The following is a 107,557-nucleotide window of genomic DNA, read 5'->3' on the forward strand; positions in this document are numbered from 1 at the left end:
GTGCATGCATACATGTACGCATTTTATTTACGCAACTATGTACATATATTGCAACTTTAAATAACATTCTTACATATTGTACGTAAATACGTCCTATTTTATATACATACGTACAGTGTATATACGTGCTATTATCGTAAATTCATACAATGTATGTACTTAAGTACATAAAAGCATGCAAACGCATAAACATTATTTTCATATACGTTCATACATGCATTGTCTATGCATACAGAGATACAAAATATTGCCTTTTTGTACAAACTAACATAGCTGCGTACATGTATCATAAATGCATAATTATATGTACTAAGCATATGTGTATTGCATTAAGTATATTACAATATAATTATGAATATTGTACGTACAAACAACGTTTGTGCATACATTGTATAGGAATTGCAAATTGTACGTTCATTCGTGCGTACATTCTATGTACATAAAAATATGTAAACTCACGCATACTTACATAATGAATTTGCTCATAGTATACAATCGTAAAACTTGTAATCGTATAGTTTGATTACAAGTAATCAAAATTACATGTTATCGAATTACATGCAATCATGATTACATGTAATCATATATTTTGATTTCTTGTAATCATAATTACCCGTAATCGTTTTCGTTGTGATTACTTGTAATCGCAATTACTTGGAATCATGATTTCAAGTAATTGATTGCTGTAATTGAAAAATGTAATTGATTACATTTTTCACTATTGTAATTAGTGAAACTGTAATTAGTGTACTGTAATTCACACTTACATTTTTCACTACTGTAATTGATTACATTTTTGATTACATTATGCACTTGTAATCGTGATTACAAGTAATTGATTACATAGCTGTAATTATCTGTAATCAATTACAGTTGTAATCGATTACTGTAATCGACGGCCAACTCTGGTACAGAGTATGCAGTTTGTATGAATTGATCCAAATCGGGGTTATTTGTAGTGTTTGGATAGAACACCATCTGATAGTAGAAATGAAGTTATTGGATTGTAATCCTTCATATCTATGACTAATTCTTTATTGAGGATTTCTTTAAAGCCTGCTGGATCATTATCTTTCAATTTATTATAGAAAGTGGCACTTAATTTATTAACATATTCTCTAATTGTGTCTGTATTTAATTCATTTATATTAGTTTTGTTCGGTAGGTGCACCAGTAATCCATTTGAGCATTTTGTTTTGAGCTATTTCTAGTCTTCTCACTTGGGATAGATTTAAGCAGTCCCAAGTAAGGCAGGCGTAAGCTAGAATCGGCATTATACACATTAAGTATGGTGTTTTTTTAAAATTTAATTGTAACGATGAGCTTCAATTAATAATTGGTCTGAGTCAGCTACGTAGGGCGCACTTGACTATAATAAAGCTGATAATGTTGCCATAGATAAAGCGTTTTGCTATAACGCCATCTGTTGTCGGTTTCAATTATCAATAACTTCCCTCTTTTTTTCGGTTTGCAAAATTTTTGAACTAACTGTAGCCTATGAATTTAAGTTGTCAATAAAATTTTAAAATGGTTTCAGGGCTTCGGTTAATTTTTTTAATTATTTGCAAATTTTAATTCATTGCATAATTAAAATTAACTCGTGTCCAGAGAGTGTAGTGATTCCCGTTGTTTAAATTCTTCGCAAATAATTATTTGTTGTGATTACAGAATAAAAGGATGTATTAATGAAATTTTAATTAAACCTTTAATTTACTTCACATAATGAGTGTAATTTGCTTTTTTCAAATTCATAACAGAACGATTTGTGTAATTGAAAGTTTGTGCTTAACAGTGTTTAAATTATCGAAAAAAATAGAACCATCTTGAAGAATTGGTGTAAATTCATTAATGTTTAGTGCAATATTGCAAAAATTATGCTCATTTGTTATGATATATAATTGCAAAATTTATAATCAATGTTGCAAATATGTGCATTTTATTTTGCAAAAACCACGTTCTATAACTGATTATGAGTTCAGTTTTGTCACAATTTTAACAAATATTGATTAATATTGTATCTTGTGTTTAACATTTATTTACTAATAATTTGTTAATTTTATTTCTGTGTATTTTTTTTATTATTTTTTTTATTGTATGGTTGCATTAGATTTTAAATGTTTTAACTATAAAATGAAATTGAAATGTCCAGTAGCCTAAAACTTATAGTATACCATACAAAATTATAATTTTTATTTATCAATTCTTTTGTTGATACAAATTATATGTGTAATTTTACTATTCACCTCAAATCTTTATTACCAGATTTTAAAGTATAACTGTAAGATATTAAAAGATAATTGATGATGTAATTATTCAAACTATTATACTATGTTCTTAGGGTGGCTATACGACAGTCAGGAAATTTTATCATTCTAAAATTGTCAGTGATTTTTAGTTAAATATCCGGTTAATCAGGAAAAATAATAAATTTATGTTTTCATGTTTATTATGCCGGAAGTTCGATAATGTTTCCAAAATAAATTAGTCTTGTAATGATTCGTAATTTTTATGGCACGTCATTTATGAAATATATCTCAAAATAAATGCATAAATTTGTTTTGAATAAATTTATCTTAAACATAAATCAGGGAATACGTTATTTGTTAATAAATATTGCTTTTACTTTAAATTTTTTAAAGAATTTTTTTTTAAATGTTATTTGAGGGTGTAAAATTTTCTCTCGCCAAATTACCTGAGGCAACTGAATATTTAGTAATTTATTATGTAGAGATAGACTCTCTAACATAATAATTTGACATCAGATTGTTCTTGACATTTTAGTGCAGGGAAACAACATTATATGAACATGAAATGTTAAAAGTTTGAGAAAATTACTGATAATTTAATTTTTGATATATTTTTATTTCAATAACTTTTAATGATGTGGGTAATATTAAAGGTATTGTGATCATACAGCAATCTTACTTCAAAATAATATTAATTCGTTCAAATAAATATGTTCCCCATTTTTTCAGCTTATTCCATTTTTAAGGATTTGATCACCGAAAAGTTCTTTATATTACGTTTTTACACTTTAAAAATTGTTTATATTTTTCTTAAAATAATGGCGGGCACAAAGTTTAATCTGGCTAGTACCTTTAGTATTGAAATTTGATTCCCTGTGTTACATTATTCATTTTTCATGTTACAGACTAAAAGACTTATACATAAGTGTTCTGTAATACATATTATGTTAAGACATAACTGAATAATAAATTTTAACCTACTCGGCAGTAAAATCAAGAAATTTGGTCTGAAAATTCTGAGTGTTTTTCGTCACCCTTGTTTCAGATTTGGTCTAATTTATTGAGCAATGTATCTAGAAGAAATTCCTTTTAACTTGGAGTTTTAATATGACTTTAATATTTCAACAGTAATGTGTAAAAGGGTTATTTGCTCAAAATGTTAATTTTTTCCTAAAACAATTGAGAAAAATTCATCTCATAAATAACTTAAAGTTGGTAATTTTTATTGAATTGTTAATTGTTTTTTAGAAATTTGTCTTTCTTCAAATTTTTAATTGACACATATTTTCATTTTTCGTACATCTTTTCTTTGCAACCAATGGAACATTATATCATAAGTGAAAAAAATTCAGTTGACTTTTTATTTTTATGGAGGAAGTTTTATTATTCATATTTTTTTCACCTATATTTAAGCAATTTATCTAAGATTAGGAAGTGTCAATAAGTACTAGAGCTGAACTACTAATTTCTATAATACTTTAAGATTTTTTTTTTTTTCAATAGAGTATGTTTATGTGTGACTAAATTGATTTATTCTTAAATAATGTCTATGAATAGGAGGTATTTCAGTTTTTCTTATAATTATCTATTATATATTTTTGCGTATGAGATAGAGCAAAAGAATAAAACTTTGATAGGATATTATAGACTGATATTACAAACTCTAGGATTTTTTTTTTTTTTTTTGTGTTCAAACTATATTTATATGCATAGTTGAAAGAATTTAAACAAAACAAGGTTTATAACTAAATTAGTTCTTGCTTTAAAATTTAAATATTGTTAAAAAAGATTTTTGATAGAAATTGCTTAGCTTTAATTAACTTAATGAATTGTAATTGTTCGTAAGTAGTTCTAAGATGCATAAATTTTTTAAATTTTTTTTTTAATGTTTTTATAATTGTTTTCTTGGGTTGAACCTTTTTGACTAAATTTCTGGTGGCACTTGTGTTTCTATACTTATAATTAATTAAATGATTTGCTGAATTAATTTTATTATCAAATTTATAACATTATGTTTAGATGTGTAAAACTAAGTCGAAATTTAATTTAACCAATATGTTAAATTTCGATATATTATAATTTTATATATTATATGTATGATATATTGTACATTTTTCTAAACTAATTTCTAATAACTCTAACTTCAAATATTTCTAAAGTCTAAAACTAAGAACATTCCAAATTGTAGATATGTTAATTCTGGATGTTAAAGGAATACAATCTTTCAATGGTTTTTTTTTCCTTTAAAGAAAACTAATTACAGCATAAAAGAAAAAAAAGGAAGGAAAGAAAAAATACTAGAACGTAAATAAATTTTAAGCAGTTAAATACTTATTAGATTAAATTAATTTATAAAACTAAATTTTCCAGAAAAGTAAGAAACATGATGTAAATTTTTTCTCAAGTAAAACAAAATGTGCAAATACTGTTTCATATGCGTATAAGATAAAATATGAAAATACTGTTTCATATGTGTATTACTATGAATCTGAAACAACAAAACTTGTAATTTTAATTCACAAGAAGTAGATAATATCTAAAGTATTAATAACGGAGGAGAAAATATAAATAAAATAAGTAATCATCTACAATTGAAGGTAATGTGAGTCAGTTAATTACAATCAGTGAGCTTGCTGCTGCACATAATTTAGGTTTTCGAACCATGGAATAAAGCTTGATTCTCTGCTCCATGGAATTCTCTGCTTGAATTTCTTTTGCCATATTCATTTTAAAAAAAGATATTTACTCTTTCTTTAAAACGGTTGCTGATAATACCTGATTAAGAACATCTTTCTTCAAAGGGAATAGAAATAGCAGCTTTTATTTAAAATTAAGCAGTTTTAATCAAACCTTAACTGTATTCACATCAAATTTATAAAGAAAAGTTTTTACATTTAAGTTTATATTCAACTGAGTAAAGTATTAAATCAAGAGTGTATAGTAAAGTATTTGAATAATAGTTTCAAGTACCAAGTGTATATTATATATATAGAGAGAGAGGATTTAATAAAAAGGTATAATTAGTTGTTTGATGATAATATATTTTCAAATAAATTATTTCAATCATTATTAATTGTGATTATATTATACATTGTTTTTAATTTATGTATTTGTGAATTGTGTAATTTTTTTTAAGAATTCTAATTAATAAAATAATTTGTTTTTAAAAGTTTTATTAATTTTTATTCACATGTTTTACATAGAAAAACTAATTATTTTATTAAAATTCTTTATTACGTTATTTTATCTTTTTAAAGTTTGATTTAAAAAAATAAAAAATTAGTGAATCCTAGTATTTTTGTGAAAACAATCTAAAAATGTTTTTTACATTGTTGGTATATTATTGATTTTTATAGTATAATTCTGATTTTAGAATTTTGAAGTGCTGTAAATATGCTAAATGTTAGTAATGTTTAAAGATTTTAATTAATTTTAAACAAAATGTTGTAATTTAAAAGATAGAATTTCAAGTTGAGTACCACAAAATGGAATAGAATTAAAGGGATTTTTTGTGACAAATTATTTTAATTCTATTTCATTTGTTTCATTGTGAATTTCTATTTTGCTATTTTTATTTATATTGATTCATGATCGAAATACTTATGAGTTATTCCTATAGTATGAATTAAACTTAATTCTGAAAGTTCAGATAGGTCAATTAGATTCAGATAGGTGTTTAACACATATTTAAAAATAAAGACAAAATATGAGATATTTGAACTAGTAGAGTTCATTTATTTTTCCTGATTGCAACCTTTTCGGCAACTTGCTGCAATTGGTATAACATGTGAGTGGCCAGTGTGAAAAATCATTGCTATACTTAAATGTTATAATTTCCATAGCCTCTAGAAAAATGAATCTCTATAGAATAAAAATTTTTACCTATAACATTAAAATGTTTTTTTTTTTAAGTTCAAGATTTAAATGTGTATTTTACAGGGCTCGAAATTAACGGTGGTCCGTTGGTCCGTGACCACTAAAACCGGAGTCGGACCAGCATAAAATAATAAACAGTGGTCCGCCGGATCACCATCCGCCGCAGCCGATCTCCGTTAATCTATTCTCGTAGTCGATCTATTCTCGATCTTACGAAACTTAAACGATCTTACTTAAAACTATTTTAGAGCTTATTCACACTTTTTTTTAAAAATTTTTTATAAAAAATTAATATTAATCAAAAAAATGCGATTTAAATCAAAAATTTATGATTTTTAAAAAAAAAATCATGATTTTTTCAATCAAAAATTTTAATTAATTTTTTTTATTTGCAGCTAATAGGAATGCGTAGACGGACCAGTAAAGTTTTGTGCGGACTAGTAAAATGTTTCAGTTACTGGTCCTATGGACCAGTAATTTTTTTTTTAAATTTCTACCCCTGTTTTACATATAAGATATTAATGGTCCTTAAAATGTGAGAAGTTGTGCATTTTTAAAAGCCCTGTCTAAGTAATGATCTAAAATAGTTAAAAAAAGTAAAATTTTTTAACCATCTGATTTTAATTTTTACGATTTATTTCTTCTGTTGCGCTTCTAGACATGTGGAAACTATCTTTTCTATTTCATCCATATTTTAAAATAGGAAGCAATATTTTGAATTTTCAGTGCTAAAAATAAATTTTAAAATGATTAAAAATGAATTTTTATATATTTATTAACAAAACTCTCCAAACATCCCTGTGTGGCTTATTTATAGTTTTAGGAATACAACGCATTGGGTAAACACTCTGCTTGAGTGCTGCTAGGATGATCTTGATTTAGTTTAGAATTTGAATTGTCAATCTTTAAAATAATCAATTTCAGTTTGTAATAGCTATCAGAAAAAGTATTTCTGTACAATAAATTTGCAACTAAGAGTCATGTCATTGTAAAAACATTAAAAATTTCTTACTTACACTGATGCCTGCATTAAAGGCCTTTCGTTATTAAGTAAATTTAATGCTCTTATTCTGATCTATGTATTTTAATCTTTCATGTTGCTTTATTAAGTTCCTTAATTTTAGTCTCATTTTCAATTTGATAATTCTTTTTTTTTATATAAATATTAAAATACTTGTGTAAAGTTACAATAGATATTTTATCACAGCTCATGTAAAAATGTCTAATTTTGATAAACTTTTGTATAAAAAATAAATTCAATTATTTTTTTTTATTTGCTTAACACGCATTATTTTTAAAAAATTATATATTTCATAATTTTGACTTTTAAAATTTCAAATTTAGGAAATTTTTTGATAATATAATTGATTTTTAAAAGTGTATGTTAAGTCAGTTGTTGTAAAAAACCACATACGTTAAAATGTATGGCATAACAAAAGAATTATTATTTATTTATTTTTTTAAATTTTGATGTAGTGTTAACAATTTCAACATCTGTCGAAATAAAATATGCAATTCAGCTTTAGTGAATGTTGTTTTAAATGTTGTATATTTTCAATTTATTATTCTAAGAGTTTATTTCAATATTTTTATAATATTGATGAGTTTCAGTGTTGTTTGTATAGTTTTCCATATTATTTAGCTTAATATAGCAGTTAGACTTGTGTATTTATTATTAGATTCATTTTTAAGTCTATTCACTTTTGGAAAATATTGTGTTGATACTTTTTATACCATTAATAATCTACATTATTATTATTGTTGCCTTACATCAGCCAAGGAAATGAAAGAAAAGAATAAATTGAGTTCTTTTAAAATTTAGTAGAATTGTTGGGGAGGAAATTAGATAATTTATAATATGTTAGAAGTCCCCAACAATAGAAAATAAGTGCTGCAAGATTTTTAAAATTTTTTTTTTTAGCTTTTTAAAATTAGCACAAAAAAAGTAGCTGTCAGTCCTTGGAAAAAAAGTTTACTATTGATGATAAATTGAATAATATTTCCAGGGGTCTGTATAGGTTTTTCTTAGTGGTACCTATTTTGTGAAAATGTTGACATAATTTGTGAACAATTAAAAATTTATATTAAAAAATCAACACAAAAATATGGATTCATCGTTTCTTAAGGGATAAAAAAATAAAATTTATTTTGTGAAACTACTGTTTTTCCTAAAGTTGAATTTGTGAAACTACCGTTTTTCCTAAAATTGAATTTGTGAAGGTACCGCTAAACGATAGTAAATTCGGCCTGGACAGACCCCTGATTTCCTACAAATAGGTACTTTTTTGAGGAATCATTTGTTCGTGAAATAAATGTCCTCATAACTTTTTTTTTAATAGTTTTTTCAACATGCCTAAAAAACTAAAAGGCTTAGCAAAAAAAAAAAANAAAAAAAAAAAAAAAAAAAAAAAAAAAAAAAAAAAAAAAAAAAAAAAAAAAAAAAAAAAGGGAAAAGCTTAATGTACAAATTAAATAATAAAACTTCATATGCTTCCCTATGAAACATTTTTTTATGACATTAAATGTTTAGAAAATATGGGACGGAGAAATAAAATATACTAACAATTATCATATCATATACTTAATGAGAACAGGGCTGCTGCCGCTTGCGATTATTCAAATTTTTAACTGCTTTTTTTGGCAACTAAACAAACCACCATATTTGTCAATTTTTTAAAAATTTTTTGAAGAGACTGTTTATTATTTTATTTATTTTTTAAAGAAATGATTTACAGCAGCATCCAATACTATGCAACTTGCTGCAATTTTCCCTACATCCTGTAGACTGTGGTTCAGTGTTAGTGTTCTGATCTCAATGAAATCAAAACTTAAAAGTCAAATATTTATAAAAAATATTAACATAGCAGTTGGTGTGAACAAGCCCACTAGAGAATCGCATAATTTTAAGGAGGCTTTTGATTTGTGAAAATCTAAAAACTATTGAATGAAAAGAAGAAAAAAAATTTTTTGCTTAATTTAGTAATAAATGTTTATGAATTATTTTGATATGCAAATATTATTGATCCAGTTACTAGGCTTTATTTTGTTTTATAACTGGCAGTGAACCACTGACCAAATTCTAACTTTACAACTATCAATGTTCAACTCCGTAGCCTGTTAGTTTTGAACCCAACCCGGAAGACAAGGAAATTCCTGGATCACGCATTAAGACAAACCAGCCTTCATAGATAACTTTTTGATGGAACTAATTTCATTTGCATTACACGGAGAAGAAAACCACAAAAACCTCCTATGGTTAGCCTGACTAACCTGTGATCCACCTACCGCTGAGAATATATTTTTTTTGCAGGACTGTGCTCAGTGCAAGCTGGGAGCAGAATTTGTATAAATCAACCACCTCTGTGATTCGAACCTGGGTCACTTCATTACGAAGCGAATGTTCTACCCCTGAGCCATCACGGCTTTAGACATCACGTTTTTATAACCTTCTTTGAATAAAAAACAACTATTTTTGAGTTTGCGGCAGTCAATGTTCAACTCCGTAGACTTGTAATTTTGAACGTAATCTAGAAGACGTTGGAACTCCTCGATCAAGTATTGGGGCTAACTCGACTTCGTGGAAGTCTTTTTGATGGAACTAACCCGCATTTGTTTTACATAGTGAGGAAAATCACGAAAACCTCCCACGGTTTGCCTGACAGCAAGGGGACTCTAACCCATGCTCCGTCTTCCATTGAGGATATTTTGGGACAACTCTGTGGTAGGTGCGGGATTAGTATAAACCAGCCATCACTGGGATTTGAACCTGGGGCAATTTATTGCGAAGCGAGCCCCTATCCCCTGAACCACCACAGGCACTTGGTTTTCAATTATTTTACATCAAAGTAAAATTTGAATCATGTTATAAAATTAAAGCTTAAAATATGAACCTCATTATGACTTTGCAGCCATGTACTCTTATAAAAAGAAAAGTTCAACTCTTTCTTTTTACCTTTGAATTTTTAATAAATTTTTTATTAGCTTCTTGTAATTTTCTATATCAAGAATATTCAAAAAAAATTTTTAATCAACTTATATTATGCATGTAAGACATAGGTTTTATGAATATATATTGATGTAGTGCTTAGTGTCATACAAATCATGACATTCAATTATGTATTGAAACCAATCAGTTTACTGCAATTTGTATTTCTTTAACATTAACTATATAATTTTAACAAGTATTTATTTGCAGTTCCCTATTATGCTGAAAGTGTCAAAATGCTTAAAGAATTGAAGCGCAAGATTCACAGATGCCCGTACTGTGCCTACATTACTCCTTATTCAAGTAACATTTACAGGCATGTTCGATCACATACCAAAGATAAGCAATTCATTTGTCATTTTTGTCTAAAGACATTTGCATCTGAAGAGATTTGTAAAGCGCACACGGATCATTGTCCGAAAGAGTATGGTTGTGATGAGTGTGGTATCAAGTTCAGTAGACATTCTGATTTTACTAAACATTACTTAAAAATTCACCAACAAGTTGAACAATGTGATACTGTTGTTGTACCTAATGATTACCAAACTGCCTATAACTTCTGAAATTTTAAAATTTATTTATTTAAAAAAGAAAATACCAAAGATCAACGATTCAGTTCAGTTGACATTCTGATTTTACTAAACATTACTTAAAAATTCACCAACAAGTTGAACAATGCAATACTGTTGTTGTACCTAATGATTACCCAAGTGTTTCAATAACTTCTGAAATTTTAAAATTTATTTATTTTTAAAAAAAAGTACCAAAGATAAACGATTCATTTGTTGTGTTTGTCCTTAAGAGGACGTTTTTCTGCAGGGCTTCATGAAAAATTCTGTTTTAAAAGCACAAATAATTTAAAATTTAATGTAAAGAAAATATTGAGTTCATGTAAACCATAAAATTTTTATTCAAAACATAAAAATGTGAAAACGAAGAATTGGGGCTGAATTAACATAATAGAAAAATTATGCTGCCATACTTTATTTGCATTTTGAAATTTTGAAGAAAATTTCAAATGAAGTTTGAAAATTTTAGTATTGTTTATACATTTAGTTTACTAAACTCACTTTTTTTTTTAAACTTTAAATTGCTAATAGAAAAGAATTCACCATAAAAAGTATCCTCAAAGTTGCCAAGATTGTGCATGAAAATTGATAGTTGTGAGAAAAAGTTTGACTGAGTTGAAAATGAAAAGTTATTAATTTGATAATTTTATTTAGCTAAGCAGTGCTTAAAAATGCACTCAGTTTTATTATGATACTGTTGTGCTTTCTGATAATAGAAAAAAGTATAAAGTTTCTGAATTTTTTAAACATATATGAGGATAAATCAGATTAGGGCTTCATTTTTTTATGGGTAGATAAAACTCTCTTGATCCTTTGGCTCCGATTGATTTTTCCTCATATTTTGCCTCAACTTTATTTATTTTTTAAATCCATTTATTTAATTTCTATCAAATAAACTAAAATGTAAAATTTTTTTTTATTTTGTTTAAAAAATTGTTAAATTATATAAAATTTTGGAACACACTGCAAATTTTTGGGAATCATTCAAAATCTGAAATTGATTCCAATGGGGATAAAATGATATTTTGAAGAAAAAATAAAGGCTGGATTTAATATGTATCACATGACATGTAAATACTCTTTCATTTAATCAATGAATACACAAATAGTAAAAAAAAAGAAAAAAAAATTAGATGTGTAAGAATAATCTATATTATTACTTATTGCTACACCTTTAAAAATTTTTCTCTATTTAATATTAAAATTAAAAATTTTATTTGTCAATGTATTTTTAAGCGACATGAAAAAACAGGAGTTTTTATTTTTTTTAGATATAAAATTTCTGATAGTATGATTGTTTTAATATGTTTATATATTTTTATTAAGTTTTGAAGTGTAAGCAAATTTAAACTCTCTTATTCTAGTTTTTTTTTAAGTATTACCATAACAACATAAGCTTACTTTTAAATTGGCAATGTGTTCTAGAACATATTTGTCAGCCACTTTTCATTAACTAATAAATAAATGAACACTAGATAAATGTAATTGTTTTACTGTCATGTTTCTAAAATTGTGTTATAGAAATATTTATTTTGAAAAAAATTCATTTACTTTATGAATATGTTTTGGATCTGTTTTCAAAAATATTTGCTTTACAAAAATTTCCTTTCTAGATTTTAATTTAAGCAATTTAATTTTAAATGCACTTTAAATCACTCAGTGATTAAAGTAAGTCTATATTTGGAAGTAATTTCTGATGTAATTATGTTGGCATACGAAATTTAGGGCATAAAAAATCGATTTCAACAGTTTGACTCAAATAAAAATTTAGTTAAGGAACTTGAATCCACAAAGGGATTTTTTTGTGGATTAAAATCTTAATCATCCTTGATTTTATTTTTATCAATTTTATTTTTCGATAATTTTTTAAATGATCAAAAAAGTTTTTATTGTATTAAAGCTTATTCTATATAAAATAAACTAAAAATATGATTCAAGTTTATTTCAAATTGTTTGATAAGTAATACAATGAATATAATGAGTAATACAATGAATGTTATGACAAAAATATAATTGTAAATAATGATACCAACTATTATGTTTTTAAAACTATTGTGCAGCAGTTTATAAATCAGTTGTGAATGCTGTTAGCTGCTTGAAAAGTCCTATTCTTTTCAAATTGTCTGTGTTACTTTGCAGAACAACATAACTGTGATAAGCCTAACAAATGACGTCAGCAGTTTGCTAAGAACTAAATTTTTCATTTAGTCTACAATTTTCACATCTTGTGTTTTTATATGCATTATTATAATTGATCATTGTTAATTTTTTTTGTTATTATTATATATTTTATCAAAATTATAACATTAATTTATTTTTCTAGTTTTTGTAATGAGTTTTTGATATCAGTTCATACTATCTTTTCATTTTAAAGGTAAACATGTCATGTTTTAATCTTAAAATAAATGTCTTTTTTTTATTAAAAAAACTCTTGATAACTAAACTAGAACCAGGATTATTCAGTAGTGAAAAGAAATATTGTAATGATGAAATTTATTAATAAAACTGATAGAATAGTTGAAATTAGTAAAAACAATTTTTATCGCAATAAAGTGAAAATATTAATATAATACATTAAAGGTTGAAAATACATTAAATTTTTTTCAAATGAAATCTTTTAATAGTATGCATAATTTTTAGAAAGTCATCCAGTGCTTTCTCTAGAATTTGAAATTTTCTTTCTTAAAAACGATGGCTTTTAATTGGAACACCTTGTTCTCCGGTCTTTTGAATTACATCACAATTTTTTATTATAGGCAAAAGGCTTTCCAGGATTTTGAATATTTTAAGCAATTTGTGATTTCAATGTAATTCTTTTATCCACTTTCTTCAAACTTTTTTTATTTCTATACTAAGCATATAGCCTTAATCTGTTTACTTGCAGTAATTTTCGCTAAAAATCAACATTTGTCTAAATAAAAAATATATATCTTAGAGAGAACTGTTAAGTATAAGCTAAAATAAAATCAAGAAGAACGTGAGTAAATCCTCTCTTACAACACTTCTCAGAGAGATAAAATACAATTTTAAAAAAAAAGTTGTAGTTTATTAACGTCGCACTAGAGCTGCACAATGGGCTATTTGTGACGGTCTGGGAAACATCCCTCAGGATGATCTGTAGTCATACCATCCTAATTTCGATCCCCTGCAGAGGGGATGGCAACTCCGCTTCAGTAGCACATGAATTTAAAAAGAAAAAAAAAACTGTAACTGAAACCTTTTGAAACTAAATTTACAAAGGTTATGAACTCAAACAGGTCCACCATGCACAGGCAATATACACTGAAAATTCTCAATGTTGGAAAGTAATAGATATTTCGAATCTTTATGACCATTGAATATATCGAGGATCTTCTAAGTTAAGAATAAGTGGTTATGTCTCTTCTTTTTCATTCACAGGGTGGTAACAAAAAAAAAAAAATGGTGGTTTGAATAATTTCCTCTAGACTTTTGTTATCCTGTTACCCATTGACTCACTGTCAACGGAAAAATGTTAGTTTTCAAAGTGGGAAATAATGTGTTGTGTAGTCTTTGTTTTTGGAATGATTTCTAGGAATAAAAAAAGTGAAACAAAATTTTGGTCACTTTATTGGAATGAATGGTTCAGTTCCTCGTGGCAAAATTGCAGCGACACGGCGACATTGTCACTGAGCATTATAGAGTTCTTGCAGAAAGATTTTTCTTTTTGAAAAGTAAAAAATTTTAGTTTTCTTTTCTACAGAAATTTACACATGTAATATTCGAACCATGCATTTAGATGATCACTTTTTGATTTATGCCGATAGTATCGTAAATCAATGTAATGTTTCGATTGTATTTTCAGCATTTATTGATATTGATTTACACATGGATTTTAAATACCCTGATATATTTCAAACAACATGGAAAATTTGAATCGTGCATTTGAGTATTTACATTTTAAGGAAATAATTCTATCGAATTTTTTGGTAGTTATTGCTATTGATTTCTTCATGGTTTTTTACATGATATTGTTAATTACAACCTGATCTCTAATGATTTTTAATTATTTTTTATTGTGATGATTATTTACAAAATGAGAAAAAGGAAATACTTGGTGCGTATTGTGTATATATATATATATATATATATAGTTTTTTTGTAAGCACAACTGTTGTTTTAAATCAGTTACATATATGTTTGTTATTATTAAAAGTATCTTGCAGACAGATATTAGAGCTATCGAGTTTTGTCGCAGGCGACTGAATAAATTCAGCCATAAGGATTCAGTTTGGACGCTCTAATGACTGTTAAAATAATACAGGGTGCATAGCGTTTGTAAAAAGTACTTAAAGGTGCTTTTTTGGGGATTTCGTTTGTAAAAGCTTTTAAAGGTGCTTTTTTCAGCTGGCGTTTTTAAAAAGTGCTTTTTTTCACGAAAATANTTTATTATAATGATTATTTGCAAAATGCAAAGGGTTAATGTTAATGAAATATATACATACTCCTATATTTATACACACACACTTGTAAACACAGCGTTTTTATTATTTTAAATTAGTAACATGTATGCTTGTTATTATTAAAAGTATCTTGCAGAAAGATATTAGAGCTATCGAGTTTTGTCGCAGGCGACTGAATAAATTCTGCCATAAGGATTCAGTTTAGACGTTCTAATGACTGTTAAAATAATATGGTGTCTATGGAACAGATCAAATGAGATTTCATGAATTGGTCATTATTATAATGGAAGGAATTAAAAATTATAATCACTCTATATGAGAAGTGTTATGGTTTATTTTAGAGTTAAAACATGAGGCATCATCATTCTTGATTTTATTTTCCTTAAACTTTGTGATTATTTAAACATTATGTCGTTCAACTAAAACGGCTGTACGGAAGTAGTTTACAAACATCATGCTTATAACTGAATTAAATAATTTTGAAAAAATAAATATAGAATATTGTTTTTGTAAAAAAGAAAAAAAGAGAGAAATCCAGTATTTATGAGTTATGTTTAAATATTTTGCTATTGCTCGGAGTTTACTCACAAAATAATGGCTTTGATTTATAGTATGTATATTATCACAACAGGGAGTTACTATATCAAGCTATAACTGTATTAAAAAATTATGAAAATAATTTTAATTATTTTTTTGTTATTATTTCAGAACAATAAAATGCCAATATTGTTATAATTCTGTTTTATACACTGATGTTAATTTGTTTACTGTTAAAACTTTGTGATTTAATCACTAAATTTCTTACAATATCTTTGATCTAACAAGTTTATCTGTTCTTGCAATTACTTGAAAACGTGTCTGATTTATATCCTAGACTTTTTAAAAATGCAAATTTCCTATAGATGTCTGCAACATTTCTTGAATAAATTCACTTTCATATGAATGTTTCTTTTTTTTATATTTATAAGGTATATGTTCTTAAATGTTTTTTTTTTGCTATGGTTTTGTTATCTTTAATAGTATATTTTTCATAACTGTGATATTCAATTTTCTTTTTTAAGGCTTTTGTGTTAATTTCAAGAATCTTCTCTTTAATATTTTTTGGGCAAAAAATTCCTTTAGAATTTAGAGTCATGCTACCATATCGATCTTAAAGGTTTGTATTCTTTAGGTTACTTATCCTCAAGATACTCAAGTGCTGGTATGAGATTTTCTAGACGCAGCTATTTCAACCTTTTTTTAAAAAACATTTTCTTCTTTTTCTGTTTTTTAAAATCATTTTTAGATTATTATTATTATTATTTTTTTTGAGGTTGTTGAAAAATAATCACATCGTTGAAAATATTTAATTTAACTTCTTTCTAAATGTATAATAACTAATGAAAATAAATTTACACATGAAATTGTCTTAATTGTTTTTCAATTATATTCTTTTAACTTTATTTTGTGTTTTTCATTTAATCTCATGCTTTCCTAGTCATGTCATGAATCAATAATTAGATTGAAAATTTATTGATTGTTAAATTTTATTATGATCACGGTTGTAAGAATCAAGCAATTATTTATTTTTTAAGACTTATAGTTTGGAAATTTATTTCTAAGATAAATTAACATATATTTTTGTAATTTTTCTACACAGTCTAAAACGTTTATTTCCTCATTTACCAAAATTTCATTTCACTCATTATGTTTTTCACTTTTAATAGAGATAATGTAGTTGGTGTTTAAAAAGATGAAACTAATTACTAGTTTATCTTTAATCTGACATTCTGAATCAAGATAAACCTTTTATGTCAGTGGTGATGAACCAGTGACCTGTGGATCCACCATGCACTGCCCATAAAGGCTTTTTTAATGATCCTTACATTGATTATTTTCTAACACTAAAAAGCAAAGCTAACTTGAAAATACTGGATGTCCAGAATAGGTAGACCAGGAAAAAAACTGGTAAATTTAAAAAAATTTGATAAATGTCTAGGAATTGAACAAAACTATGCAAAAGGTCTGAGGAAATAAATTTAAGGTATTTAAAAGTATATTTTTTCCACAAAAAAAAAAATTAAATAAAATGGTCTTGTATTTTTTTAAAAAAAAATTGCTTATTAGCTGTAATGTAATGTCATATATATGTGTTTTTTATAGTATATTGTGTATAAAAGTGTTTTAAAGTGTTAAAAGTGTTTAAAAAATTAATGATAAAATCCATGCCACCAGTTTTAAAAAATCAGGGAAATTAGATATTTTTTTAGAAAAGTCAGGTTTTTTTTTTTTCCTGGGAGTTTGTGGACTTCTTGAAATATTGGAGTGAAATATGAAAAGCATAAATATCTAATGTTGACTTAATGAAAAAAATATTTACAAATGTTTATATGTTTGCCAACTGCTTTTGTGTTTCATTGCACTTGTTTGTGACACATTAATTTAGGACCTTTTTTTGGTCATCCCTATCGCTGAAGTGAAGACATGATTAAGTTGCGTCGTCTGGTGTGGTTTTTCATTGTATCTCTCCAATGGCATCCATTTTTTGATGCCGACTTTTTTGATCTTCACTCGATTAAGAAAAAGTGGTAGAAAAAATAGGGTGAAAAGTGATCACTTTTAAAGGATTTTAAAATGCGACAGTATCAAACTAGGGTCAACTGCTAATTCTCTTAACAGATTTTCATTTTTCTAAATAATAAAATACCTTTTTATTCTTCCATGTGATGCCACTGTCTTAGTACCCCATGAGCTAGTATTTAACCCCTTAACGATTGGTTAAAATTCAAGAATGTCTTAAAATAGTCATAAAAGTGCCTATTTTGCCAAATACACGTATTTGATTAGTGCTGTCATCTAGTTTAACATAAACTAACTATCTACAATTACCTTAAGAATATCCTAGTACTGCCATCTGGTGTGTAAAAGGGGAAATTAAACGTTTTCCTGGCAAAAGAAATGAATTAGTTTTATTCTTAATTAGTTTTACTAATTACTTATTAGTTTTACTAAACACTCCAGCCCAGAAATTTCACAGGAGCGAGAAATTGATGGCGAAACCTCAGCCCGTCATTTTCATAGGAGAGAGATGAAATGGGTTAAAAATTAAACTAGATTTGATCTGCTCAAAAATGTTTGCTGTCGCCAATCTATATAATATGAATTATTGACATAGATGTAATTTTCATTCAAGTGGTTATAATTAAAAAAAGAAATTGACCAGAGTCTCCTTTGTTTATTTTTGATAATCTTTATAGCTATTTAAATTTATTAATTTTATTTCAGTTGTGAAATTGGAAGGTGACAGCAGGAAACAGGACATTTCCAAGAAATCTGTTTCTAAGTTGACACAGTCGAAGAAATTATTCATTTGTTTCGTCTGCGGTTACAGTTGTAACCATAAAGGACACTTTGAAAGGCACCAGGGCATTCATACTGATGTTCGTCCCTTTGCATGTTCTGTTTGTGGCAACCGTTATCGTGTCAAGGAGCATGTGATGTCTCACATGAGAATTCATGCTAAGCAGAAAGATATCTTCAAGTGTCCTATATGTTCTAGGCACTTAGCCTCAAAAAAGTGCTTAATTACCCATTTGCAAAAACATAAAGCTAAGGAATCTTAGTGAAAAGTCCTTGAGTTCTGTGAAAGATATCCTCAAGTGTCCGATTGAGATTACTTTTTTTTTGCAGAATCATAATATTTGAGAATCCTTGTGAAAAGTTTCTAAGTTCTTATATATCTTCAAGTGTTCTATATGTTCTAAACATTTAGCTTCTGAAAGTATATTACTTATTTGAAATATATTAAAAAACGTAATACTAATGATAAATTCTTGTTAAAAGTGTCTCCCTGAGTTTTCGGAATGATATTTTCAAGTGTCTTAGGTTGAACATATTTAGCTTGATTACTCATTTGAGAAATCATAACAGTAATGAATCCTCGTAAAGAGTTTCTCCCTGAGTTCTTATATATCTTCAAGTGTTCTAAACATATGCTCTAAACATTTAGCTTCTGAAAAGATATTACATATTTGAAGAAACATAATAATAATGATAAATTCTTGTTATAAGTGCTGAGTTTTCGGAATGATGTTTTCAAGTATCTTGTGTCGAACATATTTAGCTTGATTACTCATTTGAGAAATCATAACAGTAATGAATCCTCTTAAAGAGTTTCACCCTGAGTTCTTATATATCTTCAAGTGTTCTAAACATTTGTTCTAAACATATGTTCTAAACATTTAGCTTCCGAAAATATATTACTTATTTGAAAAAACGTAATACTAATGATAAATTCTTGTTAAAAGTGTCTCCCTGAGTTTTAAGAATGATATTTTCAAGTGTCTTAGGTTGCACATATTTAACCTGATTACTCATTTGAGGAATCATAACAGTAATGAATCCTCGTAAAGAGTTTCTCCATAAGTTCTTATATATCTTCAAGTGTTCTATATATTCTAAACATTTAGCTTCTGAAAATATATTACTTATTTGAAAAAACGTAATACCAATGATAAATTCTTGTTAAAAGTGTCTCCCTGAGTTTTCAGAATATTTTCAAGTGTCTTATGTTGAACATATTTAGCTTTATTACTCATTTGAGGAATCATAACAGTAATGAATCCCCGTAAAACGTTTCTCCCTGAGTTCTCAGAAAAATATCTTCAAGAGTGCTGTGTGACCTAGGTATTTAGCTTTTAAAAAGTCTAATTACTAGTTCTAACTAATTAATTAGTCTAACTAAATTGATGATATTAATAGTATGAAAAATACTAATGAGTCCTTATTTGTTTTTAAATTAAAATGTTAAGGACTCATTTTTTTATTGTTTGATGTATTGAAAGAAAAAAAAAATATTAATGTTTTAAATATTTATTATGTGTGCATTTTGCTAAATGTTTTTAATATGCACTTCTTTCAGCAGAAATATTTATCGTTATTTTCTTTTAAAGATATTTTGCATGTTCTTTTAAGGTAATTCTGAAACAAAATGAATAAAACTAAAAGCATTTGAGTTGCAGTAATTATTTTATTGTATTGTCTGTTTTGTTTCAATTCTATCTCTGTATTTTTTTGTAAAATAGTTTGAAAATGCTCTTGTATATAAATTTGTAAGACTTCTACCAGTATTCTTGCTGCAATACCAAATTTGCTACAATATTTAAAAAAAAAAGAAACATAATTTCAATATAAATTGAATTTATATTGAAATTTTATTTTTTTATTATATTTTATTTTTTAAAGTGACAAAATCAGATAGGTTATTTCTTTTTGATGACATTACTTGCTAGCTTATTCACTTCTGTAAATCAAACTCTAATTTTAGTTAAAATTTTATATAACTATCCAAAATCCCCCGTTCCCCCCAACAAAATTGAAAATTAATGGACTGCAAGAAAAAAGACTATTTTACGAAAATGAAAATTGTGGAGGTAGGAAAATCTTATGCCCAGAGAAAAAATTACATCTGTTGTGCTTACATGTCCCCTGATGGTAAATGAACAAGAGGAAAACCCAGACTTACCATCCAACACATGTTTTGGGGCAAATTAAAAGAATGTGGAATATCTGGCTGGGAGGAAGTAAGATCTATTGCTAGAGACAGGAGGCGTTGGAGGGATATGCTAGAGGCCTTAAGTGCCCAAAGGCACGTAGAGGATAAGTAAGGAAAATCTTACTTTATCCACTTATTCTATTACTGCAGATGTACAATTTTTATTGTATAATTTGTTTTGTTAAATATTATTAATGCAACTGTTATATAATATATTAGTTAATAGAAAAAAACTGCAATTTTGATAATTTTATGCCATGAGAAATCTTTGACTTTATTACCAAAAAAATGTTAAGGTAAAAGAAAGAAACATGTTAAAGACTCAATATTTTTTAAGAAATTCATTTTAAAATTATTTATTAATTTTAAAGCAAATTAAATTTTTTTAACTTAGTATAGGGTACTAAATCTTACTAAATTTTAAAATACTAACTAAATGCTATGCTAATACTTACTAAATTCTATTAATTTTTATCAGCGGATTGGCAGTTATGGTAATTAAATTGTTCTATTTTAGATTCCAATTCACATTTTAGAAGTATTTAAAAAAATAATAATGGAAGAAAAAAATAGTATTATTTCTGAAGAGTATTTAAAATTACAATAAAATACCTACTAATATAAAGTCAAAGATATAGACTATATATTTTATTATTTATAAGTGTAAGCAGAAAAATAATTTTCAGCTGTATGTGCCATACTTTTCACATTGTGTGATTGTTTATATGCATAAAATTACTAACAAGTTTATTAACATTAGACTTTGTGATTTCAGAGCAAGTAGCAGTTGACAGCAGATTGTACATGTGTACTGTTTGCAGTAAACAGTTTCCTTCAAGATATAGTCTTAAGACACATTTGTATGTGCATTCTGGCATACAACCATACAATTGTAAGGAGTGTGGCAAACGATTCAGCCAAAAAGGGAATCTCAATGTTCATATCAGAGCCACACATTTTAAGGAACGACCCTTCCCATGTGATGTATGCGGGAAGAGATTTTCATCAAAACAATATGTGCTCTCTCACAGAATTGTTAAGCACAAATCGTTGTCCATGAATTAGATTTAATTGGGTTTTGTTATGTGATAAGTGTGAAAAGGAATTTTGATCAAAATACTACGTTTTGGCTAGCAGAATTGCTAGAAATCAATCTCTAGTCATTGATCTGAGTTTTTGACACAGTGCAATATATGTTAAAAAATTTAAAAGTAATATGTATTCATTGAGTTTAATATATATTTCTGATCATTTTTTGTGCTATTTATTTCTTTTGTTTTAAATGGAATTTTTATCATAACATTTTACACTGATCATTAAATTCTTTTCTTCCCCCTGCTCTTGATCTTTTTTTATTTGTTTCATTTTAAGAAAGGAAAAGTTGAGAGAGATATATATATGCATGCATATGCATATATATTTGCATACATTTTAAGTTGATATATATATATATATGCATGTATATATATGTGTGTATGTATATATATATATGTATGTATATTTGTAATAACATAAAGACAGAAAAGATAAAATAAAAGAAAGATTATTTACTGCGCATAAGCTGCAAGTACATAGAGCTCATAAAATAACTTAAAAATATAAAGAAGACTTGTAAAAAAACATAAAAGATCTTTAATAGAGTGGAAAAATTATTAATTTACAATTTTTAAAAAAAAATATCCTCTATTTACCTCTAATCTCATATGATTGATTGAATTGATTAGAGGATAATATCCTTATATTATCCTCTATTTACGCTTCTATTCTCAAATTTTGTAATCTGCCAAATTTGTTGCGAAAACATTTAAAATCATTTTTGAAAAATGCCTGTAAGTGTAAATACATTTGAATTCGCTTCTCGCTGTATATATTACATTTTGAGTTTTATTCTGTATTTTTTGTTTCTATTTTTTGCTTGATTGTTTTATTTTACGTTTCTTGTTTTATTTTACATGGTTTAATTTTTTTTGTACTTCTCACACTATTGTGTATTGCTATATTTAAGTTTAGGCTATATTAGTACAATATTAGAAAGCACTATTTTTTCAGATATAATCGTGTGAGTTGATGGTGATGACAAGATTATCATTTCTTTCTTTTTTTTAAAACTTGTAAATATTTTTTAAAAACATTTTTTAATAATTTTTTTCTTCTCCTTTAAAAAATCTTTATACGTTTTTCCATGTCTTCTCTACATTTTTAACTTATTTGATGAATTCTATGTACTTACAGCTTATGTGCTGTAAATAAAACTTGTTTCCTTGATTTTCTTCATTAATTTCTCTTTTCTTCTATCCTTTTTCACCTTTATTGTATCTATATATATTTATATAAAAATTTGCAGTTGAGCCTAGTTTGGGTGCAAATATACAACTTTAACTTATTTGAACCTCTATCTTGCCTGTAGTGGTATTATATGTAAATGTCAATCTAAACAAAATTTTTTGTTGGTAATTTAGTAAATAAATACCAGAATTTCCACCATTTTTATAAATGAGATTTTATTTATACGTAACCATAAAATAAACTGTATACTTCTTGAAATATATTTCAATTTTAAATACATCATTATTTAACCAAATGTTTTAGAGGTTTGTGATCCAATTCGTTACTTTGGACTGAAGTAAATTAACCATTCATTTCACTTCTTAAAATATTTTATAATTTTTACATGAGTTGCTATTTTTAAATTAGCATTTAATATTTGTAGCAGAATTTTTTTGCCTTGGTCTGAAATAAATAACAGTACACTTCTTTAAATATATAACATTTAATAAAAAAAAAAAAAACAACAGCTTAAGTTGTTTGTAACAATTTTAGGCAATTTTTTAAGGCATGTGAATAAAGGAACTGTCCAACATATCAATACATTTCTTGAAATATCTTTTTAAATTATAAATTCTAAAATACTTGATTTTTCTGAAACAATCGATTACCTTGGCACATAAATGAATTATCCTTTCAACATAGAATCAGAACTCTCTTATCAGTGCAATTAAAAATGCTAAAGTACAAGTAGTGAAAAAAAATATTTCATTTAGGTACATAGGAGCGAAAACTTTCTGATTTGTAATTTTGAACCAAATTATAAGTTTGACAGCTTTAAAAGCATTGTAGGGTTATTGATGTGTAAATCACTATTTTTGTTTAGTAGTTGCTCTCATTAAATGCAATTATGTTATATTTTTTGTTTTGACTGATTACTTATTCAAATTTGCATTTGATTATGTAAGTTGAATCATAAATAAATTTCATAAAGATATAAATTAGGTTTTTAAATTAGTGTCATTTAGCGCAATTCTTCTGAAACATTTCCTTAATATACTTTTAATCCTTACAAAACTTTCTTTTTAATAAAATTTTGTTTTGAAGCAGAAGAAATTTTCTGTTTAATGTGTATAAAACAGTATATTTCGCTACAGTCAGAATTTTCTACTTACTAATATATATTAAACAACATATATTTCCATTCACAAGAAACTCCTGATTTTAGAAAACATAACAGCTTTTTAGCAGTATTAATTTCGTTTTTTACATTATTGTTAAAATAAAAATCGAAATGGAATAGAAATTCTTCAGGCTTTTCCTTTTTTATCAAAAGCTTTTCAATTGTTAACTGCGCGCAATCTCCAGGGTGTCTGTGAAACAGTCAAATCAGGGAGAACAGGATTAGGAATTTTATCAATCTGGGAAAAAATAGGGAAAATCAATTTGGAGTTTCGAGGTACTTAAAAAGTTCAATGTTTTTTTTAAAAAAGTTGGACTTCTTTAAAAAAAAAAATGTGTTTATTTTCAACTCTAATCATGAGTACAGATTCTTTGCAATATATTTTATGTATATGGAAAAAATATTAACTGAAAAATTAATAATAAAATTGATGCCACTGCTTTCAAAATCAGGAACATTAAATAAAATCTATCTAGGAAAGTAAGGAGATTTACCATTTTTTTTTCAGTGTTTGTGGTCACCCTGAATTCTGAGTTTAACAGCATTTGACTTAATAACTTACTTGCAATGAAATATTTTATATTGTACAGTAAAATGTTGAGAAATGTAAATAAGCAATAACTTTTCTTTTTCAGTACATGCAGCATATGAAACAGCTCCCCAACATAATCTTGTTCCAAATGTTAACCAATTACCTACATGCAAAGTCTGCAATAGGCAGTTTCATTCAAAAGCTCATCTTAAAGTACACATGTATGTTCACCTTGGTGTGCGACCTTTTGTTTGTGAACTCTGTGGCAAAGGATTCAGTCAAAAAGGAAACCTCACTGTTCACATAAAGAGTAAACATTATGAGAAACGACCTTTTGAATGTGATGTATGCAAAAAAGGATTTTCTTCAAAGCAGAATATGGTAGCTCACAAAATTACCAAACACTAGTTATAAATTCAAAATTCCTCTCTTCTTTTTTAAAAAAGTTGTGAAAATTGTTTTCTTTTTTTTTTCATTACAGTTATTTATATATATAAAAAAAATTATATTTTTTATCTCACTAGCATCATTTTATTACATTTATCTTTTTTTAAAGTTTTTTTTTATAAAATTAGTAAATTTTTATTCATTTTGAATTTTCTTTCAAAAGTAGTTATTTATTTTCTTTGATTTATCAGAAGATTAAATATTAAATGTTTGTTGATAAACAAACTTTTCATATTTGCTCATTATTTCTTTATTCTATTCTTTTATATTTCTTCTCTCTATTTCTTTAATGTTTGTTGAAATGAATGAATGTTTTTTTTTTGAACTATTGATAAATGAAGTTCTGCAGTTGATCTGCAAAATAGTTGCTAATTGTTATCCTGTGTGTGCTTTATCAAATTAAAACACTCCTTATTTCTTTGTAGTCGGCATTCATTAAAAATCTTTGCAAAAAAAAATTTATACTTTTAAAAGTATTATGGAGAAAAAAAAGGCAAGTCAAAATAATATGAAGTCAAAATATGTTTCCTGTAATAATACAGAATCTTGCTGGGACTAAAATATTGTAGGACTGTAACTCTTATTTATTTATTTTTAACTATAAAAATAGTTAGTCGTACTTTTCCTAAAAAGAAAAACACCAGTATCTCATTCAGAAAGTATCTTACTCAAACAAAATATTGTTTGACAAAATCTGCTGTAGACAAAATGGTTAATGATAGGTATTAAAAATTTAATTTATGGTAATATCGACACTCAAGCCTTTGCCCTAAATGTGGATTAATTGCATACATTTTTACAGCAGCTATAAAGGAATGCCATTTTGAAGCACAAAAACTGAAATGATGTTGAAAAAATATCTTTACTATATATCTAAATTACTATGTACCTATGCTATCAATGTTATTTATTTATGTATACAATGTCTGAAATACACTGGTGTCCAAAATTAAGGTCACAAACATAATATCTGTGAGAATTAATGAACTGTTCACTGTGTTGCCATAAAATTTGAGGGAGGGATAAATGGATATATTTCATTGGGAGAAAGAATATAAAAGCAACAATAAAGAAAAGATTTTGATTGTGAATTGAGGAACAGGATATATCAAAAAGTGTTTAATCATGAATCAGAGACAAAGTCTTCATCTTGGGGAAAAGTTTGTTCAATATGGAGTGTAACCAATGTACCTTGCTATACCAGCCTCACAATAAGCTTGTACAGTTTAGAAGGGTGCTAAGAATCTTAGGGCAACAAATCCCATTTTTCTAAAAACGTGGCTTTTAACTCTTAGAGTGTCCTGGAAATGGTTAGGCTGTGAAACGTCTCTTCCTTGACCATCCCAAACATGTTCAATAGGATTGACTGCGGAGACCTCCTGGGCTTATTTTGAGGGAGAATATTCTTGGTGCATCAGCTTACTATCAGCCATTAAAAAGATGTCTGAGCCAACACCACCCTTGAACTACCTCGTATGGGCTACACAAACCCCCATCCCTATCGCAATGTGGTGTGACACTCCCTGTATCTAAAACATGCAGTGGTTCACAACTGCCCAACATTATGCTGCCCCAAACGAAAATTCCTTTTCCACCGAGTCTGTCGATTTTTTAAAAAAAAGATAGTGAGCTTCATGTTCTCTCCAGATACACATTTGACCAGAAGCACCATGGTGAATATAGATTCATCACTAAAAAGAACATTCCCCCATTTTGTTCTGTCCAAGGTCAATGTGTTCCGCTCTACAACAACCAAGTTTTCTGTTAGTAGTCAAAGGGACAAACATGATTGGACACTAAATGTAAAGGCCCTGTATTGTCACACATGGCTTTTGCATTTAGAAGGAAAAAAAAGAGAATTGAATTGTTCTGTAGTGTTATTAGCCTAGACTTTTTGTATCGATGATAATGCATGGCCTCCCAAAGCTCTAATTGTTGAGGATTTTCTTAGAGAGGTGGATACTCGCTATATGAACTGGCCCTTGAGTTCTGCGTATCTCAATTGTATTAAAAATGCTTCGGATATGCCAGGAAGAGCTGATAGGCAGAGTAACCCTCTTCCAGGACCCTTCAGGAGTTAAAAGCCATATTGGAAGAAAGCGGCTTTGTTGCCACAAGAATTTCTTGACACCCTCATAAACAGTATGAGAACTCGTTATGAGGATGTTGCAAAGATTGCATAGTAGCACACTGTGGTATATTAGACATACTTTTCCCAAGATAAAGGCTTTATCTTTAATTCATAATTTAATTCTTTTTCATATATTCTGTTTCTCTTCACATTTAAAATATTTCTTTAATGCTGTGGGATTAATACATAGCAACAGTGAATAGTTTATTAATTTTCATATTTTATGTTTATGTCTTTAATTTTGGACGCCAGCATGTCATACTTAAGCTTGCATAAATAAATTTTTATGTATTTCATAAAATGTAGCTTTGCTGTCATAAATCTTTGCTACTATTTTTTTTTTCTTTCAGCTGTAATTATACTTCTAAAAAAAACTCAACTTATGAAAGTACATCAATATAAATTCATCTTCTATTTTTTTAAGATTGTTACTTTTAATCCCGTTTTTACCTCTTTTTGATATTGATTAAATTTAAATGTCTTTATAATATATTTTAATGTTTGTTAACAAGTTTAATTTTGCTATTGGTTTATAAAACTTTTTCTTAAATATTGATTTATATGTTTCATGAATATAAACAGTAAAAAGGTTTAATAAAATCTTGTGTTTTTAATAAAAAGCATTGCTTGTGTGATTGCTTAACCCTTTCAGCGGTAAGCATCTGTACTAATTTGCATGAAATTTTCCTTTTATAATTTGCTTTTCTGTTGGATCAAAACCAATTCGTTGTACTGGAAAAAACTTCCAAGTTCTAATGCTTGAAAGATTGAAAGTAAGTTAGGAGTTTTACATTATTTTGTATTCTGTATAAGTTTAAATAATAGTTTTAACTAATTTTATCCATTTTTATGAAATGTTAAACTTTATATTCTTGTTCTATTTCCATGGATTATTGTAAAAAATTTTCTTAATGTTTTTGAGCATTTTATTAGCAGTCATATTTTCAAAGTTTTACATTTCTTTGGACAAGTGGAATAACTTTTAAAAGCATATAATGTTTTTTTAGGTACTGACTTGAAACGTTTTTCTAAGTTCAAAACCGAGAGTCTTCCAGCTATCGGGGATTTTAGCACAGCAGCTATTTGTCATATCTGCAACAAGCTCTTCCCCTCCAGAACCCATCTTAAAGTCCACTTGAATGTGCATACTGGTGCACAGCCGCATGTGTGTGAACTATGTGGTAAAGGATTTAGCCAGAAGGGAAATCTCACTGTTCACCTCAAAAGAACCCACGCCGGGGAACGCCGTTTTTCTTGTAATGTATGCCATAAAAGTTTTGCTTCTAAGCAGAGTATGACGATGCATATAACTCTGAAGCATCCGTAAAATTATTGCATTCAGGAAAACTTATATTTGACCTTGACATTAAATATATTGTATTTTGTAAGTGTCTGACAAGAATTTCTTTGAAATTATTTTTTACTTTTTTTTAAAAAAAAATGCATTCAATGTGTCAATTTAATTAAATGTTTTGCTCTAAAATTTGGAACTTGAAAAAGAAAAATTTTTATTTCCTGATATATTAAGTTGTTTAAAGGAAGAAAAAAAAAATTTTTTTTTTTTAAAAAAAGAAAAAATAGAATATTGTGTCTAAGCAATTTTTGAAGCTTAGATGCAGTTTTATTTTAGTTGATGTTTCCATCAAAAGGGTTTTTTTTTATTATATCAGCAATCCTCTTCTATAGTTCTTTATAAGTCCATTTGCACAATGTTGCATTTGCAAAATAGGTTGTAAATGGCTGTAACAAAAAGGATGTAATCTAATGTAGGGGTAATCATTATTTTTCACCCACTTTTTTAGTAGTAGAAGAATTTTGTTACTACATTCAATTCCACAATGATTGTTTATGAATTAGGGAGGTAACTTTAATTTGTAATATAAGAAAGTAAAGTTAAACAAAGTTAAAGCTTGCAGGGTGTTTTAAAAATAAGGGAAACTTCTAAGGGAGTGAGATACCTGCAAGTGACACTGTGTAGATAACGCAATACTGATTGGTTATTGCAATGTGGCATTTGTTTACGTTAGCAACTGTTCTTACCATTCTATTTCAAGTAAGCTGAGCCTGTCAAGTATCACTTATCTTAAGTGATACATTCTATATTCTTTCACTATATATTTCTTACCTAATAAAAGACAATCATAAAGCCATGTAGAACATAAACAAATTAATTATGCATCAAAGTTGCCAGGTACACAAAACAAAACTGTATCACTGTTACCATAAAATATATAATCAAATAATAAATCTAAGATAAGTAAAAGAAATAGACAAGGAAGAATTAAATTTCAGCAAATTTAATGTGTGATACGGCTCTCTATTTAACTAACTTCAAGTTAATTAACATTCTAACTTATGTGTAGAAACTTAACTTAGGTTTTTTTGTTTGTAAGCGATCAGCTGGAGCTGACATCATAGATCACATGTGGGTATCCGTGATCTTTGAGTGCAAGTACCCAATTGCATAGTGCATAATGAACATAAATGTGGTACGCCACTAAGGGTGCCACCCATTGTAAACTGGCTGTTTGGGTGCAATTGAAGGGGTACTTATTTACTAATGATTATTGTCAAATGCATTCAAATAGGCCCAGAAAGGTTCTTTCGTTGTGATTTATTGACAAAATTATGAAGATGAGTTTTGCTTCAAACACAGATAAAATTGTGTTATTTAACAGAATAGGATGATGCTTATAACTTATACATCATTCAAATCATGATATTTTTTTTTATTTAGGAAATATGTTTAGACATTTTTCAAAATTCAACAGCCTTCCTGCTATCGGTGATTCTAGCATCGGTGCATCTATCTGTCATATCTGCAACAAGCTCTTCCCTTCCAGAGCCCATCTTAAAATTCACTTGAATGTCCACACCGGTGATAAGCCTTATGGTTGTGAACTATGTGGTAAACGATTCAGCCAGAAGGGAAACCTGCAAGTTCACATTAAAAGAACGCATACTGGAGAACGACGTTTTAATTGTGATGTATGCCATAAAAGTTTTGCTTCAAAACAGAATATGGTGGTTCATGTAACTACAAAACATCCATAATGTTACATGTAAAATATTTGTTTTGATAATGTGACGTTTTGTAATAATCGGTCAGTAATCAAAACATTAAAAATCTGTGTCATGCCTATATATTTTATGTTTGTACAGTTAATATTTCTTTCATTATAGGAAGTTATTTCATTTATTTCAAAGTTTAAAAAATATTTATACTAGTATAATTGTATTTAGTCAAAACACATAAAAAAATATGTACACTGTTTAACTAGCTAGTTTATGTTTGTGCATTTAAGCTAACATTTCTTATATTCTTTTAAAATATTTACACTATTTGTATTTTGATGTTTTTTTTTCATTCTAATATAATTATATCATGATTTCTTAACACAAATATTATTGCAATGGAATATCTTATAAGATAAAGTTTGTAACCTCTTCCTTCCATTTATAATTAGAACAGTTTTAATTTTTTATAGATGAAGAAAAGACTTAGATTAGTGAAGTTGTGATGAATACATGTTAATAATTACAAGTTTTGAAATGACGCAAATTACTCAGAGCGAGCCATAAATTCACTTTAAATGTGAAATTTTATAATTTAGAAAAAAAATTGAATAGTTGAGTTGCTGAACTTTTTGATGTTATTTAGTCAGGAATTTCTTTTTTAAACATTTCTCCGTTTTTAAACATAATATTAACTTGCTTAGAACTTTTTTATTTTGGATCTATATTTATTCCAGTTTCTTGTGATGCATTTATGTTTAGGTGTTTTCTGTATTGTAATTGTTGCATCAGGAATTTTGTGTAACAAACATTCTTGCATATTTTTATAATTTTGTAAGATTTACTTTTAATATAATATGTAAGAAAATTTAAAATTATACGAAGTGTTTTGTGCAGTATTACTCAATATTTCATGAATTAAATAAAACTTAATTTGATGAAGAGAAGTATATTTTTTTAATGGATTTAATTCTGTGTAATTTATTTATTTAAATAGGAGTTTCTTAATTAGTAAACTCAATTAAATGTCAATAACTACCATTTATTTAGACTTGCAATAACCTGCAAGTAAGTCTTTGTAGTTTAGTTACTTGTCTATCTATTTTTTACTTTAAATAATTAAACATTTACTCCTATTTTATTTTTCAGAGAACATATTTTATTTTGCTTTCTGATTTTTTTTAAAAAATTTTTCTTTAATGTTTTACCTAATAATTTTTTCTCCTCAAGGTGTTAAATAAATGCCTTCGATATTTGATGTTATTTTATAGAATTTTTCTAGTAATTTGCAGTAATTCATCCAATGTTTTTTTATATCATCTTTCTATGTTAGTGGTGCAGTTAAGATTATCCATTAAGTTTTAACCACTCCCTATGCAATGTATATCAATATTGTTTACCGATACAGTAAAATTTTAACTGATTGTTTCTCAGGGTATCATTCATTGCTATTGATAGATAGGGGAAAGCAACGAATACTGGTCAATATAAAATATTGCATAGAAAAAGAATGAAAATTAATGAAGAGGTAATGCACTTGACAAATAGTAAATTTGCAATAAGAATTGAATTATTTTAATTTAAAAAAAAATGCTGCAAAAATATTTACTATTCAAAATATACACAAATTAACATATTTATTTATTTAAAATTGATAGAAATTTTGGTTTGATCACTTTTTCTTCACAATCCAAACTTTCGACAATTGTAACTTGCTGATCTTTTTCTGTAAATTAGTGTCTCAAAATTTCCCCATTGTTTCAAAGGTTTTAAATACTTTGTAATGGTTGTGATTCCATTTCACTTTCCTCATCAGTATCATTTCGCCCTTAAGTTAGTGTAATAATTTTATCTTCCGACATTGCATCTGAAGTTTCAACATTTTCATGGAATGATTTATTGATATTAAATATGTTGTTCAAGGCGTTTTTCCCAAACTTTAACAATTTCTAATTATTTTCATTATTGACTAAAGCAATGACTGTTTTTTTTAAAAAAAAAAATGCTGATAAAATTTTGAATGATTGATGTAAGAATCTGTGAGTTTAAACTAGTATGAATAACATTATAAGACATGCTTGTGATGGGACCAATGCTCACAAGGAGATGCATACGAGAAAGCAAAAGATGCAGGAACGATGAATCCTTCGACGGTATCAATTTGTGAGGAATTCAAATTTATCATATGCTTTAGTTACACAATTGCAACAATAGTTAATATTTTTTTCAAAATATTTAAACGTATAAAGAGTTTAGTTGGAGTGACATTTTTAATAAGTTACAAACATTGACATTGTTTATTTTTTGTCACTAAAGGCAATCAAATTTGAAGATTCGGCATTATAAATTGTTTTATTCTTATCCTTAATTATTATTAATGTGGTTAATTAATGCTATTAATATCACTTAGCATGTTCTTACAATTAATTCTTTTTATCTGGAATAAAATTATTTTTGCTATTACTTTACATGCATACTTATTTTTTATTTTTATGAATGCAATTGTATAATGAATCATTTAATAGCTAAATGTATTATACCTATAATAGCTGAATGTATTATACCTATAACCTGTACCATTGTGGCAACATTTTACGAAGTTAAAGATGTATTACTATTTTCAAGTTGTGTAACTATCTAAGAATTTGTTTTAACCCATAAAAGTGAAATTAATAAAATTACAATCTTAAAATAACTATAATATTTTGAATTAAGTTATCATTAAGTTATCATAATTATTTCTTTGCAAATTTTAATGATGAGAAAGTGCTTACTCTTTTTAAGTAAAAATTTCTCTGAAAAAATTGCATTCAAATAATTATAATTAGTTCTTTTGTGTTAGAGTGTATTTCAATTTAATCTATGTAGATATATTATTAAAAATAAGTGACAACTATGAATTTCAATCCATGTTTCTGAGGAGATATTAGCTTTAGTACATTGTCAGAATTTCCATATAAACATCTCATCAATTTGTTATAAGGTACTACACAAATTTTGGTAATAGGAGCTGTAGTAGTAGGTATCTAATGTAGGTACTGTGATGTTAGGTCTTCTGTTCTTTTTTATAGGTTTTATAGATTTTTTTTAGGTTTTATATTCTTTTTCTTTCCGATAAATATCTTTAACTATATTAGACCAAGATGATAATCTTTATATTGCATCTAGTTATATAACAGATGTATTTGTAGAGATATGTCTTTTTAGTGTTTAAAAAAAAAGGAAAAAAATGAGATTCATTAACATTTTCTTTTTCTCATAACTTTTAAAAACCCGGCAAAACACCAACAGAATTTATTTTTGTATGTGCAATAACATAAGTAATCTAATTATATTTATAAAAATAATTTTTATATACTTGTTCCGAATTAACTTAGTTATTTTTCACATTCATATACATATTTATATACTCATTGAACTGGTGTGATACAGTGGAAGATTTTATATTTTTAAAAAATGCTGTATATTAAATAAATTAAAAGAATTTTATCTCATTATAAAACTTTTCTTAATATATTTATTTACTTGACTAAATTTTTTTAATGCTGTTGATTATTAAAAATTGTTTTTTTTTACTAAGGAGTTCTATTAATTACAAATACATTTGCTGTGAAATATATTTTTGTGTTTGTTTTCAGATTTTGTTTTTATGTTTTATGTTGTGTTTATTTTTTTGTTATTATGTCAGTTGTTGAAGGCTAATTAATAGATATTTTTAAAGAATTTTAAAATTTAATACTTTTGAACTGTCTTTCCAAAAATGTTTTTTATTTGATCTATTTTCTTAATTATACTAATAACTTAAATTTTTAAATGTTTTTAAAGCATTTATTAAAATGCAGTTAAATGATTACATCTGGCAAAATTAACAGTTGACACAGACTAAATATAATAAGTGGCAATTAAACATTTAATTGTCTTTATATTAATTATAACATTTAATATTATAACATTTAACTCTATAACATTTAATTGCTACTATATATATTGTTAGTTGCCATTTTTTAAAATTGAAAATGCATTTCATGTGCTCCGAAACATGTACTTCCAACGTCTCGTATTATAACTATAATTTTATCATTGTAATTACAATTATTTTAGATTTGTTTTGAAATGAATAAATTTTATATTTGTTTATAAACATAAATTTTATATTTGTTTATAAACATAAATTTTATATTGCATTATTGGTCCAAAAGCTCAAACCTTAAATTTTATTAGTTATATACGCTGTATACAATACTTAAAAGTTTTCACATACTTGAAATAGTCAGAAATTTTTTTCTTCATTTTAGAAATGAGACCTGTGGTATTGCCATTTTTTGAGAAATGCTTTATCAATGCTTTTTAGATATGCTTTTAAATTAATATCAATAACTTTTTTTTAATAGATTAGAATTTTCAATTTTAAAAAAGTGGTTTTATGTTTTTAAAAGTGACTACTTGACCTCTATTAGAAATGCTGCTGCTAACCAAAGGACTTTAATGAAATTTCTTAATTTTGGCCTATAGTTGATAAATGTTTAGTATTTTCTGATGTGTTTCTAGTTTTTGATAAATCAAAACATACATATTTTGCATAATCTGTATTTAGAAATTTATCTGAATGATTGAGTTAAGCTACTTTTAGCTCATATTAAAATTTATGCATTTTATTTTATATTTGAGTTACCATAAACTTTAGTAATATGCTTATATTACCCTTATTTATAAACTATAACACTTAATGGATTGACCATTACAGCATTAGTTTCCATTTTTCTTTTCTAAATTCCTAGATTCTCTTTTTGATTCTGAAATAGTTAGGGTATAGATTTATTTATAGATTATGTTTAGATTTGCATTTTTATGTACTTTTTATTATGCTCTCTTAATTAATTTTATTAATTTTTTTGTGTATTACTGTTATTCACCCCTCAGTTATATTATCTGTGTGTTAAATTTACTGCAGCAATTAAACTTTTTTATTTATTTATTTTTAAACCAATTATAAATTTTTACAAAAAAAATATTAATAATTGAAACAAAACTGCACTGCCTTAAAGCCATGCTTGCTTGTACAATGTATTTTTTTTTACAAGATGCTCACAAAACTAAGAAAATTGAAAACACGACTTATCCATTAAGTGTTAAAGCATTACTTGAAATTTCTTAATTTAAATTTTTTGCTATTTTAAAATACAAGGTTTGGATTTAAATAGAGCGATTATAGCAATAAGTAATAATAGATATTAATTTGATGCAATTCTATGACTGATTAAAAAAAAATTATAATTTTTTTATGCACTGATAAAAAAGACGACCGCTTTTCTTTAAGCCTTTGTCAAATTCGGTTCAGCCAAATGTTATTTTAACCAAATCCAGCTTTATACAATTTAATCCTTTTTTAAACATGACATTGCATAATTGTATGATTTATTATTAACATATTTAGTGATATTTTAAAAATTCTGACAGCTTAAAGGTTTTAAAACCTGTGTTTATTCATTATTAATATCGGAAAATAATTTGTTTTTACTAGTCTTCTACTAAGAAGCTGTCTACTAAGGTGTACTAATAACCACTTTTCTTTCTTTAAACTCTTCAATTTTATTGTCATAACTAAAATTTCAAAAGTTTTGGAAATAAATTATTGCCACTATTTAAATTTCAAATCTGGTATAAATTAGGGATACATCGGATAGCAATTTTGATAGATGCTGAAAATGAATAACTAACTAAATATTCTAATTCTGCAGTATTTGCTAACAGAACAGTTTTTTTAAATTTTTTTTAAAAACATAGTATTTAACTTTCAGTAAATTTTTTTATAGCTATTTTTCAAGGAAAATATTGTCAACGTATTAAATTATTCTCGAACCGTTTGATGAAATGCTTTATAGCCAAAACCATGAATTATTTATTTTCTATAAATAAATTGCAAACATTGTAATATGGCATTTACTTGTGTGTCAAATAAAATGAAACCTAATGTGTGTGAGAAATAAATTTTATAACAATATTTTCATTATAGATAAAAATATTTGTTTATAAATGGGAACACTATTCAAATCTGGTACGAATTTTGTCAAATACTTTTAAAATCTTAATTGTATATGTTTTTTTTTTTCTCCCAATATGTGATTTAAGTACTGCCAGATATTTTAAGAAAAACGTCTTTTTACAGTAAAAGTTTGGAAAAGAGTAGACTTTTTAAATTTACGAAAGAAATATTAGGAAAAGAAATTTTTTTAAAATTTCAATAATTAAAAATTCAAAAACAGTAAAAATAAAATCTTTATTTAAAGTAAATTACGTAGGTGAAAAGTGTTTTTCACATTAATAATAGAGTAATTGTTTTGTTTTCAATTAAAGATTACTTTGAATATTTATAATAAAATATTATACTAATCAACATTTCTAAATTTATCATTTGAATCCATTATTAATAGAAAAAAGAAAATTATTTGCTTTAGCAAAATATTCTGTGTGTCTATCAATAGTTGTCTAATATTCAATGGATCCCTAGCATAAGTACCTATGATATTTTTGAAAATGTTGCATTGATATCTAAGCAAAATAAGCTGTTTTTCCTTTTAGTAATCAATGATACAGAAGATTATTCAATGCTGGACTCCAACCATTCCATAGATATCTTTTATTCACAAGAAGGACCGTACAAATGTCACTTTTGCTGTAAAACATATCCTTCACGTAAGGGTTTAAGAGCACACTTGAACACCCATTCAAAAGATCGACCATTCGCCTGTGAAACGTGTGGGAAATGTTTTGCCCATCGAGGAAATCTCAATGTTCATGTCAGATCACATGCGGGAGAACGCCCGTTCTCGTGTAATTTGTGCAACAGAGGTTTCTCTTCAAAGCAACGCATGCTGACACACATTGCGTCTCGTCATGGTGGTAACTTTCAGGAATATTCTTCCCATCTATGAATTCTACTTGATCCTGTTTTCGTATGTATGCAGTGTTGACAGTTTTTTGTTTGTTTGTAATAATCTAATTGACTTGTACGAGGAAGTTGATTTTTAAAATTTATTTTATAGTCATTTACTGCTGTTTGATTTATTTTAATTTATTAGATGTCTTTTTTTTTAAAACTTAATTAACGGGATTACTTAGTTCCTTTATTATTTTGTAAATTTTTACTACATGACGTAAAAAGGAAATTGTGACATTAATGTTGTAAAATCTGAACTTGTTTGAACACTGTTTTTGTTATTTAGAGAAGTAACAAGAAATTTATTCACATGTTTTTTTATTATTTTGGCCATTACGAAAAGATTGCCTTGGATTTATTTAGGCCTTGCTAGTAAAGTTAAAGTAAACTTAAAAGAAGAAAAAAATTATTTTCCTCAATTATATTAAAGAAGGGAAAATTTATTAATAGATTAATAAATTATGTCACGACATTTGCTAAAGTTATGCATGGCAGACATGTATTTTAACCAGCAATGCATAGACAATTTAACTAGTTGTAATTCAAAGCCTTTGTTTTTCAAATTCAACTTTTATGTACACCCTCTTTTCTTTTCTACAAAAAAAAAGAAGAAAAAGGAGTTAAATAATTTTGGGTTCCATTCCATTGACTAGAACTTTCCAAATTCGAGCTGCATCGTAAGAAACTTGTTTTGATGAAATTATTTCGCCATTCAAATAAAAAATATAACTTAGGATTGTTAGCAGAATTTTAAGAATTAAAATTTATATATTTTTTCTGTGATTTATATATAACTGTATTATAGAAATTACATATTTATGTAAGAACATATATTGTAAGGTTATATTTGGATTGCATGGCTGGTCTACCCAGACTGTTGAATAACTAACTAGAGAAAATGCTAAAAAGCTTCTTAGCAAGCTTCATAAACCAATTATTCTTGTACTTGTACACATATGTGTGACTCTATGTATTGTATATTGTAATAGTTAAGTAGATTTCAATTATGGACTTGAATTATTCAAAATGTTATCAGAAGATTAGAATAATGTTAAGTATTCCTTAGCTATCTTATTTGATTGAAATTTAGTTTATTAGAAATTTGTTTAAATATATCAAGTTTGGCATGTTTCTTATATTTTGTTTGATAAAGAATTTATTAATTTGACAAAAAAATACACTCCTTTTAAAAAAGTTTAACAACTCCAGCCATTATATTTATAGTTTATTCCTATAACATGTTCATTATTTTAGTGAAATAACATAAGAACTATGATAAAATTTTAAGAGTTCTGTATGAAATGTTTTCAGTTAATGGTGATAATATTAATAAAATATCACTAAGCAATTTTAGCATAATTGTATCTCTTATCTCTTACAAAAACTAATATCTCTGTTACTTATGTATTAAATAATATCAGTTGATGGTTATAGTAGCTAAATAATTAAAAGCAATCATTAGATTTAAGTTTGAAAGCGCTTAAAAACATTCAGTTATTTTACTGTCAGAAACTAAATAAAATCAATTTATCTCCGTTAAAAATGTATCTTGACCCATAATAATACTTATTAAAAATATCTGCATTGTTTGACTTAGTCTAATAAAAGCTGTATTTTTCTTGCTGTCTTGGTATTTCATAAGCTTTGTTGTATTGATAGACAATATTGTATTATAAGAAAGATTAATGCTATATAACCATGAACTATATGAGTTATGGTATTGAATTATGAGGCTTTCTTGACTGTAAATGTATTTGGCATTGCTTTTTTTTCTTCCTTTTTTAAAAATAATAAAATTTTTGTACAAGAAATATTAAATCTATAGGGTTTCTAAGCCACAGAAAAATTAAAATTGGCTTTAAAATCACAGGGAAAATAAAAATATTCATTAAATTGTATGAGTTATGGTATTGAATTATAGGATTTTCTAGACTGTAAATTTATTTAGCATTGCTTTTTATTTCTTAATTTTTTTAAAAAAAAAAGCAACATTACTGTACAGTGCGCAAAAAAATCCGAACCACCCTGAATAACTTTTGATCTAATGATCGGATATTCACGTTCTAAGACTCAATCTTAATTGCTTGATGGGATGACCTCAAATATGCTAATTAATAACTGAGGACCTTAATTTAAGTAAAACACAAAAACCTATTATCTCTGAATAGACATATCTTTTTTTCCCGACGGATTCAAACTTCTAAACCCCAAAATATAGGAGGCAGCCGCTATTTGAGAAATATGGTCCTAATAGTTTGATCCGGAAAGCAATCAAGTTTGGACTCCTTAATGTCTATATCTCTTGAATTTTTTAAGGGATTTGAAAAATTTTTGCACTGATTTATAAAATTTGTTAACCCAAATATAATTCCATGCAAAAAATAACTTAAAAATAGTAAATATTTATTATAATTTTTTTGTGAAGGTCGAAAAAATTTTGAATTGCAAAGCATAAAATTTTTTTGCATCATTTTAAAGAATATAATTTTACATAGCAAATTACAAAATTTGACCAAAATTGGTGAGATAATTCCTGAAAAATAGAATTTTAAATATCTGATTTTTTTTTTTGAAAAAATTCAATTTCAACCAATTTTGCTCAAGTTTTGTATTTTGCCATGCATAATTATATTCCCTTAAATGATGTAAAAAATTGTATACTTTACTATTAAAAAATTTTTCGACCCTCATTAAAAAAAATAATAAATATTTACTAAAAATTATTTTTTGCATAGAATTATCATTGGATAAATGTATTTTATAATTCTATGAGACAGTGTTTCAATTCTCTTAAAAAGTTCTCTAGATATAGAAAAATATGCAAAAAGGTCAAATTAACATTAAGAGATCCAAACTTAGGAGTGCTTTCTTGACCAAACTCTTGGGACCATATTTCCCAAATGCCGGCCAGAGCGGTTAGCGTGCCTGACTGTGAAACCAATGGCTGCGGGTTTGAATCCCTCTGAGGGCATGGATGTTTCTCCCTGTGTGTTGTTCTCTATTGTGTGAATGTGGCCCACCCTATAAAGCGGGTATCTGTGGCGTTAGTAATGTTGCTTGCCTCCGTGACTTAGGTTCATAGGTGCCCACTGGGTAACGTTAAATGAGTAATACTTCCGACATCTTCCTAGGCGAAGAACGTAAAAAGTTCATTGCCGCCGTTAAAGAAAAAAAATTATATTTCTCAGATTGCTGCTATTTTTCCGTGTTCAGAAATCTAAATCCGGCCAGGAGAAGGTATGTTTATTCACAACGTATGTTTTTGTGTCTGATTTCATAACTTAAAATATCATATACACTATTTAATTAGCATACTTTAGATTAACCCCTTGAGCCAATTGAGATTGTGTCCTAGAACGTGAAGATTCGATCATTAGATCAAAAGTTATTCAGGGTGGGCCGTTTTATTTATAATTATAATTTTTTTTTGGTGCACTATACAAGAAATATATCTGTAGCATTTCTAAGCTACTGGAAAATGGAAATTGGCTTTGAAATTGCAAGGAGAAATAAAAATATATTTATTGAAGCATAAAAAAATTATTTTAGGTTACCTGAAATAATTAAATTTTAACAGAAAATTTACCACTACTTTGGTTCTTATTTTGGCTACTCTACTCTACTACTACTAGAGCTACTCTGGGCATTTCGTGTTAATCTGATGTTCATTATCAGTGATCCTGCTGGCACATGCGACCACAACATTTCTACAGTTTTGATCAGAGGGCTTGTTGTGTTACTGCCATATTTCGTAATCGTGCTTTGACTATTAAATTGCATTGTAGTAGTGGACTCCAAATATTAGGGCACATTAGAGATTGTGCATTCTGATTGGACACCAAGTCATCCTCAAGGGATCTCAATCTATGGTTGGCAAAGACTACAATTGCATTGATTTTGCTTTAATTGATTTTCTAAATAATCTGTTATTTGTTTTCAATATCCATTAAAATTGATTATAAATTTTGGTTTAATTCTTGAATCAATTATGTGTTCAAATAAACTTTGTTATTTTCCAGAAAAGATTGTTTATCAGGATAAATCTATGGTCACGGAGAAATCTAGTCACAGAGGTTCAATATTGGAGCTATCGGCAATTCCACAGTTTTCTGAAAATCCACTCCACGTATGCAATGTGTGTGGTAGATGTTTCAATCGCAAATCAAATCTGAAAGTCCACATGAGAATTCATAGTGGTGAAAGGCCATTTCAGTGTCCAAAGTGTAATAAAAATTATTACACTAAACAACAGATGCAAATTCATTATTCCAATTATCATATGAATATTTCAAATGTGAATAAGTAATTTTTGTGAATATTTTATATCTTTTTTATGTTGTAAATAGTTACATGCTGTGGGTTTCCGACTATCGGGTCTTGTAATAGTGAGGAATAATAAAACTGGTGGTTTGTAAAGATTGTTTTGAAAGGTGAATGATCAAAGGATTCTATGATTCTTAGGAGGATTTTAAAGTGATCACATTTTTACTCTTCCTAGTCATAGCTTTCCTTATTTGTGTTGTTTATTAATAAACATTAACTTTTTATGTATGAATAATTTATTTTAAAATGTGTAACATGTGTTTGAACTATATGGGAGAAGAGATTGGAAGTAAAATTTCGTCTTTAACATCTAATTCATTATCCTCCCTATGCTTCCCCCATATTAGACCTGATAGTTGAGAGCCTTACTTTGAGGAAATGTTACAAAGTTCTTCTAAATTTCATTGTGCAAAGGGTTCACAATTTATAAAACTCTTGAACATTTGATTATTAATCAGGCTTTTAAGTAATTTATTTTTAAATTTTGTTTTTTATATTTTGAAAAAATGATGAACTTGTGAATATAATATATCCAAAATCTTAGAAAGAAAAAAAATTGTTTGAAACTGCCTTGCAAATATTTATTAGAAATAAGTACGATTTTTAAAAGAGCTTAAATTTTATTGTATAAATGATTCCAAAAATTCTTAAAATTAAATAAAACTTCTTAAACTTGTAAAATTATTGGACTGATAAATCTTTAATAATTCAGTTATAAAGTTTTTATAATTGGTTTTATTTAATGATAATCTAGCCAAACATTGTAAAATATTATTGAATCAAAATAAATTCTTATCAAATACCTGTATTATTGATAATGAATTATGTAATATTGTATCTTTCAATATATCATACTTTCTTTATTTTGTTCCAGCCAGTAATTGACGTAACCAAAGATTATTGTATTTGTGTAAAGGTAATTTTCTCACAGCGTAAAATTTGATCCAATGAACAGAAAGAAAATTCTGCATTTTTTAAAAGCATATTTAATTTTAAATTAGGGGTTAATGTGTATTTTACAAGTCTCTAGTAGAAGGAAAAGGAAATTTTTGTGTTCCGCTATAACTAGTTCAAAGAAAAAGCCATAACTGAACAAGAAGTTTGACAAACACAATGTGTGACAAATCAACATTTGGAAGATACCTTTTTAATCAATTAACGTGATATTGATATTTCAGTAAAACTAAAACAGTTTTAAAATTTTCATTAAGTCTTGTTCATTCTTTTTGTAATGTGAATAATATATTTTGTATTGTAATATTGTATTGGGTTGGCAACTAAGTGTCCACTGTTTTCTTTCCCTTTAAAATTTCACATTGAGTATTTTGGCCTAATGTTTTAAATTATTTGAGAGAGATTGTTTTGTTACATTGGAATTTATGTTTGGTCTTTTTGTTCTATTTAAATCTATGTTAATTTTAAAGATCATTAAAAGAAATGAGTGACACCTTTTTTGTTTTTTAATCAATGTTCTGAGGATAACAACTGACATTTGTGCTGTGTCTGGAAGTTGATGCCATATCTAAAAAAACTGCTTATGTATGGTATGCTAAGTTTAAAAAGAAATTTTAAACTCAATGACCGCTCAGTTGATTTCGATGATCTATGTATTGAAAATTTTGTTGAAGGTTACAGACATCGATCAAGAATAAATTATCGGTTAATTAGTTGTTAATTCTTATGGAGAAATTAACTATAAGGTATTTTAGAAAATGACAGGAACTTATTTCCCCACCCTACAGTTATGTTAAGTATCTCAATATATTTCGTTTGATTTGTTTGAGACAAAAACAAAAAAAACTAAAATTGATTCTATTCTCATTTTATTTCCATTTTAAACAAAATATTGTAATAAAAATTAGTAAAACTATGGAAAATTAACTTATCATATTTCTGATTTTTTTTTCTCCTTAAATTACCTAGTATATGTAAGGTTCATGTTTTTTTCTGAATTTGTGATCCTCTGATGCAAAAAAAAGTTGGAGCCCTACTTTATATCATATGGTATATGGGAATGAAAGTTAATTGTGGTATGATGAACAAGTTTTATATAGCTGGGGATTTGATTCATATTCTCTAATGAAATTTTATTATTCTAATTTATTTTGAACTTTTTGTTAAATTTATTTACTATAGATTTTAATATTTATCATATACCTACCACTAAGGTTCCGATTTTGATGACATTTGGATTTTTCATATTATTAGACCTATGGGGTATTTTTAAGATTTTTTAGGGCAATTTTTTGAGTTTTTGGGGTATTTTCTTCATTTTATGGTTTGTTTTTTAAGATTTTTTTGGTAATTTTTTTTTAATTTTAGGACATTTTTTAAAATTTTTTAAAAATACTAGCTTATTTTTAGAATTTTTCCATATTTTAACTGAGTTATATTATTATGTATTACAACTTGCATATATTCTTTTAAAAATGATTAAATATTTGATGCCTGATAAATCCACACTACATTAATAATTATTATATTATAACTCTAAACAAAATATTTCATTTTCAAGTTAGTTTTTTTTTTTTTTTTTTTTTTTTTTTAATTTCAAGGGTATTTTTTTGCTATTTTTGAAGGGCATTTTTTGCTGTTTTTACAGGCATTTTACAGGATTTTTTTTTAGGTCATCAAAATCTGGGCTTTTCATTCAGTTGGTGTGTAAGTTTGATGTGAAAGTATTAGGAAAATGAGAAATTGTTTGTTTTAGATAGTTAATGTAATTAAATATTCTTCAGCTCTATAAAAATTTCTGTGCATTGTAGTCAAAATGTTAATAAAATTATGTGTGCTTGTAAAATGTGAAATGTGATGAAAACCAAAACCTATTTACATTGGTCAATAAACTTGTACCTTTATTATATCTTATTCATTTTTAATGCTATTTTGTCATAATTTTTAGCTGCATTTAGAAATATTTTTATTATAAATTGTTTCAACACCTCAGTTTATTAGTTAATTTTTTTTTCTTTAAAAAAAATGGTCTTAAAATAATGTTGCATTCTTTTTTATTAATTTAACATCTTTTGTTTATTTATTTTTTTAAGAAAAACAAAATGGTCAAACAGTCTTAAAATAATGTTTTGTTCTTTTTATTTATTTATTTAAAAAATAGTGTCACATTTTAGAGACTGTGTCAGTATGTTTAATTATAGTTTCTTGTTAATTAATTTTTAATTGATTATGATTTTTCTAAAGTCTTGAACATTTTTTTTTTATCTCCAATAAGTTTAATTGTTTTTTGTTTTTAAAAGTAATTGTTTGTTTTTTCATAACTTGAGTTTAAAAAATCTTTAAAAATTATTTAGGTGCTGCAGAACAGATTCAAATTTTGAAAAATATTGTAAGTCTCTGAAAATTAAAAAATAAATCGGAGCTATTGTAAATGACACCAAAATTTATTTGAACTGCTTCAATCTATTCATTTGTATGCAAAAGTCATAATGAAATATTTTGTCTGTCTTTGCAATGATCAATGATTGAATTCAGTTATAAGTTTATATGGATAACTTGGGCAAAATTTCAATCTCAAAATAAAATAAAGCAGTGTAAATAAATTTTAAAAGATATTATTCTCAGTGTTTTAACATTGTTGATATATTGAATACAACACTAAAAAGGAAGAATTGATGAGGCATATGGTTCATGAATATTTGGTTAGGAACAAACATAATTAAAATTCAATAAAAAAAATCAAAAGCCACTGTTAGTAAAATGTATTCAATGGTTTGCTAACAGCAGTGGTGGCGCAGGGGACAGAGCATTCGCCTTTCAATGAGATGAACCAGGTTCGAATCGCAGTGATGACTGCTCGATTTGATTTCCGCACCCGGCTTGCACCGACCACAGTGCTGATGTGAAATATCCTCAGTGGTAGAAGGATCGTAGAACCATGGGAGATTTTCATGGTTCTCCTCCATGTCACGCAAATGCAAGTTAGTTCCATCGAAAAGTCCTTCACAAAGGCAAATTTCTCCCAATCCAAGAGTTCCCTTGTCATCTGGATTGGGTTCAAAATTACTAGGCTACAGAGTTGAACATTAGTAGTTATAAACCAAAAAAAATTGGGTCGGCTGCCCAACGACGGTTATAAAATAAAATAAAATGGTTTGCAAAAGTCAACATATTTTGTAGGTCATTGCAATGATCATGCATGAATTCAGTAATTGGATTATTTATAACTTAAGCAAAAAACATAACTTTTAACAAAAAATGAACAAAAATTAAATCTCAATTTAAAATTTTTTCTTTTATAGGTAACCCCGTTACCAATGATGTTTCAAATTTCTTTGGCTTTAGCCCTTCTCTCCATGAATGCAGAACTTGCAAGAAACTATTTTCCAGCAAATCGAGTCTGATCTTGCATTCTCGTATACATACAGGAGAGCGACCTTACATTTGTGAACAGTGCGGCAAAAGGTTTGCTCAAAAAGGAAATCTGAAAACTCATATGCAGAGTCACGCAGGATTGAAACCATTTCCATGTCAGTTGTGTGGCAAAAAATTTGCATCAAAGCAGCGTCTGTCCATTCACATGACAACTATACACGAGCAGTGAACTCAGATTTGAAGAAAGTAGTTATATTTGTGTTAGAGTGTAATAATGTAGAAAACAATGTCTAGAGCACAAATGAATGAGTAAAAAATTAACTATTTTGGTACTATAACGAGGCACTATGTGTCAAGGTGTGGTGAAAAATTCATAGAATTTACCTTCAGTTTTTTTACCTGGTTTTTATTATTTTTTTTTTTCAATCTTTTCCTTATTGGTCTATTTTTTCTTCCTTTTTACGCCTTGTCTTGTTGTCAAATGGCTGATTCTTTAATATTTCTGTATACTCCTTGTTATGAATCGATTGTGTAAGATTTATGTAAATCCAATTCGATCCTCCCTTTTTTGGTATAATTTATTCATGTTTACTTTTTGTTGCAAATTGTTTGACTGAGTAATATTTCTGTGTATCTTTTCTGTCTATACAATTCAATCCTTTCTCCATTAATTTATTTTTGCATTGTTTACTCTGTTGCAAATCAATTGTGTAATATTTCTGTATATCCGATTCGATCATCTCTTCATTGTTCTATTTACTTAATGTTTAATTTTCTTTGCAAATCCATTGATTGTGTAATATTTCAGCAAATCTTATTAGTATGTGACTCAGCACTGATGTTTATGCTTGTTTCAAGTATCGAAGTGACTGCATAGATTTTTATTTGTGCTCTACACATTGTTTTACTAATTATAAACTCACATGATATTACTTATTCCATTCATTCTGTTTTAGTATTCAACAATACTAGTATGCACTATCAACTAATTTTTATTTTCTGTGTAATTTAATCTATGTCTTGTTTTCATTTCTTCAGTTTTTTCTTTTTGCAATAACTTTTTTTCAAAATATTTTTTCTCCTAAATTTTACCATCATTTAATATAATTTAATTTAATAAAAATAATTTTTAATCTTTTCTGAATTATATCCAAATATTGTTTAAGTTTTGCACTCTTGTATCTTTGTCAAATATTGCTGCCAAACCCTCTTTATCTGTGTATTTTTAATAATCAATTAAAACAGAAATTCCTTTTTTCTTTAGAATATTCTTAAACTAGTTTCACACTTGATTTAAAAAATTGAATGAACAATGGTGTCAATAGAAATTGCAGTTTCTTTTTATTAGTCTTCATTTTGAAAATGAATTTAAAATTAAGAGATTTTTCATTTAAATATTTTTATTTGAAATGCTTCATATTTTTGCTGCCACTTTTTAAAGAATGTACATGCCCTGTTCACCACAAAAAGATACACAGTATTACTCACTATGTTATGTTTCTTATTAGTTCGTACCGTTTTTGATAGTTTATATGGTAGAACTTAAACGATTGAGTTACTTTCTGAATATTGTGTGCGAAATAGTGCTGTTAAATCTCTTTTCATTTAGTTTTCGTCTCATCACCCATCATGAAATTCTTATAAATCCTACTTTTTGAACTATCAATTAAAACTGCTTATTCTCAATAGCTTATCATTGACTTTGCTTAGCATTTTTAATAAGTGCTTAAAGGTGCTTATTCTTGATTTACGTTTTTTGAAAGTCCTTCAAATGTGTATTTTTTTATTTGGGGTTTGTAAAAAATTTCTTAATTTTCTCTTTTAAATAGAGACTTTTTCTTTGTCATTAGTTGATAGTCATTAGTTACAAAAAAGCATTATTTTCACAATTTTCTCTGCAATATTTATCAAAAACTAGTTATTTTATCATGATTATCTAAAGTTTTTGAAAATGTTTTTGCATTTTGTTGATTTTATGTTTATAAATTTAAAACTTCAAACACTAGAAAAAATTTTTTTTTTATTACTTCACATATTATGATTTTTTTTTTTTTTTTTTTTTTTTTTTTTTTTTTTTTTTTTTTNTTTTTTTTTTTTTGGAAAGTGATTAAAAATATTTATGGAGTGCTTAAAAGATGCTTATTTTTTGTTGAAAAATCTGGCTACGTACCCTATCTTAGAATAAAATCTTTTATAATCCTTGAAACTTTGTCAAATATTTGATAATTTTTAAAAAATTTAGTTTGCTTGATTTACGAAAATGAAATTATTATTTTATCTTGAAACTAGCACATAATTGTATTATATGTTTAGGGGAAGACCTTTTTGACAAACACTGAATTTCTTTAAAAAGGAAAAGCTATCTTTGGATGTAAACCTAAAATATTTATCTTCCCAAATCTTCTAACTAGCAAGTTTTCAATCAATAAAGGAGTTTTGTGAATATCTTTCAGATACATCTATTTATTCTATTACATATTTTATCATAATGAAAAGACATTTATCAAGTTTTCCAAATGCTTATCTCTTTATATCTGACAAGTATTAATTAATTAAAAATCCATTTTATTCAAGTATAGTTTTAGTCTGCATTTTTCATTGATCTTTTAAACTAAACAAGAATTTTTATCCTCTCCCTTTCTTTTTAAATTGATATAATTTATATCAACTTTAAGGAAAATATAAATCTTTTTTTCAAATGTAATTTTATTTCATTTTATTTTTAAATTGTTAATTCGTATGAAGTTATTATAAAAAATGTTAAATTGCATGAAGTTATTAAATAGAGCTAAAACAATTTGAAAAAAGCACAATTGTCTCATTAATTGTGTATTATGTGATTTTATAAATTGTGCTTTTAAAAAGAGTACCAATAAAATGAAAAATCTCCAACTGATGTGCTGTTTTCATGTTTTAGCTTTATTCATACGCAGCACAAAATTCTTTCTTTACTGAAGTAATAATTGTAAATTCATTTATGTTGTTGAATGTTTGCTGTAAAATGGATTTTAAAAAAATTAATTTTTTGAGTATTGAAATTTTAAATATGACTCCAAATTGTGTATTGCATATTGGAATAAAAAAAAGAAATTAATTTGATCTTAAGTTTGTGCAAGGTACAAAAATGGGGAGGAAGGGCGAAACTAAGATTGTTAAATTTAACAGCGTAATTACGCAGGCAATAGTTTTTGGTTTTTAATAGTGGTACTGAACCAATTTGTAAATTGGGTGGTTGGAACTCGAATTGCAGCCACCTCCTCGTGGTGAGTTCTGGGTCATTTCATAGAAAAAAATGTGAAATGGGCGAAGAGCTGCATGGTGATTTAGTAATTTTTCAGCATATAAAGCTTATAAAAACTTAATTAAGGCATCTTCTGTTTCTCTAGTTGAAGATGAATAAAGAGATGATGTGATGACCTGCACCTAACTTCTGTTTTCAGGGTTCATGAGGGTTCTGGAAATCTGCACTGAAGTTTTAATTCATGGAAATATTTACTGGGCCCTTGGGAAAGTTTCAGTGTTCATGCAGGTTTTTAAAATTCATAAAAAAATTTTAGTTCATAAAATTGTTTTTGGGTCTTAAAATTTCCAAATTCATATAGGTTTTTAAAGTCATTATAGAAATTTTTATTTATGAAAACTTTTTAATGTCCTTAAAAATTTTCAGGTTTCTTATAAATTTTTAAAATCCATAATAAAATTTTTAATTCATTGAAGTGATTTCAAAGGATTTAAAAAGGTAGTCTTATTTTTGATTCCCAATTTTTCTAGTTCTTAATAATTTATCTTAGGTAAAGATGTTTGTACTCATCGATAAATGAATGTGGGTCAATTCAAAATGGCAACCTCAGACTTCTTTTTTTTTCTTTAAAAAAAAAAAAAGAATGTTTTAATATACTCATTTTAATAAATGATTTAAAACTTTTTTTAATAAAATGCCACTATATTCCTTTTCAAATGTATTAATTTTAATAATTTTTTTATGGTTTTTTAGTGGGTGGAAAATGCAGTGTAAGATTTTTTTAAATTGTTCAGGTTGATTTGCACAGAAATACACAATTTTGAGTCTTATCAGAATTTTATGCTCAAAAAATCACTTTAACTTTTATCCTTTTTGGTAAGGTAAAATTAAGTTTATTCTAAATTAAATACTGATTTTTCGAATAATCAAAAATTTCACTAGCAAAATTAAAACAGATCAGTTTTGGCATATAATGTGTAATTGTTGATATGTACAGTTCATCTTGGCACAAATATGGGGGGAACGAGAAAATTTTATTAGCTACCAGTACTAGAATGAAATGATGAATGTTAAAGCAATCATTTGCTACCAATCCCCCTTCTAGTCTGCTATGTGCAAAACTTTTGAAAATTATATGTTTCAACTCTTTCTTGTCATAATTTTTCATATTTGTATAGTTTATTAATAAATGGTAAGTACTTTTGCATTAATCTTTTATCTTCAGACATGTGTACATTACATGGGAGACATGGTTTTAAGTGGAATTCCTTATTATCCAGGTTTTTGTTACCAGGCCTACCCTTCCCCCAGTTTACACAGAATAGTTAGGAGCAAACTGTATTTAAAGTTTAGGTTTGCTTTTGCGTACTTCGTAAATGATTTAATTCAAACATTTTTTTTCCAGACGATGCTTTCTCAGATGTGCCAATTCCTTACTTTAGTTCCAATTCCGATTTTCCAGTGTGTGATATCTGTGGTAAAATGTTTTCAGGCCACTCCATGCTCCGACGTCACTACCTCACACATACCGGTGAACGCCCTCATGCTTGTGGAAGTTGTGGCAGAAGTTTCTCACAAAAATCGAGTCTTAAGAGACACATGGTGACTCATACAGGAGTGAAGCCATACCCATGCATTCTGTGTTCCAAAAGATTTTCTCTAAAACAACATTTGTTGTATCACATAGCTTCTCAGCATAACAATAGTTTTAAGTAAATTCTGTGGGCACTTTTGTGAAATCCCCTCAGCCATCTTCACCAAATCAGAGCTGATTGTGCTCCGGAAAAAATCCGGATTCCCGGAATTTTCGCTAACAGTGATCCGGAAGTTTCCGGAGATCAAATTTTCAAAGGTGGAACTTAAAAACACAGTTTATTTTATTTGTTTGTAAGAGAGAGCCAGAGAGATACTTTATAAGCTCATATTCATGATTAATATTCATTTTTTATCAGTAAATCGTTGTTATAATCATAAAACTCAAGAAAGAAAGACGTATTTGTAAATTATAATTACTTATCCAGTTCATCATAGGTATGTGTAAATGGTATAGGTATGTGTAAAGTTTTAAACATATTTTAAGTAAACTAAGAAAAAGGAAAAAAACCTTGTTTGCATTTTTTTTCTATTTTTTCAATTTAAACTGTTTGATTTTTTTTTTTTCTCTCAAGAAATTTTCCGGAATTTTGACTTGGGCTCACAATCACCCCTGCCAAATTCAAATATATGTTCACTTTTATTTCGGCATAATCTTGCATCGCAAAGTTTTGTAATCATATTGTTTAAAACACTAATTTCAACATCTTTTAAAATTCCCATTGAATATGCACTGGTTACAATTGCCTTTGTGGTCGACGGGATTTTACACAAGTACCATTCTGTGCCTCATAAATATATAAATGAATTTTAAAAAAAATGAAAGTTAATTGGAAATTCATTTGAAGATAAAATTTTTTTTTTAATTTGTTAGTAAAGTTGGAAGTAACAAAATTATATAGAAATTTGCATAAAGGCTTACATAAACTTGTAACAACGCCACTCAATAGTGTCATCATAAAAATCTTTTAAAAGTACCAGTGTGAGGTGCTAATTGTAGTGTTGTATTTATAAGACTGATTTACATATTTCTGATTATTTGAGTTCAGCATCCTCTAGAAACGCAAAAATTAAGTTTTTTTTTTTTTTTAATAAATAAAAGAAATCCTTTTGGAGAAAAAACTGCTTCCAGATTTACAAACCATTTTCATTGTTTTGAATTTCAAAATTATTTGACCTATTAATTATTAAATTTATTTATTAATTGTTATATTTGATATATTAACTTTGTGTTCTTTATTTTATGCTATACCCAGTTGACAGAGTTTGATTTATAAATTTGGAATTATATTAGGTATCCTATCTATTCTACAATTAAAATATGTTGTTAATGTGTGTAAATAGCAGCCCCTGTAATTAATTGTTTAAGCTTTATTTATATTAGAATTTTTTAAATCTTTTTTTAAAGAACTTTTATCTGTTTAGAGGATTTGTAATGCACTAACATATTGATTATTTTTGGCATTTATTTCAAGTAGATCATTTTCAGAAAGCACTCTTTTCAATTATTTTTTCTCTTCTGTACAAAAATTTTCATTCTAAATAAAGTATATATTTTTATTTTGCTGTCTATATAGCTAAATTATTAATGCTTATAATCATTCTCCTAATACATCATATTTTTCCAGTAATAATATAACTATTGATAAACAGCTTTGCCCAGTTTTGTATTTGACTGTAATGCTGACCTGTAAATCTGAATATATATCTCAAAGCACTATATTTTATTCAGTTGACTATTTAGCAGAGTCTTAAAGTCTTCAAATACCTCAGATATTTTCTGACAATAATATAATTCTTGACAAACTGCCTATCCTAGTTGTGAATTTCAGAATTATGCTTTCTTTCATGTCCATGTAAGTTTGAGTACATTTGCTAGAGTTCTTCATTTCACTTTAACTATCTAATTTAGCCCAACTATTTACCTGTTCAGTATTCTGATCACATATCAAGGAATTCTCCCAGTTCGCAGAGAGCCGTTTTGTTTCTTACAGTCCACGAGCACACTGATGTGATCTCAATTTGGTACTCTTGTATTATGTCTTGTATTAGTATGTCTTGTATTAGTATGTCTACGTGCTCATGAGTTTGTACACTCTTGAAGTTTGCGAATCTGGAGAAGTGCTTCGTTCTCCTTAAAATCTTGTAATGCTGTAAAATCTTCTAATACAGTAATACTTAATACTGTATAGTTATTTTCCAGCATGAATCCCTATCCCAATGGCAGATTTGACAATATTATCTTCCATATCCGTGTACAAGTTGAGCAACAAGAAAGTCCTGAAGTCAAGTATTGAGACTAATTTATCTCTGTGAAGTGATTAACTGATAATCGAGTCATTTTTGATTAAAATTGTTTTCAATTAGTTATTATAAATATTTTTTTAAAATGAGTTTTACTTTAATTATAAAACTAAAGTTTATTAAAAAACTTTTTTAAATTTTTTTGAAAAGAATTATTTTATTCATTAAAATTTTTTCATTTATCTTATAAGGTTCTAGACTGAAATACAACAGGTAAATAAATAAACAAAATCTAAATAAAGTAAATAAATAAACAAAATAAGTAAAATATTTAAAGAAATGTGCTGTTTGGAAAAAGGAGTCTTTAGAGAAATATCTTCAATAAAACATACTAATTTTTTTTGTTAAGAAATAACGAGTAAATAAAGTTAAAGAAATTATGGCATTTGCCAATGGAATGGCTATATTTGATTACATTGTTGAATTTCTTTTAGTAAATTTTTTAGTTAGAGCAATTGATATTTTCATATCCTTCAAATGAATAAAATTTTATTTAAGACACGTGAATGAGATCTCATTATTTTATTATTTAAATTATCATTTAAGTTTGGTTTAAAGGTATACATATGAAAAAATTGAAATAAATAATATTTTATCTTATTAAAGTATGTCAAAGTATCATTTGTTTAAAAAAAATCTTAATTTTTTAAAAAAATTTTTTGCAATTGTGAATTACAATCGAATAAAAATGTTTGAGATTTTTCGTTTCGAATGACATTATATATATATTTTCTCTTATATTTTAGGACACTCTTATTTCAGTGAGGTTTCAAACTCTAGTCTAAACTGCTTCAATGCTGGCTGTCTACATGTGTGCAATGCCTGCGGCAAACAATTCCAATCCAATGCCAGTCTTAAAATGCATTCTTTCATACATACAGGAGAAAAACCTTTTTGTTGTAAACAATGTGGTAAAGGTTTCAACCAGAAAGGCAACCTTAAAACTCATATGAAGACTCATACTAAGTTTAACACATTCTGCACCTAATCTTTACATAATAATTTTATTAAAGTAGTGTATCTTGTGTCATGAAGCTTAAAAAACATAATCAATAGTACTTGGAAATTTTTTGAATTCCATAATTTATTTCAGAATGTTAGTTTCATTGGTGCTCTGTGTTCTTAACCCATGTTTTGTCTAATGTTTCATTGTAGATTGCTTTAACCCTCTGTTTGTGGCTGTTAGAACTGATAAACAAGAATAGATATTATAATGCTAAGCATCATAAACAATAGCTTAACTTTACCCCAAAATACAGCATCTCTTAGATTTTATGATAGAAACTCTTATTTCAAAGGTTTATATCTTAATATTATTAATCTATGCTATAGATTTATGTATATTATCGCAAATATTTCATGTTAAGAACCAATGCTATAACATGCACTTTTGTTTGTAAAGAATGTGGTGAAGATTTTATACAGAAAAACAACCTTAAAACTCATATGAATATTAGATTCAAATTTAACTCTTCTGTGTGTATTTTTTGGTTCACGAAGCTTGTTTTTTAAGTTGTACACATTGTGCCATGCAGCTGAAAAAACGTTATCAGTAGTTGAGATATTGGCTAGGATTATATAATTTATTTTAATATTTTATTGTAACCTTATTCAACTGTAGTTAAGTGTTTCTAACCTATATTTTGCCAGATTTTTCAATGTGGATCACTTTTACCCTTAGCATACAGCTGGTTTTACAACAGATGGGCCAGAATGACAGGTTATCCTGTTAAACCCCATACGCAAAAGGTTAACTTTACCTGAAAATATAGAGTCTATTAGATTTTACATGAATCCTTATTTCAAAGTTCTTTTGCAATAAGAGTTCTTCATGTCCTCTTTCCCTAGTGTAGTCTCCATTCACGTTGTAAATAATTCTTATGGAAAACTGATGCAGGAAAAATGTCCTTTTAGTTGTGATGAATGTTTATCACATTCATACAGTCTTTAGTCTGGAATACAGTCTTTATCTGGGTTTAATGCAAACTTAAACCCAGATAAAGACTTGTATGAAGTTGAACAAGTTCAACTTATAAAATTTTTGCATTTGAATTTAACTAGATTGATATAACTTTACTCCAAAATATAATATTCATTACATTTTGTTTTGAGAATTTAAGAGTTTTTGTACTTCGTCTTCATGTATACAATGTCTTTGTTTATGCTGTTATGAAAGCCAAGGCCAAAAAGCTTACTAATCTATTGAGAAAAATGTCTACTTGATTATAGAGAAAGATTTCCGGTACTCAGAAACCCCATTTAAAAATTTATGTTAAGTTAAATATTTGTTTGTATTTGAAGTTCTTGTTTAAGTGTTTTGTATTATGTGCTAGAGTTAAAAATAAATTTCACTAATTAAGATTTTATTATAGTATCTCAATATATCTATATTACCAATAGCTGATTTTATTTTTTTACTCATTTCAGAAGTGTTTGTAATATAGATTGTCATAACTTTCACATTAAAAGTAATATCTGTTATTTTTATGTAGGGATCACTCGTTTTGGGGACATTTCGAACTCTGGTCATGGCTCTTACTTAAACAGTAGTCCTTATATATGTAATGTGTGTGGTAGACATTTCGCATGGAAAGCCAATCTCAAGATACATTTGCTCATACATACAGGAGAACGTCCATTTTGTTGCACAAAATGTGGCAAAGGTTTCACACAGAAAGGAAATCTTAAAACACACATGAAAGTTCACAAATGAATTTGTTTTTGGTGTTTGTAGTAAAGCTTCTGTGTGCATATTATATTCTGTACTTTGCATCCTATAGCCTAAAAGATATCATTAAATGTTCAAGTATTGTTTAGCATCTTGTAACGCATCTTTCACGTGTAACCATTTTAGTTAATACTTTCAACTTGTGTGTTCTGATCGATTCAGAATCATTAAATTCTCATCCTGCAATAAATATTAAATGAAGCTAAGAGTTCTTAACCCATATTTAACTGCATTTTTCTAAATAGTTACTTCACACAGAAAAAACTTTAATTTTTACTATTTTTTTGTCTAGGGAATTTTCTCCAGTGATGTTTCAAATTCCAGTTTTAGTTCCTTTTCTTTCAATGATTTTCATTTAATTACAAAGTTTGTCCAAAAGTTTATATTAGTGAGTTAATAAAAAAAATTAGTTATAGATCCAATCAATGCATATAATACAGTACAACACATGAAACACTTAAAAATAGTCTTTTGTGTTCTTGCATTGCTTTCAACAAAATTTTCAGACACTGATGGCATTACTCATGGCACGGTCCTTGTTCCCATCTTCAGGAATTTATTTTTTAAAAGCCATGAAACTTTCACGCAGCAACCAAGAATAACTTGAACCACAACAGATTTAACATACATCTTGCTATGTATACATACTAATTGTTAAATCGACTGCCAGGATTGAAGTAACTTTTCATGTGAGTTTATCCATGGGAATAAGAAATTTGGGCCAAATTACACCTGAGCAGTAGGATAGCTAGTAAATTTTTTATTGGCATAGTTCAACTTGGCAGGAATCTGTTCAAAAAAAGATGAAGTATTCTGATCAAATGTTAAATCCCACCCCCCACAGTAATGAAACCCATACCTGTCGACTTGTTGTACCAGTAGAATTGTCATTTCAATAAACTATCACCAAAGGTTGTCTATATTATAAGAAAAGTTACCACTGCCAATTTGTCAAGTTTGATAAAAAACATGATAGCAATCATTTTCTGTAATGCAGTGCAATAAGATTGCACTCCATTGTAGCTTGTGTGGGAGATAAAATTGAGTTTGACAAAAATGACTGTCCTTATTGTTTGGATGGTCAGATATGAGTTAGCAATCAAGCATGCATATTTGCTTCAAAATAAATTTTCCGATAATTCTTTTTGGACAAATCCTGTCACAATTATTTCCTTTTTTATACCTTTGTAAACATTCATAAATTTGATGCAGTATTTTTTTAAATCAATTGGAATATAGAGTAAATTATAATCATAATTGTTATTCAGGCTTACACTTTGAAATTTTATTATGCATTTGTATACCTTTGTTGATTTTTTGAAAAAGTGCCAAATATTTAATAAAAAATTCAGAATGTGTAATACATTTTTCTTTAGAAGTATAGTGTTCTTATTCTTTACCTGAGCTTTCAATGTAAATAGCCTTAACTAAAGAATGACATCTATGCCATATTTTGTTAAGGTAATTTATTCAGGTCTTTTTTTTCTTCTGTAAATGGTCTTTTATAACATGTCGTATCTATAGATAACAATCCCTATTCAAATCCAGTTTTGAGGCGCATTTACAAATTTCGCTCAGCGTTTTTTAAAAAAAATAATGGAATATCATGCTCTATAACTTATTTATAACTTGCTTTGAAATTCTTTTATACACATGTGTAGCTTTGTTAATCTTTAAAAAATGAAAAATGTTCTCGAAAGCTAATTAAATTTTAGATTACGTCTGCAATAAATTTGATTTCTATTTCTAGTTTTCGGTTTTAAAACTTATGTTTTGCAGGATTTAATTAATGTAGATTACCCTAACTTTCCTAAAAATGATAAAATTACTATATTTTGTTTAGGGAACTCTTACTCCAGTGATGTTTCAAACTCTAGTTCTGGCTTTTTTCCTGTCAGTGGTCTTCCAACGTGTCACGTCTGTGGTGAACAATTCCCAAACAAATCCAGTCTCGAGGTGCATTCACAAATGCACACAGGACTCCCTTATCCCATTGGTGGCCTCCATACTTGCAATGTTTGCAGCAAACAATTCCAATCCCAAGCCAGCCTCAGGATGCATTGTCTCATACATACAGGAGAACGCCCTTTCAAATGTGAAGAATGTGGCAAAAGTTTCACACAGAAAGGGAACCTTAAATCCCACATGAAGATTCATGTAAAATTAAAAGCAATTTGCATGTAGTGTTTGTATGAGAAATTCCCATCTAAAACATTGTATATTGTAGTATAGTTTAACTGTCTAACGCAATTCTCTGTAAACTTTAATTTTTCATAAACCGCCTATATCTAAAGCAACATAAAATTGATAAATTTATTGATTTTAATCACTAGCACTCTTGAAATTTTAAATTTTTTGGGGGGTAATAGTTAATACTTGATTGCATCTTTTGTGTTTTGAAGTATTATTATTTAATAATCAAAGCATTATAATATTGATCTGTCAGATATTTTCATTGCTATTTGAAGTTGGTTAGTTATATGATCTGTGAACATCTAACACAAAATTCTACATAGTGCACATCCTTATGTTTCAAGGTTTGCATGATAAAAATCTTCTATTTAGATAGCTTACTGTAATCCTCGATTCAGAAATTCTGCTATTAAACTGTGTAATATTGTTTATCCCTATTGCTCATATATTTTTCATGATAATATAGTACATTTATCTTACCTTAAATTATTAAAATCAGTTCATATTTATAGGTTACAAAAAAATTAGTGTAGCATTTTAAATTTTTTGAAATCTTATTTTAATAAAAGTAAAAAGTGAAAATAGTTTTGTGAAATGTTAAAAGAGAAAAAAAAATTGTCTAAACATGCTTTCAACCAAAAATGGCAGCAATGTAAATAACTCACTTGCTCAATTTTTAGCTTTTACGAGCATAATATTTTGTCACTGACAAATATATCTTTTTTACAAATACACTTTCATTGAGGGATTATACAATTTACAAATACAGGATTAAATATTTAACACAATAAAAACTTAGTTCATTTTCAAAGAAGAATATCACTGAGCAGTTTTTATTCCTTATTTTTTTTAATAATGTTTACTATTCAAAATTTTTCATCCTGCTTGCTGATATCCAAGCTTGGCTTTACTTACAAATGTCTAGTATGTATTCATATGTGTGTAATATTGACCTAGAGACATGAATTCTGCTATCATTCTTTATTTTACTATCTTTTATAATTCTTCTCTTTCCATTTATGTTTATTAAGTCTTGAAAGTTTTTTCTAATTTCACTATTTAGATGCTCTTGTGACCCTTTTCTATTTTGATATGCTTAGCTGATTAATACTTTAATTTCAGAGTGTTGTATTTACGTCTGTATAGGTGTCTAGTGTGAAATCAAAATGTATCATTTCTATATAAAATGCATTTTTTACAGATGTCTGATCTATAATTTACCGAGGCAGACAAGCAACGTATTCTTGTCTCGTTTTTTTATTTTTTATCTTTTCACACTTTAAAATATGTGTTCATAAAATTTTATTGACAAAAAATGTACATGTTATATAATTTGCAATAAATGTTTTTTTTTAGAAGTAAGTGAGCAATGATTGTATGTTTAACAATCACAATTTTTTTTTATTTTTAACAGTATAGCAAAAAACTTATTTGTAAAAAGTTTTTATATGTACGAGAATTTTGTTGGCTCAGTGGTTAAAGCACTAAGAACTAAGATCTTTTTGAAGAATTAAACTTTCATCTGTTATCCATCGATTTGAAGCTGGGTGACTTAAAGCCCACCCAGTTTCAAATCGATGGATAACAGCTTTCCGTGAAAGAAAAAGTGGTGGCTGTATAATGCTGATAAAAATTGCCTTTCTCATTTCATTGGTCTTGAAAATGCTTGAATAGTCATGACTTAACTTCCGTGGCCCCCTTGGCTACATCACGATACTGTTTATATTTGAGCAATGGAATTTTAAAGCTGATTTTATTAAGTTATGAGTTGAGCGTTTGTTTGTTGTTGTTGTTGTAATTTCGTGAAATTTATATTGATATTGTTTGTTTTCCTAACCTTCAACTGCTTATTGCTTTGGCTGATTACTTGGGCATGCGCTGTTTAACATTATTTTGATTTTTAATTAAGTTCATTGCAATCCCAAGCTGTGTTTTTCCCTCATTCTTTTTTATGTTTTTGTAGCTTCTAGTGTTTTTTGTTTTCTTAAGTTTGTATTGTAATTTTTTCCTAACCTTAAGTGTGGCATAGCATTGCTTAATCTGGTTTATGTTTCTTGTTATTCTTTAAATAATGTGGCTAGAAAACATTTAAAATTTAAATAACATTCTATATTTTGTAAGATATTTTCTGTTTAATATGTTTAACCCATCAATACCCATTATAAGTTTTTTCTAGAAAAATCTCAGAAATGTCTTTTGTTTTTAAGTTATTTTAGATTTTTCTATTTTTAAGTTCATATCCATTTTGAAAGGTTTTTTTTTTTTTTTGCAATGTCTGATGAAATCTATTAGTTAAAAATTAAATATGTGTAATTGCAAGTCTTGGTGCAATTTAGTTATAAGTCACACTTTTTCTAAAAGACACAATATTTAAATCAAACTGTTCCTTTGTATTATTTCCTGTTAGATAATTTAAAGTATCCCCCTATTCGCACAAGATGGAAGCACAAAATATGGAAACATCTTACTGCGTACTTGAAAGTTGTGGCATATTCACCTTTTTATTTATTTCTTATAGCATGAAATTGTGAGAACCTGTTATCTGAACTTTTCAAAAATTATAATTTTTTCATATTTTTTCCTCTCAATTGCATTGACATGTTAGTAAAGGTTAATTTATTTTCTAATTTCTTCAATGTAGATGTTTTTTTAAAAAAAATTCTGATTGCATGAGTAAGTGATTGTGAATTTATTTTCTAAATGTAGATCTTTTCTTTCTGCTGTTTATTTCTAACTGCATGAACATATAATTGTTAGAAATAATGCTTTATCCTCCTTTTTAGTGTTTGTTTATTCCAATGAGGATTTGAAATCTGACGATCTTCTCGTATGTGATATATGTAGCAGAATACTTACTACCGAAGAAAGCCTCGAAGCTCATTATCGTTCTCATGCTGGGAAGCGCACATTCAAGTGTGGACAATGTGGGAAATGTTTCTCCATAAAATCAAACCTAAAAAGACACTTGAATACTCATACAGGTCTTAAACCATTTAAATGTAGCATCTGCAATCAGCATTTTACTACGAAGCAACGTGTGCTGTCTCACACAGCTCGTAAGCACACTAAACGAAAGCACTTGTACAGTGAGGAAGATGTTAAAAGACTCCGTCATGTGTGTGCTGAGTGTGGCAAAAGATTTGCTACTAAAAGGTGCATTGCCAGACACATGAATAGCCACAAGGGCCTTAAACCATTCTCTTGCAATATTTGTAATCAGAAGTTTTCTTCAAAGCAACGTGTTCAGTCTCATTCACTTATTAAACATAACGTAATATTAAGAACGTAATATGTGTATTTTAATTTTGAGGGTGTAAAATTTATTCCTTTTAGTGGAACATATCAAGAATTCTAATTTTACTACCATGATGTACCAACTATGTATCAATTAATAATAAGTTTTTCTTATATCACTGAATGCTTGACTTAGTCAGTGAAATATAATAAATTTTGTAATTTAAAATGTTGCTATTGCGTTTTAATAGTGTAAAATATTGTCGAAAGCTGTATTGTAAGAAACATCCCTGTTTTTTTTTCCGAACTAATGTTTAAACACTCTGATAGTAATATGGTTGTTGTTGTTTTTTTCTGCCAAATATGACTTTCTTACCTTTTAGTTAAAATCAATTTTCTTATTAACATTTCATTTAAAATATATTTTGTAAGAAAAATTTCTACATATTTTTTTAACATATTGTGTAATAAAAAAAAATCTAATTATAAATGGCAAAATGTAATGTAGAAGCAATTGTTATTGAATATATTTCCTAGTATATATTTTATGGTTTGCAGAAAAAAAATGTTCTGGGTGTTTATAAATAAACTGGGCCTATTCAGAGGCATGTGAAGTACCATCCAATAGTCAGAATAGTACAATATCTGGCAATAAGGCTTAGTTCAGTATTGGGAAAAAATAATATCCTATAGAAGTAAATGTTTCACTTGTGAATTCATTCACCAATTTCACCCAGATGGAGCTTGAAATATAAGAGGAATTGTAAAAACACATACTATTGTGTGTGTTTTTAGATCTTGTTATTCCATTCCATTATTATTACCCAACACAGCTCTTGTAACGGACTTGGCAATATTTTAAATTAGTTAATTTATGTTTCAATAGGAAGATTATGCATTTATTTATAATGTAATTAAATTGTGAGAGACACACCATATAACGGCAATGAAATGAATTAGCACAATTTTGATGTATCTTGAAATTTCCCTGCTAAATGAAATAAGTTCTAATTCAATATTAAGTTCAATGATGGTTTCTTTTTCATTTTTCTAACGTTTATGTATATTTTTAATGAATTTTAAAATCTTTAACTGATGATGACGTCAATTTCTTTGAGCATTTTGAAGTCTGAATATTGCGTATTTACGTATAATTCCTATTGCTTGTGTTATATGCATTACTAGCATATATTATTTAGTATTATTAATATTTTTTATTTTATGGATTGAATAGTTTCTCATATTTATGGCAATTTTAACTTTTGAGCTATATTATTTATTAATCTGTGTCTGAATATTTGAATTTGGTTAAAATTATTTTAACTGTTTTTTTTATAACTTATTTTATATAATCTGAGTAATATTGAAAAATACTTTCAAAGAAAATATTTTAATTTTTACATTATGTATATTTGGTTTATTTTTATTTAAATATTTCCTATCAGTTCTCTTTCAGTTTATCTACTGGTTAAATATTTAAATAGTAATCTTTTTTTATTTATTTTTCTGTTCAAGTGATTTATAATTTTTGTTAATAATCTGATTAAATAACATAGGCAAATAATTTAGTTATTTGAAATACTTAAACCTCTATTCTAATTACTTTCTAAAACCATTCTTATCTTAACCATAATAGAATCACTCTCTGCAGAAAGATAATATTTTAAAGTTTGTTTGCATTACGATTCGTTTTCACACGATTTAAAAATCCAATATCGAGATTCATGTTCACTTGATTTTAAAATAAAATGATATGGGTCTTGTAGGAACTAAATTTTTTCTTAAATCAGTTACTTTTAATGTTTCTTAAAATTATTTTTGAAATAAAATTTTAAAGTTTTTTTTCTAATTTTGTGTAAAGAGAAGGAAAGAGGAAATAGCAGTACTTAACTCTAAATATTAAGCAGAATTTAATTAAATATGACAATCAAAAATTATTTAAACAGTTCTACAGCTTATGGAGGTTTGGTTTTCACAATTTTTCTGCTTTAATGTGTTAAAAAAAATCAGAAAATCAGGTTGCTTGTAATAGCATTGATGATTTTTAGCAAATTAATGCAAATCAAAAAAATTTTTATTTCTGAATTAAGAAGTAACTAAGCATGTGTATCATTTCCATAATTTATGTTTATAATATTTCAATTATGTTTACATATTATAGTTATGTTTATAGTTTAAGTTTGAATAAAATTTGCAGTTTAACTAATTATGCATTGTTTTTATTATTTGAGATTTGGCTCAGTTGAGTTTTTGACTCACATTTAAATTTCGTAACCTGTCGTTTTGTGAAACAAACCAGTTTCTTGTTTTATTGTCTAATTATAAGGTATTGTAAGCTGTGCAAATGTTAGTAATTTTAAAATATAAAATATTATATATGATTTTAATGAGTATGCATTTGAACTTTTCAGTACATTGGAAAATGTATTACTTTAGCAATTATATTTAGTGATTTATTTACTGTTTTCCTGTATCTTTGTACATTTATTAGAAATTGAAATTTATTTTTCTTTGCTTTTTTTAATCCTTTCTTTTTAAAAATGCAGAGTTTTTATAAGTAAATTTTTGAAATTAAAAAAATAAATAAATAATTTGTTACTTTATCTCAAAACATGTGTTAAAATTTGTTGGAAAAAGAAATGTACCAGTTTTCCACGAAATTTATGAACTAAAAATGACATAATTTTCTGTTTGAATCATAAGATCTCTATTATGTATATTTTTTTTAAAAAAAAGAGAGTAAAAGTTTGATAAAAATACAAGTAAAGATCTTTTGTTATTTGAATCATTTAATAAATTTTACTAATTTAGCTGTTTTTTAGGTATGTTTCATAGCTAGATTATCTTTAAAGCTAGTATTTTGATATTTATATGAATAAATACTTTTTAAAGGAGGTAATAAAATTTTTTATTTCATTTTAACTTGAAATTTATGTTATCTTAGGTTTATAAAATTTAATCATGCAGTTATTAGGAAAGCATTTTTTGATAAAAGCTTTGTGCATTCAAAACATTTTAGCAAGTGTAGAATTTTATTTATTTATTTAATTTTCGTTTAAGAAATTATGCTTGAAGGGAGAACAAAAATTTTAAAAATTGCAGAAGTCAGTTTTAAAGCTTTTAAATTCCAGAGCTTTTATTTTCAATTTTATTTTTTGCCTCAAATTAGAATTTTTTTAAAATTTTATTTATTTATTTATTTTTTTGCTTGGCTAATTGACTTAATGTCATTTTCTATATTTTTTAAAAATTGTATGTGAGAATACAATCAAGATTATTTGAGTTATTTTTAAGATAATTTTTGTGTGTAGAAATATAATTATTATTCAAGTTTTGACATAATTTTGCAGCTGGCTTAAAAAACATTCTTGTAAGATTTAGAATCATGTGTTATATTATTTTTTAAAGGTTTAACTTATCCGGAAAATAAATAAACAAATTTAAACTTGTGCTTCGTGTATTTAGTCAATGATGTTGATACTTTTTGATGTTTAATGAGGATAATATTCTGCTTAAAAAATCAAATTATATTGAAAATCGTGCTGTTATTAAATACTGTTCTGTTTTTATTTCTTCTTTTGTCTGGTATATTACAAATAAAAAGTAAGTAAAAATATGTATTCCTCAATTCATAATATTTTTTTTCTTACTTTTTTATTCCGTAACTTTTATAGTCTTGTTTTGTTACAACCTGTTAAATTGCAACATTAAGGAAACTTTGAATAAAAGTAGAATGTGATAAAAGTCTCCTAATTATTTATCCTATTGAGAACCCTCTACCCCTTTTTCTCACTTTTTTTGGGGGGAAACTTTTATCACATTACTTTATTCGTAGCCACTTTTTTTGGAAACTTTTTTGTTTGAATGATTATATTTTTTTTTTAATAATCTTCCTTGGTTGCGTGTGGAATATCAATAGATCTTGTGTATTATGCTTTTATCTAAAAATTTCTAATATTTCCACGTTTCCTCAAATGGACTATTAGTCACAAATTATAAATAAATTTCTTTTCATAATGTAATTGTTTTAATTAAGTTTTTCATGTCTTAAATTTTAATTTTGTTTAAATAAATAAGCATCGACAATAAATATTTGAAATAGGGGACAATGAATTTTAAATAAGCTGTTTGTTAAATACTAATTGTGTTTTTATTTTGGAAGAAAGAAAAAGGTTTATTTTTTCTTCCTTCTTATTTATTGGAAAGAGAAGCCATTTTGAATACTTAATTAATGTTTGCCCCTTTTTTTAGGAATCCTTTATTTCAGCGATGTTTCAAATTCTAGTTTGGGCTCCTTCCAGAATACCAGTGGGCCTCATACATGCGATACCTGTGGTAAACAATTTCCTAATAGCTCCAGTCTCAAAATGCATACTTACACACACACTGGAGAACGTCCTTTCTTTTGTGAAGAGTGTGGCAGACGTTTCACGCAAAAGGGAAATTTGAAGACTCACATGAAAACGCATGAAGGAATAAAGCCATTTGTTTGCGATTGTTGTTTGAAACGCTTCACTACAAAACGATGCATGCTGGATCATGTATCATCAAAGCATAGTAAACTACTTTAGGAGGAGGAATTCTGTAGATGTACGAAAACGCTTAGCTCTTTGTTTTCGCTTTCTGTGTTTCTGGAAATAGGATTAAATAGGAATTTTCTTAATTCATCAAGAAGTTACTTTTCTATGATGACAATAAAAATTATGATTTCCAACTTGTATGTTTCAAAAGTTACTGATAAAAAGTTGAATTGATTGTTTTTAGCATTATAAAGATATTTAAATTTATTTAAATGTGTCTGCTACTGGTAGCAAAGTATATATGTTCTAGATGTGATTATTTGAGCAATGAACATAATTTAATTTTAAAGAACGGTTTTTGTTAAGTATTTATCAAAGCATAGTTAATCATTTTTAATGAAGAATTATATTGGTATACAAAGAAGCACTTTCCTTCCCATTTTCTGGTATGTCTAAATTTTCTTTATTTAATCAAATGTAATATTGAAATTGTTTTTCTAAATATCGAGTATTTTGGTCTCTTGTATTTTTTCAATTTTTATTATCCATATACATGCTGGGTTGTTTGAAAAACAATTGCATTTTTTTATTTTTGTATGAAAATAGGAGGCAATTTTCTTCTAGTGAATGAATATTATTGAATCATTTATTGTCTGTTATTGAATGAATAGACAATAAATGATTAACAATAATATTATTGAATCATTTATTGACTATTCGGGACCAAAACCTTTTGTTGCTATCTTTCTTGCAGTAGCATAATTTCTCATTTTTTTTCTTCTTTGCTGGTAAAAAACATCCCCAGTGATGATGAGACGTTTGAGAAACGAATCGCAGTCATCAACTCTGTGGCATAAATTTCTTTCCATGAAGACATGAGAAACTGATATGTTGAGGTTTTAGATTAAGCCTTAGACTTTTCAAGTGATCATGAGCAGTGAATGCTAATTAATCATGAGCAAATTAAGAATAAGAAAATGTTGTTTAGATCTATGTTGCTTGAAAAAGTATTCAGTTCCCAGCAACTCTCAACTTTTAGCAGTTAGCAGTCGAAGGGTTAATAGCCACATAATTTTTTTTTAATCCTATCTTTTTTTAATCCTATCTTTTACATTACTGTATTTCTGAACTTTCTTATCTAATATCTTTTTGTTGCTTTACATATATTTTATTTAAATGTATATTTGTATACATTTGTTTGTTTACATGTTTTACGAAGTAATGCAGGATTGTTATTTCGTTTTTGATGCATATTAACACCTAAAGCAATGAGTAAAAGTTATTTGTGAGGTTAAGGAAAAAAAAATTTTACTATAGAAATGACAAAATAATTTTATTCGCCCACTATTACTTGTAAATGCTAAAATTTTTCTGTGATTTCTTTGCCTAGACTTAGTTTATCTGTTCAGTTTTATTGGAGATAAAATTAGCAGTTGAACTTGCTTGCAGTCTCCGCGATATGTTTAAGCAGTCCTGGGTAGAACTGGATCGAAGCTTTATTATTTTATATGTGAATAACATAAATTTTTTTTTCTCAAGGATGTTTTTTCTTCATGTCAAAGTTGGAAAAATTTTGAATCACTATTTATTTATTTAATTTTCATAGTTTTCAAAAAATATTTAAATTTATTATAATTAAAGAAATTTTTTATTGTGTTTACTTTTTACAAACTGGTTTTAATCTTTTACTATTCTAAGATATTGATAGTTTAATAAACTGTGAATCCTTTCTAGTCTGCTTGTTCCAATAATTTGTTGTTTTATGAGCAAAAAATAAGAAGTCAAAAGAATCTTGTTTAAAAAAAACTCCTGTAGTATTGGCAATTTTTTATGTGTTACTTTTTCAATTATTTTAGGCATTTTGTTTTTAAGTGATATTTTATATATAATATGATTTGTATGTGCCATTTTGTGATATTCAGTGTTCTATCATTAATATTTGATCATCGGAAAAGTATTTTTTTGGTAAAGATTGCAAGGTATTTTACAAAGTTTACGGATCTGATTGTAAGCAGACTCCTTCACTTCCAAAAACTTTTTGCCTCTATTCAAAAATATATTGTTAAATTCCTTGTGTTTTGTCTAGTTAAACGTTTTCCCAATCAAATTATTTTTTTATAATGAAGTCTGTTAATCATTTAAACAAAATAATAATTGTATGGCAGGATCATATGAGATGATTGTAAAAGTATTTAAAGTTTTATTTTAAAATTCTGTATTCATTTACTTTTTTGCCTAGTAACTAATATTCATGCATATATTTTAGCTATCAGTCAAAATTATATGAAGCTTTTTAATTTTCCAAATTTTATTTTTAACTCAAATATAGATATAAGATATCATTATTAATGTTTTTTTTTAATCAAATGTTTCACTAATCAAAATATATGTTAAAAATTTTTTTTCTCTGCATTTGTAGTTTGCATTTTATTTAAAAGAATTATTGTTTTAATATGAAAAAATGAATTCATTTATTTTTTATTACTGGAATTATATATTGCATTATTTATTAATTTTCTCACTTGACTAATCTGCAAAAATTATTTAAGAATCTGAATGCAAATACATTATCTGCTTTCTTTTCTTTTTTAAATTTATTAACTTTAAATTTTTCTGAGAAAAATGTTCATTTATTTTTTATTGCAGAAAAGTTATTCTAGTCGAAAATTTCTGATGAAAGAAATAGTTTAAAATTATCATCAAAGTATTTTTTAAATTTTTTTTTGTTGTTTTATGATAAAAACTTTTATAAATTGTTTGGTATATTAACCTACTGACGGTTCTGCACATAAAAGTCTTATCTTAACATGTAGTCTTCTCTGCATAGCAAAACTGTTTTTTCCTTGTAGTTAGATGGGGAAGTAGTGAATAAAGAACAAATATTCTCCCGATTTTGCCCATTTGCTAAACTGCCAGTGGGTTAAACATATTCAACTATGGGATTTAACCTGTGTGTGTGTACCAGTTCAAAGTTTCTTTTGTTTAAATGACAGTATTTAGAAATGATTCAAATTGTTATTAATATGTCTTTGATTAGTGCATTTATTGATTAATCAATATTATCTAAATAAATAATGAAACAAAATTCAAACTTAAGCTGAATTTAATTTTTTTTAGAATTTGTGACTTACCTCATTTGTTTAAAATTCAAATACATGTATTTAAAAATAATATCAGAGAATATTAATTATCAATGCAAATGGAAATTTTTTAACCCCATCAGCTTTCAACGATTCTAATTTAAACATTGTTTAAATTTTAATTTTATAAAATTATTAGCTTACTTAATTTTAAAAAATATGACGAATGCATTTAATATGTTAGTTTGCTGTTGATGTTTTTCATTTCAAGGATTTTTTTAAAGAATGGAGTCGAAATGTGTAATTCGCTAAACTGTTTTTAACTATAGGGTAGTGCTTATTTTTAATACACCTGCTTAAATAAAGTGTATGGTGAGCATTTCATGTTCATTTCTTGTTTGTGTTATTTAAAATTACAACCTTTGTTAAATGCTATTTGTATATTGTTGTTACTAAGAACATTGTCATTAGTATTACATTAAATTGTTTTAAATTATTGGTACTCTTCAATTGTTTATTTCTTTTATACTAGATAAAAGAAATTTTTTAAGTGACTCGTTAAAATGCTAAGAATTTAACTTCAAAATAATATGTATGTTGCTAAAATGCCAGATCAGTCAGCAATAATAATATTTTAAAGGTTAATCTTTTGTGTTTCTTTGAATAACTACCTGCGTTGAATGCTGTTTGTGATTTCTAATTCACAGTTTTGTTTTTGTTTGCTTTTTTTAGTTTGAAAAGTATTAAATAAACAATAGTTATATTTATTATATTTTTTTATTCACTTTTAAATGAAAAAACTGTATAATTCACTATTGTTCTAAGCACTTTAGCCTCTAGTGACTATTAGTTTTATTTATGTTTTTTATATAATCAATTCTGATTGAATTTCTCCACTTCTTATCTTTATTTTTTTTATTAACTTATGAAACAAGAAGCAGCCTAAACATAAATGTTAATACTATTTTAATAATCATTATGTATTATTTATTTTTTTATTTTATTTATTTATTAATTTTTTTAGCAATTTACGCATTCAAATTATTTATAAATCATAAAAATTGGATTAACTATTGAAAAAAATATCTGTTTTGATAGAAAATTAAATATTTTTAATTCAACGGATTCTATTTTAAATTGCATCTAGTTTTTTCATCAAAGTTTTATTAATTAGAACTATCTAATATATTTTTATTTGCTTCATGGAAACAAAAACTTGTTCTCATTTCTCTAAGTTCAAAATAAACTGTTGAATCAAATGATTATTGGAATGCAAATTTTTCTAGAAATGATTAGTATTACAAAATTAACTATTTTTTCTCCGCTATTAGTTAGAAAAAAATTATTAGCATACAGAAAATTCTCTGTTTACAAATTCAAATGCTATGAAAAAGAATAATTATAAGACTAAACAGACAAAATATTTTATATATTGCGACACAGAACAATATTGTATGAAGTTTACACTACATTGCACTTTCTTGTAATGCACCATCATTAGTGTTGTGACGTCTTGCGCAATAATGTTGATAGTACTTGTTTGCATTAAAATGGTTTCTAATCATATACTATTTTGTATGTTTGATAATGTTAATTGTAAACAAAAATTTCAAAAATGCCACTAAAAATCAAATTTCGTCAAAAAGAGAATAAAAATAGTTGCTTTTTCTATATATGAAAAAAGAAATGGGAGAAGAAGCCTTGCAAAAAGTGCTTGAAACCTTTAGAACTGCATCTGTATTTAGACTTCCCTGTGATGTGTTCACTATTATTTCCCTCAAAATATAAATTATTAAATTCTTTCTTTTTCCTGGCCTGGTGGGGTCTTTGCTCTGCTTTTTGCTGTTAAAGTTGTAAAAGGAGAGGAAGATACTTTAGAAAAACAAATTAACACGAAGTTTTTTTTCCTGCACTAGCATGTAGTAGATGTAGATATCTCTAATACTGTATTCGAGGTATGTCTTTCTTCCTACTATCCTACTTGGAAAGGTTTTGCATAACAATTTTTATTAAACATTTTGTTTTCATTCAGAATTTCTAATTACCTTCCTAATCCCCCCCCCCAAAAAAAATAGTTAAAAATTGTTTTCTAACTTCTGATACTTTTTTGCTTCTAATACTTGTTTCGGGGAAAAATAGGGAGAGGGGAATAAAGAAGTGGAAAGAAAGTTGGTTTAAAAAAATGTTTTTAAATTATATGTATGTCTAAACAAGAGTTTTTAATCTTGATAAATGCAGATTTGAAGTGCTTGTTTTGAGGATTACCCTTCTCTTGCTGCTACATAATGAAAGTTATATAACAATTTCTATTGCCAATTTTTTGTTATATTTTGAACTCCTGAATATGTTTTTTTTAAAGTGTATATTTAAAAATTTCAATTTTCGGTGATTGGCGAGGAAAGTTTTGGAAATCAATATTCAATAACTTAAAAAATCTCGCATAAGCAAAACAAATTGAACTATATCCTTTTTTTCTAAGTAAGATCCATGTATAGTCTCCATTTCTTAACCTATAAAAGCTTGCAAAATTTAATTTAAAAGAATCTTGTGTAGAATTTGATCCTTTAGATTGAATATTTTTGCATTAAAAAAGGAAATATTTATGTAAATATAACAAAATTTTAAGTAAATAAAAGAAAATTATCTGAAGTTCTTTTAACATTATTGCCCTTTTATTTTAGGAGGAACTAATTGTTTAAGCAATGCTTCCGATTCCAGTTTTGGCTCCTTTAACAATGCTTGTACTCTTCACGTCTGTGAAATTTGTGGCAAACAGTTCTCTAGTGATTCCAGACTCAAGATGCATTCTCTCACGCATACTGGGGAACGCCCTTTCAGTTGTGACCAGTGCGGTGGATGTTTCTCTCAAAAGGGGAACCTTAAAACACACATGAAAATCCATGAGGGATTAAAACCATTTTCTTGTAACTATTGTATGAAGCACTTCTCTACAAAGCGTTGCATGCTGAATCACATTGCTTCAAGGCACTATAAATAATCTTAGTGTTTGTTTTGTTTATTTTAAGTTTTTCACCAAGGAAATTTACAAAGTTATTTGAGTGCCTTAAGTTCCTTGCAAAACTTAAATTTTTTAAATTGTTTTAACTATCTTGCTGAAAAAAATTGCTTGGTCTTTAAAGCTCAAATAGCTTAAATATTTAAAGTTACTTAAACTTTTTAAGGCAAGGTACGTACTGGGGGACTCCCTTTCAGTTGTGAACATTATACAGTACTGAACCCGTTATCCGGAAATCAGAAAACCGGAAAACCAAAAAAACCGGAACGAAATTCGATAAATTTTCCCGCAATTTAAAAAAAAAATTTCTTTTCTTTTTTGAAAGATGTTTACCTTACCATCATTTCAGAAATAATCATTAGTGTATTACCTCATCGTTTTCTCTTATTTTTAAGATTATTTCCAAATATTTATTTTTTTTAGTTGGGTTTAACACTAAAAAAACGGCTTTTTGTAGCGATTCAGAAAACCGGAAAAATCAGTTATCCGGAATAGCGATAGTCCCGATCATTCCGGATAATCGGTTCTCTACTGTAGTAGACGTTTTACTCAAAAAAGAAACCTAAAAACACACATGGAAACCTACAAGGGATGAAAACCATTTGCTTTTAACTATTGTCTTAAGCACTTCACTATAAAATGCTGTGTGTTGATTCATGTTGCTTAAAAGCACAATAAATAATCCTAAAGGGTATTTTTTTAAAGCTTTTTTGAAAAAAGAATGTAAAAATGCCACAGTTTCAGTTAAACTTGAAGCAAATCTTGAATTTTAAACTATTTTAACTATCTTGCTGAAGAAAGTTATCTGTTCTATAAAATGGTCAAATACTTAAATGGTTCAAAAATCTGATGGTTTTTAAATAGATTTAGCTTTTTGAGATTTTTCCCCTTAGATTAAAATTATTAAAATAAGTAAGTAAACCTCTATGTTTGCATTTTTTTGGCTTGGTTTTTGTCTTAAGGAGCAACTTTTAAAATATCAAGGAATTGGATCCCAAAAAGTTTTTCATTTTCATTCAGTTGTGGATTTTCTTGATATTGACATTTTATGCCATTGCAAATGAATGAAACTGTTTTATTTTGTTACAATCTGTCAGACATACTATATTCAATGCAATATTTAAATTTATTGGTTTGCTTCAGCAATAAGCGTGGATTTCTTTACTATATCACTTTTCATTTACTATATCATCTTTTTGTAGTTATGATATTCCTATTGCAAACAAAATATAGAGTGTTTAAAAAAATTCATATTGCTAAATTTGCTTGGTTTATCTTTTTAGACTTCTAATAAATATCTCGAATTTTATTTCAGTAGTAGTGTATCCAAGTTTTGCTTTAGTAATATGCATAGTCATTTTTGATCAATATAGTTAAGTCTGAATCACCTTTTACTTGCCATGATGTTATAGAAAATGGTGTACAACAGTTTTTCTTATATTACAAGATGTTTAAAAATGATTGAGTATTTCTTAGCAAGTTTTAGTTTTTACTTCATTACTTCTCTTAAACAATGAAAAAAGTTTTCTAAAAGATGAATATCTGTTTCAGGACTTTTCCATATTACAAACTTTTTTTCAAGATTTAGCGACTTAATTAAATAGCCTTATTATTATTTTTTTTACTCATAGCAAAAGAAAACACAGTAATTTTCGAATTTGTCACTTTTAACTAAGTTATAATTCTTTTCATTGTATGTTTTACTTTAAATTTATATACTCAAGTATTGGTAATCTTATTTATACATCCATGTCCATTTTATTTAAATATTTTTGACTACAAAATACTAATTTCTGTCATCAGCATTGTAAATTCTTTAATGATTTCACACTTATAAAATTCTTGTTATAATTTCTTTTTATTTTCCTTTTCCCATTATTACTATTTTACTAATCTAAAAATGTTGTGAATACTTTGTTATTTTACTCTCGATTTTCATAAATAAGTTCATGTGATCCAATAGGACCATATTTTTTTTTAATGATTTAATTATTTCTGAAATTAAAAATCCCTCATGATTGTTGTTTTTCTCCTTTTGTTCACAGACTTGCTTAGTTCTTATTACCATGTCTGCAAACTGCTGTGTGAAATCAGAAGTGTAAAATTATATTTGAATACCTTTTATTTCAAACAGAGTCAGCAAATAAGCATTTTCTTCTACAAATTCATTAATCATGATTGGCAAATCATCACATGGAGTTATTTTTGCATTAAGTTTCTAAAATTGTTACATGTTGAGTGCTATAATTTTAGACTGTGTTTTTGGGAAAAAAATCGTTTAAACCATTATGAGAACAGAGGAATCTATCATTAACAAATTGACTGCATATAATGGCTGTTATAGTCTATAATTTGAATTAAAATTTAGCTGCTTGTATGGTGTTGCTGTTGCTTACACTTTTTTTTGTCCAAACTTATTTTGACATTTTTTTTTTGTTGTTGTTGCTGAACTAATAGTGTAAAAAGAAAAAAATGGAAATTTGTGATGTGTGCTGAACATGTTAATTTTATCATTTTGTAAAATTGTTTTGTTTTTCATGTTGCTTTTTAATTCATTATAGTGGAAATTTGAATAAATTCTTGAATGGTGCCATATTATAAATTTCTTGTTTTATCAAGTTATTGTTTTGTCACGAATTTATTATTTTTAGTTCTTGGTTTTATATTATTTTATATTAAAACCCTGGATTCATTCGCCATTGTACCAAAACTGCTATTCTCACATTGCCAGAATACTACTTCTCTTACAATACTTATACTGAAACTGGCTGAAAAATTGCAAAAAAATTTGCAATTTTTCAGAAAGGGTATGAAAGAGTATTGTTCATTATCAAAAGCCATTTTCTGAGTACAATCATTGTTTTTACTTCTTTTTATGAAAAAGTGTAAATTAAATAATTAAAATAAAAAAAATTTTAAGCCGTGAATTTATCAATAACTTAAATTTTAGATATTTTACTGTAATTGTAACATTTTCATTGCAATGGTTTTCCCCTTATTTTTAGGAAGCCTTTATTTGAGTGACGCTTCAAATTCTAGTTTTAACTCCTTCCAAAGTGCCACCAATGGTCCTCATTTGTGTGAACTCTGCGGCAAACAGTTTCCCAACAATTCCAGTCTGGTGACACATTCCCGTATTCATACTGGTGAACGTCCATTCACCTGCAAAGAATGCGGACGATGCTTCTCCCAAAAAGGAAACATGAAAGCTCACATGATAACTCATGAGAAAATAAAGCCGTTCGCTTGTAACTATTGTCCCAAACGTTATACTACGAAGAAATTACTATTGGGTCATGAATTGGTAAAGCATAAAAAATAATCTAAAAACTGAAAGTTCAATTGATTATGTGCAAAACTGCTTAGCTTTTTTTTTGTTGTGTTTTCATAGTGTTTGTAAGCTTTGCTTTATTAATAAGTTTAAATTTGTTGTATCTGTAGATCTTTTTTATTTTTAATGTTGTTACTATGAAGAAACTATTATTAGGCTAGAAAGTGGTAAAGCAAAAAAAAAAAAATTCTATGGTATGTGCAAAAAATTATTTTTATTTTTTTTATCTGTGTTTGTAAGTTTTCCTTTTCTAATAAGTATACGCTTAATTATGATAATGTAATTATGTAAAAATCTTTATTATTTTTTAAATATAATCTTTATTATATTTATTCTTTGAAAAAATTATTCTTAAATCATGAATTGGTAAAGCATAAAAAATAATCTCAAAAAGTAAAATTAAATTGATAATGTGCAAAATTGCTTAGATTTTTTATTTTTTTCAAAAATGTTTGTAGGCTTTGCTTTAATAATGAAGTATGTATGTGTTTATCCCAGTGTAGTTGTATACATAGATCTTTTATTTTTGAATGATTATTTTTTTCAGGGAAGAAATTAGTATTAGGTTATGAATTGGTAAAGCTTAAAAATAATCTTTAAAAGAAAAATTCAATTGATATGCAAAAATGCTTTGATTTCTATTTTTCAGCAGTGCTTGTGAGCTTTGCTTTATTAATAAGTGTAAGCCAGTTTATGCCAAAGTAACTATATATATATATATAGAGAGAGAGAGAGATTTCCTGTATTTTTTAATGAAGTTATTATGAAAAAATTATTAATGGGTTATGACTAGGTGAAACATAAAAAATAATCTCAGAAAAAAAAGGATTCAATTGATGATGTGCAAAATTATTTAGCTTTTTATGTACTTATTTTTTTAAAATAGTTTTTGTAAACATTGCTTTATTAATAAGTATAAACCTGTTTATGCCAATGTAGTTATATATAAATATGCTCTTTATTTTTTTTAAACATAGTTTCTCATATATTTTTGCATTTATATTAATATGATTATGCCTAGATATGTGTTATACTTTTTAGATCTCTGTGTTGCCAACTGTATAGGGAAAGATGTAACTGCATTTTGTTTAAGTAGTACAGAGCTTTGGTTCATGATATCATAACGTAAATTCTTTGTACTTTAGTTTAAATAGTACATGGATTTAGTTTATGAAACTATAATTTTAATATCAAGCATTTTATTTTAAATTTATTATTACATTTCTTAGTTATTGTGAGCTATAATTAAGTTATAGCTCACAATAACTTAGTTATAGCTCGCAATAACTAAGCTAGCTTAGTTATTGCGAGCTATACTTTTTCTTTCACACATCATTTATTTTTGGCTGTGTTAAAATTTTAATGGTATATTTTCTTTCTTCTCTGTGAATTAAATTTTCTGCTAGTGGAAAATATTTTTGAATTTAATAATTCAAGTTAAAAGCTAAATAATTACTTTCATCCTTAAAAAAGAACTATATATCCTTTATTTTTTAATACAAATATAACAACTACTAATCATTAACAACTGGTATTGTCAATGGTTTTAACCCACTGGTGGTTAAGGAAATGGGCAAAATTGGGCGAATGTTTCTGCCCTACACACAGTTCCCCTATCAGTTAACATGGGAAAACCGGTTTTGCTATGCAGGACTGCAGGTTAAAATGCGACTTTTTACGTGCAGAACCGTCAGTGGGTTAATATCTTTAAAGTGAAAAAGAATTAAGTGATCAGATTTAAATTGTATGCACTGTTACTCACATTTTATAATATGGAAATTAATTACTCACAAATGTTTGTAATATGGGAAATTTTAATCTTGATGGAATTAAAAACTTTAGTTAATTTAATATAGAAATAATTAAGTAGATTTCATATTTCTTTATGTTGCTTAATTGTTCTTTGTGGTCATATGTTGTATTCTGCTTCTTTGTATTGCTTTTTACAGCATATGGATCTTTAATTATCAGATTGTAACAAAAGTTCTCTGGCAAAAAAAAGCTCTTAATAAAGCTAGAAAAAAACATGAAAGCAGTAGGTTTAGTGTGGATAGTATTCACTACCTATACGTATAATTTTTTTGCCACCATTTTGGTAGTTTTTCAAAGCCTTTGCCCCGGAAGTTTGTTGACCACAAGTCCACAAACAGGTGAACTTCGTTTTGGATGTCCTGTGCTAAATTGAAGATAGCACCAGCAATATGTAGCAGAATGTTCAAAAACAAAGAAAAAAAAGGTAGAAGTTCAAAGAAGTAATGTCGAGGAGGGTTTTGTGTTATCTTGATTGAACATTATAGCTTCTCGTGCCGGAACTTAGCATAACATTTTGCCTTGATAGCAGCTTCATCAGAACTAGCATCCGGTCTTACTATTGATGGTTTTACCTTTTTCCTGCTACTCTTCATGGCTACTCTTCCAGTAAAGTATGATCTTTTTGTTAGTCAAATTGCGCTTTGCGACACTACCAACAGGTTCACCGGATGCAAACCACACTTGCATCACATGTGATGATCCGGTCGAGAATATTGTCATTTTGTTGATATTTGAGCATGCCTGAACATGTCTATCCTTTTCTGCTTGAGTCAACTCATGAGGCACTTAGCGATGGAACTTGTGAATAAAGTTTATGTGATTCATAGAGTGACTAAAAGACATGGCACAAACCTCTAATTGCTTTGCTAGCTTTCTAGTAGTTGAATATTGGTTTTCATCTGCAAGTTCTTTCGGATGCACTTCTTCAACATCAGTAGAGCTGACCAGAGCAGACTAGTTCTTGAATCGGATAGTCTTTGTTTTTGAACTTTTGTCACCTAACCTTCACAGTGTCGTATGATCCAACGGTAGTAACTAAAGCTGTACGCATGTTTCGGTGACATTCTGTAATTAAATTTTTGTAACAGAACTTGAAGAAAATTGTGGTTTTAATTTGGTAGTGTGACAGTTCAGACACCTTGTAATTTAATGATAATGAAAAAAATTTTTCCAGATTTTGTAACACAGTGTTCTGAAGCAAAGCTCTTTCTTTCAAATTCTAAAAATTGTCTGACAAAATATGAGCATGATGCAACATGAGCTGTTTGCTCAGACAATATTAGTGGTGACTGGAAACTTTCGTTACAACCTGATACATTTCATTTCCATCGCAGAAACTATCATCATCATAGGAAAAAGTATCAGTTTTATAATACAAAATATTCAATCTAATACACAAAATAATAGATCAATATACTAGTTTTATTATGCTGAATTTTTTGTTTGTTTAATAATTGAAATTATTTTTTTGGTGCTAAATGAATTAAATTATGGTAAATAATACTTTTGGTGCTAAATATTTATTATGAGTGCGTATAATTTTTCTTCAAGTAAAAATTATCCAATCTAAAGTGTTAATGTGACTATGAATTTGACAAAGCTCTTGTGTTTTATTTACTTGCAACTTTTTTAAATACTGTTTTAAAATAATTTTTGCATTAGTCTTTTTTTTTCTCTTTTAAATTGACCAGTTATGTTGAAATTTTTCCTTCACGTTATGTGCATTTTTCGAAAATTTTACCTCTATGTTTTAAATTTTTAACGTTTGCTGCTAATTTTGCTTTTATTATAGAAATAAAATTTTTGCATTATTTAATAAGTAATAATTTTTTCATTTACTATCCACACAAATTTTATTACATGTAAAGAAATATTTGCTTGATTTTTCATTGTTAAATTTTGATAAGGACTACAAATTTTCTGTTATCTCAAACTGTATTAGTACCGTATTTGTAGTCTAAAATATAATTGGTTTAACCTAAATACGTTGAAGAGGGTAGTACCTTTCATGCCAAAGAGCAAAGGAATGTAGGCTTTATTTTCTCTGAAAATAAATTTATTGTAATAAGCAAACAGATCATATTTTGTATACATCTGGCTACTTCAAGAACATTTATAAGTGCAGTTTGGATGATTGAAATCAAATAAATTAAATCTGAAATTTAAATCATGATTTAACCACTTGATTTAAAAAAGAAAAATGTTTAAGATATTTGGACGCTTATATAGATTTTAATTATTGGGGGGGGGGAATAGAAGTAGAATATNAGATTTTAATTATTGGGGGGGGGGGAATAGAAGTAGAATATAATTTAGGCTTTTTTTTTTAAAAAATAAGCTGGTATAAAATTTTTACTTTTTTTGTGAGAAACATTAAAAAAAATTTTGAAAATCTATTTATAAATAAATTATAAAAATTTTCAAATTATATATTTGGCTTATGGACTATATTTATACTTATGGATGTATTTATAGCATCATATTTTAAAACATAAATGTGGCTAAAATATCATTACCAGTTTAAAAAATGCTTTTTCATATTATATTTCTTAATTTTTTCCCCCTGGAAAGCTTAGCTTAAACAGACCCTAGGTGACAGATTATTAACTTTGTTTTAATGTGTTTGAAAAAATTACTGAATTGAATTCTCTGAATTTATTTTCATTATTTTAAAATTAATTTTCTGAACAGATAATTATTTGTTTAATTGATTTTAAACTAGCAATATTGTTTTCGAAGACTAAAAGAAAATTTTAACAATATTTTTGCCACAAAGAATGTAAGTTTTAGTCAGAAATCTATCCATAACCAATGTGAAAAAGGTTAAGGTATTTTTCTTTAAGTTATTGTTTTATATAAAAGAAAAATAAATCTTTTTGGTTTGCAAAATCTAATCTAGTACTGTATAGATGGGTGGCTAAGTTTAAAAAAAAAAAAAAACATTATTCTAAATCAAGAAAATTTGAATCTAAAGCTAGAACAAAATCTTGAAAATTTCCGATGTGTTATGAATGCAAGACGATGCATAAACAAGCTCAATGTTCTACGAAGTTTTACTATTTAAATTTGCTAATAATTTTACCATTCATATGTTTTTGCTATATGTTATAAATACTAAAATATTTTAAGTCTTAAATCAGTTTAAAGCATAAAGGAAGAGCAAGGATTGCGATATTCTGAGTGTTATCTCCAGTTTTTGTGTTTTCAAATCGAATGGTAAATAGCACAAATTGTATGCAAATAGCACATTGCATACAACTTGTGCTATAATGTAAATAGCACATACAACTTATACTATATATGTAAATAGCACAAGTTACAATGGTAAATAGTACAAGTTATAAATGGTACAAGCCCAATAACAATATATGATCGTGTATTTTTGAAGCTTAGATCTAAAAATTAATTGGAAGTAGTTGCAAGGAAGTTTTAGTACGAATTTTAACCGATAGCGCAACTTATGTTTAGCTTTACAGTAAAACAAAAAGAAATCTAACAAGGGTTAAGAAACTTTAAATAATGAGTTGACTTTTCCAAAAAAGAATATATTAACATTGAATTTCATTGTTAATTATTTTATTTTTAGTGCATTCCGAAAACCGGAGCTAGTGAATGTTTCAATTCGCTCCAACTTTTCAGTTGAATACATTTATGAAACTGATGCCATTTTGAACTATTTATTTTACAGTTTTGTTATTCTGGCCTAATTCTATAAAAATTTTGTAGTTTCACTTCATGTTTCTAATTTTCTTGGTAAAAATATTTTGTCTTAATTTGTTCTATTATTCCTGATTTTTGTATCTGTTTAAAACATCCCATTGCCTCTGAAGATAATTGCAGATTTTAAATTCAAAGAATCGAAAGATTTAACTTTTTGATCTGACATCATTTTATTTTATTTAATAATGCTTTTAAAAATGGCATAAATTTAATAGTTTAAACTTTGGGACCATATACTAATGATATACATAATCCAGCATATGGCCTGATTCACTCCTCTGCTTTCTGAAACTTATAGGATTTATAGTTTCAAACTTCTTTTAGAATTGAATCATTTTGTGAACAAATGTACTCCAATTTACATTATCAAATTTTTATGTGATGAATTCAGTTATTGTATACTTATTTTTTTCTTTTTTTTCTTCTTCTTTTTTCTGTAAATGCTGAAACAAATCTTGTTTGTGAGTTTCACAATTATTAATTTGCCGCTATTATCTAATTTTAATTAGGATTGATTCCAATCGACAATACAGTAATCATATCAAATAATGATTAATTGTGGGATCATCCACTAAACTCCTTTTTTAGCTTCTAAACTAATTGAATATATATATGAAGAAGAAAAAAGAAACAGGGTGTCCACATGTCAAGAAAATCAGGGTAAACAAGAAAAAGTCGGGAAATTTTGTCAATTTGAAAAAATTGAGGAAATTTTATTTACCCCCAAAGTCAGGAAAAATGAATTAATATGAGTTTTGGGGTACCCAAAGGTCTAAATATTTTTTCCTAAAAATTGCTCTTTCATTAATTATATATTTTAAAAAATTTGTATTTATATCTCTAATAAGCGAGTTTAAATGTCTTGTAATACATTTTTTATATAAGAATCGGGCATGACTGAAAAATTAATAATAAAATTTATACCATCGGTTACAAAAATCAGGAAAATTTGATGATATCAATTTGGAAAAGTCAGAATTATTTTTTTTTCTGAGTGTCTGTGACCATACTGAAAAAGTATATTATAATGTATGTAAAGAAGGAAAGTATGTTTTCTCCATTTTAATAATAATTTATTCTAGTATTGTTTAAAATATTTGAATAAAAATAGTTTTATTGATTCTTATACTTATATTTTTTCCTTTTTTTAGTGATCATTTATTCCGGTGATGTTACAAATTCTAGTTTCAGTTCTCACTATGACCTCAACTCTGTAAATGTGTGTAACATTTGTGGCAAAAGGTTTCCTTCCAAATCAGGCCTTAACATGCATTCTCTCACTCATACTGGAGAACGTCCATACATGTGTGAACAGTGTGGCAGAACATTTGCACAGAAAGGGAACCTTAAAGCACATGAAAAAACTCATACCGGATTGAAGCCATTTGCATGCAACTTCTGTGAGAAGAGCTTCACCAGTAAACGCCGCATGTTGGAACACGTAGCTTCCAAACATGGGTTCTAATGATGGATTGAAAGCGTGAAAAATAATGTAACTAAGCAATTTAACTCTTTATTGGGCTATTTTTTTAAGTAATTCTATATAAAATATTTTTTAGGTTTATTTATAAAAATTAATTTATTTGGTTTTTTACCTAAAATTAACTTGACTTTTAAGCCATTGTTTTTCTTCATAAATGTAACCTATTGTAAAAAATTTGGTCTTAAACTCGATCTTCTGTCTTTATAACTTCGAAGAGAAATGGTCATACAAATAAATGTGCTATAAAGAAAAAGAAAATGATGGAAATAAAAATGAAATATGACCACGGAAGCTGACGTCTTCAGGGGGTACCGGCCCCGGTAGCCATAAAAAGGTAAGAACTCTCCTACCCATTCGCCTATAGAGGTAACTATGGTAACGAGGTATAACTATTTCAAGTAGGGATGTGGGATCATTGTATAGGACAGGTGTTGGCTCGGGTCGGCAAGAGAAAGGGAATCTTTTTCTTTGGTCTACTGTGTTAGCCCTAGAGTGAAGAGAAGCTACCCTCCCTGAAATCTGCAATTTTTGTTTCCATAACAGCAGACGGCCTCAGACTGTGGCAGGGGGAGTTCTTACCATAGACAAACTATATATTACCCGCAATTATGTGAACAAAGCCTTTCATCACTATTTTTTCTTATTTTTTAAAAGTTATTATTAGAAACGGGCTACACAATTTGCAGGTGGGGAAGTAGCTTCCCTTCAAAGTTTAAAAGTTAGTGAAATCGATGGGAAATATACTTACCACGGCATTATAATGGGTTGAATAACTTCAGTTACATTATTTTTCACGTTTCCTTAATGCCAAATTTAATTTTTTTTATAAAGTTTGAAGGCCTTATTGTATTTTAAAAGACATACTTAATTTTTTTTAATCTAAATCTTATTAATATTAAGATTTATTGAACATTGTTGTGGTTAGTATGAATTCCGGTGATTACATGTAACACAATAAAAAGAAATTTGTTCTGATCGATCAAAATCTACTTTGTGAGTTGTACATTTGTATTAAAATAAAACTAGTTGGACTAGGAGAGTAAGCATTTTTTGTCTCAATTTAAATAGATTAGAAGAATATATACCTTTTTAAAGTGTTAATTTTTTATGGTGATTATTCTATGAAAGGTGAGAAAATTTGTTTATTTTGGCAGTTTCTCCTAAAAATTAGTGTAAAATGTTTACCAGAAAGTTATTATTTGAAAATGTAATATATTTAACTGTTGTGTGTAAAATATTTAATATATTAAACTGTTAAATATCATTACTTCTTTAGATTGAGAATTGCAGTTTGAAAAATGATCAACTATTTTATGAAATTTATTTGAATATGTTAATAAAATAAGTTTATTTATTTAAAAGAAAATTAGTTGCCATTTTTTTGTATGATTTAAGTTACGTGGAATGAAAGTTTCCTGTCAAGTAAGTGGATTTTCGATTTAAATGTTATCGATTGAGAGCAATTTTATTATTTTGTTGGTCTAAGGCAGTGTTTACCAAAGTGTGGTACGCATACCCCCTGGGATACGGGAACAGTTTAGAGAGGGTACACGTTCTTATGCAAACTATCTTGCAACAAACGAAAATCTCAGTAATTTTTATTTAAAAACAAACCTAGCCATGAAAATTTACAATCTTATTTTTCTATTGGCCATTTTTTGCAGAGTTAACAGTTAATAATTAGTGGTGTCAACAGCCAGTTGTGATTTTTAACTTTTGTGCAATTTTTTTATAATAGAAAATGCATTCATTTTTTAATTAATGGTGCACAGCGTTACGAAAAATTTAGAAAGGGTACACAAAAGTCATAAGTTTGGGAAACACTGATATTCAGGTAAGGTATTACAGGGTGTTCTGCAATCATAACTCTTAGTATATAGGTATATATGTTTTTGAAATTTTTTTTTAAAAACAATTTATTAAGTGTCGCTAGTTAATATTTAATTAAGGAAAAATAATTATCAAGATAAATTACTGTAAAATTCTAATAAAAGTCCTGGAAATTATTTACACTGTCTTATGACGCTGATGAAAAGTAGAGGTAATTATTTTAGAAATGTTTTTTATCTCACCTTCACTGTAATTGATATTGATGTGTCTGACTGAAATAATGTTTTTAATTTAAGAAAAATATGTATATAAGGGTGGTAATTATAAAACACCCCATTCTTTCCAGTAGTTAAACTTCTACTTGCTTCCAGTTTAATTTCATGATTTCCTTCAAAACTAAAAACGCTGATTTTCAAACATTTGATAATTAATTAAGTTCTTGAGCTCAAATGTTATTAAAATTATTATTAAGCTTAAAATGTATTTGAAATATTCTTCATTTTAATGGAAAATACAGAATTTCCTAATGAGAATAACTACTTTTTCCGTGAATTACAATTTTAATTTTTTTTCCTGTCTATTATTGCATTTGTTGCTATGAAATTGATAACTGAAATTAGTTTTTTTTTTTTAATGTTTTTTTTTTCTCTTTTAGTGAATTTTCAATATGATGATGCTTCGAATTCCAGTTGTGGCCTCCTGGTTCACAAGTGTAGAATTTGCAGCAAACTGTTTGCAGCCAAATCCATCCTCGATGTGCATATTCGCACTCACACTGGAGAACGTCCGTATAGGTGCAAAGATTGCGGCAAAAGTTTCTCCCAAAAAGGAAACCTTAACACCCACGCAAAAACTCACAACACATTGAAGCCATTTGCTTGCAATTTTTGCACAAAACGTTTCTCTTCGAAGCGTAGCTTGATGAGTCACTTGACATCTGAACATGTGTAGTTTGAAGGTTGTTATTCTTGTGCAATGCTTTAACTAAAAGAATATCATGAAATAATGTTTGCTGTAGCTATTTATTTTTCATTGTATTATGATGCATTCGATTGTGGAGTAATTACATTGAAATGGATAAATGAAAGGTGTTTATAAGACTTCTCTATTATTATTATTTTATTTTGTTTTGGAACTTTCGTTTAATTGACGCTACAAATTTAAGTTGTGTCCTTTTAATTCAAGAATAGTGTAAAATCTTCGGTAAACTGCAGCTAAAACAGCCTTTGAAAAGTGTTTTCCTTTTCATATTTGACAATGTCCGTAAAAATTTCGGACTAATGGAAGCACTCTTGCAACAACCTGTTGTCCACCGAGAGGGTCTTGGAGGATAGGGCTCCACAATTTTTAGACCAATAGCATGATAGTGACAATGTGGTCAATATTTTCCTCTGCTTGACTTTACTTCCAAGGCTAACTATTGTTCATCAAACTTAAGGAGGGTGGGCTTAAAGTATCCACTGTGAATAGATCCCCAGTCCTACACAAAGGACAACTTCTCATTTGTCATTGTGAAATCATCAATTCCTTGCATCTTTAATGTAAACATTAAAAAAGAAATGTTATGGTCATTAGATGCATTCCTATGGAACCAATTTTCTACATTGTTTAACAGCAGATACTTTAATTTATATACTAACAATGCTAACAATGTTCTAACTTTTCTATAAGAAAGTTAGGACACAATCAGGATGCCATTTTCCTATTAACCTCTTTATGGTATGGATAACTACTGTGCTATCATGGTAGAAAATTTATAACCCATATATTTATACAGGACTGGTCTGAGATTATTTATTTGGTATTTTCAAGAAATACTTTCTTTCTAATCATATAGTGTGATGTATGTAGTAATTAAAATGTAATTCAGTTAATTATATTCTTTAAAATAAACCATAACCTGAAACAATATGTACTCTATTTTTTACTTTGATTTTTTTCCCTACCACATAATTTTAATCCTCTCATTTCCTACCTCATAATAAAAGAGAGATTTTTAAAATTTTTTCTTCTTTTTCAGTGTTTTTTCATTCTGTTGATGCTTCAAACTCTCTCTGTGGCCTATCAGTTCTCAAATGTGAAGTATGTGGCAAACTTTTTTCAGCCAAATCAACCCTCGAGAAGCATATGCGCATTCATACGGGAGAACGACCATATAGCTGTAAAGATTGTGGTAAAAGCTTTGCTCAGAAAGGAAACCTTAATACACATCTTAAAATTCATACAGGAGAAAAACCATTTGTTTGTGATTTTTGCGGAAAACGCTTCACTTCAAAGAATCGCCTGTTGTATCATGCAAGAACTAAACACGTATAGGTTATAGCCATCCACTTGTAACTTTCATCCAAAACTCTTCAGTGCTTAGTATATACAATAATAAACATCTGTAGGTCAAGTAATTTAATAGTTACTTTTCTGCAAAATCATTTACTTAAAACAAAGTGAGGAAGACACTCAACCTGTTAAACATTTGTAGATCAAATCATAAGTGAATTATTCTGAAATAAAAATTAAGTTTGAATGAATATCATAGTATGCTTTGTTAAGTTTGTTGTACAGTTCTTAGCTTTAGTTATTTCACAAAATTGTAGATTTAATTTTGAAATCTATTTTTCCAGCATCATACGATTTTGAAGAGGAAAGAGATAGTATCAGATTTTTTAAATTGTTGGATCATTAATATTTTTCCCTCTTAAATGCCTAACTCATTTTTTTGCTTTTACATAACAAATTTTTTTACTGTTACTAAACTAACTATTGTTTCCTTTTTTAAAAAACTTTGTTTTATTCTTGAAAATTCAAACTGCCTAATGCATCATTAAAATAATTTAAAAATATTAAAAAAGCAATGATTATTAGAATTTGTCAGTGTTATGCTTTAATTATCCATAATGTGTTTTACTGCTGTTAAACTGTTTATATCTCTATGCTATTTAGTAGAAGAACAATACTTAGCATGAAAATTAGCATCTAAAAATCAGCATTTAATTCATCATAACATGTGTCAACCTAATTTTTCAAAAGAAATCATAATTTTTTTCTTCTCAAAACTGAAATTTAAATAAATTAAATGTTTTATGGAATATTTATTTTGAGTATTGGTTTAAATGTCTATTTGTATTAAATTTTACTCTGTATTTGAAGGTCTTAGTGGAGATACATGTCGAGAGACTTGAGAGTGCGCAAATTTTTTGGTTGAATAAAACTTATAAGCAATTAGTTGATTAAAAAATTTAAATGTTTTTCTAAATTTTTATATTTTTGTCTGTTAAAGGGGGAAAACATGTAGACATGTTCAAGAAGAAAAATTATTTTCATTTTCACAAAAATTTTACTCAACGTTTTACGTGACATTTTTAAAAATGTATCTAATGTGCTCTAAAAAAATATATTTTGTTTTCAATTTTACTTAAATGTCTCTTTAAACCTTAAATTGCATCCAAAACATGTTATGTGACATTTTAAAAATGCACACATTTTCTGGTTACAGAAATAAAATAGAAAATTTATTTATTCTAATTTGTGTGTTTTTCTCAAAATAAAGAGTTTTTTTTTCTTAATGAAATCTATTAATCTAATTGACAATGATGGAACCAAGTATTTAGGAACAAAAACAGCAAAACGAAATTTGCTTTTAAAATTTCCTGAAGTTTTTCTGTCTTACTAATGCATAATGGTTGCATAAATATTTCATTCTTGTTATATATAAATTTTGATGGTTATGTTGAATACTAAACGTGAATTAATGTTTATACTGATGTTTCTTCTTTTGTTTAACTCAGACGTCAATGACGAGAATGACATAACAAAGCTATGACATTTCTGAGACGTCATTATAAATTAAAAGTTTATTAGTACTATGTCGCAGTTTTTCTTTAAAGAAAATCATAGTCGGTTAGAGAATATATATATATAATTACCTGTGATTTTTTTTCATTATATGTTCATGACCAAAATAAAATTTAATGATAGATTTTTAACAAACTCAAAATCTATTAAAAATTTTACTGTCAGACAAATTAATATATTGTACGATAATTTTACCTATTTAAGAATAAATCTACATTGTATGTGACTCCAATTTATCATCAATTAAAATTTTAAATATTTACAAAAAAATTTTATTGTTTACTATGAATTATATTATTTTGCTTACTACATTACATTTATACTAGATTATTTTAAAATTACATTAAAACATAGTTTTATTTTTCATCAGCCTACAATTTACTAAGAAAACTTTCCATTGAAAAAAATAACTACTATTATTAAAAAAAATCCTATAATGATGAGTAAATTAATAAAAATACCCTTATGAATCTAGAATATGAAGAATGATACAAATTTCCAATGATTAGCGAATTCTTAAAAAAAAATTTCTTGATGCTGCTTAGTCAGTTTAATATCATGCAACTGAAATATATGCATGAATTTTTCATAATTATCTTAGGAGTTATTAAAGAGTAAAAAATTCAAAATTATACATAAACATAAACCTAATGAGTTTAATAAGTAATGTTAGTTGTTTTTTTAAAAATTTTAATATCCTTAATAAGTACAATATCTAACTATATTACCATGAATCTCTAATGCTTGTTAAAAGAATACAATGGCTGGAAGTTTGTCAAATGTCCTGACTCCATAACAAATGATAGCCATATTTACGTCGTAAAATGTACAATGTAACAGGAGTCAATAAATAGTAAAAGAATCATTAGTCGATGAAGTACTTAATCTAATACATTATCAATGAATATTCTAAATCTCTTGCTAAACTCAAAAAAATAAAATTGCTCTTGTGAAGAAAAAAAAGAAAAATATTTATTTGATTACTTCTTAGATAATTTACTATCTATAAAATGTGCTTCAAATAACAATGCATTGCAATAGAGCCTTTTCAAAAAAAATCCTATGCAGAAGCAATATTAAGAAGTACAAAATTGGCATTTTTAAATTATTTAATGAGCTGCTCATAATTTTCACATCATAAAAGATACAATATTGCTGTAAAATAATTTTAATCTAAAAGTATTAAAACTTCCTGATATGTTCTTTTGAAATTTAAAACCAACTTTTTGCTGATTATATATATATTTTTTTTTTTTCACTGACTCCCTAAAATGTCACAAAAAAAAAAAAAAACTATCCATAAGAAATATTTCACCAAACAGGACAATCCTAGACTGGTTTAACCATTTGTATCTAGTATTGTATTTAGTATTGTATCTAGTATTGTATCCATTTGTATTGTTTGTGACTTAATGTTTGTCTTCAATATGGTGTTTTCTGTGGAATGAAGTACTCTTTTCTCTGTGCTAAATATAAAAATATTATTTTTTCACGTTTTTATAATTGGATTTTCTACTTTTAGGAAAATTGGTTTTATATGGGGCTTCCAATTCTAGTCTTGTCTCAACTGCCCACAAGTGTAGTATCTGCGACAAAACATTCACTGCTAGTTCTCTTCTTGATATACATTTTCGTACCCACACTGGAGAACGCCCTTACATTTGTGAAGAATGTGGTAAAAGTTTTACTCAAAAAGGAAACCTTAATATACACGTGAAAAGTCACGCTGGAGTTAAAGCATTTGCGTGCAATGTTTGTATGAAAAGATTCTCTTCGAAACAGGGCATGCTGAATCATGCAGCTACTATACATAGTCTTTAATATTAGGCATTTTATTTCTAGTTGTAATTTCTATGCTATGCCTTCATTAAAAAATTGAACTTAAATTGCAGTTGAATCCAGGTGTTCTGAATGGGTTTTTTTCTGTGCAATATTAACATTATTTATTAGAATATTTTATTCTTATTTGATTTTTAGTGATGCTTGTCAACCAACAATCTTGACTTTTTCAAACAGTTCTAATCTTTCTTTCTTGTATTGTATGTGGAATAATTTTTTTTACCCCCTTTCTTTTCCTGTAAATCATTTGAACTCAATATGTATTCTATTTAGAATTTTTCAATAAAAGAATAACTGGTTTTCATCTAGAACTTTGCTGATTCAACTTGTGATTTAAATTTTTTGTGTGCAATATTTTCACTTTTATTTGTTTTTGTCTGGATAGTTATATTTTCTCTTTTTGTATATATTTGTGCTTATAATAGTTATCTTTAATATTTTTATCAGAAAACTTTCATTCTAATTTCATCTTTTGTTGATTTTGATTATCATACATCAGAATGTTTTGAATTTATCTTTCTTTCTTATTCCTTTTTTATAAATATTTTTTTTTTTTGCAAATAAATGATTTTTTGCATATTATACAAAGATATTTGCTTTTACATTATAGCCATTTTAGTGTTAATGTTATTTTATAAGTATCATTATTTGTGACAATGCATAAAAAAGCATATTGCATTTCATATGTTATAAAAATGGCCTCAAAATTTGGTGACCAAAAAATAAAGTATTATGATAAACTTAATGAACTCTAAAAAAAAAAATAATAAATTTGGAAAATACTATTACAACATTACATTATATTTTAAATGTCTATATGAATTGTAATTTTACATGTTTTTCTGTACATTTAAATTTTATTTTTTGTGAAGTTATATTTATTTATTCAAAATTGTAACATCTAAATTCAGCAGAAATGTTTTAATTCTATTTCAAAGTTGTTTATTAAATATTAGTTTCGTAATTATGTATATACTGCAGGAAAAGAATTGCTTTTTTTTAATGAATCTTATTACATAATTAATGCATGGAAACTTTTTAATTAGTCAAAAACTTTGTTGTTATTACATATTTGCAAGATGTTCTCTAATGACTACTCTTTTTACATACATATATTTCTAAAAACATTGTCGAAAATGAAGTAAAACATGTAAACGCATTAAGTATTGAGAGATTAATATTTAAACCAGTAAAAATGCTACCAAAATCTGTATAATCACTAATGAAAAAGCTGGATGAAAAACATCAATTAGTAAGATTTCTTAAAAATGACGTTAAGGATTGGCATTGCCTTAATACTTGTTTAAAAATTAGTTTTTATTTTTCTATTGATATTTTCTCTTTCTTTTTTTAGCGAATTTTAATACAAGGAAGGTTTTGCACTCTAATTTTGGTGACCACTATTTCAAATGTGATACCTGTGGAAAATTGTTTACCTCCATGGCCAATCTTAAGCGTCATATTCTTACCCATACAGGGAAACGCCCATATAGGTGTACACAATGTGGCAAACATTTCTCTCAGAAAGGAAATCTTAATTCACACATGAAAATACACACTGGTGTAAGGCCATTTGCTTGTGATGTTTGTATGAAACGTTTTACTACAAAAAGAAATATGTTATGTCATGCTTATAAGCATAATTTATCATAGCTTTTGTAACATAATTGTTTTGTAAAAAAAATTTCCTTTACTATGGAATCTATTGAAAAGGGTTGTTAAAACTTTCCACCTTTCTTATATAATTTCTTATTCTGAAGTGATGTATTCTAGTCTCGTTTGCTTTGTGTTGCAACCACATTATGTTGTCTGTTGAATTGCAAAAGTGTGATAATATCAAATATTAACTAACTGAAGCTTAAAATGTGATAGTTACAGCAAATGTATTATCCAAAATGCATCTAATATTTGTTTTACAGATTAATTAGATAAGAACTATGTTATGTCTTAAACATGCGCTAAGTTATCTCTCTAACTTACCGCATGTTAAAGACATTACATAGTTTTTATCTAATGGATATGTAAAACAAATATTAGATGCATTTTGATGTAAATATATTGCCATAAAGATCTTAAGTAAAATTGTGTTTTTTATTCACTATTATGCTTCATTAAGGTTAATAACTTTTATTACTATTTTAATTGTAAAATATGCTTGTATATTGTATATAAGGCTATGTGTATCAATTGCTGTCAAGGTCACAAAGGAAAAAATAAAATTTGGATGTGAAGGAGTTAATTATTTATTGGTTTATCTAATTAATCATTCATTGGTTCTCTTTTTATGTGAGAAAGCATTTAGCAGGGTTCTGACAGATCAGTGAAAACGAAGAAATTCTGGAATTGTAAGGGACTCTAATTTCGGTTTAATTTGGTTTCTCAAACTTAAGAAAGTTTCTGTGGCAGAGGTTCCTAAATTCCAAGCCATCGCACCCAGTGTTCTGTAGTGTGTCAAGAACCAAGAATCGTGGGGTACAAAGGCATTCACTGATTAACATAAATTACATTTATTTTGGAATATGGGACTTCTTTTTTATAAGATTAAAAAATTACGTTTTGATTTGATTTACAATTTTCTGTGAGTTGAAGCATGTGTTAATCCACTTTGTTTTTGACCAACAATAAGGCAAAGCAAATATCACTAATTTAAGTTCGGAAATATCAACAAGTTCAGATTCATTTTGGGTCAGATGGTCAAAAGAATGTTTGGTAGATTTAAAAAGTTATCATGAAGTTAGACACATAAGAAAACTTCTTAAGATGAAAGAGGCAAATGTATTACTTTTTGAGCTAGAGTTTTGTCTTTGCTGAATGTGGAGGAAAGCTCTTGTTCTCATACTAATACCTGAGGGAGACGGGACTATTAGAACTGTGCATTTGAGGTGCAGGAAAAAGTTCTTGTCACGTCCTCTACAATTGGTCATTACCTTGGAGATGAGGGTGGCGAGGATGTCGAGAACCAAGCATTGTAGGATCGCATATTGCATCGATGACTTTGCTTATTTTGGAATGTGCGGCTGTTCTTTTAACTTTTTTATAAAACTAAGAAATTACGTTTTGCATGTTGTAATGCGTTTTCATTATATTGTTTTTTATGTTTAATAAATGTTATGAAACATAACATCATAAACATAATTCTATGTCATGAAATTCTACTTAATTCAGTGGCATCTGTGACGAAATTGGCACAAAAGCGTGTCATTCTGAGATGTCACTGTCAATAATATTTTATTTAACATGTCTATTTTAATGTGAGTATTTTTAAAATGTTGATATATATTTTGATTTTAAAACGCTAGTTAAAATGATTTTCTTAACCTCTGTTAGTTTGCAATTATTGAAACAATTCTTTTGAATTGGAATTTTGTTTTCTGGCTAAAATAGGTTCTGTTTATTTTTAAAAATACTGTTATAATATTATTAGATCTTTATTATGGTGATTGCTGAACTTGTATATTTTTTATGGTATATTCTTACTTGTATATTCCATTTTTATGATTTTAATTTTTTGTTTTGGTACAAATATTGTTTCAGTTCTTCGAACTGGAATTTTACTTTTAAAATGTACATAATCCCTTTGGAATCTGTACATTTTAACTTACAACATACCATACATAATTTACTAATTAACAGAAAATTTACTAATCTGTTAATTGGTAAATTAGCAGATTCTATCAAATGAAGAAATACATTAAATAAACGGATTCTAAAAATTTCTTTTTTAAAATTGTAGTAGCCTGAAATATGCAATGAATCATTTTGATATTTTAAAATTCTTATTATAATGTTTATTTTTCTATCGTTTAATGAGACTTTTTTTTTCCTTCTAGATTCCAATTGGGACTGAGTCATTTATTAGGTTTTTCTAAATTTCAATTTTTATTTCTTTTGATTTAACATGCATTTCTTAAAATATCAAAAACTATTTTGACTGATATTTATTTTATTTTAAACTATTTTTTTATCCTATTTTTCATTTTCTAATCACAGCACAGTTTTTAAACAAGATGTTAAGACCTGCAAAACAAATTGAGATATTTTTTTCTGGAGAATCCAAATAGACTATAAAAAAGTGGGGTTCCTTTTAAGATTTTGTGTATGATTTAGTGTGTCTCTTGAACATATTTCACAGAGGAATTTTTAGCTATTTCTGTTACATATATTTGAACTTTTTTGATCCCTGTATATAAAGATTTAAAATTCTATTTTTAAATATTGTAAATCCTGTATATAATGATTGCAAAATAATTGTGCATTCAATTAGTTAAATATGTTTAATATTCTTATTTTGATGCTTGCTTTTTTCTAGAAATTGGAGATGTTACGAATTCTATTTTCCGCACCTTTCTTAATGTGAACTCTTTTCACTCGTGTAATATCTGTGGCAAGGTATTTCCTTCCAAAGGTGCCCTCATACTGCATTCTCGAACACATACTGGTGAACAGCCTTACAAATGTGAAGAATGCGGAAAAAACTTCTCTCAAATTGGAAATCTTAAAACGCACATGAGGAGTCATCGTGGAGTGAAGCCATTTATGTGCAGCATTTGTATGAAAAGCTTTACCACAAAGCAGCGTTTATTATCTCATACAGCTTCTATACATAATCCAGAACTGTAATAATAGTCAATGCTAGCTCACTAAATATTTTTCAGATATGTATGTCGTAATTTAAATATTGTCTTAATATTTTTAAGCTTGTTTTTGTGATACTATTCATTTCCTTTGTATGTTTTTGTGAGTTAATGGAATTAAATTGATTTAAAAATTGTTATGTATTAATCCCCAAATAATTTTTTCTTGTCCTTTCAATTAAACTACTTTGTTTTTTTGAAAAAATTTTTACTCTGAAAACGACTGAATATTAAAGTAAAATTGTGATTGATTCTTACTACATCTGATTAAGTTAATTACAAGGGTTACAGCACAGAACTGTCAATATTTAAAGCTAGGGGTTCAATCTCCAGTAGCGCCTTGAAGCCCTGCCTGCTTGAGATCAATGGGTGCCACCTTGTATGGAAAGTAAAGGTGGCCTGTGCGCAATACTGGCCACATTTTCATAAACTTGGTGTTGGTCATAAAATTGTGGAACTTTAACCTCTCTGACCCCCGCGGTTTACAATGAGGTGTTCTAGGAATGTTTTTTGTTTTTACTCACTACCTCTAAATAATACATGATATTATAAATGTAACTTTCATTATGAGAATCACTGCCTATTGTGGTTGCCCATATGGAAAATAGACATCTATTCTGTATAACCAGTTTCTTTTTTTAATACAATAGGTTCCTGTGTATCTGGTTCGTGACCATCTACTTTTCCTTATTATCTGGTTAAATAAATTATTAAGAGTGTTAAAACCTGCTATTTGTAACATCAAATGCTTATGTGGCGCAAAAAGTTATTTGGCTGCTTTTTCTGGTTAGGTCTGAATGCTTGTTTTTGAAAATGTGCAAAATCGACGATGTACGAAAAAATATAAAAAGATTATGTTGAAGTGGTTAAATGTGATCTTTTTTAGTAAAACTGTTTTTGTATTTTGTTGAAATCAATTGAAAAAAAGAACTCTTGAGAATTTACATATGTATTTTTATTCATTAACATAAAAATGTTTCACAAGCAAAAATTTTCAACTAATGACTTTTACTTTCTCTAATTAACACTTACGTTGCTTTCTTCATTTTAGAGTTCAGTGATGTTTCAGTTTTTGATTTTGGTTCTGTTCCTAAAGGTAGTACTCATCATCCGTGTAATATCTGTGGCAAGCAATTCCGTTCCAACTACAGCCTCAGTGTGCATGTTCGGTCTCACACCGGGGAGAGACCTTTTAGTTGCAAAGAATGTGGCAAAAGTTTCTCCCAAATGGGGAATCTTAAAACACACGTGAAGTGCCATCAAGGATTGAAACCATTTACATGTTGCTTTTGCAAGAAACAGTTCACTAGAAAGGAGCATATGCTGTCTCACTTACTTTCTTTTCATAAAAACTAATACATTATCTTCACTTTCAGATCTGTAAATGCTTTATTTTCATAGTAATACCCTTTTATTTTCATAAAACTGTTTAGAAGTCCCTGATTTTTCACAATGTATAATTATTTTTTATAGATTTGTTTTATGATTAATTATTTCTATTTAGGTTATTTGCAAGAATTGATACCAAAATGCAGGAAAAGAAAAAATCAGGAAAATGTCCGAGAAATCTTTTTTTGTTTTGTTTTTAAATTGATCTTTTAATAACTATTTTTTTAAAAAAAAATTATTATTGACTCCCATAGCAAGTATAAATATTTTGTAACATATTTTGTGTGTGAGAAAAAAGTATAACTTAAAAATTTATAGTAAAATTTGTTCCACCGTTACAAAAAAATTGAAGATATTTGTTAAAATCAGTCTGAAGAAGCTCAAGGACTTTTTAATGAGTATCCGTTGCCGCTTTTAAGTGTTTTTGATTAAAAAAAGTTACACTAATTAAGGCATGTTTATTCAAAAAAAAAGTGTCTGAGATTTTGTAACTTAAATTATGTCTGTGTTTATTAACGCACCTTACGTAAGCTATGTTAACCATAAAAAATTCCTCAAACCATTAAAAATGTGACTTAATGCCCTAAAATCTAATCATTGGATCAAAAGTTGTCCTGGTTATCATATTTATATTTTCATCTTGATATATCACTGCATTCAATCCTCAAACTTTTCCCAGAAAATAATTTGCTAGTGCTAGAGTTTATTTTCTAGTCTTTGTAATGAATCGATGGAACTTCAATTCACTCATATGATATGAATTGACAGTTTTAATAAGTTCTAGAAACTATTAATCCCCTGACAAATCAAAAATTTTAAAACACTATTTCTGCTCTTATAAAAGTGATTAATTCCATAAGATCTAGAGATATTTAATGATTTTACCTCATGGAAATCGGTTAGTCTTCAACAATTGAGCTTCCTTAATAATTTTACCCCATGGAAGGAAGAGCTGCATTTACAATTAAGAGAAAAAAATTCCTAAGATTTCTTTTCAATATAATAATTGCACTATATTTGTTTGAATTACTGAAAATTGTTATTACTGTAAATGTTTATATGGTGTTTAACTTCATTAAATAAGTGCCTCTTACACACAAAGAATTTTTTAAATGTTTTTTTTTTTTTTAATCTATCTTGTTATATTAAGAAATTTATTCACTTAAACTCTTGAAAATATATATTGTGATTTTGTCTTTATTTATATTAACCTTTTTAAGGTAGTTTTTGCCTAACTTTAACAAAGAAAACTTTGTTTGCTTTTTATATAACAAATTCCTTAAATTTTAGTGTCAACTCTATGTTAAGGTTTTCTTTGCAGGAGGGAAATGGGTCTGAAATATTAAACTTGCTTACTTGAAAAAAAAGATTATTTAGTTAGTTTAGTGCATCAATTGAAACAAAAAAATTTGTTAATAATAAGTGTATTCCTGATTGTGACTTGAAGTCTTCTCAGCTTTAGATCAATGGGTAGCAGCTTCTTTGATAAGTAAAAAAGTTTGCAAGTGTGCAGTACTGACCACATTGTCACCATCAAACCATTGATCACTAAATTATGGAGGCTTAATCACCGTATTTTCCTGGTCCGCAGTGGGCTGTTGCAAAAATTCTTTCATTTCTAATAATAAGTGTTATAAAACTATCACGTTAAATGCTAAAAATTAAGTTCAATGTTTTACCTAAATTATGTATTCTATGTATAAACAATCTTGTATATAACTTTGTTACATTTTGTCCTTTTAAGTTTATTTAAGCATGCATTAATGCAGTAACCATTTTGGGTTTTGTGTTGCACTGTCCAACTATCACAAGAATTCTTCCAGTGCTGGTAGTTACCATGATTATGAAGGTAAATCACTTTTTATAGGGTTGTGGGGAAAACTGTTTCACATTAGTTTAGATTAAAAGAGACCTGTCATTACTCTTCCACTAGAAATTTTTTTATTATTGATACCATAGCAGTGGACAACCTCTGAGTTTTCAGTTGGGAGGAGTTCTTGTGATAGCTGGACAATACAAACTTTATTAAATTTTTTTTCTTCTTTCTTTTATGTAACCTATTATATGCCATGCCTCTCAGGTTTTTTTTAAGTATTTTTGGGCTTTAAAAAAATCAATTTGTTTACTAAAAATACATTAACTTTTTTGAGTTGTACATAGTATTAGCTCTATTACTTTATTTTATGTGATGATATCCTGACCCTTTTAGCTTATTATAGCTTTTGTACTTAATAAAATCTATTATATAAGATTATGCTCACTTATGTCTGAAAAATAGGCATAATTCAATGATATCCTAATCTCTTGCTCATACTTTCTTATACCATTAAAATATTATTTTATTATAATACTCATTTTGTCTTATATTTTTAAAAAAATGTGTTTGTATAAATCAGTTATCTCAAATCTTAAAAAAAAGACATGGCTCCCTTATAAAAATGTGTGGAATGATGAAAGTTATATATATATATTGAACGTTGTTTATTAAGTTAATAAATTGAATATCGAATTGCTTTTAATTTTGTTAATGAAACCTCATTTCTTTTGTTTGATTTATTCTGATTATTTGGAAAGAAAGATATTTGCGTATTCAATCAAAAACATTGCTAGTTAACATAGCTATATAAAATTATTTTGAAGAACATTGCATTTTTTTTTTCCAATTTGTGAATAGGAATAAGCCCTTGTGATAAATGATATTTTTTAAATTTGGAAAGAAACCCTGATTTTTTTACTTGAGTTTAAATAATTTTTTTGATAATTAAATTCGAAGATTTTAGAACATTATGCTTTTATACATTCTGATTATTAATTTTTTTCATAGCTAATTATATAAGATAAATTTTATTTCTTGAAAAAGTGTTCAATTGTTTCTTTTCCAGTTATTATTTTAATGGAGTGTACTACAAAAACTTGTATTTTTTTCCTAAGAAAATTTTTTGTTTCAGAAAGGCATTGATTACAATACAAAATTAACATCCTTTATATGCATTTAAGCATAGTAGCGCCAATTGTTTTAGTCATCATTAATACAGATCACTGTTAAATTTTTTTTATTTTAACGTTATAACATGCTTATATGGTGACTGACCAAGCTGTACAAAATACTGGCCAATTGCACAAATTCTTTTATTGCAATTTTTGTGTAGTTATCTGAGATTTTGCAATCATGGTGTTTAAAAAAATTATATAATTTTTTTTGATATTTTCCTTAAATTAGTTGTTACTAAACAAAAGAAAAATTACTAATATAAAATTATGTAATAAATTACTTATCCTTGCTATATTAAAAAAATGTTTTTTATGTTTTGTTTATTTTCATTTACACTTTCAGTGATGCAATAAAAAATTTTCTCTTTATGGTATTTTTATTTTACATTCTACAGTATTTCTTTAACTTTTAAAGACTTATTATTAGTAGTATTGGGTAATTTTTTAAATAAAATTTTTCTGTTATTTTTACTTTTATTATTGTCACTCTTAATATCCCTACAATATTGTTTTTACCATGTGTTTTCCCTACTTAATATTCTTTTCAAATTTTCATGAAAATTGAATCTTGATTTTTTTTTCTTTTTTTTTAATGTGCATCTTTAAATACAATTATGTATATATTCAGGAAAGAGATGTTTGAAATTAAAATTCTTATTTTAATAAAGGATTTTTTTTCTATTTTTAAGCCTTTTTTTATCTATTTGATGACTAGAACTAGCTATTTTTAAGATCATTTGTTTCTTTTTCTTTTAACAAGTTACCTTATATTCAAAACCTATATATAAACTGACATAATCTATTTCATAGGATGCTCTCAACCTCCCGTGTGGGCTATCCAATTATCTTATTTTATCTGTTTACCTTTGTTCAGAAATTAAAAAAAAAACATTGAAAGTCCTGCTGATTCTTTCCTTCCCACTTTCTCTGCTATCTTCTTTTTTAAGTCTTTCAAGTTACCAGTCCAAATTAATGCCAGCAACAATTCAACTTGCTTAAAAGTTTACATAAGTCAGACACTGGCAGTAAGTGCTATATGAATTCTGAAGGTTACATGTTTAACTTTTTCTGTTTGCTTGCTGTTCTATTTGTTCGTTGTTTTATACGAAAAACTGAGCTATAAAAGATAATCTTATTAAATAACTTTTCCTTTCCAACTGTTATTTTTAGATATTTTATTTTCAACCTGTTATATTAACTATTTGTATGTTTTGCTTGTGCTGTTTTGTGATTTTGAGGGATCTATCACTAATACCTGACCAGCATGGAAGCATTTTTGTCGGCACTGATCGGGTTGAGGTTTGCAAAGATTCCGATCATAGCCGACCATCACACTTCCACTTGCAATCATTTCTCTGCCTATGTAACAAAATATGCAGCATATTTATTTAAGAAGTATACTTTATGGCTTATCGGAGAATTTTAGTCATGTAATTTTTTAGTATTGTAATTAAATCAAGTAGTATCTGAAGATGAAGAAATTTTGTGTTCTTTAACCGACTAGCGGTTTAGCAAATGGGTAAAAATGAGGGAATGTTTCTCCCCAATTTTGTGCTACCCCAATGCACTATTTCCCCATCTAATAACATTGAAAAACTGGGTTTTCTACGCAGGGAAGACTGCAGGTTAAAATACCACTTTTTACGTACAGAACCGTCAGTGATTAAAAAAAGTCTTATAAAGAAGAGACAACTTGCTAACTCATCAATATCTTTGTGCTTATGTTACAACTTTTAGTTATTTACCTTATAATTTATCTTTACTCTAACTTAAATTACATATATTCTAAAAAATTGTATCACATGCTACTTGAGTGCATATTTTTTTTAAATTGTTACAGGGTCACATATCTGGTTTTTAGAGCAACTATTATTATGCCTATTAAAAATCGCTTAATGAATGTTATAAGACAATTATTTTAGGTTTAGCATTTTGTCTAAATGATGTCAATGATGAAAATTTTTAAAAGAAAAAAAAATATCTGAGACATCACATTAAATACATTTGTAAGAAACTACAAAATAAGCATATTATACTTGTGCACAAAGTTTATTTTTAATAAAAGTTCGTGGTGATGTAAAGTACTTGAGAATGCAATATTATTAAATTTTTTCTGTAGTTGCTATAAACAAGGGCTTCTTATACTTTTAAGGACCCTTTTTATTCCAATAATGTGCTACATCAATATGTAATATGTGAATTAAAATAATATTTCTTTTCTTATTCTCTTTGAATTTTCCAGTTTAATAATTCCATAACAAAAATATTTTATGATGTAATGTTATTGAATTTACCATTGAATTCTTGATTTAAATAAATAAAAAAATTGTTGTGGAAAATCAGCTTTTAAAACTTAATTTCAGGAAGAAATTTTAGCAACTAGGCTATAGGAACCACTTCAGGGTTTCCCAAATATAATCCTGATAAAAAAAAGTTGAAATTGATTTTACTAAGCTAAATTCATTGTTGAAAGTACAAAACATTTTTTAGGATCTGAACTAATTTATCTTCTTTTTTTTACACTTGTGAGTAGGTTTTTTTTCCTCTCAAGTTTGGAAAATAGATTTTTCGTGACTCCAAATTGACTTAATCAGATGACATAAATTTTTTAAAAATGACTCAATCAGAGTTATGACTCACAGTTTAAGAATACTGTACAGTACAGATAATTCTAAGTTCCTTATTAATTTTAATGACAAAATATTAATGCATATGCAAAAGAGAAATATTTACTTTGAAGTCGTTAGCAAATATGGATAATTTGACATTAATAGGACTTTAAAGCTTTTAAAAAAATGTGCTGTTTGGCAAAAAAATTGTCTGAATTAATTTCTTTTAAAATATGAAACCCTTTTTCCCAACAAGTTTTAAAAACTGAATTTTATGTTGATAACAATCTAAATAAGTGCCTTTTAGGAATATTCCATTGGAAAAATTTTTTATTAAGCTTTTAATTGAAATGTTTGCATGTATTTTGCTGTGCAATTGAAAAATCAAGGCAAATGATAAAAAAATTAAAATTGTGATTCTTATATATATGTTATTTTTGTGTAATAAGCGAATAATTTTGAGAAATTGCAAGGAAAAATAATTAATTAATCTTATTATTATTTTTTGAAATTTTATTTTAGCTTTGATAGCATTAACAAGGGAAAGACTATAGTTGTGAAGCAGCTTTTCTTGAAATTTAATGTCAATCACTTGAGTTTTTTTCTATTGCACAGTTGTATTGTTGTTTTGTACAGAGCTATGGTAGCTGAAATGTTCAACTCCAACTTTAGACTGTTATGCTCGTTTAAAACTTTCACTAAATCATAGTAAAGCTTTAATATTATCGCTAAGTAAACATAATTTCAAGTTATGTATTTTTTTTAATGTATGTTATTGTATTATATTTCAAATTGCATTTTATTATAACATTCTTAATTTTCAGATAAATTAATTTTGTTAATGAAATTATTGCTTGTAATGAATAATTTATTATTTTTGGTAAGTTATATTTTAAATATTTGACATAATATCCCTTCAAGCAATATTTTTATTTACTTAATTATGAATAATTTGTTTAAATTTTCATAAGGTCAAAACCTTTTTTTCTTTTCATCTCAAATGCCTAGTTTGTAATTAACTGGATTTGAATATAATGTTTTGAATGTGACTGTGCAGCCCTGATTTTATATTTTTAAATGAAATATATTATAAAGTTATTTTTAGTCTATTAAGTTGTGTTATAAAATGATTTACTAATAAATTATGCTTGGTAATGTAAAATATCTTGTTTTAATTTAGATTTTAATTCTATATGAAAATTCATTCTTACTTTCAATTTAGTAAATGTAATTTTATGTATAGTATTACTTTTAATTGATAATTTATAAATAAATTCTATTTGATAATTTGGAAAGATTTTATTTTAATTTAGATTTTAATTCTTTATGAAAATTAATCTTACTTTCAATTCGGTAAATTTAGTTTTATTTACAATATTAATTTTACATAAATGTAACTGATAGGAATATGTGTCATACGTAAAATTAATTCTCTGCTGTAAAAGTACAATAATAATTATTTGTTTATTAGTTCATATTTTGCATATTAAAGCTAAATTATTGTGCCATTATTTTAATAACTATATTTCTAATGATTAAGTGCTATACTTTATGAAATTGTGTGGAGAAATTTAGATATTTATTTCTTAATACTTTAGAATATGTTTCAGATTTGAGAATTGAATCATTTAGCTTTTTCAGTATCATGCATATGACTTTTTCTCCTAAATTTTCTTAAAGCTATTTTGAAACATATTATGCACTTATGTAAAATTACCGATTGTTTCATTTTTATCTCATTTTGAAAATTGCATATTATGTTTTTATGAATGTATTCTGTATCGAAAGGAAAAGGTTCCCAAACTTGGCTATTCTGGGAAGTCACCAAAGCTCCCAAATATGAATAATACTTTCATATTTTAAATTTTGATCACTTTTTGAGATAAATTTATTGTAAAATGGTGAAATATGTGGTCATTAAGATTTTGAGGATTAATTTTTCTTAGACTGTGTTCGTCATCTTTTTACATATTTCTATTTTATAGATAACCACTCTGTTTAAAGATAAATCTATGAGATTTTTGATATATAATGACGGGACCACATGAACATTTTGGAATTTTTACCTAAAAATATCAATTCTGCAAATTATGCAGATACAGTACTTTTTGCATTGATGTATGCATAGGCCAAATAAGTTTTCTCAAAATTTAAATCTCATTTTTTTTACTGTTTTTCATTCTCTCAGACTAAATAACCATCTACAATTTTCTAATGATTTAATTCAAAATATCACCACATGTATGTTAATAATGTAATTTCTACTGTACCAAGAGTATAGTGCCTTAATTTTTTAGATTAATGAAACAATTTACTTGCCCTGTAAAATATATTATTTTTCTACTTATATTTTTAGCGTAATATTTTGGAATATGTGTGAATTAAGCAAAAAAAAAAAGAAGAAGAATTTTAGAGCAGTATTTCACTTTAACCATTTACTTATCCTCAGATTTTAATCATTTGAAAAGTCAACCTTTATTGCATTTTATGTAATAAAAAATAAATATTTATTAAACTATTTTAGTTTTAAAAGAGGTTCCAAAGCAGACCTGGCTACTTAATTTTGGGCAACTACAAAAGAAGTTTGGGAGCCATTACTTCCAAGAGTACAGAAAAAGAAAAATATTGAATTAATTTTTTTGTTAAATCATAATTTTGACTACTTGATTTGAGATATTTCATTATTCATTTGATTATTAAAAAAAAAAATAAATGAAACACAAAAATTTTAGAAACATCATAGTTCCCCCTCTTTTTCTGAAATGTTTACGCCCTTGTTTCTACCAGTTTTCATTATAATTGTTTTCTGCATGATGTCAATATTTTCATTTCTCGTTTTTTTATAATGCAATATATTTCTTCAAAATTTACTGGTGTTCATTTAAATTTTTCTCTTCTTTATGCTCTCCATATATCAAGAAATTTTTTCTAAAATTAATACTTTTAGATTTATTTGCCTAAAAATTTTAAATTAATTTTTTTATAAAAAAAATTAGTTTATACTAATCTAATTCTAAATTTAAAAACGTTGTCCATTGAAAGAAAATATCTGTCTTTATTCATTTTTGTTATAGCTTACGTGTGCTATTAAAACATTTTCATTAAATAATGCAATTTTTGGTACAGAAAATTATTTTTTTAAATAAAATGAAAAGATTTATTCTTCATACATTATGAGTATAACTGAAATTTCATTAAATTTAACTTGCTTTTAATTAATTAAATTTTATCTAAAAAAATGCTTTTTTCTTGAAAAAAAATATGTTTGATATTTTTTTTTAACAGATCATTAAAAATTTTACAAGGTTTTGTTTTGCAGTATTTCTTTAATTTTTAATTTCCTTTGGTTTTGAAAAGTAAATTTATTGTTCATTTGAAAGTTTTTATTTGTTAGTTTTCTCTAATTTCATCAAAAAATTATTTTTTCTGTTAACTTTAAGGTACAATACTAAAAATGAAAAAAGGATAACAAAACAAGGGACAAAATAGTTTCTGGTTAAAAATTGTATAAAATAATTTTTAATTTAAGTATTTTAATTTGTTTATTTTATGAAAGGAGAGGTTAGAATTTACATAAATACTAGAGTATTATGTCTGTATGTTGTGTTTTATGTATTAATTATGCAAATTCTGTTAAATATATCTTAGATTAAGCTTAATCATTGCAATTATAATCTCTGGCTGATTGTGAAGTCAGACAAATTTAAATTTACGAAAAGAGTGCTACAGATACACTCAATAAATTCTGTTACCTGGCTTCTCATTATTATTTACCTTTGCTTTGATGCAGAAACCTTTGTTTGTTTTGGTATCTCTTTTATTCTATATTTCTTTCTAATCTTTGTTTTTGGGCTGAGGAATTTACTTCTAGTTATTTCAGTGCACAATTTATTCTATATTTTGCACTGATGAAAGTACTTCATTTGAGTATAGAATTTATACTGCATTTTGCCTAATTCTTTGTCCCTGCTCTTATAAATTTATTGCTGTTTATTTCAGTATACAATTTATTCAGTCTCTTTTCTGTATTCTTCTTTATTGTTTGCCTCTGTGCTGATGAATGTACTTCTGCTCATTTTGGTATATTTATTCTGTTCTTCTCTTCATTCTCGGACTCTACTCTGTTCATTTCAGTACAAGATTTATTCTATATTTTTCCTCAGTCTTTGTCTATGCCGTGTGATGAATGTGTTTTGGTTTATTTTAGTACCTTATTTGTTTTGATTTTTTTCTGTATTTCATCTTCATTCTTTGCCTCTACACTGATGAAAGGGTTTCTGTTTGCTTGCTAGTTGCTTTATTCCTTTTTTTTTACTGAACTTCTCTTCATTTTTTTCCTCAGACATTTCTGTTCATGTCAGTGTACAATTTATGTGGTATCTATTTTTGTATTTCTCTCCACTCTTTGCTTTTATGATGAAAGTACTTCAGTCCAGTTTTGTCCTGAAATTCAGATTTGATTGCTTGCTTTACGATAACTTTCATTTACTCTTAGTACGTTTTTTTTACTACCTGCTAAATAGTGACTTTTTTTTAAAAAATTACTTACTTTTACAAAAAATTCTTACTAAACATATTAACAGATTTATTAATTGACTGTTATAAACTTTCAAAACTAATATGATGGCATTTTAACTTTTTACAGGAAACCAATATTCTAACTATGTTTCAAATCCTGATTTTGGCATAATACCTGTTTGCAAAATATGTGGCAAATTACAAAACTCTATGTCCAGCCTCAAAATCCACTTTCGCACTCATACCGGAGAGCGTCCTTTCACATGTGAAGAATGCGGAAGAAGTTTTACTCAAAAATCAAGCTTGAAAAGACATATGAAATCGCACCATCCTGAAATAATACTGGAGGCATCAGTCAACTTATAGACTCAAATCTTCACGACTGATCCATCTGTTGTGTACATTGGCTGAAAAGGGTTTGCTTACAATTTTAGTTTGACTATATTTTTAAGGAGAAAAAAATGTGACCATAACAAAAATTACAGTATTTGATCTCCAAAAATGTTTATATGAAATGTAGTTAATAATTCACTTCAATCTCTTAGCCTTCAGCACTGTCTTATTTTTACGTGTGATGTTTGGTATTTTTGGCTCTTAACCTAACAGTTTTTATTTATTTTAATGAAAAGAATTTTGTAGTTGTGAGAGTTGCAAAGCCAGATTATTATTGAATTTAAAATTTGGCACGAAGTTTAGTAGTGGCCATGTTTCAAATAACTTTGCAGCTAAAATTTTCCCAATTGTGTATTATTGAAATTGTTATAATTGAACTTTTTAAAAAATTGGACGTAAATTTTTACCCAATAATGCTACATTTTTGTCTGAAAATGCAATGAAGTCTTGTTTACTTACGAAGTCAGTTGGCATGGTAGGGAATAAAAATTTAAATACCTCTTAATCAGGTTTTAAACTCATACGGGTCAAAATTATGAAAGCTCACTGAGCAACACACTTAGGGGAAGGACTCACATATGATAGAATAGACTATCAGGAATGAGGCTCATATGGCTAAAAGCTATACATATCCGCATGCAATGAAAGGAAAGAAAAGTCACAATGTCACTTACTTTGTTTTTTCTGAGTCATGAGCTTTTGGCTCATAACTCATAAATGGACTTTTGAAACTTTGTTCCTCAATTGCATCAATGAGAGTGTTTTTTTTTTTTTTTTTTTTTTNTTTTTTTTTTTTTTTTTTTTTTTTTTTTTTTTTTTGCTAAAATTAGAATTTTCCCATTTGTTTTAATTCCAATCTGCAGCTTATAGGGGTTAAAATTCATAGTCACTGCTCTCTTAGTTTGCTCTGATATTTTCTTAGCCTTTGGAATGCAGAAGCCCAATCTGGCTACAGGGAAAAAGGTTTTTTTGCTCGCTGGTTATGAAAGTGTCTGCTTTTATCTGTGATTCTGTACTAGAAAGCCTGTAAAGTTTTGTCTCTTTAGAGGTTCAATTCACTTGCAAGTTAGTGCACTTTTGAAGTTAGCGTAACTAGTAATTAAGTGAATTATGCATGTATTCTGCAAAAGTGTAAAATATAACTACTCCTACATGTTTTATGTTCAAACATTTCTTTTTTATATTTAACTTCTCTTTTACAAATGTGAGAAAGAAATTCTTTGTTAAAAAGTATGATAGAAACCGGTGGGATGTCCAATTGAAATATTTTAGGATATTTAAAAAAGTCTATTTTTTCCCCATGCGATTAAGTGTCAAAATTTACTAATTTAAAATACTAAGCAATTTCAGGATTTTTTTTTATGTGAAATCTATGTGAAATGAGTTGAAAAGTCATTAAGGCATAGTATGACAATAATTATGAAATTAAAAAATAAAAATGTTTTGTAGATTTCTTTA

The 107,557-nt window shown here is 26.9% G+C and overlaps 6 protein-coding genes and 1 long non-coding RNA gene across 8 annotated transcripts; all 7 read left to right on the forward strand.

Annotated features, from left to right (window-relative positions):
* The first annotated feature begins 1,502 nt into the window (after positions 1–1,502).
* LOC139425737 (uncharacterized) lies at positions 1,503–14,700 on the forward strand. Of its 2 annotated transcripts, none has more exons than XR_011636894.1 (2): positions 1,503–1,836; positions 10,318–14,700. It is a non-coding gene; the product is annotated as an uncharacterized lncRNA (long non-coding RNA). The 2 variants fall into 2 exon arrangements; XR_011636893.1 differs by having other exon boundaries at positions 1,503–1,728.
* Positions 14,701–15,691: 991 nt separating this feature from the next.
* LOC107452489 (gastrula zinc finger protein XlCGF8.2DB) lies at positions 15,692–18,699 on the forward strand. The gene is made up of 2 exons (XM_071181872.1): positions 15,692–15,707; positions 18,362–18,699. Exons 1-2 carry the CDS (start codon positions 15,692–15,694, stop codon positions 18,697–18,699), a joined length of 354 nt encoding a protein of 117 aa, XP_071037973.1.
* Positions 18,700–20,610: 1,911 nt separating this feature from the next.
* LOC107452486 (zinc finger protein 665) lies at positions 20,611–59,204 on the forward strand. Its single transcript, XM_071181873.1, has 11 exons — positions 20,611–20,738; positions 24,694–25,017; positions 26,476–26,582; positions 28,178–28,475; positions 30,032–30,237; positions 41,160–41,363; positions 45,720–45,947; positions 50,418–50,746; positions 53,652–53,862; positions 55,525–55,639; positions 57,734–59,204. The coding sequence occupies exons 1-11, from the start codon at positions 20,611–20,613 to the stop codon at positions 57,840–57,842; spliced, it is 2,259 nt and encodes a 752-aa protein (XP_071037974.1). The 3' UTR covers positions 57,843–59,204.
* A 1,316-nt stretch (positions 59,205–60,520) lies between these two features.
* Positions 60,521–76,156, forward strand: LOC122271328 (gastrula zinc finger protein XlCGF57.1-like). The gene is made up of 8 exons (XM_071181874.1): positions 60,521–60,524; positions 60,635–61,004; positions 63,897–63,907; positions 65,337–65,642; positions 71,367–71,609; positions 73,747–73,836; positions 74,707–74,949; positions 76,074–76,156. The coding sequence occupies exons 1-8, from the start codon at positions 60,521–60,523 to the stop codon at positions 76,154–76,156; spliced, it is 1,350 nt and encodes a 449-aa protein (XP_071037975.1).
* LOC139425858 (gastrula zinc finger protein XlCGF52.1-like) lies at positions 69,936–84,828 on the forward strand. Its single transcript, XM_071181875.1, has 4 exons — positions 69,936–75,005; positions 81,716–82,022; positions 82,948–82,967; positions 84,533–84,828. The coding sequence occupies exons 2-4, from the start codon at positions 81,832–81,834 to the stop codon at positions 84,826–84,828; spliced, it is 507 nt and encodes a 168-aa protein (XP_071037976.1). The 5' UTR covers positions 69,936–75,005; positions 81,716–81,831.
* Positions 84,829–91,761, forward strand: LOC107452483 (zinc finger protein 568). Its single transcript, XM_071181876.1, has 4 exons — positions 84,829–84,965; positions 85,898–86,191; positions 89,234–89,539; positions 90,905–91,761. Exons 1-4 carry the CDS (start codon positions 84,959–84,961, stop codon positions 91,216–91,218), a joined length of 921 nt encoding a protein of 306 aa, XP_071037977.1. The 5' UTR covers positions 84,829–84,958; the 3' UTR covers positions 91,219–91,761.
* Positions 91,762–95,210: 3,449 nt separating this feature from the next.
* Positions 95,211–106,881, forward strand: LOC122271330 (zinc finger and BTB domain-containing protein 24-like; the record flags this gene model as incomplete). The annotated part of the gene is made up of 2 exons (XM_071181877.1): positions 95,211–95,552; positions 105,827–106,881. Coding segments are annotated over 2 exons (588 nt in total), but the record flags the coding sequence as incomplete, so codon positions are not given.
* Between the last annotated feature and the right edge of the window lie 676 nt (positions 106,882–107,557).

The sequence above is a fragment of the Parasteatoda tepidariorum genome, chromosome 6 (assembly GCF_043381705.1).
Source record: "Parasteatoda tepidariorum isolate YZ-2023 chromosome 6, CAS_Ptep_4.0, whole genome shotgun sequence".
In the NCBI taxonomy this organism is placed as follows: domain Eukaryota; kingdom Metazoa; phylum Arthropoda; class Arachnida; order Araneae; family Theridiidae; genus Parasteatoda; species Parasteatoda tepidariorum.

Excerpts from the sequence above, each read along its gene's own strand:
- LOC107452483 (XM_071181876.1), top strand. Across the intron at positions 86,192-89,233 it reads TGCAAGAACTAAACACGTAT|ATTTTCTACTTTTAGGAAAA; the intron begins AGGTTATAGCCA and ends TTTTATAATTGG. Across the intron at positions 89,540-90,904 it reads TCATGCAGCTACTATACATA|TCTTTCTTTTTTTAGCGAAT; the intron begins GTCTTTAATATT and ends ATTGATATTTTC.
- LOC122271328 (XM_071181874.1), top strand. Across the intron at positions 73,837-74,706 it reads TACCTTTTATTTCAAACAGA|GAAGCCTTTATTTGAGTGAC; the intron begins GTCAGCAAATAA and ends CCTTATTTTTAG. Across the intron at positions 74,950-76,073 it reads GAAAATAAAGCCGTTCGCTT|ATCTCTGTGTTGCCAACTGT; the intron begins GTAACTATTGTC and ends TATACTTTTTAG.
- LOC139425858 (XM_071181875.1), top strand. The coding sequence starts at position 81,832 with ATGCATTCTCTCACTCATACTGGAGAACGTCCATACATGTGTGAACAG. Across the intron at positions 82,023-82,947 it reads CACGTAGCTTCCAAACATGG|ATTTATTGAACATTGTTGTG; the intron begins GTTCTAATGATG and ends ATTAATATTAAG. Across the intron at positions 82,968-84,532 it reads ATTTATTGAACATTGTTGTG|TGAATTTTCAATATGATGAT; the intron begins GTTAGTATGAAT and ends TTTCTCTTTTAG.
- LOC107452486 (XM_071181873.1), top strand. The coding sequence starts at position 20,611 with ATGTTTTGGGGCAAATTAAAAGAATGTGGAATATCTGGCTGGGAGGAA. Across the intron at positions 26,583-28,177 it reads AATGTGGTGTGACACTCCCT|CATATAATGTTTTTTTAGGT; the intron begins GTATCTAAAACA and ends AACTTTTAAAAG. Across the intron at positions 41,364-45,719 it reads GCCATTTCAGTGTCCAAAGT|GTAACCCCGTTACCAATGAT; the intron begins GTAATAAAAATT and ends TTTCTTTTATAG.